Raw genomic sequence first — 144179 nt, 5'->3', positions numbered from 1 at the left:
CTCTTTCAGTTCTGAGTTCTCCTTCACATTGTGACTGTTGGTTTAGGGCTTCTTGTAACAATGCCCAAAATCATTCAAATTATAGAACCTTAATAAAAATTTAATCTCTGTGTGTAAGTATTTTAAATCAGAATACAGTATACTAAAACATAGGTAATCATAGATTAATGTCCCAACTATATTTAATAACACTCCATGTAGATATACCCGGCTTAGTGCACCAAATTAGAACCATTAATTAATCACAAAATACGTATATACATTCCGATGTTTTTTGCTTTCCCATTTTTTTTTTAATCCAATCTCTTAGTTTCTACAATGCTAAGAAGACTACCTGATGTGTGCTTCTCAGAATTCTTCCAATGTTTTAGAACCTTGGTCCTCTTGTATGGTATTGTGGTCTTTCTTCCCTATTGATTTATCTCTAGACCAAGTCATTAAACAATTCCTAGATTCTCAGATTCTTTGTTTGATGGCTCCTGAGATTTCAGTTTGTTTTCTTGAATTGACAGTTTTTGGACATTCCTTTTTCTACCTTCAAAGGTACTTATCCTTCCTTGCAAAGAATTGTTTTCTAGATGACTTTATTTTCTTCCCAAGGATAAGTTATTATTTTCATGGTTTCCTATCTTCAAAAGGTGTCAAGATAAGAATTTTGTCAAGATGGTTGACTACTGCTCTTTTTGAATTCTTGTTAGTGTATGTTGTAGATGCTTCAACAGGTCCTCTAACTATGATCCTTCTCTTTCTTTAGGGACACTTCTTTGCTAGCTTAAAACTTCTGAGCTGAATGAGTTCTAAGGTCTTTCAATTCGTTCAAACAGTCCATCATAGTATCCAAAAACCTTCTTCAAGATGTGACTTAAGCTTTGAACTATTAGTACAATTTTCTTGGACTTGTGAACTTCTCTTATTGCAATTTTTGACTCTTTGAAATATCTCTGTAGCTTCGACCTGTGGTTTGTTGATTAATTTTAGGGATAGAATTTACTACTCTTTTAGTTCTGAGTTCTCCTTCACATTGTGACTGTTGGTTTAGGGCTTCTTGTAACAATGCCCAAAATCATTCAAATGATAGAACCTTAATAAAACTTTAAACTGTGTGTGTAAGTATTTTAAATCAAAGAATATAGTATACTAAAACCTAGGTAATCATAGATTAACATCCCAACTATATGTACTAACACTCTATGCAGATATACATGGCTTAGTGCACCAAATTAGAATCATTAATTAATCACAAAATATGTATATACATTTTCTGATGTTTGTTGCTTTCCCATTTTTTTTAATCTAATCTCAAAGTTTCTACAATGCTAAGAAGACTACCTGATGTGTGCTTCTCAGAATTCTTCCAATGTTTTAGAACATTGGTCCTCTCATATGGTATTGTGGTCTTGTTTCCCTATTGATTTAGCTCTAGAACAAGCCCTTAAACAATTCCTAGATTCTCAAATTCTTTGTTTGATGGCTCCTAATATTTCAATTTGTTTTCTTGAATTGGCAATTTTTGGACATTCCTTTTTCTACCTTCAAAGGTACTTATCCTTCCTTGCAAAGAATTGTTTTCTAGGTGACTTTATTTTCTTCCCAATGATAAGTTATTATTTTCATGGTTTCCTATCTTCAAAAGGTGTCAAGATAAGAATTTTGTTAAGATGGTTGACTACTGCTCTTTTTGAATTCTTGTTAGTGTATGTTGTAGATGCTTCAACAGGTCCTCTATCTATGATCCTTCTCTTTATTTAGGGACACTTATTTGCTATCTTAAAACTCCGAGCTGAATGAGTTCAAAGGTCTTTAAATTCCTTCAAACAATCCATCACAAGATCCACAAACCTTCTTCAAGATGTGACTTAAACTTTGAACTATTAGGACAATTTTCTTGGACTTGTGAACTTCTCTTATTGCAACTTTCAACTCTTTGAAATATCTCTATACCTTCGACTTGTGGTTTGTTAAGTATGCTTAGGAATAGAATTTACTACTCTTTTAGTTTTGAGTTCTCCTTCACATTGTGACTATTGGTTTAGGGCTTCTTGTAACAATGACCAAAATCATTCAAATGATAGAACCTTAATAAAACTTTAAACTGTGTGTGTAAATATTTTAAATCAGAATACAGTATACTAAAACCTTACAAAAGGTAATCATAGATTAATGTCTCAACTATATGTACTAACATTCCATGCAGATATACCTGGCTTAGTGCACCAGATTATAATCATTAATTAATCACAAAATATGTATATACATTTTCCGATGTTTGTTGCTTTCCCATTTTTTTTTTTAATCCAATCTCTCAGTTTCTACAATGCTAAGAAGACTACCTGATGTGTGCTTCTAATAATTCTTTCAATGTTTTAGAACCCTGGTCCTCCGGTATGGTATTTTGGTCTTGTTTCCCTATTGATTTAGCTCTAGACCAAGCCCTTAAACAATTCCCACATTCTCAGATTCTTTGTTTGGTGGCTCCTGAGTTTTCAGTTTGTTTTCTTGAATTGAAAGTTTTTGGACATTCCTTTTTCTACCTTCAAAGGTACTTATACTTCCTTGCAAAGAATTTTTTTCTAGATGACTTTATTTTCTTCCCAAGGATAAGTTATTATTTTCATGGTTTCCTATCTTCAAAAGGTGTCAAGATAAGAATTTTGTCAAGATGGTTGACTACTGCTCTTTTTGAATTCTTGTTAGTGTATGTTGTAGATGCTTCAACACGTCCTCTAACTATTATCCTTCTCTTTGTTTAAGGACACTTCTTTGCTAGCTTAAAACTCCTGAGCTGAATGAGTTCAAAGTTCTTTCAATTCCTTCAAACAATCCATCACATGATCCACGAACCTTCTTCAAGATGTGACTTAAAATTTGAACTATTAGTACAATTTTCTTGGACTTGTGAACTTCTCTTATTACAATTTTTGACTCTTTGAAATATCTTTGTACCTTCGACCTATGGTTTGTTAAGTATGCTTAGAAATAGAATTTACTACTCTTTTAGTTCTGAGTTCTCCTTCACATTGTGACTGTTGGTTTAGGGCTTCTTGTAACAATGTCCAAAATCATTCAAATGATAGAACCTTAATAAAAATTTAAAATGTGTGTGAAAGTATTTTAAATTAGAATACAGTATACTAAAACCTTACAAAAGGTAATCATAGATTAACGTCCCAACTATATGTACTAACACTCCATGCAGATATACCCGGCTTAGTGCACCATATTAGAATCATTAATTAATCACAAAATACGTATATACATTTTCCGATGTTTGTTGCTTTCCCATTTTTTTTTAATCCAATCTCTCAGTTTCTACAATGCTAAGAAGACTACCTGATGTGTGCTTCTCATAATTCTTTCAATGTTTTAGAACCTTGGTCCTCTCGTATGGTATTGTGGTCTTGTTTCCCTATTGATTTAGCTCTAGACCAAGCCCTTAAACAATTCCCAGATTCTCAGATTCTTTGTTTGATGGCTCCTGAGATTTATGTACTTCGAACCTCTCAAAAACTCTTAAATTTATGCATAAGTCTTTGATCTCATATTCTCATGTATAGGACTTCGATCTCATGTTTAGCTAACTGTGTTCAATGTAATTTGCACAAAAATGATTTAGAGTAGGTATTTTTCTAGCTCGGCTTCCTTGGAAACTTCCTCTCGTCCTTCAATGATATGGTAATCTTCAGCTGCCTTATGACTGACCTTAGCTCTAATACCATGTTGAGAAATCAATGTATGTAGATATTAGGGTTTTTATTCCTCTTTTTTGATAATTACCTGTGATATGTGATGGTTTCATCTACTTCTTTATTATGTTGTCGTTCATCAAGCAATTACCAAATCAAAAATACATGAAGATCACAAAAAAAAAAAGACACAAAATGTAGGCACTTAGCTAGGGAAAAACCCCACTCCTAAGGCAAAACCCAGTCAGACCTTTCTTCTCTAATAGAACCAAGTAAAAGTGATACAATCCAATACCTTTTGACCAAGACAAATACCTCCTCCAATCACCAAGTCAACCCTCTTTTCAAATAGATAAATTATGCCAAATTCAACAAGAGTCAACACCCTTCATATTTGCTCTAATTGGAATTTCCGCATCCTACAAATCAAAATTTCAGACCTATATTCATTGTAGAAATTTCGGCCCCTACAACTTGCCTAGAATCCATAGAAAATTCACCTGTGTGAAAGAGAGATGCCCAAAACTTCGATTTTTGTTCTTCCTTTGATTTTTCCTTGTTGTCCTTGACTTCACACTTCTTTTTCTTGTTACTTCACTATAGATCAAACTTGTGGATGTATAGATTCCAAATAGGTTGAATTATCCTTCTATTTATATTGCTTCCATAGGGTCAAATTGCCCAAAAGAAGGCAAACTTCATCAAGGCAGGGTGACCTGGTGAGGAGGTGAGATATGACTGTTTTGAATAAAAATTATTGGAGTCCTTGAGCTCCAAGACATTTGGTCTGATAAGACAATGGTAAACACATTTCAAATAACAAAGTGATCAAATTTTATCAGATCCCTTACATTCCGGAAGATCCAGCGATGGTTGTTTTATGAGAATGGATGGTGGTCAACATGTTTCATAAGGAAATATGGTTAGTGGATAATGGAGTGACTACTCAAAAAGTAAAAGTTCATATGTTGACACATGTATATGGAAAACTATTTTGGATTTTTTTGAGTGTTGAAACTACTTTATAATACCACTGGTTTTGTCTAAAAAGGGCGATGTCTAACTTGACCTTATCCACATTTATTTCCTACTACTAATTGCATTTATATTGCACGTATTACTAAGTGTACTTTCCCATGAATGAATATTTCATTGTTTGATGTAGGTATGATCAACTATGTTAGCTAAAGTTTAAGTCATCAAAAAATTCTCCATCATTATCCTTCGAGGCAAAGGGCATTGAGAGAAGCTTGGTGAAAGGAAAGTTTGGTATATTGAATCCTTTCCAAACATGTAAGTAATTAGAAAGTTAGACTAATTTTTGAGAGTGTTTTAATGACAAAAATATTAATCTAAGGTTCATTTGTTTTTAAAGGAAAAACTCTCAACCTTAGATTCATTTTTTAAAATCTCACTCAGATAATGTTATTTTTTTTCATAGAGAAATTCTTGATACATGTGTTTTAGTAGGATTATTGAAAAACACGAGGATCCACCTGGAACCTTTTTGACACTAGTTCAAACTGATTTTTAGACTCAACTCACAGCGATCACATTTTTTACCAGCATGGTTCCTAATGTCAATTCAAAACATCTATTGCTTCTAACTGATGCATTTTTTCCTTTTTGTCTCAGGGAGATTGTCATGCTACCTTCAACTTTACAACAGTTATGGACATTCTAGTTATATTTATTTGTCAAAATAATGGATGGGAAATTAGTATCCCATCTTCAGAACAATTCAAAAGTACTCTGCATATTTAATAAGTTTGTATGCCTATTTGTTTCTAATATTATTCTCTCTTCTGCAAGAGCCCTCTGATTTGATTTTCTATCTATTACCTATTTTTTGGCAATTTCCAGGTGATGGTGTAGTTGTTAGAGGACAAGGTTATGGGATAATAAGTGTTTTTGTAGACCGGAATGATGCACTTTCTATGTATTCTACAACCCATTATCCTTTCCCTTAGATAGAGGTATCATGAAATACTTAAATAAACTACTATACTTGAATAAAATGTCAAAAATCTGACCATGATGAGTAGATTCTGTACTGTAAACTCATCTAATAACTATAGATCACTAAAGTTGAAAAACACCAATCATAATTTCTATTAGGGGTGCCCTAACCAGAAACCACATACTGCTACTAAAATAAAATAGAAAACATGGACTTCTGAACATGCAAAATAACATCTTTACTTCTCTATTAAATCTAAAAATAGAAATCGAAAGCAAAAGCTCCAAACACATTATTTAACCTCAAAATTGTGCACTTGCTTTTCTTTTTTAAACTAGGAATAAAATAGGTACAATCAATTTGGATGCATGCACAACATCACCTCTACTAGGTGTAAGAACTCCTAATCCTAGTGAACCTGGCTGCAGAGATAACCGAGTCAAAAGGGGAGTGTGCTCTCCTAGAGATTTGTGACTTTCATTAAGTTGGGAAAACTCATGCATGCGTGCCCCTTCTATCTCAGGGAACTATGCAATATATTTGTGCATGCAAAACTAATTAAGCCAAAACAATGATTTAGAACTGATTAGTGACCACGAGACAAATTTTTGGTTGTTAGAGTTAGAATCTCAGCTTACTAGATTCCCACAGCTCTGACTTATGTTTGAGATTCTAAACTCTCAGCAAAATAATGTCATATTGTATGACACTCAGCTCATTGAATGATTTAAGTCAGGGAGTGCATTTATATCTTAAAATTACCCACTCAGCTTGGTGGTATAATTTCATATTGTCCTAGTAAAATGGTCTTGTCCACAAGTCATAAGATTTCATAGTTAGATACAAGGACTCTTATCCGATGGGTTTTCTAGCCTTTAGAGCTCTATGATTGAGCTTATTGATATGTTTCCAAGTTGAATGCCAACTCTTGGATGTTTAGCCAAAGTAGATTGATGTGTCATCAAGGTTCATGGTCATACTAGTTGTCTGCTTCTACTTGTATGTGTCCTCCATTTCATCAAAGATTTTGTCCCATATTGGACTTGTGGCTACTAAATGGCCTTACTAACATATTATTCTGGGAAAATCTAGCTAAGCAGAGTTTGGTTGATGGTGCTCATACATGTTTGTACATATTTGGCTCTACGTTAGATGCTTGGATTAGTGACAATGAGACAAATTTTTGGTTCTTAGAGTTAGAATCTCAGCTTATTAGATTCCCACAGCTTTGACTTATGTTTGAGATTATGAACTCTTAGAAAAATAATGTTATATTGTATGACACTCATCTTATTCGACGATTTAAGTCAGGGAGTGCATTTATATCTTAATATTATCCACTCAGCTTGGTGGTATAGTTTCACGTTGTCCTAGTAAAATGGTCTTGTCCATAAGTCATAAGATTGCGTAGTTAGATACAAAGACTCTTATCCGATGGGTCTTTTTGCCTTTAGAGCTCTATGCTTGAGCTTATTGATATGTTGCCAAGTTGAATGCCAACTCTTGGATGTTTAGCCAAATCAGATTAATGTGTCATCAAGGTTCATGGTCATACTAATTGTTTGCTTCTACTTGTATGTGTCCTCCATTTCATCAAAGATTCATTTCATCAAAAAGTCTGTCCCATATCAGACTTGTGGCTATTAAATGGCCTTACTAACATACTGTTCTAGGAAAATCCTAAAACTATGAGTAGAGCATGTAATCGTGTGCTCTCTTCTTCTCCTTACCCAAGGTTCACATTGGATTTTCATGTTCAAGTGAGTCCTATGACCTTTCTCTTCCTCCATTTTTCATGCCAAACTGTGGATGAGAATAGAGAAATTTTTCTCCTGGAAGTCAGATAGGATTTCCTCCTCATGCGACAAAATCTACATCTTAGACCCCTCCTGTCGCCACTGGTTATTCTATTTTGGTAGTTGAAACTTTATTGAATCATTCTATGCACACACAATATTTTCCTTTGGACTTGGAGACTGTTTTTCTTTGTAGTGCTACTCATTTCTCTTGGTACAGATATTTCAGATGTAATTCACTCTAAGGAAGTGGATTGAGTTAGTTTTGGGCATTAACCATGCCCTAATACAGATTTGCTAAATGGCCTTACTAACATACTATTCTAGGAAAATCCAACTAAGCAGAGTTTGATTGATGGTGCTCATACATGTTTATACATCTTTGGCTCTACATTAGATGCTTGTATTAGTGACAACGAGACAAATTTTTGGTTGTTAGAGTTAGAATCTCAACTTACTAGATTCCCACAGCTTTGACTTATGTTTGAGATTCTGAACTCTTAGAAAAATAATGTCATATCATATGACACTCATCTTATTCGATGATTTAAGTCAGGGAGTTCATTTATATCTTAAAATTATCCACTTAACTTGGTGGTATAGTTTCATGTTGTCCTAGTAAAATGGTCTTGTCCATAAGTCATAAGATTGCATAGTTAGATACAAAGACTCTTATCCAATGGGTCGTTTTGCCTTTAGAGCTCTATGCTTGAGCTTATTGATATGTTGCCAAGTTGAATGCCAACTCTTGGATGTTTAGCCAAATCAGATTAATGTGTCATCAAGGTTCATGGTCATACTAATTGTTTGCTTCTACTTGTATGTGTCCTCCATTTCATCAAAAAGTCTGTCCCATATCTGACATGTGGCTATTAAATGGCCTTACTAACATACTGTTCTAGGAAAATCCTGAAACTGTGAGAAGAGCATGTAATCATGTGCTCTCTTATTCTCCTCTTTCATTTTACCAAAGGTTCACATTGGATTTTCATGTTCAAGTGAGTCTTATGACCTTTCTCTTCCTCTATTTTTCATGCCAAACTGTGGATGAGAATAGAGAAAATTTTCTCCTAGAGGTCAGATAGGATTTCCTCCTCATGTGACAAATTCTGCATCTTAGACCCCTCCTGTCGCCATTGGTTATTCTATTTTGGTAGTTGAAACTTTATTGAATCATTCTATGCACACACAATATTTGCCTCTGGACTTGGACATTGTTTTGCTCTGTAGTGCTACTCCTTTCTCTTGTTATGGATATTTCAGTTGTAAGTCACTCTAAGGAAGTGGATTGAGTTAGTTTTGGGCATTAACCTTGTCCTAATACAGATCTGCTGCATTGAGTTTAGCAATTTGAACTTATAGCATGGGCTATCTAGAATACTTGGCCCTTTGCTTAGTTTTGGTTGTGATCTCAGAAGTCTTGTATTCTTGCAAATGTTTCCTTAGATCAATTTTTAGCTGGGTGCCCTCCTCCACATTCTTGCGAGTTACTTGTGATTCAACTACCGCAGTGTCTATTAAAGGCTACCTTTCATCTCCCTTGATGATATTTGGCTCTTCTTTGAATGAGTTTGATCTTTGAGATCCTCTGTCAGCAAGTGTGTTTGAGACTTTACTGGCACTGATGCCATGATCTAATGTTTTGTGCTAGTAGAAATGCCATTGTATAACCTTCTGAGTGTGTTGGTCTCTTTTAACCCTTTGGATGAAGGTTTCTTGGCATTATTCCTGGGTTTTTGCTTCTTTAAAGGCTTGATATTTGTGGGGATGCATTTGGCTCGAATTCCACCACTTTCCTCTTTATTTGTTCTCTCATAGAAATCTAACTTTGAGCTTCTATCTGCATTGTAGGAAGCCATCTCTTTAAAGTGGGTTCTCCTCCTTCAACTTATTTTTTAGTTTTAGTCTCAACAATGCTACCACTAAAATTCTCTTTATCTTCAAGTATAACTTGTGCAAAGTGTGGATCATCAAGCATACATTCTAGCTCATTTCCAACTGTAACCCCCTTGACACTAGCTGGCCTAGACAGAACTACACCAGATTGTGATCGAGATTCATCACAAGAAACCTATAACATGGAGTGAGAAACCATAACAAAACTGTGATCTTTGATAGCAATTGAACCACAAGATATCAATTGTATGAGGATAGTGGAGGCTTTGGTTTGTGTAGGCATAAAATAGGTCTCTCCTTCAAAAAATTGACATTTTAAAGTGCTTTCCTTTCCGTTGGATTTCATTTTGGAATCTGGACTTTCTAGATAATTTATTGAAGAAGATGGAGGAGATACCCCACCTCCACTCAACTATGTGAGAATCTATTTTTCATGTTGGTTCTTCTTGGATTGAGTCAAACATGAGTTACATTACTTTTCTTCATGTTCTCCAGTAGATACTCCTTTAGTACACCTGACTCTTCTTTATTTTGTTTGTGCTATCTATTTTTTTGGTAATGGTGTCTTTGAGTTAACGTGTTCTGTCCTTATTTAGTGTTATAATTATCCGTTTTATTAGTAGTTGGATTGAATACAAGTGGCATAAAATATTATTCCTATCGCATCTACAACTTGGTAAGTGAAGCAAGGCATACAGGAAGCTTATCGTTAAGGAAACACATAAAGAAATTGAAATAAAAACCAACCATTAAAAAAAACATTGATATTTTAAACAGAGATCCTATCTTAAGGCATCCAATAAAGCTAATTTAAAGATACAAGTTTATTTTAATAGTCCAGTATTTGTACAAGAAAAACTTCTGCGAAATGTTTATGGGAGAGGAAAGTCTAGAATATGGGCTAGAAATGCCTCAGAAATATTTTCTGGCCATTTCATGATTTTGGCAGGCATTTTCTGCAAAATCAAAATGCTTTTTATCATTAATGATGGATCCCATGATCAACCATTATTTTAAATTTTAAAGTGGAAAAAAGGATGAAGAGAAACTCCCAAATCCTAAAATCGATGCCAAATGTTTTCCAGAAAAGATAGGGCTTATACATTGTAAATACACTGCAAACCCTCCATTTTTCTTCACTGATATCTTACAACGACCTTGTGCATTTTGTGAATAGACTTCATGTTTGCACGCTTTGGGAGATGCTTTTGATATGCAAGGTGAGACAGATACATAGTAAGAGATGTTTTCTAAGATTTTAGAGGGTTTCATGAATCTGGACCATTAGGCTTTTTCGTTCTTGAAATTTTCCTTCTTCATAAGGATAATGGCATTTTCTTGTTTGAATGCCTCCATGTAGGAGACTTCAAGACCTTGTAAAACATATCGAGAGAGAACTAACCTCTTGGGAGGTATGTCACAACGCTGCATAACTTGTAAGGAGGAAGGTTTTGAGGGCATAGGTCGGTTTATGTGGGAAGTTTTATCAGGGCTCCATGTTTATCTTTTACAAGACAGTACATGGATTAAGTGTTTTCAAAGAACCATAAAGTCAAAAGATGAATGCCAATTATAAAGAACCAACATCAATTATGCTGGGCCAGGGAAAGAGTAAAAGAAGAGTTGGAGCTTGATTAACCTCTTCATCAAACATCATAAAGCCAATGATTGTAGAGGGAGACAAGAAAAAGAAAAAATGCCAGATGGTTGGAGGAAGTTGTCTTCATTGTTTGCTAATACTCAATCAATTTTATTAGACTTGCAAGTACTAGGCGAGTCTTAAACTGCTTTTCAAGTTTGATGTGATAGCTAGCCTAGAGATAAGAACCAAGTATAAAAAGTCATTAGTATCATTCAAAAATCTGATTTCATGTGGAGGAGGCTTTTCATCAGAGTTACAGTTGTATAATAATATAATTCCTTTTTACATCAATATTCAGAGCACTTTCAAGAATCTGATGAAGATCTGAAAGGTTAATATGTTGGTCAGTTGGTTTACATTTCTTTCTTAATTCATACTGTAGTTCACGGTCCATGGTGTTTGGACTCTACATATAAATTTTGAAACTTTGTACGATAATGTATCTAAACCTTAAAGTAAATCTAAAATTCCACATTTGTCTATTTAATACTAATTATTTACATTATTGTTTATTTTGATGTTTATGAAGTGGATTTATCATGGAATGAATTGTTTTACATTTTTTAAATTTGAGTATATTATGAGTATATTTTCATTTGTTGAGTTTTATGTTGAATCTTCATGATTTATTCCCAAGTCTAAGTCACACTCATGAGGGCATGACAATGAGAGAGTGCCAAGGAGTTATAATGAATGTAAGGTTCCCAAGTCATGGAAAAATGTAATGCTAGTTGTGAGGTTATGTCTGCTAAGGTGTGTTATGGAATTCTAGGGCATGCTAATTGTGCCAGATAGTAGGAAGACATGCCAAACAAGCCAAGATGGGCCAAGTGCTAAGGCATGCCAAGATGTACAAGGGTTCTAAGTCCCCGCCTCATCTTCTTCCATATCTATCCACTTAAGACATTCCCTTTGCAATACTTGGTGAATTTGTTAGTTACAGGTCATGTATAGGTTATAAATATCTTCATAGTTTCACTTCTAATTGAGTATTCAACTCAACATATTGATTCTCTTATACATAACTATTTTTCCCTCCACCCACTTTTGATAACTTCAATAACCATTAGGTAGGGAACTGCAGCTTTGATGCTGCTTTGCTTGTTTAGTAAAATATTTCCGAGACTTTAATTTATTGAAATTTGTAGAATTTAAAATTTATGAAGTTTCAAGGTTTAAGTTTTAAAAGTATAATTCTTTAAAGGGTGCTAGCTCAATGGAAGAGCACCTTCTTTACAAGCAGGAGGTTGGTGGTTTGATTCCATCGTGCCCTAACATCCATATGGAATGGTGACGATCAATTTTTGGTGACAAAGGTTCTTTTGACCATCACCAATGAGCTTTAGTGACATTTTTCGACCCTCACCAAAAATATGAAATGGTGACTGTCAATGAATGCCACCATATATACACATAAATAGTGATGACCCTCAAAGGTCTATAACCATAAATCGTTGTTGTTGATATGAAATGGTGACAGTCATTGTCTGTAATTATAGTCATTATTCGTGATGGACCTTGAATGTCACCACAACACCTATACTTCTAGCAATGAGACTTTTGGTGACGGTCAACGAAGATCACCATATATATATATATATATATATATATATATATATATATATATATATATATGCATCAATAGCGACGGCCATTAAAGATCCATCATAATAAATCATTGTTGTCCATATGAAATGGTGACGACCACTATCTGTCATTATAATCAATATTCGTGATAGACCTTGAATGTCACCATAACACCTATACTTTTGGTGATGCCACCTTTGGTGACGTTCAATTTTTGGTGACAGAGGATATGGTTCATCACCATTGCTCATATGTAATGGTGATGGTTGTTATCCTTCATTATAAATTATTATTGGTGACGAAATTTGAATGTCACTACAACACCTATAGGCAATGCCACCTTTGGTGACATTTAGTTTTTGGTGATGGAGGCTATGGTCCGTCACCATTGCTCATATGAAATGGTGATAGTCACTATTTGTCATTATAAATCATTATTGGTGATGGACTTTGTATGTCACTACAACACCTATACTTTTGGCGATGCCACCTTTGGTGACGTTCAGTTTTTGGTGACGAATGCTCTTTTGACTGTCACCAATGAGCTTATGGTGACATTTTTCACCCCTCACCAGTGTCCTTTTTTCTTGTAGTGATATACTTTGTCTCTTATTCCTAGAACTCAGAATGTTATAACTCACTCTCTTGCTACTGTAGCTAGCATGGTGAAGATTCATATTCACTCTAATTAGAAGTATTCTATCCATGTCAAACATTACCCAACTGTTCTTGACAATATGATATTTTGGCAAGTGTTTTAGGATGACAAATAGATCAACATTTTTCTGCAATTGGAAGGAGAATTTCAGAATTCCCGCATTGATGATACATGCAATATGAATGATCCGGGGATTCAATCAGTTGAGATTGAAATATTGCAGCTGAAGGACAACAAAATTCCAAGAGGCCTTGTACCTTTGGAAGAGGTTTTTGATCGTGACGATGTTCCCAAAAAGCCCACCTTGGTCCCCACAGAAAAAGGTGTTGAAGATGTAAACATTGGTACAACTGACAAACCTAATATGGTTAAACTTTCAAAATCCTTATCTTTTGAAATGAAAAGTAAGTACATAGCTTTAATGACAGAATTTTATGATGTATTATCTTGCGAATATTCAGATATGAAGGTTTATGACAAGAATATCATTCAACACACCATTCTGGTCAAGCCTGATCAAAAGACATTTTTCCAAAAACCGAGAAGGATTAATCCTAAGCTACTGCCATCAATTGAAAAAGAGGTAAATAGGCTTTATAAGTATTGTATCATAGTTCCTATTCGATTTTCTGAATTGATGTCTAATCTAGTGTGTTATCAGGAAAAATAGTGTCCATTCAAAGCTGCTAGTCCCACTAAGATGGGTAGCTATCTTAGAAACAAACAGATTAAAGTTACTTGTGTTTTCCTTTATGAGAGATAGATGAGAGAGAAGCAGAGAGTACCAACCTCAGTCTTTCACTAGTCTCCTTGCTTGTTTCCTCTCTCCTTTGATGAAGCTTTCGTCGCTCCTTTCTCAATTTTCTCGCTTCAAAGAATACCTGTAGAGTTAAGGCAGCAAAATACCATCAAATCATAGAGATCTATAACCATAAATAATGTAGGATCAGATGTACATTAACCATATAGATGCATATACAAACAAGATTCAAAGATATACAAGCATATGGAGGAAAACTCAAATAGCTTTATTGATAGAAGTAGTAGAAGAAAGGATTACAACCAGGCTGTCTGATCCAACATCATCCTCCCAGCATGAAAGCCCTCTTCACCTCATACAAAGCAAGATCACCCAACAATGTCTTCAAAGAGAGACCAACAACACTTCCTTGCAAATTACAAAATTCCAGCCCTTGGATCTCTTGGATGAGGGAACCATATATAGATGTTTTCAGGAGAGTGAGTCAGCTTCTAGGATTTTGATTAGTGTCATTTCACTGATAGTTCTTGATTCCACTTGGAGATTTTAGATCCCTTACTCATCCCTAGGTGAACTCAGAGAGGCAAGTGTCATATGAACAATTGCTAGAAGATTCTCCAGGTTTCCACCTAGCACATTGCTTCTGCCATTTGTCTGCTCTCACTCATTGCACCCTACAGAAGGAATTTCTAGTATGCAACGCACCCCGTGTGTGTAATAGGTGAGATGCATCGCACCCTATGCATGGAGCAGTCTGTATTGTCTAGTTTTGACCAGTTCTGAGTAGTTTTTCATGGAGAACTTCTGGGAGATGATGTAATCAGCTGACCTTGTTCCTTTAGGGCATGAAACAACACTTTTAGGGGTTTATAAGCCCTTGGTTTATGGACATATGTGATTGGGGTTACAGTGCCCAAATATGTCTATAACAGTTGCCCCCTAAAGCATGAGGTCGTAAATCCTTTTGATGTCGGGTGAAATGCTTTATAATGAGGATCCGAGTTTTTTCGAACTGGAAGGTGACCTGTAATAAGATACAACACAATACATTATCTTTATAATATTTTCATGATCTAGCTGAGGTGGGAATTCCCATGCTCAGCTTTATAAATTCATACTCATGTACATAAGACAAACAATCGTCTGTGTGGCAGGCTGATGACTCTGGTAGAGCCATCATCCTTAAGTTTGGATGATTATCTGTGTAGTTGTGATGTACATTTCACGTCTTTATTTTCCTGAATATATCACAGCTCGGATGGATGAAACTAGATCTGGGGTCTTCAAACTCATTCAATCTTCGCCCGAAGTACAAGTCGATCCATGTGAAAAGATGGTCTGATGTCAAACATGGAAATACATCGCCTGATTACCAGCCAATGATGTAAACTGTTAACAGGCGCGAGAGGAATCATCGATAATGATGATGACCCTCAAGGTACTACAATACAATCCACATAGTGTGAATACATGAGCTGACGTCGAACACCACGTAAAATCTTTCGGTCGAAGGCCATTGATGTAAACTTGTCGCGGAAGTGAGAAAATTGACATTGAGGCATGCAAGCTTCAAAGTACTGAAAGGGTTGTCCCTAATTCAACTTCTTGGATAATGAGCTGATGTCGACAAGAAGCGACCCGTCGTAGGAGGGACTTAATGAATCCCGCATCTACGACACGAAATGGATCTAATGATTTTGTGGAGGTGAAAACGATCTGATGATACAAGATTCAGGGTGGCGGTCATGAAAAATGGAGAATGAAGGTATTGCAGCAGATGAGACGTTAGCTAGGTTGGTGAGTTCTCTGAGCGACTTCTCTTGAACATATCGACGACACTGAAATGGGTTGGTAGCATTAACCCCAAGGTGGCTGGTACGGTGGACTAATGGTGATGTGACGGTGAATGGAATAACCCAACCCAACTCAATCATGGTGACGGAGTGAAAGTGTCATGTTCAAGAGTGACCTGCTATCAATGAAGCTATTCAAGTTTTCTTCCCTTTTTCCCCAATCATTGCTGACCAGTACCTCTTTATTTTTGTCAAGCTTAAGGAGGATAACATATGATTGTTCTATAATTTTCCCTTCAGGCAAACCCATCGCTATAGTTTAACGAGTTTAGCGACAGTGAAACTCACTCTTGTCTGCATGGACATGTTTGTCGCTATTGTTTTAACAAGTTTAATGACAAAGATAACTCGATCCTTTTCAATTTTAGAGAGTCTAAAAGGGATGGAAAGGCAACTCCAGTGGTCCTTTCTCGTAATGTAATCCCTTAAGTCTGAAAAAGTGTAAAATAATATGAAAGGGATGACTTTTCAATAGTTTTAACGAGCCGAACAAGACAAGCACTCAATCATTTTGTGTAATAATCCCTCAGGTCCAAAAAAAATAAAATCTATAGGGATAGCACTTTCGGTTGCTTTAACGAGTTGGAGAGGCCAATTTCTCGACAATCTTTTCATATTTTACAAGTCAGATGAAAAGAGCTTAAAGGAGACTTGTTTTTTGAGGAACGAGTGATGTTTTTGGATAGCAACTGGTTCCAGGTAAGGTTTGGAACTTTTTAATCACGGCAGTGGAAAAAGGGTGGCTAATAAAATCACTCATCGTAGCTGTTCCTCAAACGGGTAAATAATAAAATGGAGGCGTATGATCGGCTAAAAAAGAGTGGAGGTGATGGTAAGAACACGACCAAGGTTCAAAAGCTGATAGTCATGCAATCAAAATGGTTATTTACCGGAGGTGGGGTTCATTTTTTAATGAGCTTAAACTCTATGGGAACACTTGCTCATTGCTAGGTTTATTTTTTGACGAGCTTGAACTTTGCGTAAAACTGCTCATGGCGAGGTTTATTTTTTAATGAGCTTGAACTTTGCGTAAAACTGCTCGTGCCAGTCGTATAATGAGGATGTCTCATCGATAGGTTCATTTTTTAGGGAGCTTGCCCCATTCGAAACTTTGTTCCTGGAGCCTTTTGTTATGCAAGCTAAGAACGACCAACCTATGAGTTTAAAGGGTTAAGAACCTACAAACTAAGAAAATAAATGGTTGCTTTTCACTTGCATGCAAAAAGGTTTGCATGCCCCCAGGTATAAAGAAATAGAGTTTCCAGGTTACCATTTGGAAGTCTTTTGCATTAGCAAGATTCTTTCATCCACATATGCAGACAAAACACTTCATTGGATCTGTCCATCGAAATGGACGAAGGTGATTCTAGCTACAATCACCTAACCTTTGAAGGAGGAATCCTTTTCCAGACTGATCCATTATCCTAAATGGATAGGATTGTTAGACTAGTCATATTCCTACACTGAAACCTATCTTATATCTGGGGTTTTTCTGCCGAAGCAGACCAGGGCGCATGTCTCCTGGGTTTTAGTCACAATCACTGAATCACTCGCGATCATCAGGTGGATGGGCTGGAGATTGATTAGAAATTCCTTGTGCGAAAAGACCAGTTAGGGATGGAATTTGACTAATAGCTGTGTTTGAACCTGGGAATGAAAGTTGGTCAATGAGCTGGACCACTCTGCCTTCATGTGGAAAACACATCACTCGAAAGAGTGAGGAAACGATCTCTCCCATGCTATAAATGTAGTCACGTCCAAGGATTAGATTGTAATCTAGAGGTCCTTGGACTACCATCATGTTTAGATGAACGATTTTCCTTCTCAAAGTTATAAGAAAATTTGGAAGGATCCCTAATGGTTGACTGGTTCCTTTGTTGAAGCCTGTCATATTTTGAATCTCAGGCAGAAGTGATGGCGAACCAAGCACTTTCTAGGCAGTTGAGGAAAGGATACTAACATAAGCCCCTTCATTTATGATAGTACCAACGATGATCATTTTGTAAGCTTGTACTATGATTTAGAATGGTACATTAGATGGTAGGCAGGGTCTCCCTAGTAGATTCCAATCGAAGGAAATGACTAGATTGCTTGGAGGTGGGACCGAATAAATGGGTGGATACATCTCTGACGAACTTCCTTCCTGCGGTAAAGGAATGGGTAGATTTCCCCCATGTTCATTGGAGTCTGTGTTTACAAAAAGAATTTGAACAGTGTCATTCTCATTCTCTTTGGCGAAAATATCATCTGAAGGTGGGTCCTTTGAAGACAAAATTGGGTCGACTTCCGTCTCGACCTATTGACTTTGGTCCGATGTGGACTCAGAGGGTCTATCTTTAATGATAGGTTCTTCAACCGACAACGATGGTATGTCAGTCAAATTTTCAACTAGCGATGGACTCGACAAGAGTTTCTTGTATCCAGGAGGAAGTCACTGCGGTGATGCAGGACGATTATCCAAGACTCTTTTAGCTTCATCTAAGAAGGGACAACAGTGGAGGGCATGATCGCCTTCACACATTCTACAAGGAAATTTGGATCTTTCTTTTTGTCCATTGACTTCGTTTTCACTAGTTGACGGTGTGCTTTCAACATGATCGTCAGCGGTTGAAGACACCGGATTGTGCAAGTGGGGAGACCAGTCCCTCGAGATCCATGGGATGCAGGGACAATCTCAATGATATTGGTCTCCCTTGCAAATGGCACATGGAGATTTAGGTTTGGATCATGCAATGTGTGGATTTTTGCCAAACGATGCATGGTTGCCCCCTTTCGTCGTTAGCTTCTTCTTCTTCTTCTCCTTCCCTTTCTTCTTCTTCTCAGTTACTTGGTTTTTAGTGTTACTAGCTTCACCAAGAGAAGAGGAAGAAGGAGAGGGAGAAACAAATGAAGTTGAAGGTTGGGGAGCAGCTTCATCTGGTCGCTGATTGGATTGTTGAGGAATCGCGGTGTTTTGAATGACAAAGGTCAAGAAAAGCCATACGGGCAGGCCAATTGTGAGTCTTGGAAGGGACAATGTGGCCATGTGTGGAGCACCAACATCCCCCCAAGAGGGGAAGGTACTAGGATTTCCCCCAAGGAGAAATCCTTGATTGGAAGAGTCCATTTCTCAACCTAAAGACCAACGAGGGAACAATGGCATTATTTTGATTAAAATAAATTTTATGACGCTTTGACACAACTTGCTTTTTCAATTTTCAAGAGTCGAGAAAAAGCTAAATATAACTCTAGTCGCCTTCGATTTTTAATGAGCCTGAAGTGACAAGTGCTCAGATGGACCTTTTCTTTTAAGGAGTCTGAAAAGGAACAAAAGTGACTGCTCTAGAAATCTAGAGAGAGGGATTACCAAACCAATCGCAAAACTACAGAATATGTTTTACGATATGGCAGTCAATCTCCCCGAATGCTATGTTCAGTGCATTGCTATCGATAGGGCGGCAGACACAAATTCCTAAGGATAAAGGATGTAGCCTATTGTGGTCTCCCAATATATAATCGACGGTGCGTGGGTGCACAAGTCCGTACTGGCACTTGTCATCTCAAAGAGAAGGAATCACCTAACCTACAATGAAAGCGATAGTTACCAGGATTTGCGACGCGGGAATACGTCTCTAGCCTAGACTTCTAAATGTTGTGCATTTAGGTTCCAAAGTGTTTTTATGTTCATTGAAGTTTATTTTACAGTTGATCTTTCTTAAGAAATTTTCCTTAAGGTTCACCATGTGATGTAGATATACAATTCCTAAATATGGAATCTAAGATGATAAACAGTAGTTTACTTTCTTTTTGCAATGAAAATCCTAGCTACTAAGTAAAGACAGATGAAATTCTTTCAACATAGAGCAGAGAGCACACACTAGATGCACTTTTCCTAAGTCAACTTCAACATGCAGTCTTAATGCAAATGCACATGCATGTATTTTTTTTCAGTTTCTTTAATGTGAGAATGACAAAAAGAAAACAAAGTATAGATCTAAACTATTCTCTTTCAAAGAGACAGTACTAACAATTTTCTTTTCAAAAAACGAAAGTAGGGTCAAGACGACACTTTGTGATTTTGAATTTAAACTGCTTTCGACACTTGAAATGCTAATGATTCAAATCAAATAAAATGGCAAAAGTGTAATCGACTATATAAAAGAGGAATGCTTTTTAATACTCTTTTTATTGACTGAAAACAACACTTGCGACACTTTCAAATCAAAAGACGATAGTTCGATTAAGCTACTGTTTGCACAAGAGAACTATAAATAACGAAAAATACATGAAAAAAATTCACAATTCTTTATCGATGGAGGTTGAATAATGCAAAGGAAGATGGTTTCAACAGAGATATACTGATCATAGACAACAAAACTACTGAATAAAGCTGAAGACAATGAGGAAAAAACCAAAATCTGGAGGTAGAAACAATCTTATCTGATCATCGCACCTATAACACAGGGAAACAGGGATTCATCTCACCTACAACACATGGGAGGTGAGATGCATCGAGATTGACAAGAAGAGACAGTGTGATGGCCCGGGGACGAGACTGAGCTTGGTTTTTGCTCACATTTTGCAGCTAAGTTCAAGGGTTTAGGCTGAGCTAGTGATAGGCAGTAAACACAAAGTATAGGGGTGATCTAATGAGGTTATTTGAGCTACCACCAGGGCACTTAGGATGTTTGCAAGCTAGATGTTTGGTTCATAAACCAACCCGGAGATTGACTGAAGCAACATTGATCTACTTTGCAGTTGCATAGCAAAAGTAGTTTGAAGGCTAGCTGGCTTGACTTCAGGCTCCGTCTCTCGTTTATAAAGCAAACAACAATAACAAAACAAACAAACTATTTGCTCCCCAGTGGAGTCGCCATTTTGTTATCAGGAAAACTAGTGTCCATTCAAAGTTGCTAGTCCCACTAAGATGGGTAGATATCTTAGAAACAAATAGATTAAAGTTACTTGTGTTTTCCTTTATGAGAGATAGATTAGAGAGAAGCAGAGAGTACCAACCTTAGTCTTTCACTAGTCTCCTTGCTTGTTTCCTCTCTCCTTTGATGAAGCTTTCGCCGCTCCTTTCTCACTTGTCCCACTTCAAAGAACACCTATAGAGTCAAGGCAGAAAAATACCATCAAAGAATAGAGATCTATAGCCATAAATAATGTAGGATCAGATGTATATTAACCATATAGATGCATATACAAACAAGATTCAGAGATATACAAGCATATGGAGGAAAAATCAAATAGCTTTACTGATAGAAGTAGTAGAAAAGAGGATTACAACTAGGCTATATGATCCAGCATCATCCTCCCAACATGAAAGCCCTCTTCACCTCATACAAAGCAAGATCACCCAACAATGTCTTCAAAGAGAAACCAACAACACTTCCTTGCAAATTACAAAATTCCAGCCCTTGGATCTCTTGGATGAGGGATCCATATATAGATGTTTTCAGGAGAGTGAGTCAGCTTCTAGGATTTTGATTAGTGTCATTTCACTGATAGTTCTTGGTTCCACTTGGAGATTTTAGATCCCTTACTCATCCGTGAACGAACTCAGAGAGGCAAGTGTCATATGAGCAGTTTCTAGAAGATTCTCCGGGTTTCCACCTAGAACACTACTTGTGCCATTTGTCTACTCTCGCTCATCACACCCTATAGAAGGGCTTTCCAGTATGCATTGCACCCCCCCGTGTGTAATAGGTGAGATGCATCGCACCCTATGCATGGAGCAGTCTATATGGTCCAGTTTTGACCAGGTTTGAGTAGTTTTTCCTAGAGAACTTCTGGGAGATGATGTAATCAGCTGACCTTGTTCCTTTAGGGTATGAAACAAAATTTTTAGGGGTTTAGAAGCCCTTGGTTTATGGACATATGTGATTGGGGTTGCAGTTCCCAAATATGTCTATAACATAGTGCCAGTAAGAAAGAAGACCGAGGAGATTTGTCTTTGCATTAATTTCAAAAATTTAAACAAAGTGTCCCTGAAAGATAATTATCCCCTACCAAAGATGGATCATATACTTTAGAGGGTAGTTGGGTCTTCCAGGATGCCATTGCTAGATGGATATTCCAGGTACAATCAAATTTTGGTGCATAAAGATGATCAGTTGTAAACAATTTTCACAACACCATGGGGTACATTCATGTACGCTAAGATGCCATTTGGATTAAAGAATGAAGGAACAACTTTTCAGTGGGCTATGGACATGGCTTTTGGCAATGAAAAAGATGTATTTCTGGTTATATATTTATATGATCTCACAATATTTTCCAAGACCGATGAAGATCATTTACATAATTTGAGAATTTTTTTCAGAAATGCAAAAAATTTGGCATCTCACTCAATCCAAAGAAGAGCCTATTTTCCATGGAAGAAGGTAAGATGATAGGCCACATCATCTCTAAGAATAGCATTCACGTTGATCTTGCAAGAGTTCAAGCCATTTAGCAATTATATTTCCCAAGGAACAAGAAAGAAATCCAGTCTTTTTATGGGAAAATCAATTTTTTGAGAAGATTCATCCCCAATCTCGCTGAGCATTTAAAAGAAATGAAATACATGCTAAAGAATGATAGCAAGGTGAAATAGTCTTTAGAGGCTAAGAAATTTATCCATGTAGTCAAATTTTCATTATCTACTACTCCTATTTTGATTAGTCCAGATTATAGTTCAGATTTCATTATTTTTTCATTTTCCTCTAAGCATATATTAGCAGCAGTCCTAATGCAAAAGAGAGATCAAAAAAATGAGCATCCTATAACATTCTTCAGTTACACCATAAGAGATTCAACACTAAGATACAACATCATTGAGAAGTAGGCCTTGGCATTGGTGAAAGCTCTCAAAGATAATCTAGTTTTTATTCTGCATTCTCACACCATTACTTATGTTCCCACAACAACAGTAAAAGAGATTCTTGTGCAAACAGATCTTGAAGGCAGAAGGGGAAAATGGATTGCAGCCATGATGGAGTATGATTTGGAGCTAAAGCCCACAAATGTCATCAAGGGACAAGGTTTCGCTAAGCTTATGGCTAAATCTAATCTACATGCACTAGACATCAATTTGATTGCAACACTTTTTGAAGAAGAAGAAGAAGAAGAAGGCCCATACTTACAGGTGTCCAATATGTTCATCTCATCTCCATGGTATTCTTACATTGTTTATGTCTTGTAGAATTTAAGTCCTCCACCGAAATTTCCCAAAGGTAAAACTATATCTTTAAAGTTGAAATATTCAAAGTATTGTATTCTTGATGGTGTTTTATACTGGAAAGACCCTGGTGTTGTGTTGCTGAACTGTTTGGTGGAAAATGAAGCAGAGGATGTGATGAAAGATTTTCACAAAGGAGATTGAGGTGGCCATCACTTCTGGAAGAATACAACAAATAAGATCTTAAGAGCTGGTTTCTATTGGCCCACTCTTTTTTCTTATGTATATAAAACAATGATGCACTATCATGAATGTCAGATTTTCCAAGGAAAAAGAAAAAAAAATTAATTACCCTTGTAGCCCATTATAATTTCAGCTCCTTTTCAGTAGTGGGGTCTTGTCTTCATTGGCGAGATCCATCCTTCATCATCAACACAACACAAATGGATATTGGCAACCACATACTACTTTACAAAATGTATTGAGGCAATCCCAACCAGGCAAGCTACTGATTCTGTTATCATTCAATTTATGGAATCTAATATCTTGTCCAGATTTGGCTTCTTGCACACTAATAATTCTACTACCTTCAAGTAAAAAAGAATGGTGGAGTTTGTGCTAAGTACCATATTGTATTAGGACATTCCACTACTTATCATCCACAAGGGAATGGTCTGGCCGAATCTTCCAACAAATCTTTAATCAACGTCATCAAGAAACTTTTAGAAGTGAATAAGAAGAACTGGCACAAAACGCTCATTAATTCTTTATGGGTGGACATAGTCAATACTAATAAATCAATAGGTATGTCTCCTTTTCAGTTGGTGTATGGGATTGACACAATTTTTCCTTCATCTCTTGTTGTCTCGGTCATGAAAATTTTGCAGGAATTGGATAACAAAACCAATGATATGCAAAGAAGAATAAACTAGATGATCCATCTATAGAAAACTAGAGAGGAAGTTTTTTAAAACACCTCTAAACTTCAGGAAAGAATAAAAAATATCTATGATCACAAGACCAAGAAAGACAATTTTAGTTTGGGAGATGTAGTTCTCCATTGGGATGCTAGAAATGAAGAAAAAGGCAAACATGGTAAATTTGAAAATTTGTGGAAGGGACCCTACAAAATCTTAACCTTCAGAGGGAAGAACGCTTTCCTATTGGAGGAAATGAATGGAGAAGATTATTTAGGAGGAGCGATCAATGGTAGGCTTCTCAAGCACTATCATGTTTGAAACAAGTTCCGAAAATGCTCATCACCATTATACATACTGATGTGTTTTTGAGAGGCTGCCATGGGATTTCCAAAACTGAAAACCATTTTTAATTTGGATGCCCGAGGAAAAAGCGCAATGCCTCTTTGACTAGCCAAATTCTTGAATTAGGCACCAAAATAGCCAAAAAACCAAAAATGCTTAGAACTCCTCCAAAATTGGTCATGAGCTACAAAACGAGGTATGTTAAGCCCTCATGGATGCATCTCTAAGCTACCCTTCTCATTTTTCTCCTTTAGGGTTTCTTTGAGCTTGTTTTCCAGCTGTTTGACCATGATGTTAAAAATAATATTTCTAGTTTGCTAGTGATGTGCCATGTGCCTTAGTAGCTAGTTATCTCTATTCGCTTTGTCAAGAAGCTTCTCCAAGTGGTCATTAACCTTATCTAACCAATACTGCCTGTCCTCACTAACCTCTAAGGCGATTATGTCATCCAATTCTAGTTCCTCATCTAGCAAGATGTGTTTTTTCTCCTCTTTCAATGCCTTCTTGAGTCCTTTGGTCCTTGGCCCCTTTTTCTTGCCTTTTCTTTCATTTTCTTCAGGTTCTTTGATCTTAAATACTACTTTTCCTTTACCTACTTTCTGCAATAGTTTAGCTTGCTCTTTCTCCGTGATAAGTTGTTTAGCCTTTAGCTGACTATTTTCTTGTTCTAAGAATGAGATGAAAAACCTTGCCATTGCCATGTTGTCCATGAGTTCTCTGATCTGAGAGTCTTTTTATATGATATTATGCTACATGCTTGATGGCTCATTTTCTATTTCCAAGTCCACCAACTCAAACTCATGCTCAATCAAATATTTATCCTGCACTAGTGATCCCTGTTTTGCTAATGTAGAAGGCTTGGCCCCTTCCTCAACATGAGAAGCAAACACAAGCCTTTTTCCTCTTTGGTACATCCTAGTCACTACAAGTCTAGGTGCTATAGGAACCTCCATTGATTTGCTTGATCATCCAACCTCCATCTGTTGTGTTGGCATGTTTGGATGCTGAATTGAAACATTAGACTCAAGCCATTTCAAAGTTGTCTCCATGAAAGAATTCCATGTCATGTTTTTCACTACAAGCAGATGGAGAACTACAATCTTGATCAAACTATGATGAAAGAGACTAGGACAATGTTCTTTGTTTTTCACCTGTACCTTCTTGGACATCTTGACAAGGCTTCTACACAGATAGTTGCACATGTTGAGAGGTTTCTGAGCTGTAAAGTGCATTAGAAGCCAAATGTGATTGGCATACAATCTAGAAAACCTTCCCTCACATGTGAAAAATTTCATGAAAACCTGCATTAATGGAGCATACTTCTCCAATAGGTACCTAAAAGGTATGATATGTGTATGGGTTTCCCTGTATGGTGCTTTCAAGAAGGACCTGTAATTTTCAAGATCTAAATTCATGTCCTTAAACCAATATTCTCCATGATCCAGTATCCATGTAGCAAGTGAAATAGTAGCCATTGAAAATGTGAACTCAACCCTAGCAATGATAGCACCTTCCCCTTTCAAATGAGCGGAAATCCAATCTGTCAATTGTTCATGAAAACCTACTTCACACACCCTTTTGCAAAACTCTAGACAATCTACATCTTCAAAACATTGCTTGATGAAGGGTAATTTGTTGATTTCATTATAGTTGGTAGGTTCATATATGATAATTTTGCCTCCTTTATGGTGTTTTTCCCTATCTGGTGAATAATCTCCTTCCATGATGAACAAAACCCTAGAAGCAGGAAAATGGAAAAAAAAAACAGTGAGGGATGAGTAAAAGATGAAATGATGGATTTGTGGAGTGGAAATAATGGTAAGGGAAATTCTAGGAGATGGATAGGGACTGTAAGAAACTCATGAAACTTAAATGAGGTGAAATGAAGGAAAGGAGTGCTTGAGAGAAATGAAAAACAAAGATTTTAGGAAAATTGCCCAAATTGCTAGTAATGAGCTAGGGTTTAGTTATAGGTGAGGTAATTTGATGATTTGTTGTTGGTTCAGTGGGTCAAAATGTATTTTAAACATGTATATAGGTGTAAGATGAAATATTCACATGTTTATCATATCAAAACTAGACTAGCCATCTTAACCCTAGCTTATAGCATGACAATTTCACCTAAAACCCTAGATGAACAAATCTTGCATTTGAATTCATATTGCTAAAGGAAAAGGTAAGCAAGGTGTTGTACTTACTTTTCTATAAACTTAGATTAGCAAAAAAAAAAAAAAAGGTTGTAAGCTTCAATTTTGAGTTTGGGTGATTTCTGATCAGTTTCGCGCTGCTCTAGTACAAGCACAACAAAGTGTCTGGAAGCACAGTGCAATGGCGGCCTCAGAAGCACAATGTAGTCTTTGGAAGCGCAACACCTTCAATTTTTTGCCAATTTTGCATAGAAACCCGTGTTTTTCTTGCCAATGGAGGAGAGATCTTGATGAAAAAAGGGAAATATAAGGCAAATGAAGTGAGTTTGGGGATTTTTGGGTTTATATAGGCAAGTATATTTCCCTTTTGAAAAGAAATGGGCCCCATATACCTTTTAAAAAACTGATTTTTCACCTTTAAGACCGAGTCACTTTGGAGAGCTGAAACCTGAGCTGCATTTTTACCTTTTGAACACTGAAACTTCTTCTCCTAGAACCTTTGAGACTGAAATTATGAAGAACTTGTGAAAATTCATCAAGCTAATGTCAAAAGTTGCTTGTCATGATTCATTTAATGCTGGATTTACACATGATGAAGATGGACCTTGAAACCCTAATGACTTAATGAAGACATGAGACTGAGTGGAATGGTGATGATGATGACTGATATAATGAAAAAATTATTTTTATTATGATACCTTCCTCTACGTGAGGTAGGCAACTAGCATGTGTGATTTTCTAAAGGAATGAAAACATTCCTAGACAAACTAGCCAGTGACCAAATTTTACTCTGTAAACCTAGTGGCATGATAAAATTTGACCTTGAGACTCCTGATAGACTTGGTAAAAGAATATTTGATCACTGGTGGAAGGTAGATAAGCCTGACACTAACAGGAAGCAGAGTCAAGTTTATGATATATGTTTTAGTCCTTTTATGGTTCAAACAGACTCTGATATCAAGTAAATTTTTCTGGTAAATTCTAGATTGCATAATGAAACAAAATGGGGTAAAAAAGAGAAGAATTTTGGATTTTTTTTATTAACAAGGGAAGAAGACTAGTGCCTTGAACTGTTATGGGCACACTATAGCATCTAGTGAAAATCCACGCTATCTTGAAAAAAGAAAGAGTATATGAAAATGTTGTTCTTACATAAAATGTCTTTGAGAAAATCCATCCTTGTTGTGAAAGACACTACCTTTAAAATGGTCTATGATGAACTCAATGGAAAATTATATGAAAAGTACATAGTGTTAGCACCTAAATTTTCCTTAGGCTGAAGGAAGGCAAAAATTAGGGTAACCACAAACCATGCTCAGTCTGGTAGCTAGCCCTACCAGAACAAGAGAGGGCTCTCTCCGAGTCAAGCTCAGTGAATATATAAGCAAGAACGGTCTGAGATGACTTACAGTGAAATATTGATCTTAGGCTAGTAAGTGAAAATGGGTACAAGAAACAAATTTTATGAATGACTGAGCTTCTGGGATGGTATGGGACCAACACTCAGCACAGAACAGAGAATTTAATACAAAGGCACAGGTTATTTCATGAGGCAAGGTAGGCAGAAAATGTAACAATTTAGTTTGAGGTACCACGGCATGAATAGATTGCTGAAGAAAGTGAAAAGGGCATATTGACATAATCCTTTTCAACAGAAGAAAAACACTGAACATTAAATTTTCCCACAGGCAGAGCAATAAAATTGAATTCTACCTAATCTCACTAAGAAAATTTCACTAGAAATGAACATGAATTGAATTATGAAACATAAGGAAATACATATGAAAACATAAGAGACATATTTTCTACACTCACAACCACAAGAATCTCATGAAACAGAGGCGCTTCCTTTCATTAATTCTCTGTCAAAAATATACAGTGAAGAAACAGAGTTTCTTTCCCACAGTCTCCCAAAAGTTACAAGCCAACCAACCCTTTTCAAATAACTTTCATACAATATATAGAATGTGTAAGGAAGAGATAGAACGCCTAAGGGTTGGGGAGTTACTCGAATCATTGCAAAATGGAGATGGAGAGCCAACCATCAGCTACAAGTGCAGCACTACAAACATGAAATTTGGCTTGGGTGACCGTTTGCCTTCCTTCGCAACTTGGATAGAAGCCAATCTGGAGAAAAAACACTTTAAATGCTGCCTTTGGTGCCAAAAAACCGAAGTGTAGATGAGTGGGCCCACTTGGAGAAGTCGCGAGCCGAAATTTCGCGAAACGGAAGCAAATTGGGCAATTTTTTCCTCTGTGTGCCGCGCCATTTTCTCTGTGCGCCACGCTACTTTGGGGCATGTTTTGGGGCACTTGCAGGTGTCCAAAATGTGCCCAAGTGGGCTTGTTGGAAATCCCGTCCTGTCTACTTTCTAACCCCATTGGAATTTTTGAATTTGGTGCTCATTTGCCTCTCCAAATCTTCATTCTCCCAAGATTGTTTCCTGTGTGTCAAAAAAGTGGCAGAGAGGCCATTTTTGTGTGTTTTTTGACCTTTTGGAGACTCATACCTTGCCAAAATTTCTTGTCTGGACACCAGTAGTCGTGATTTTCCATGCTGAATCCAAAAATGCAAACCATTCCTCATTTGGAGCTCTAGAATTTTAGCGTCGCGCCACTGGGAGAAAAACCCTACTTTTTTGCCCAAAAAATTGTGAAGTGACCAAAAATTCCCCAAATTGTTTGAAATTTGGGCTGGAGGTTCCCTATGGGGTGTTATGATGGGCCAAGGAAGCCTCAGCCAAGATTTGAAGCCGATATTTCTCTTTTGCCTCTTTTTCTTTTCTTGTTGCTTTCCTCAATTTCACTTTCAAACTCCTTATTCAGGCCTGTGCACTCATGTTTCGCACCCTGTAACGGAAAGCCATGTGTCTCATTAGAGCAAGGTCCTGGTCAGCCTTGTCCAGTAGCCTCTCCAAATGCATGTTGACCCTCTCAAGGTTGGCCTCCCAATCCTCATTGATTTCTTTCTCCAAATATGTGAGCTCAACCCTTCTTCTTTGAGCAGCTTGGCAATGCTCACGAATGTTTTGCAGCTCCATAATCATCTGCTGATCCTCAAGCTACTTTTTTCTCTGCTCCAGGCACTTCATGTTCCACTTGGCCCTCTCCAAGTCAAGGGATAAGGACTCAATCACTAATTGTTGCTCCTGCATGATCTATGTAAGCTCTACATTTGTTGGTTTTGCATCTGTCTCATCATCATGGAGGAGAACGAATTCAGTCTCTCGTTCACCTGATGGCCCTTCCTCCTGCATTGGCTCCTTACCCCTGCCTTGCTCATGTGATGCCGATGTCGGAAGCAAGGCCCCTTCCACCCCAGGTGGAGATAACACTCACTTTGCCGCTGCAAATAAGGGTCTACTGCCTCTCTAGTAGGTAATGTATACTGGCATAGGAGCAGTCTCATGTCGCTCATGCTGATGAGATGGGCCACCTATCTCATGCTCTGCCTCTGATACTACCTGTGGAGCGCTGAAGAAGTCATGGGAGATGAAGTCCTCCCAAGAAATACCCTGCAATCCCAACTGATGGTCCACCAAAATCCGGATAAGAGCAAAGTGATAAACATTGTTGAGCTACTGTCGAGGGGTCTTGTGCTGCATGAAATTTTTCCTCCTCTCTATGTTCCCACAAATGAAAAATGGGAAGTTCATCATCCACACCCTGGTAAAGTGCATGAGCAACTTGATGTGATAGGCATAAAGGCGAGAAAGCCTCCCCTCACAACTGAAGTATTTCATGATCAATTTCATGAGCGGAGCATACTCATCTCTCAAAAATCTGAATGGAAAAACTCTTGTGAGTTGGCTCAAACAGCTGGCCTTAATGTAAGGCTCATAATGATGCCTCTCCACCTTCTTCTTCTTATGCCACTGCTCTCCAATGTTTGATATGCTTGTTGCCATTGATATGGTTTCGGGTATCAATGTGAAAGTGACCCCAGCCAAGATAGACTGTCCTCCATGTAGGTGAAGTGCAAAAAGACGGGCCAACTCATGATGAACTCTGACATTTGCCACCCTCTGACAAAATTCAAAACATGCTAAGTGTTGGAAACATGACATAGCAAGAGGGCATGCCTGCAACTCGGTGAGGGTGTTTGGCTCATCTCTAACATGCTTGTCACTCCGGTGATGTCTCCTGGGGGCCTATTATCCTGAAGTTGTATCACTGTGGGTCTCCTCCTCATATTCTGATGAAACCTCAGATGCCATTACTGTTGTTTGTAAATTGAATTAAGGCTGCCCTTTGATTATAGTGAAGCTGGAGTTTGCTTTGAAAATCTGCCACCAAGGGGACAATTAAAAAGGGAGTATTAGGACGGGGGATAATATAATGGGAATAGGGGTTTATAGGAAAATTTTATTTAGGGATATAAAGGGGTTTTGGGGTATTTTGATAGGGTAGGTTTTGTGTTTTGGGCAAGGTAAGGTTTTAGGGTTTGTAAGGTAGGGTTTGGGATTTTTTGAGCAATAGGAGGAGGGGGAAAGGGAGTATGATTTTACTAGTGTTATGGTAGTGATTATGGGGAAAATGGCATAGGGGAATGAGTAATAGGGGTAGGGTAGGAAAAACACCTTGGCAGCAATATCATTGTAGCACAAACCCTAGCATCATGGTTTTCTTGATGTCTTCTTGTGTTTGTTTTATAAAAAATCTTTTCATTTGATTATAATCATAAAACCATCGTATCTCTTTCAAATTTGATGCACAAGTGGAGGTAGGTTGCCTACCTTGCAATTGGATGAGCTCCACAAAAATTTTGAGTGAAATTGGTAAGTTCTGGGCGCTTTGCCCCTGTGTGCCGCGGGCAAAGCCCAATGCACCGCACGCTCTGAGTGCGCCGTGATAGTGGTAATTTTAAAAGGTGGGCAAGCTCTCTATGTGCCGCGCCCAGTGAGTGCGCCGCGATCCTGTCTGTGTGCGTCGTGCACCCAGAAATCACCCCAAGCTGCTCCAAATCGCTCCAACCTTCAACTCACAACCTTGCAACCTTCCTCCAATGCCTTGTTTGCACAATGAGTTTGTTTTATGATGATATTTGTGTATATAGGCTTGGAGGTCATATTTTAAAATTAACTTAAAAAAAAACCCACTTTTCTAAGGTCTTGTTCAACACATTTCACTGACTTTAATATAACCCTGATTTTCACCTTTTCTCTGAATTTTGGGCTCAAATGATGAAATTTTTGACACTTTTTGCAGGGATTTCATGACAGAGCACTCTGGCCATGGGAATCATGACTGCACCTGAAGAAATAAATTGTTGACCCTTTTTTGAAAATTTTGTCACCAATAGCACTGTTGGACTTTTCTTCAAAACAGAGTTTTGAAGAACCGTCGATTTTTGTCAATAAGATGATGGAGAGCTGCGGATCATTACTTTTCAAGAGCATCACTCTGGTCTGCATGGCTTTACTGGGCATATTTCAAGACCAAACTGATCAATTCCCAGACCTAATGACCAAAAATGACTTTTTTCCGTTGAAGGACCAGACCTTGACTGTTATGGACTTTTTGATTATTTGACACAAAGACATAAGCCAGCAGGAGCCAGACATGAGGGGAAATGACTAGCATGATCTTCTCCATCAGATTATGGCATGTCCCTAGCGGAATGCAACTGAGTGAATGGAGCGAGACACCTAAAAATGAAATGCATAAAGAGTTTTGATCTCTGACAGAGACTGACCAGACTGACTCTAACATTGGCTCCAATGGGGGATGGTAGCTCCTTGGAGGTGCCAAGAACAGTAGATCTCTGGAGGAGCTAGATAGTGCCTTTTGTCCATTGAGCTATGGAGTCATCATTTTGACTACAACATAGGGCTCTGACTTATTTATGAAACTTAAATGACCAATAAATTCACTCAAACTTGACATTGAAATGACTCAAAAACTAACTTGACAGACTGAAACCAAACTGAAATAAAATGGTATTTACAATGACAGTGCAAGCAGCGTTAATAAATAAACAGTGGTACCACTTGAGCAGCCGACCATTGATCGGCCCTCCAGGACAATCTTCCCCGTTCATTTCCTTCAGAAGAAAGGCATTTTGACCCTTATATGCTGTAATTTTGAAAGGACCTTTCCAAAGATTCTCGAATTTTCTGTGCTTACCTTTCTCTTCATTCCTTGCATCCCACTTCAGCACCACATCATCCAACTGAAATTTATCTACCTTTGCTTTTCTGTCATAAATTTTCTTTATCTTCTCATGCAATTTGGATGTGTTCTTGAAAACTTCTTCTCTTGTCTGCTTCAAGTGGACCATTTGATTCAACCTTCTCTGCATGGGATCTTCTTCACTTCCTGCCTCTTGAAGAAGTTTGACTACCGAAGCAACAAGAGAGGTGGGAAATACTGTGTCAACTCCATAAACAAGCTCAAACGGTGACATAACAATGGATTTTTTATGACTGATCCGATCCGCCAAAAGCGCATGGACCAACCTCTTATTCCAACTCTTTTTATTTATTTCTAGCAGCTTCTTGATGATGTTGACCAATGATTTATTCGAATATTCCACCAATCCATTGCCTTGCGGATGATAGGCAGTTGAGTGACCCAAAATGATGTGATATTTATGACAAAATTCTACCATCCTCTTTGATTTGAAAGTTGCTGCATTGAGATCAGGGAAGCTATTGAGATCGAAAGAAGGTCTAACAATCTCAATAGAGATAACGGATGGAAGATCAGTAGATGTTGGATCCCTGCCCTTTCATCTTAGTCTCCTCCCCCTCTTTCATCTTTTTCGCTTTCGTCGTTCCCCTGGAGCCTTCCTATCTCCTATGGTTTATCCTTCTTGCTCTGGACTCTTTCTAATCCTTCTCCTGTGTATTTTGTGTCGCTCCATTTTTCCCTGATTGATATTGGTCTTTATTATCATAAATAATATTTTATTATTATTATTATTATTATTATTATTATTATTTTTATCTATTAACGAATATATATTATTATTATTATTTATTTGCTGATTATTATTATTATTATTTATTTGATTGAACTAGCATCTTTCATTTACCTTGTTTGTAAAAAAGTTAGGTCCTCAATTTAACTAATTCCCACCTAACTTTTATCTTAATAACCTAATATTATATCTTTAATATATATATATATATATATATATATATATATATATATATATATATATATATATATATATATATATATATATATATATATTATTAATAAATAACTTAAATAAATAAACTAAATTAAAGTTTTTAAAACTAACCATTAAAATTATTTTATTTATTTATTTATTCTTTATCTTAATAACCTAATATTATAACTTTAATATATATATATATATATATATATATATATATTAATTAATTTTTTAAAACTAACCATTAAAAATATTTTATGTATTAACATTAAAAATAATAATAATATTAAATTAATGAATAATAATTTGACCTGGGTCCTAAGGTCAAAAGTAGCCGTTGTTCGATTTAGCCATTGGAGTCTCTGCTCAGACTATTTAACATGCTAAGCCGGATCTGTTTCTTCAACTTGTCCTAACAATGAACCACACTTGTTGGTTCGAAACGCGTCGATAAAGGTCTTTCTATATGTGATTTACGCCAAAGCTCTTCTTATATAGTTGTTGCATTGTCGGTGATTAACTTATTCGGACAACCAAAGCGAGACAAGATGTTATTTTCAAGAAATGAAATGATTACTGTATCTGTAGCTTGTCTGGTGGGAGCTGCCTCAATCCATTTTGTAAAATAGTCTGTCACTGTAAGGATCCATCTATGTTGTCCGGAAGAAGCGGGATGAATTTCCCCAATGAAATCCAACCCCCACTGCTGGAAAGGAGCGCTCACCTCAATAGGCTTAAGTGGCAAGGGATGTAATTTCTATTTTCCTTCGAAAATATGACATTTATGACAGCGCTTGACCATCTTGTACACATTGGCAAACAATGCAGGCCAATAATACCGTACTCTCAAAATTTTGTTCGTTGTTGACTTCCAAAAAAGGTGACCACCACCCTCTCCTCCATGGAAATCTTCCATGAATTTCTTTGCCTCCTCTTCCACCAAACAATTTAACAAAATGCCACTAGGATCTTTCCTATACAGCACATAATTTAGAATGCAAAACTCGGCAGCCTTCAACTTGAGTGTTCTCGCTTTATTTCTAGTCATTTCGGGTGGTGGTGATATATTTTTTAGCACATATATTATATCTGAATACCATGGGGACAGAGCAAACATTTCAGATACCTTAATGGATGATATTTCCTCATTCTCATCGAACATGGCAGTGATCAGATTTATGTCCAAGGCATGCAAGTTTGATTCGGCCATTAACTTTGCCAACCCCTGTCCTTTGACCAGCTTTGTGGGCTTTATTTCCACATCATATTCCAGCAAGGCTGCAATCCATTTTCCTATTCTTCCTTCCGTATCGGTCTGCACTAAAACATATTTTATAGCAGCGTTAGGAACATAGGCCAAAATGTGAGAATGTAGAATATATACCCAGAAATCCTTTAATGCCTTCACCAATGCCAGGGCTTGCTTCTCAATGATGTTGTACTTTAAAGCTGCATCTCTTATAGCCCTGCTGAAGAATGCTATGGGTCTTTCATGATCATCTCTTTTCTACAATAATACTGATGCAATAGTGTGCTCCGAAGCAAATGAAAACAATATGAAATCCTGAGTGTAGTCCGAGCTGACTAGAATTGGATCTGAAGAAAGGGCCAATTTGACCAAGTTGAAAGATTTTACAGCCTCTTCTGTCCATTTCACTTGGCTGTCCTTCTTGGGCATGTTGGTCATCTCTCTTAAATGTTCAGCAAGATTAGGCACAAAGCGACGCAGAAAATTCATCTTACCATTGAACGATTGTATCTCTTTTTTTATTCCGAGGAAGATCGATTTGTTGAATTTCTTGCACACGTGCTAGGTCAATACGAATGCCATCCTTTGAAATGATGTGTCCAAGTAATTTTCCTTCCTCCATGGCGAATAAGCTCTTCTTAGGATTCAGCGATAAACCATATTTTCTGCACTTTTGAAAGACAGTTTTTAGGTGATGCATGTGCTCTTCATCAGATTTGTAAAACACCGTCAAATCATCTAGGTACACCACCAAAAACACATCCTTCTAATTCGCAAAATCCAATTACATTGCACGCTGAAAGGTGGCACTTGCATTCTTTAAACCGAAAGGCATTTTGGCATCACGAAATGTTCCCCATAGAGTGGTGAATGTTGTCTTGTCTCAGTCATCCTCATGGACAGAAATTTGGTTATATCCGAAATAACCATCAAGTAGTGACATACGAGATGAGCCCACTACTCGCTGAAGGATATGGTCCATTTTGGGCAGTGGATAGTTGTCCTTCAATGAGACTTTATTTAGATTTCTGAAATCAATCCACAAGCAGATCTCACCGGTCTTCTTTCGTACGGGCACTAAGTTAGAGATCCAATCTGAAAACCTGATGGGCACAATGATACCTGACTTGTACAACCTATTTACCTCCTTTTCAATAGATGGCAGAAATTTTGGATTTATCCTTCTCAGCTTCTGTCTAAATGGTTTTTGATTGGGTTTGATGGGTATTGTGTGCTGAATAATATTGGTATCATAGGTCTTTAAATGAGAATAGTCCCAAGCAAACACATCTGCAAATGAGGCCATCAAACTGATATATTTGTCCTTGATCTTTGGCAGCAATGCTTTAGACAATTTTACCAACTTAGGATTGGCAGTTGTTCTGATCTTGACCTCTTCTACACCCTTCTCTGATGGCTGTAATGTTGGCTTGTGGGCTACATCATCCTGATCAAAAAGTTCTTCTAGAGGTATCAAGCCTTTAGGAATAATATTATTCTTCAGCTGCAACACGTCCATTTCATTGATTTGCACTTCATCTGTACCATTCCCTTTGCCATCATCGTTTTCTACATCAATTGAGGTTTCTTTGAACTTGCCTTTGTTTAGCAGAAAATCCTTAATCTCCTCATCACCTTGAAACACTTGCCAATATCGCTAATTGTCTGGAATGGTTGGACGATGCTTGACATGGATTTCAAATTTATTATTGGATTTCATGGGGATCTTCAAACTGCTTGCTGCCTTGGCAAGAGCATCAACAATACTATTTTGTATACGAGGCACACATGTCAAGGTGTATTATGAAAATAACTTTAAGATGTATAAAACTGCATTATGATAGGCCTGCATCCTAGGATGTTTTGCTTGATACTCACCTCTGACCTGCTTTATTACCAATTTGGAGTCGCCATATACCGAAATCCTTTTTGCATTCAAATTTCTAAGAATCTTCAGGCCAACAATCAGAGCTTCATACTCAACTTCATTGTTTGAGCACTCAAAGGCCAGCTTGTAAGAGCAAACCCTCACGCTGCTAGGCACTTTGTTTGGGGCGGAGAAAGGAATGCGTACTAAAATTCCAATTCCAGCACCATCATTTCCTACTTCTCCATCAAAATCCATGGTCCATAAGCCTTCTTCCTCCTCTTGTATGTGCTAGAAATCTGTTTGTTGTGCCTTGTCTGCTTGCTGTCCATTACTTTCAGCTTATTGCCCAACATTTTTCTGCTTTTCTTGTCCTTCTTTCTTCAAAATTTCTCTAAAATTTTCTGTTATTTCCAGAATATCATCTGCTTCTACTATCTGACTATCTATATCGTTTAAACTATCTGAAAATAAAACAAAAGACTCGAAATCTGTATGTACATAGTTAATTGGATGATTTATAGGTTTCTCCTTGCTTGTGATCATATATTTCATTTTTTGTTCCCGCTATAATTTCCTCATTTGTCCAAACACCGGGATTGTTGCATAGGAGAAATCTAGCTGTAGTGTCCCTTTCAATTTCGCTACCCAAGACTTGGAAAGAAGCATGCCAAACCTTAGAGGAATATCTACTACCACCACATCCATCAAAACATTTTTCATGGGAAGTTGATCCAAACTCACAACCAAGTCTTTGATGAGTCCTATACACCTCACTCTGCTGGAATCAAATGAATAGAGATCGTGGTATTGTCGGGTGATGTCCAGAACGAGTTTATCCATGATAGCCTTGGGCATGAGATTGTGAGAAGCTTCGGAATCGAACATGGCATTATGTAACACAAAATCATGCAATCTTAAACTGATATAGAAGGGTGGCACATTGCTGTCAGGAGACTCACCATTCGATGCTGGTCCAAAAATCATTTCAGGTTGATCATCTTCTACATTTACCATGTCGGACATTGGGTCCAAATTCAACATTTTAGATATCTGTCCTCTATAACTGTTGTTCTTCATTATTTCAGTCAAGGGGATGGATACCTTTAACTTAGAAATCTTATTCTGTAAGATAAAAGCGGGAGTCTTTTCTACCTCTTTGACTGGGATCTCTTTCTTTTCTTTTTCTTTTGATGTAGCTTGCTGCTATGATTGTTCTTCTGATGTTGATTTGCTGCTCTTCGGACCAACCGCCTCTTTTCCTTTTCTTTGTGTAGCTGATGAATCATTCTTTGCTGTTTCAACCTCCTTCTTTTTCTGAATTGGTTTGGCCGACACATCTCTGTTTCTAAGTGAATATCACTGCTGCTGTGCGGACAGAGCATTCATATACCCCCTTTGATACTCCTCTGATTCTTCTTCTAGAACAGTGTCACTAGCTAGAATGAAATCTGTGTCTTGGTGTGCAGCTGAACTCACCGCACACTCTTCTTCTTCGATAATGTAAGTAGGCAGCTCATCTAGAGTAAAGAGGTGGTTTTCTTCACCTATTACATTCCCATCCTCATCTGACTCCAGTCCATGCACAAAATTTTGCTGCAAAGGTGTTTGTATCGGCTGTTGTGTTATCTGCTCTTGGGGTCGTTGATCTCTCTATCTTATTCTATATTGTGGCTGCTGCTGGCCACGGAAGTTAGGATTCGTAACTTATGGCTCAGGCTTGTCGAGTTTTACCCTTTCAAGCATCTGCTCTACCTTTTTGAATAGTTGATCCATTGAAGAAGACTCTTCTTTCACAGTGATTTTCTTTTCTGCTTTCGCTCTAGCTCTTTTGGACAACAGATTTGCTTCAACGCTGACCGCAATTTTCTGCATGTCTTCCATTGTGGTTGGTTCTCTCTCTCTTAATTGGTAGGCCATGTCAGCATCAAAACCATCTGGGAACTTCATCATAGCTAGTCCCACAGGTGGCTTTAGATGATCTGGAATTTCATTATAAACTGCATTAAATCTAACACAATAATCTTGGACCGACTCACCAGTGTTTCGTTTGATTTGTTCATATTCAGCCAGGATTTGAAGGGGATTCTTTTTCACTTCCCATTGATTTAAAAATTGTCTTTGTAGTTTTGCCAAGGTAGTGATACTTGCTGCTAGCAAACCTCTGAACAATTTCCTCACATCACCTGCAAATGTCTGTATAAAGAGTCTCATCGCCACGTTCTCCGCATCGATCTCATGAAGTTCATAGAAGTCTGCCATTTTTTCTACATGTTGTTGAGCAGTAATGCTGTTAGGAGTGCCATCAAAAAATGGGATTTTACTTTGATAATCTATTGGCATATCATCTAGAACTTGGGGCAAACAAGGGGTGCGAAACGGGCAGCCATCATTCTCGGTGGATTTGGACTTAGAGGTGTTGGAGGAGTGTGAACAGTTTGCAAGGGGCTAGCAATTGGAGTTTGGGGTTGCGTTGCAATATAATTATCAATTAACCTATTAGCTCTTTCTGTTTCGAGGTCTACAAGAAATTGTGGATTGGGGACAGTATAATCAACAACCCTTTCAGATTTAGACTCAAACAATGATATCTCAAACCGTTCGTCAAACTCGAGCTCTTCAAATACTCAAAAATGTCGGGACATGAATGGGATTTGAACACAGGAGTTATGGTGCTTTCTTGACGAAGGAGTCTTGGAATCAAATTGGGGTTTTCGTAGATATGAGGAGGATCCGGGTCTGGATTGGCTCTGGTATATCGTCTCGAAGCTAGCATGCTATTGAGAAAAATCACAGGACACAACCAACTTACTTAGCCTTTCCAATCCTAAGCTCATCATCCAGAAGCTTAGAATTATTATGAAACAAGGGGATTTTATTTCAGTTTGTCCCTAGTGGAGTCGCCACTATGTTAGCACCTAAATCTGCCTTAGGCTGAAGGAAGGCAAAAATTAGGGTAACCATAAACCATGCTCAGTCTGGTAGCTAGCCCTACCAGAACAGGAGAGGGCTCTCTCCGAGTCACGCTCTGTGAATATATAAGCAAGAACGGTCTGAGATGACTTACAGTGAAATATTGATCTTAGGCTAGTAAGTGAAAATGGGTACAAGAAACAAATTTTATGAATGACCGAGCTTCTGGAATGGTATGGGACCAACGCTCAGCAAAGAACAGAGAATTTAATACAAAGGCACAGATTATTCCATGAGTCAAGGTAGGCGGAAAATGTAAGAATTTAGTTTGAGGTACCGCGGCATGAATAGATTGTTGAAGAAACTGAAAAGGGCATACTGACATGAATCCTTTTCAACAGAAGAAAAACACTGAACATGAAATTTTCCCACAGGCAGAGCAATAAAATTGAATTCTACCTAATCTCACTTAGAAAATTTCACTGGAAATGAACATGAATTGAATTATGAAACATAATGAAATACATATGAAAACATAAGAGACACATTTGCTACACTCACAACCACAAGAATCTCATGAAATAGAGCCACTGTCTTTCATTAATTCTCTGTCAAAAATATACAGTGAAGAAACAGAGTTTCTTTCCCACAGTCTCCCAGAAGTTACAATCCAACCAACCCTTTGCAAATAACTTGCATACAATATATAGAATGTGTAAGGAAGAGATAGAATGCCTAAGGGTTGGGGAGTTACTCGAATCATTGCAAAATGGAGATGGAGAGCCAACCGTAAGCTACAGGTGCAGCGCTACAAACATGACATTTGGCTTGGGTGACCGTTTGCCTTCCTTCGCCACTTGAATAGAAGCCAATCTAGAGAAAAAAACACTTTACATGCCGCCTTTGGTGCCAAAAAACCGAAGTGTAGATGAGCGGGCCCACTTGGAGAAGTCGCGAGCCGAAATTTCGCGAAACGGAAGCAAATTTGGGCAATTTTTTCCTCTGTGCGCCGCGCTACTTTGGGGCTGTTTGGGGCACTTGTAGGTGTCCAAAATGCACCCAAGTGGGCTTGTTGAAAATCCTATCTTGTCTACTTTCTAACCCCACTAGAATTTTTGAATTTGGTGCTCATTTGCCCCTCCAAATCTTCATTCTCCCAAGACTGCTTCCTGTGTGTCAAAAAAGTGGCAGAGAGGCCATTTTTGGGTGTTTTTTGACCTTTTGGAGACTCATACCTTGCCAAAATTTCTTGTTCAGACACCAGTAGTCATGATTTTCCATGATGAATCCAAAAATATAAACCATTCCTCATTTGGAGCTCTAGAATTTTAGCGCCGTGCCACTGGGAGAAAAACCCTGTTTTTTGCCCAAAAATTTGTGAAGTGACCAAAAATTCCCCAAATTTCTTGAAATTTGGGCTGGAGGTTCTCTATGGGGTGTTATGATAGGCAAAGGAAGCCTTAGCCAAGATTTGAAGCCGATCTTTCTCTTTTTCCTCTCCTTTCTTGTTGCTTTCCTCAATTTCACTTTCAAACTCCTTATTCGGGCCTGTGCACTCATGTTTCGAACCCTATAACGGAAATCCATGTGTCTCAGTAGAGCAAGGTCCTGGTCGGCCTTGTCCAGAAGCCTCTCCAAATGCATGTTTACCCTCTCAAGGTTGGCCTCCCGATCCTCATTGATTTATTGCTCCAAAGATGTGAGCTCAACCCTTCTTCTTTGAGCAGCTTGGCGATGCTCATGAATGTTTTGCAGCTCCATAATCATCTGCTGATCCTCAAGATGCTTGTTTCTCTGCTCCAGGTACTTCATGTTCCACTTGGCCCTCTCCAAGTCAAGGGATAAGGACTCAATCACTGATTGCTGTTCCTGGATGATCTCTATAAGCTCTGCATTTGTTGGTTCTGCATCTATCTCATCATCATGGAGGAGAACGAATTCGGTCTCTCGTTCACCTGATGGCCCTTCCTCTTGCACTGGCTCCTTACCCCTACCCTGCTCATGTGATGCCGATGTCAAAATCGAGGCCCCTTCCACCCCGGGTGGAGATAACACTCTCTTTGCCACTGCAAATAAGGGTCTACTGCCTCTCTGATAGGTGATGTATACTGGCATAGGAGCAGTCTCATGTCACTCATACTGATGAGATGGGCCACCTATCTTATGCTTTGCCTTTGATACTACCTGTGGAGCGCTGAAGAAGTCATGGGAGAAGAAGTCCTCCCAAGCAATACCTTGCAATCCCAACTGATGTCCACCAAAATCCGGATAAGAGCAAAGTGATAAACATTGTTGAGCTATTGTCGAGGGGTCTTGTGCTGCATGAAATGTTTCCTCCTCTCTATGTTCCCGCAAATGAAAAATGGGAGGTTCATCATCCGCACCCTAGTAAAGTGCATGAGAAACTTGATGTGATAGGCATAAAGGCGAGAAAACCTCCCCTCACAACTGAAGTATTTCATGATCAATTTCATGAGCGGAGCATACTCATCTCTCAAAAATCTGAATGGAAAAGCTCTTGTGAGCTAGCTCAAATAGCTGGCCTTAATGTAAGGCTCATAATGATGCCTCTCCACCTTCTTCTTCTTATGCCATTGTTCTCCAATGTTTGGTATGCCTGTTGCCACTAATATGGCTTTGGGTGTCAATGTGAAAGTGACCCCAGCCAAGATAGACTGTCCTCCATGTAGGTGAAGTGAAAAAAGACGGGCCAACTCATGATGAACTCTGACATTTGCCACCCTCTGACAAAATTCAAAACATGCTAAGTGTTGGAAACATGACATAGAAAGAGGGCATGCCTGCAACTCGGTGAGGGTGTTTGGCTGATCTCTAACATGCTTGCCACTCCGGTGATGTCTCCTGGGGGCCTGTTCTCCTGAAGCTGAATCACTATGGGTCTCCTCCTCATATTTTGATGAAACCTCGGATGCCATGATTGTTGTTTGTAAACTGAATTTAGGCTGCCCTTTGATTATAGTGAAGCTGGAGTTTGCTTTGACAATCTACCACCAAGGGGACAATTAAAAAGGGAGTATTAGGATGGGGGATAATATAATGGGAATAGGGGTTTATAGGAAAATTTTATTTAGGGATATACAAGGGGTTTTGGGGTATTTTGATAGGGTAGGTTTTGTGTTTTGGGCAAGGAAAGGTTTTAGGGTTTGTAAGGTAGGGTTTGGGATGTTTTGAGCAATAGGAGGAGGGGGAAAGGGAGTATTATTTTAGTAGTGTTAGGGTAGTGATTATGGGGAAAATGGCATAGGGGAATGAGTAATAGGGGTAGGGTAGGAAAGACACCTTAGAGCAATATCACTGTAGCACAAACCCTAGCATCATGGTTTTCTTGATGTCTTCTTGTGTTTGTTTTATAAAAAATCTTTGCATTTGATTATAATCATAAAACCATCATATCTCTTTCAAATTTGATGCACAAGTGGAGGTAGGTTGCCTACCTTGCAATTGGATGAGATCCACAAAATTTTTGAGTGAGATTGGTAAGTTTTGGGCGCTTTGCCCCTATGCGCTGCGCGCAAAGCCCAATGCGCCGCGCTCTCTGAGTGCGCCGCGCCAGTGGTAATTTTAAACTGTGGGCAAGTTCTGTGTGCGCCGCCCTCCTGTTTGTGTGCGCCGCGCGCCTAGAAATCGCCCCAAGCTGCTCCAAATCGCTCCAACCTTCAACTCACGACCTTGCAACCTTCCTCCAATGCCTTGTTTGCACAATGAGTTTGTTTTATGATGATATTTGTGTATATAGGCTTGGAGGTCATATTTTTAAATTAACTTTAAAAAAAACCCACTTTTCTAAGGTCTTGTTCAACACCTTTCACTGACTTTAATATAACCCTGATTTTCACCTTTTTTCTAAATTTTGGGTTCAAATGATGAAATTTTTGACACTTTTCGCAGGGATTGCATGACAGAGCACTTTGGCCATAGGAATCATGATTGCACCTAAAGAAATCAATTGTCGACCCTTTTTTTAAAATTTTGTCACCAATAGTACTGTTGGACTTTTCTTCAAAATAGAGTTTTGAAGAACGATCGATTTTTGTCAATAATATGATGGAGAGCTGTGGATTATTACATTGCAAGAGCATCACTCTGGCCTGCATGGCTTTACTGGGCATATTTCAAGACCAAACTGATCAATTCCCAAACCTAATGACCAAAAATGACTTTTGTTCGTTGAAGGACCAGACCTTGACCGTCATGGACTTTTTGATTATTTGACACAAAGACATAAGCCAGCAGGAGCCAGACATGAGGGGAAATGACTAGCATGACCTTCTCCGTCAGATTATGGCATGTCCCTAGTGGAATGCAGCTGAGTGAATGGAGCGAGACACCTAAAAATGAAATGCATAAAGAGTTTTAATCTCTGACGGAGGACTGACCAGACCGACTCTAACACATAGTACAAAACACATCTGACCTTATTGGTTTGCTTTTGTTTTTTATCAAAATATAAAGCACACACATCATATTCAAGTAGAAGTAGATGGTATTAATAGCCCGTGATTCAATAAGAATGGCATTTTGCAATGAAGGTAACTTGTTCTGAGGCATGACCATAGTGGCTTTCCTTGACTCAAATGATTCCTGAGTTGACAAACCCATATAGGAGCTTTGTTCTAGGCGATTATGAGTTGGCTAAAGCTCCTCTTGGTAAGTAGTGAATTGAAGCTAGTGTTGCCAAGCATTATCAACAAGCTGTTGTACTGATACTTTTTTTATTCAAATGCTTCAACTTGAGTTTGTGTAAGAGTATCAAGGCATTTCAAAGCAATACTTTGGTCATCCAGTAATAGTTTCCGTTGACCCAATGACAAAGTCATTGCGTTGCCAATGCCATCTGTTTTATTTTGAATATTGTCTAATTGATATGATATAGTGCTAGCCACTTCAATGATTTGGTTTTATATCTGTGAAGTTAATTTTTGAAGGTACCCTATGTCTTGTCCTAATCTTACATAGAATATGCTCCAACTAAGAATATGGCTATTGTTCTCTTTTATCCAATTTGTTCACTACCAGATGAGTAGATGAATTCAATTCATTCACAACCCTTTATGTATCTTGCTTGAATGCATTTCTCTACAAATGATGGAACATAGCTCATGTACCCTGTAAGAAATAATCTAATCTCTAGAACACTGATTTGCAGAATCTAATACTAGCAGAATAACAAAAGTAGGGAGTACTCAACCTGATATGATAATCACAGGTAGAATAGAGCTAAACTCTACTTCTTACTAACAAGGTTCTAGAATTCTAACATACTTTAACAACAAGGTAAACAATGTAGGAAATTATATCATTGCTTCATCAACATTAGTATATATAAACCCTCAGTTCAAGTAGAGACAAATTTAGTTAATAAAGAAAACCAAGATTTTTTATTAATTTTTATTTTGTTTCACTGTTGAGAAGATACTAATTTCATTTAATAGTTGATCCACTCCATGAGAACTCCCAAAATGGATCCCTTTTATAGCAACAAGGTGAAATTCAATAATCCTCCTAGAATATATAGTCCCACAAGCACTATGTACACACTTTTTTTTGTAGTAGGAAAGATTTTAGTGGACTTCTCCAACATATTATAAGAGAATAGATCAAGTTTGAATTATTCAGAGTGCATAGGTAGAAGGGTTGCAAGTTGGCTTCCTCCCTGGAATGTCTAATTCAAAAACTAGATTATTTATGTTGTCTATGCAAAGCAAGTGCAAGACTTGCTGCCACAAGTGTTTCCAAAGCCACAAGCCCACCTGCAAGGACTATTCTCTTTGTTGCATTGTGATCTCTTCAATATTTCTTATTGTATGCCTTATCACCATGATTTTTTCATACTCTTACGTATCCAGTGCCTTGACAAAGCTCATCTCCTTGATAGCCATCTTTAGAAGCACACCTCACATTGTCCATTACATCTATCGCATGTTGATAGGCCACATTGGGGTCATAGTAAACATCATAAGAAGGTGCCCATAACACCCAATTCCAACATAGCCCACACTTTGCATCCAAACGGGTCAATATGGGTGTGCGTATAGAATTAATGAAACTCTGGCACTGTAACTAGGAGAAGTGAGCAAAGTCATCATCTCCATGGTGCCATATTGTCTCATTCAGAAGGGGATAACAAAATTTCCTATCAAACACGCATTACTCATTGTAGCTCTACATATAAGGAATATTGCACTTCAACAAACAATCTCGAGTTTTCTTGCAGTAAGACAACTAGAGAAAGTTGCTGACATAAATTGCATAATTCTTCATGCCTTTGAAACTGAAGCCCTTGAGTTTTTTAGGATAGGAAGATTGGAGAGGATTGATGATGATCCCATCTGATGAGAAATTTATAGTAAAGTTTGGTAAAGTTTCACAGTATTTTTATATCATTTCAATTTGAATCCATCCAGCTGATAATGCCTTGAATTGATATAGAAAGGATATGGAATTGAGGCATTCCCATAGCTTTCACTGCATTTCCTTGTGCCCCGGGTATGTTAGAAAACACTCCAATATAGAAGACCTGAGGCATCCATGAACCCAAAAAGGCCAGGATAACAAGATAGGAAAGGCTAATACTCATTTGTCTTGAAATTTATCACATCATTTTAAGGCATGCTAAGATAATATATACTTCCCAAAATAACAAAGCAAATACGCATGTATGTTTTGTATATCCACCTGGTTTTGAAGCCTTCTATGGGAAGATTTTGCACCTGATATGATGGTATCATTCATCCTACGCTCATTATCTACTCTAAGGTTCCCCCTTCGGCTTCACTACTTGATTTGATTGCAAACTCTACAATGGTCCATATCAAATCAACCCAAAAGTAGGACAATCATGGCTCAAAATATATATGCATTCAATTTCTTTGTTCATACTTTTTTTTCTACATTTTCTGTTGGTTCTCCACAAGACAAGAGGTTGAATAATTGCTTAGACACCGTAGTAGGCTATCTTTCCTAATGTGCTTTATTAGTACTTAATTATATGTCCACAACCACCGAGTATATGTCGTATATATTTACTCAGCCTACTCCATATACATACTACATATCTATCCAAATACCAAAAATGACATTTTGGACATGTGGGTTCAAACCTCTTGCATTTGGGTCATGAAGACATGACTAGTGCTTCATTGTCGAATCCTGATAGCTACTGCGTATACATCCTAGTCTACAATATACACATTGGGTATATCACCAAATCCTTGAAATGAAATAGTTTTTCATTAGGGCCAAGAGTCATACATTTCAATCACCCATTCGAAATATAAAATATCAGGAAACCACCACTCTGATACGAGTGCCAGAATTCAAGTGCCACTCTGATAATATGTTTATTTGCACTAGAACCATGAAGTAGTTACACTGAGGCAGATGGAATTCAAGTCCATATCTCTATAATTAGTGCAATAAAACATTTATTTCACATATTTTTACCAATCTGTCAAAGCTTGCAATTCTTTGACAATAGCCATTCCTCTGAAAGAAGGTCTGCTATCAGAGTTTTGAAAAGAAAAATGCTGATTAGTAAATGAATGTAACCATAATTGAAAGAAATCTAGAATTGGATAAAAGATTTGAAGGGTGTGAAAATATTCTACAGCTAAATCCCAAGGCCATATATGATGTACTTCAAGGGCAGTCCTATTGAAGATTATAAAATATTCATACACATATGTTCTAGTAATGATAGTATCCATGAAAATTAGTCCAAGGAACATTTGTGTATAGAATTTGAGCAGGATGGTGTTGCCACCAAAAGTGAATATTCTACTGAGAATGTTAGCTTGGAAAATGAGCAGTGTGTTCCAGAATCAGATCTTATTTATAGATTACATGTGAATAGATTATATGTAAAGCACAACTACATTTTGTGCCCTAAGAATGGTGTCACCAATATACAATATGGTGATAAATTTAAAATTTCCTTTATACCTGAAAATAAAAGTGAACATAATGAAGTTGATGGCATTTCTTACAGCCCAAATTTATGCGCAGAATTTAAACAAGGTGTTAATATTGGTCACTGGGATGAAACTTTCACTAAAGAAAGAAAATTACAAGAATTGGACACGTGGAGGATGATTTTTCATAATGATTTGGTCAATCTCAGATGAACAAGCCTAGTTAAGCAGGGAAATTTGCAACTTGTTGAAGGGACAACCTTAGAAACAAAATGTACGACTCATAGCCAATCTCAGATGAACAAGCCTAGTTAAGCAGGGAAATTTGCAACTTGTTGAAAGGACAACCTTAGAAACAAAATGTACGACTCATAGCCCCACAAAATGGATGTATGGTAATACGTAGTCTCATCAAATGACATCAAAATTGAATTGATGCCTAGGTCAGAAAATGTTGGTTTTGAAAATTGTATATTGAATGTTAAGGCTGTAAAATTTGAAGACATATCCCTTTTTTTTTAAGCATGTGATGAACAGATAGGAAAATTAAGACAGGGATGAGGGAATTGGTGATATTGACGGCTGTACAGTGCATATTTTAGTGGCAATAGGAAAACATTTTTCAAATCCTATATGGTATATATTAATTGGAATCTAATATTCATTCCCATGATTTTCCTTTATTATAGGAAATTAATAACTGATATCTTTTGTGCACTAAATATATATACATTTTCTTTTGTAAGAAAATATGTGAAAATGGGTACTAGTCTGAAGATCCCTTGTAGTAATCCAAATTCTACTTCAGATCATAACACATACTCTTTGATGAGTTTCCAGTGGAGTTCTACTACTTCCGAGAAAACTTTTTCTGTTGTCTATTGGTGATCACTTTGTGCCCAGAAATTGTGCTCTGGATGAGGACCGAGTCCTAGATGTGAAGAGGAGTGAAAACCAAAGTTCTTATGCTCGGACCTGTAATTTCCACAGAGCTTTCACCTTCTAGGCCTGCACTTGTAGTGACCTTTTGAGACTACACTTTACCATTTACGAGATACTACTAGTTCTTAGGATAACCATTTTGATATAATTTATATATGGAAAAAAAATATAAATCCGATGGCTTGAATTCGAATTCCACTTCCAACATAGGAAGGACGCGGGTTCAATACGCTTGGTCAACCATAGGCAATTCTTCATAGTCTTACTGTAAAGTTGTTGGCACTAATTCGAAATTTAACTACTAATTATGCATTTTCCTTGTTTTCCAACGGTGGCCTGAACTCGGGAGATATACTGCAGCGTTTTCATAACTACCACAGCACGAAGATCAACCGTAAATTTTGGAACTCTATTTTAATTACCTTTAATAATTTTTATTTATTTTTTAATAGTAATCTATTTTTGTAACAGGATATTTAGTAAATTTATTTTTATCACACAATTGAGCTAATTGTAATTTCATAAGGCAAGTAAATTTTTTATTTATTTATGTATTTTTATGCAAGTCATGGTGTGCACATTACATGTTTTGAATCTAAAGGTGATTTTTAGAAGAGAGAGCTCAGAGGCAATACAAACTCAGAAATTTGTAGAGATAATTAAAAGTGGACCTTTGGTTCCCATAGTTTGTAACCCTGCTCTAATACCATGTGTGAGGATCCCTCCTAGGTCTTCTAACTAAAAACTAAATCTATTTAATTTAAACACAACAAGAAAGGAAATAACTTATTTATAAATCAACAATTATTGATGAAAATATACAATTAAAATTTATTTACAACATATTAAACAAGTAAAAATTTCACTGCAACCATTTACATATGTAATCAATAAACAAAAGAATACATGTTCCAATAGTTTGGTTAAGATGGTCCTAACTCTGTTGGGATGCTCCTCTCGATTACCTGACTGGATTTACCTCCCAGCCAACTAGGAATGATTTCCTAGCCTAGGGAACCTCCACAGGTTCCCTAGCCCTCAGAGCCCAAGTCCAACTAGATGTAGTGTGTCCAAGTTAAACAAGCACTCTCCAAATCCAAGTTTGCATTCTATCATTTATCTCCCCATTCTCTCCTTCTCTTTCTCCACATCCCTCCCCAAAATAAAACCCACCAAAATAAAACCAAGACCAATGATCTCCCCCCTCCTCTCATCATCCTTCCCCTTTTATGTATCTTCCTCCTATCCACCTCAACCACCTATCATTAATGTCATAACTATCCCCTCATCCTTTCATTTACTATCCTTGACTTTTCTTACCATATTTTATTCAAAGTAGATTTGAGAAGACATTTTGGGAATAAAATATCGATATTTAATTTAGAATTAATTTTGAGAAGACCATATCTTCTCCCAAGTAGGTTTGAGAAGACACCTTGGGATATGGATATATAATTTGGAATAAATTGGATGAAACCATATCCTATATAAAATTAAATTTGAGAGGACAAGATGGGAATTGAATAATAACAATAATAAAATTTGTATGAGTAAAATAAAACTACGGTTTCACAATGTAGGTATATACCAATATTTCTTGATAATTATAAGTCAACATTTTTCAAGTCAATTAAATACTAATAAAAATTAGCATGATAAGATTACATAGGGCATTACAGTGTTGGTCCTCAAACTGGTTTAGATGAATCAATTTAGAGTTGAATCTCTGATGGATGAAGGGAACATACTTAGGGATTTGTGCAAGATGGTAACAAGGGGGAATAAGATGTTGATTGGTCCCATTAGGAAGCTCACTCATCATATGTGACAAAATGGCCTTTAACATCGTGGATTTCCAAGCAAAAAAAACTCCATCTAACATTGGGATTCAAAATAATATTCTCTCCTTCAGTTGACAATTAAATTTAAATGTTTAAAACATATTGTATCAACCATCCATGGCTTCTATGCCCATGATATAATTACAATCACATTTTTTCGAATTACCAAAATTAAGGAAAATTAAGGGTTGTTACAACATAATCAAGAAGGTCAATCCTTAACTATATTGTAAGTTTGAAATGAAATATATTGGTGCTGAGATCTTTACTTTGGGCATGGAAATTAACAAAGATCATGATTTTGGGAAACTTTGGTAAATCCAAAAGAAGTATGTTGAGAGAATTTTGTAAAGGTTTAATATGCATTAATGTAAATCAATTAAGGTTCATATTCTATGTGCAAATTTATATGTAGAATATTGTCTTAACACTTAGTATAGGTATAGGACATGTCTCATGTCTCCTATGCTAATACCATTGGTAGTTTGATGTATGCCACACTCCGTGCTAGGCTAGACATTTCCTTTGTAGTGTGAGCTTTGAATGAATATATGTCAATTTTGGGGAAGAAGCATTGGAAAAATACAAAGAGGGACTTTATGTATTTTGTGTCACTATAGATTATGAAAATTACTAGTAAAGAATACTTGGACTAGAAATAATAGTAGATATTCAAGGATTTGTCAATCTAAACTAGGTTGGAAATCATGATCACAAAATATTTTCAACTATTATGTTCAACTTATTTGGAGACACAATCAATGGATTGTACAAGAGTGAAGGTGTAGTTGAACTTCCAACTATAGGAGTTAAATAAATTGAAGCGACCCATGTAACTGAGGAATTTATATGGTTATACAAATATTTTTTTAGATATTGGTTTTGAACAACAACTTTTAAAGTTGTATTGCAATAGCCAAAGTGAAATTTAGGAAAATAAATTTTCTTAGGATGTAAATAAAACAACAACTGGGAGAATATTTGAAACATGTTATATTTTTTGCATGTAGATTGTGTAATCAAGCGAAAGGTATTAATTGTAGCATGTGGATGTCACACTCATCTACAAGCTTTAGTTGAGCTTCAAAGATTTTGTTTTCTTTCTTATTTTTGTGCTTTTTCATCCCATTGTAATCTAATCATGGTTAAGGTGTTAGGCTTGTTATTTCATTCACATTAGTGGATTAGGATTTTGGATGTTGTGGAATATCTAAGATTTTTATTATGAATGGTTAAGTTATCTAGGATTTGTATTATGATTTTTATGGATCTATGTTAGGTTTATTGTATTGATTAAGTGTTTCAAAGATAAATCTATGTGTATTGTGTTTGTCCCATTGTTGTTATTTCTATTTTACCTAATAATGTGTATGTTAAAACATAGAGAAAGCCCCATGTTTAGCCGCAGATAAAGCCTTCGATGTTGAGCTATTACATTTCTATTGTTATATTAGTGTTGTTGGCTAGACCCTTTAATTATAATTTCATATATATGTGTGTGTGTGTGTGTGCCATTGAGACTTTATCTTAGAATAATTTCATTTTATACATTTGTTCTATTGTAAAAGGAGTTTCTCCCTCAAAGAGGCTAGTCATCCATTCTTATATTTAGTTTTAAAGGTGTGGAGTTACTTCCCTATCTATTTTCAGTATATTTTGGAGTTTTATTGTCTAACGTTTGGTATCATAGCATATAATCCTAAAGTTTTACTGCTTTAGAATCAAGACAAATTATAATTTTTTATATATGTTTTATATTGGAATTTTTCAGATAGAATTTTTTCATAAAATTGATGAGAAATAACTAGATAGACGTGGTCAAGATTTCAAGTTCCACTCATTACACTTTTTGAAATATAGTTTGTGCAAATTAGGGGTTGTGACTAGTCTTGAAATCATTTTCAAATGAGTCATCTCCGAATTTTAGCCTAAACTTATTTTCAATGGAATTTGGAAACGTGGAATTTTTATATTCATAAGAATACATAGTAAAGTTATATTGGTAAAATAATTAAGTTTTTTTATCATTAAAATTTATGATATACTCTATGGATTTTAGGGTTTTTGAATGGTCCTTAAATTAGTATCATATGAGTGTTGTTAAAATTTCATTATAACTTTTCTAAGGTAAAATTTTAGACTGTGAAATCTCGAGGATTCTAATAATACATATCTAAATATCTATGATATTCATTTTGGGTTTTGAAATGTTATATTCTCTAAAATACAAGTTGTGGAATTCATTGTTTTTTATTTGTCCAAAAACTAGTCTCCAAACATGTGTTTTTGGTAGAACTGACATATTTGGAGCTCAAAAAGTCAAAATTGAATGCCACTAGATCATTTGGAAAGAAGATATACCATAGTATTTTAGGTAAAATTTTTGTATTAGATATGAAATATTGAACACGTGAAATTCCATACAATTTCACTATTTGAAAAGGGCCAACAATCAACAATTTTTTGGGTTACTATAACTTTCACTTGGCACATCAAATTTTGGTTAGGGCTATGGAATTATGAAGAGAACATATCAAAGTGCTACATGATGAACTTTTAGACTAAAAATGGATAAAATTCTATAGATATTAGGAGAAGTTTTGGCTTTAGAAAATCTCCAAATAAACATTTTAAAGGTACATAACTTACCATCAACATAACTTTTAATTAGAAGATTTTTTTTTTTGCTCATTCAAAATTATGATAAAGAAACAAATAAGAAAATTGTTAATTTTCCTATGGAAAATGATTCTATAAAAATTTATACTCCTAGTGAACCTCTAGAGAGATAAATTGTGACTCAAGAAGAAAGAGAAGAAAGTTTTCACTAGTAATCCAAATTGGAGAATCAATTTTAGGAATTGAATTATAGGTTAATAATTAGTAATGATTTGAATGAAAAAAGGGAAAAAATGGAAAAAAGGATGGACAATATAGGAAATAAATGAGAAGAAGATGAAATAATTGAAAAACTTTATGTTTACCCTCTTGTCACGTACCCTAGGTGAGATTTTCTCTTAAGGATATATTAGGATGCAAGGAAACCATGAAAATGCGTAGGAAATAAAGATTGATTCCTAGAATCATGATTATTGATCACGTAAATTTCCACATCATAAAGGGTTCTAGTCAACATAAGGAATTACTTAGTTCTCAAAATTAATATGAGGAAATTTGATGGTAGAGATCTTGTAACATGGACATTTCAGATGAAGTAATTCCTTGATCTACACCAAGTGCCAAATTTACAAAAGGTAACTCTTGCAACATTATCTTTAGAACCTAATCTATTTTTATGGTACCAATTATTTGTTTATGAAGATAAGGGATTCATTATATATTGGTCTATTCTTAGAGATGAATTGATGGCACATTATAGGGATATTAATCGAGAGACACTTTCTTTAGTCAATTGATAAATCTTTGACATTGATATTCATTCACTAATCACATTCAACAATTCCAAAAGCTTGGTCTTAGGGTAAAAACATTCTAGATCATAATTTGTTAAATCTCTTTATGGGAACATTCAAGGAGAAAATGAACATGAACTACATATATTTGAACATAAATTACTAAAGTATGCTTTCAGTATGGAAGATAAAAGTGGAAGTAAAAATATGGATACTAAAAAGGTGGTTGATAACAACTATAGATAGTACCATGTTGCATATCATAAACTCACACATATGATAAGGTTGACATTGTCAACAAAAGGATGAAAGAAGAGTAAATGGAACATGTTTTATTTAGGATAGCAAGTACAATAAGGGGCATAAATGTAGTGAGAAGAAATTATTATACATAGATTATGGAAGGAGGAAGACCAAGAAACTGAACCATCACAAGTTATAGAGCCAGAAGGGACTAGTCCAAGTCATGAATTTGCTAGCAACATATTCCATAAAACCTTGATATATAAGGATATATCACAAAGAAAAAGGTATTAGTGTTGATTGATTATTGTAGTACTTATAACTCCATTAATTCAAGACTAGCAAAACTTATTCACTGCTTTATATTTCTAACAAAAAAGTACCAAGTAATGATTGTAGATGAATGTAAGGCCATAGTATTAAACTCCCTATGGGGAAATATTTATTGGATAATCCCATGATTGTAATCCAAATGGGTGGTACTAATGTTGTATTAGGCATCTGATAATTACAATCATTGGGAATAATGACTCTTAACTTTCATGAAATTTTCATGGTCTTTTACTTGGAAGGTAAGGAAGTTGAAATTAGAGTTATCCAATGGAAACTATATAAAGTGATCATATCTAATAACATGACAAAATTACTCATAAAGGAAAATTGTAACACCATCCTCCCACATTTACCCAAGCTAACCGGTTCATTGGGGTAAATATGCGAGGAGAGGCTACTATGATGTGATTCAACTCCCCATGTATAGTTAATGAAGTGGAGCCAAAAAAAGAAACCAATATGACCTTCCTCAAGAGTTATAGACCCTTCAGGAGGAAACCAACCTTTCCATGTGCTTAACCCGTAAGACAAGTTGTCATTTTGTTGATCTGGACCCTCAACTGCTCCCATGACAAGCCATGCATGCGACCAAGGCCTTTCAATCACTCCCAAAGCAAGGCATGCCAGTGACTGTGGCCTTTTTTAGGCAATTTTGAGCTAGTGACCCCAGATTCTAAGCCACTTTTTCAGGACTAGGTCTCATGCCTTTTCCAAGAACCCCATGAAACTTTTAGAAATGATACATAACCATGAAATCAAGCTACTAATACAAACATTTGATCAAGGATTTGACCAGATCCCTACTAGCCATGACAGACATTTCGTCAAACATATCACAAATATCTAATCTATAGGTCATAACAAGAAGTCTAAGCATAGAGATCTCATACTTATCTTAGATTCGTAAAGAAGCATTGATTCCTTATCACAATAGCTGCATTATCATCTATTAGGTCATGTATTAATTGTTTATTCATTTTACAATCAAAACATGATGAAATCCATACATCAATTTTGTCATTAAACATACTCATAACCAACATATAACCAATAGAAGTAACAAGGATATAATAGCCATAAAAACCACATATGAACAAGTACATTTACACATGAAATACCAAAGGAGAAAGAGCTCTTATTAATCAATGCATATGCCAACCAAGTCATGGACTTCCACGAACCACCCAACCATAGATTGGGCTGAACCAAATCTTTCTTTCAGCCAATCACCCCTATGCCATATTCCCAACATGAAGGTGTGACTCACAAAAAAACCAATCAAGGCTTCCTTAGGCTTTACCACAATCCAACCAAGGGATTCCTAGCCCCAAACAATAAATATACCATACAATATTTACCACAATACCGCCATATACCATTTAATGGATCACTAGGCCCTAACAAGTATGGATGCCTCTAGATCTCTCCACCTAATCAGTGAGGAATTCTTCTTTCTCCACTCTCTGGGATTTACCGTGTATCCTGTCATAACCAGTCAATGGATTCCTTGAACTCACGAGAGCATACACCTCTAGGTTTTAACGTGTATCTTTCCATTATTGGTCAAGGGATTCCTAGGCATAACGTTCTTCCATCCCCTAGACTTTACCATGTATCCCATCATCAACAGTCAATGGATTGCTAGACCTCACAAGGAGGTTCACTATCAGGTTTTATCATGTATCCCGCCATTACTGGTCAAGGTATTCCTAGGAATTATGATTTTTTCAAAGACCAACCCACTCAAATTCGATACCATTCAAAAATCTAGCTCAACCATATACAAGAGAGCCCCATCACACCATGGCTATCTAGAAATGGAAAGGCAAGGCTAAAATCCACTATCACACTTGGCAAGACTCAGGCCAATGATAGAAATAGAACCAAATACACACATGCATGTACCATGCATGCCAAATCTAGCAAGGAAATCACACATGCAAATCGATACCTACAAGTAATCCTACTATAGCCACTTGATCCTACTCTTCCTTGCTTGATCTTTTCTTCCCTTTGCCTTCTTTGTCCTTCCTTTTCTTTCCTTGATCCAATGCTAGAGTGCTCCAAGAAAAGTCTAAATTTGCAAGAGTATGAGAGAGAGAATATAGAGAGAGCTCCAAGATAAAACTAAAAAAAGGTTGCCAACTCATCCCTAGAAACATTTTTATCAATGAGGCCTCTAATTTATTTTATTTTCCATTATTTTCCTCCTCACATGAAATTTGTGCCCTTTTACCTTACTTTTCTCCTAATTTCCACTATTTTCATAAATAAATAGCCAATTAATGACTCTTGCCTTTCCAAATCCTTTGCCATTTCCTTTTCCAATTTCCTTAGCCAAGATAAAAAAAAATGAAAACCCACACTGGGATGTTTTTCCCAACATTCATCTTGGAATACATGTCACATGACCATGGTCTTATGTTTTCCTTTATTAACTTTTATTACATGGATTTTTGACAAGGATGGTTACAAAATCCATGTTGTATTTACACAATTATCCTCTAAAGATATTCAAACATTTAGATCCTTTTCTCCAATGGATCTATAAAACGTATTTGAATATATGTCTAAGGGTCTTCCACCCACTATAGATCATGACCATGCTATTCATTTGCAAACAAGAAGTGTACCACCTAACATTAGGGTTTACAAATACCCATATGCACAAAATTAATGAAATTAAATTTATGATTGAACAAATGTTAAGAGTATGTGTGTTCTTTATACCAGTTATGATGGTGCAAAAGAAGGAAGGTTCATGGAATATGTGTATAAGGTATATACAACTCACAAAAACGACCATCGACAATAAACTTTATATTCTTGTCACTAATGAATTATTAGATTATTTACAAGGCTCAATTTTCTTTACCTATAATGCATCATTTATCTCTCTCTCTCTCTCTCAAGGAGATATATTCTTAAATCATCTCATCTTGTACATTTATTTTATCATAAAAGTAAGTTTTCTCCTTCAATAAACTTATATTTCTTTCTTAAATATATTTCTCAATGAATAAAGTTTCTTCTCTCTCTATTTTTCAAGCTATTTTGGTGTTTGTTATCTAATAATATAGACAATTCCTTAAGATTTAAGAGTTATAAGTGTCTAGAAACCTATTTGAGATGTTTTTCCTTGGGATGAAAAGAACTATGGTTTTAATGGTCACTCCTTGCAAAATGGTAGTACAATACCTCCTATCATGGTGCTACCAAATGAATTTTCTCAAAACGACAAGCATAGTGGGTATAGTGGCCACCCCTTACTGAATTCCATGATATAATACCACCTATTATGGTGCTTTAAAAATGTCGCCTTACGAGGTGGTCTATGGAGAAGAATAAAAAAATTCATGGTCTCATATTTACCATGCACATCCAAGGTTTAGAAGGTAGGGAAAACCTTGAATTTTTAAATCAATATTTGTTGCAAACTCAATGACACTTTATTGTTGGCTCATTAAAAAATGAAGCAATAAATTGATTAATTTCAATCCAATCGCCACATTGAATAAGGGCATGATGTGTTCTTTTGTCTCCAACCATATAAGAAAACATCTCTCAAGGAGAATAACCACCAAATATTTGCACCCAACATCAATTGACCACCTTTAATATTCAAACATATTGGATAACTTGCCTATAAATTAGCATTGTCTATGCACTTTAAGATATACCTTGTATATCATCTATAATGCTTGAAAACAATGGTAGGAACAAACTATGGAGTTTAAACCATCATTACATAACTATATGAGGAGGGTTATATTTGATGACACGATGAGGTTGTTTTAGACAAAAAAAAACGTTGTTGGTACTATTTCATTATCCAAAAAGCCTTGATCAAGTGGAATGATACATAGTACATAAATGCCACTTGGGAACACAAATAGTGCAAAGATGCTACTTGAAAACCATATTTGATTCTATAACAAGTTCCATATCTCTAACCTTGAAGAAAATACTACCTTTCATTAAATTCGACAAGTTAGGGTCCCACCCTCATGCTCATAGTTAAGGGAATAAGTTGTTACATAATGTATAATTGAAATATTTATAAATCAAGGACCACTAAGTAGTTAAAGTATGTGATCAATAATGCCAGGGCCTCATCAATGAATTTCCACTAAATATTTGATGTAGCCTCTTTAAAAAGGGTCTACTAAATTGTTAGAGTTTGGAATAAATATAAAATTAGATATATAATTATAAGCTATATAATTGAATGTTATGTTATTAATATGGTTTTGAAGCTGAAGGGCACAATAATAACAATAGTGGGTGACGACTAAAAGGACGATGGCGGAAGGATCTAGTACGACCAGGTGTCGTAGCATGGCCTGAACGGAGTTCTTTTTTGGCGTAACGGGGCTGCAGGCCGACATCGGTCCTGCAGCCATCCTTGACTCCGTACCCCTTTCGAGACTTGAGCTGGGGGTATTATTTTTATCTTTGCCTTTTGGTTTTTCCTCCCCATACCTCCGCAGGCTCTCTTTTTACCCCTCCCGATTTTACCCTGATCAGACTTACCCTTCATCGCCGATCGTTGCGAGGTCCTTGTCGCTGTGCCCAACAGCTTTCAGCAGCCGCCTGTCGCTTTCCTCCTGCCTGTATCAACCTGGACGGTTATCTGCTACCCCTCTTTTCTCGCCCCTGAACGGCTCAATGGCTCACCTGGCTATCGGCGACGGTCCCCGATGGTTACCTGGTTCCGAGGTTACATTCTGTTCTTAGCAGCTGGCGAGATGGATCTTGACGAGGTGGACTACTCGGACTCTCCGCTGGTAGACGGTTCCATCTGGCGCTCCACGTTCATGGCTTCTGGAGGGAGCGCAACTCAAGGGCAAACCTCTTATCAAAACAGGCAACGCAAAGGCAAGACGAAGACTGGCTGATACAGGAAGAGTTGGACGGACTCTTCCATCAACATTATCACAGACCTTTTGTTGATCTGCGCTCTCTCCGAAGGATACAACCATGAGGATGTTTTTTATATTACAAAACTATCTACAACTTGTATTTTTTGATACTTTTTTGGCACACTGGAACCATACAAAGCTAGAAGACAGCAACTGCTGTTAACTATTGGAAATATTTTGAACTCATTACAGAACCGTCAAATATTTGGATGAACTGTAGATGTTTTTTTTGTGTTTTTCTATCCAACAACATGTCTCCCTGCGTGGAGCACACTTTGTTATTTTTGTATAATTTTTGGTAAATGACATATCTGAGAACTGAACTTCCTGTGTGGAGGAAAACTATTAAGATTATCTGTACAGGGTTGTAGACAAAACTTTTTGCTACTATCCGGTGGAGGCGACCAGCCTCATCATGCATATGCCTTGGCATCTGTTATAGACATTTTTGTGCCTTAAAACATTGAGCATGAAATTTCCATAATCTAAGGGATCCAAAGTCCCTAAACATGTTGTTCCTACCCCTAGAGGAACAAGGCTAACAAACCACAGCAATTCACAGAAGTTCTCCACCAGAAACTGCTCAAAAACAAGTCAATTCAGGATCAATTCAGAGGCTCCACTAGCTGTCTGCGCTGAAATGCAAAGTCTGCACTGGCTACTTGCACTGCAACGCAGGTAGAAGCACTACCAGGGTGCGCTGAGCAAGAGTTGACAAATGGCAAGTTCATTCAACAAGATGTAAAGACCCAGGAAGCTTCTAGAATCTTCCTCAATGACACTTGCCTCAGTGAATTCGACTAGTGATGAGTAAGAGGTTCTCAATCTCCAAGTGGAAGCAAGAACCTCCAAGTGGAAACAAGAACTGACAGAGGGAGAGGACACTAGTCAGATCTCAAGCTGACTCATCCTCTCTCCAAACATCTATATATGGATCTCTCCTCCATGAAATCTGGAGGCTGGAATTTTGTTATTGCAAAGAATTGCTGTTGGTTTGAGACTGGAATCATTGGGTGCTTAATGCTTTGAAGGGAGGTGAAGATAGGAATTCCATTTGCTGGGAAGGAGATGCTGGATTAGAGCCTTCTTGGTTGTATCTCTTCCTGAACCTTGTTATTCATCAATAAAGCTATCTTGGTTTCTCCTATATACTGATGTATCTTTGATGTATGATTGCATTAGCATGTTTAGTTTATTTCTAATCCTGAACTAGTTATGAATATGAATCTATGTCTTTGTGTAGTGTTCTCTTCTTGTGATCTTGCAGAGACCTGTTGAAGCTGGGCGAGCGAGAAGGCAAGTAGCTGAGAATTCTCAAAGAGAAGAGAAACCGGATCGAGGGACAAACGGAAGACATCGGTTAGTCCATCCATCTCTCTTCATTCTTAATTCATAAAGGAAGAATACTAGAATAGCTGTCTCTATTTTTTGCTAAGGCACTGTCACACCTTAGGTGGATAGGATCGTCCTGCATAGGCATTTTTCCCCACAACAAATTGGCGACTCCGCTGGGGAGATCTGTTTAGTCATTTTATTTGTGTCTCTATCATTGTTTGTTTCATAGACTCAACAGCAACAATCGAACTGCATCTGCTATTCTCAGATGCAAAGTAGATAGTTGCTGCTTTGATCCAATCACTGGATTTGTCTATGATCTGAACAATGGACTCACAAATGATTTGATGATCCTTTGTGATAGATCTTAGCCCTCCCTCAAAGAATCCCTTTGATTGTACCTTGCTTTTGTTGCTTTTATTTTGCCTGAAACCGTAGATTAATCAGCAAATTGTGATCCAGAACCCAGTGAGAAACTCTCGTTTCTCCTTCAGTGCAGACCCTGTGAAGAGGTTCTGCATTTCAACGCAGGTCCCGTGAAGGCTACCTGCGTTGCATGTCAAAACCCCTGTGTTGAGGGTGCGTTGATCCAGTTAGGCCTTGTGCAGCTGGGGTTCTCTGCTCTGTTTTGCCTTGTTTTGATCTCTGATTTTTGCAGCCTGTAACCATCATAGGTACCAGTCTGATAACTCCTTTTCTCTGCTTAAATTCCGCCTCCTTTTGTACAAAAAGACTGTGAGTGTTTTTATGTGTTTGTGGCGTCATTTACAGTTTTCATTTGCAAGAGTGAAATAATCATCGTGTAGCCCTTGATTCAGATCTGTTGATTGTGATCTTAGGAGAGAGTTCATTGGCTGTTTACAGTTGATTATACATTTACTTTTGCTTTTGGTTTGAGTTTGTCTCTTTTAAGTGTCGAAACAAGTGTTCATTTCGAAAGTCGTAAAGTGTTGTATTCTCTTCTACCCTTTCTGATTTCGAAAAAGTAAACTTGTTTGTGTTTGTCATTTAAAAGCAAATTCAAAGTTGTACAAAAAGCTTTCTTTGTAGGCATCAATACTAAGAAAGCGGAAAACAAACACCTACATTGTGCATTTGCATCTTGATAGTTTGCATGCTTGAGTTAGGAAAAGTGCATCAGAGTGTGTTGATTGCTCTTTGAGAAAATATGGTGTCTTTCTTTTCCCTTTGTAGCTAGGATTTTCATAGTTGAAAAGATATAAAGCTTGATTATCATCTTCTGACTGCATTTAGGAATTGTACCATACATCTCGTGGTGATCCAAAAAGGCAAACTTCTAAAAAGATCAACCTAAAATAAATCGAATGAACTTAACAACGCTTTGCAACATAACGCACAACATAGAGGTCTAGGCTAGAGACATGTTCCGACGTCGTAAAGCCTGGTGACTGTCGATCTCGTTGATGGTGGGTGATTCCTCCTGAGGGACGATAGCGCCAGTTCGGATTGTGCTCCCACGTACCGTCGCGTATATATTGGGAGACCCCTATAGGAATATAACCTTTATCCATAGGAAGCCGTGTCGGCCGCCCTACTGATCGCAATGCATTGAACACAGCATTCAGGAAGATCGACCGCCTGTACCTTAAAAAGTATTCTGCGGTTTTGCGAAAAGTTTGGCACACCCTCTGCCTAGAACTCTAGAGCAGTTTCTTTTGGCCTTTTTCAGACTCTATAACAGAAAAATTCCATCCGAGCATTTGTCACTTCGGGCTCGTTAAAACATCGAAGGAGACTAGAGTCATCTTTGGCTTTTTCTCGACTCTTTAAAATTGAAAAAGCAAGTTGTGTCTAAGCGTCGTTAAAAATTTATTTTAAACAGAACAATCACCCTTTATTCCTGCATTGATCTTTAGGTTGAGAAAATGGAGCACACCAACCAAGGAAATCCCCTTGGTGGAAATCCTAGTCCCTTCTCCTCATGGGGAGATGTTGGTGCGCCCCATATGGCCACATTGTTGCTTCCAGGACTGACAATTGGCTTGCTGGTCTGGCTCTTTTCAACCAATGTCGTTCAGAACACCACTATTCCTGAACAGTCGAGTCAACAGTTAGACCAGACCAGAGTTGCCCACCAGCCTTCTACTTCATCTAATTCTTCCTCTCCTCCTTCCTCTTCGCTTGACGGAACTGGTAAAACAAAAAACCAAGTTCCTAAGGAGAAGAAGGAAAAGAAGAAGAAAGAGAAGAAGAAGAAGGAGCCAAAAGCGACTGGGGGCAAACAAGTGCCGTCTGACAAAAATCCACACACAACACTGACTAGGCCTAAATCGCCATGTGTCATATGCAAGGGAGACCATTTCCACAGAGATTGTCCCTGCATCCCTCGGATACTAAGGGACTGGTCTCCCCGTTTGCAAAATTCGGTGACGTCAACCTATGATAGCCATGTTGACAGCACACCGTCAACTAGTGAAAGTGAAGCCACAGGACAGAGAGGGAAAGCTAGATTTCCCTGCAAACTGTGTGAAGGCGACCATGCCATCCATGTTGTCCCTTCTTAGACGAGGCTAAAAGAGTTTTGGAAGATAGCCCGGTTTTACCAGCGCGACTTCCTTCTGGATATCAAAAACTCCTATGAAGTCCTTCACCAGTTGAGAACCCGGCTGGCCCGCTCAGGTGGTCAGTCAAAGCACCTATCATTGAGGATGAACCGTCCGAATCCATACCTGACGAAAGTCAAAAGGTCGAGGCGGCAGTTGACCCGGTCTTGCCTTCGGAGGTCCTATCTTCGAATGATATCATCACAGAAGAGAATAAAGACGACACCGTCCAAATTCTCTTCATCAACACAGACTTCGACGAACATGGGGGCAATGCACCTGTTGGGTGAAACTATGTTTGTTTAATTCCGTTGTAGTACTTACCCAACTATTTAATTTATCAATCTGAGGTCCGTAGACTTACGAGACACATGCACTATATATGCAGGACTGAAGTGGAACTAATATAATCTAATCTAATCTAAATTACTGAAATCAAATTAAAGCATTGAAACACTAACTAGGAAAGCATGAAATTGCATAAAGGAAAATAAATACAACATGTGAAGAAGTGAATGGAAAACAACAGATATGAGCTCATGACAATAAAACTATGTCAAACTATATTACAATAACTAAATTACAAAGAAAGAATCAAAGTTAATCTCCATTCTCTATTATTCATTATTCATCCTAATGAAGAGAGAGCACTCTCTTATATACATGAAGAAGATAACCTTTCCATAATTACATATCAATATTCTCTCAAGCACTCTCAACTAGTTTCCCGTTATTACAAGATATCATCGCACAAATCTCTCAAACATGATCCCACAAATCTCTCTCATATCTTGGATAAGATACGTCTTCATGATTTTCTCCTTAGGATAAGATATGCTTCCATGATTTTCTCGATATGCCTCCATGATTTTCTCTGTAGAAAAAGATATGCCTCCATGATTTTCTCGATATGCCTCCATGATTTTCTCTGTAGAAAAAGGCTTGCATAACTATCTTCTCGATATGGTGGAGGAGACATGTTTCCTACACATAACAAAACTCACATATTCTTGAGATATATAAAAATATGTACATTTTCTAATAATTAATCATAAATTCACTTATAATACAAAAATGAATAAAATGGAAAATAGGAAGGTGAAACCCAAATGTATGTATGAAAGTGATATGATAACAGGTTAATGGGATGATGTAATGTAAGGAATAGTGAAGAAAAAGGTGGATGAAAATATGACATTTCTGAGTCCCAACATCCTCCCCAACTGAACTTGTTGCATGTCCTCATGCAACCATGCATGGGTATCTTTTAAGAACATTTGGCATATTGAACTTTGGCTTTACATGATGATGTCTTAAATGTTTCCAGGATATGTGAGAGACATTGATAACAATTTACATTTTCTTATGGTTGGTTCTTGTGTGACAACCATGAATATGGTTGGTTCTTGTGTGACAACCATGAATACAAAGAATGTTGGTTCTTGTGTTAACAACATTCATTTCATTTTCTGTTGTCTTTTCTTCAATAATGTAAACGTTCACTGGAAATCATAATGTGCATAAGAAAGCCTTTTTGTAATATTAATGAAGCATGCCAATATTGCGTATGAAACAAAGTGCAACAAAGTATCATTGGAAAATAAATGTTGGTGAATGGTAAATGGAGTGATAGTGGTGAAGGAATGGAATCATGGAAGTGAATATGTAGTGAATGTAGTTCCCCCCCCCCTCAACTGAATTTGTTGCATGTCCGCATGCAACTTAACATGGCGCATGAAAGGAAATGTAGCATGGTGAGGGAATTTTCCAAAATATTCAAGTTAGCATATAAGGAATTGCATAATTAAAGATTAGAAAACAACATACCTCTACTTACCCAAGAATGATGAAGTATGCAATAGGAATGTAGCTGTTGCTGCTGCTGGATCAGGAAAATGTGACTGATGTAACTGGATCCTGGAGAATGAAGGAATCTGAACTGCTGATGCTGAATCATGGAAAAGATAAATGCTGAGAGTGGTATTGTGGTACTCTCATAGATCAGAATGCATGCTGCTGTGACTGCTGAGGGAGTCATGAAAAAGTGTATAGTCTTCACCCGCTACAAACCCGATGGTACAATTCTAAACATGCGAATGAATGTGTTGATGTCGAGCATGAATAGAAATCATTGGATTACCGGCCATTGATGTATGTCGTTAACCAATGCGAGGCAACTCACCATTGATGTCAATGAGTGCCAAGGTACCGGAGTACATCTTGCGAAGTGCGAATGGATGTGTCGAGGTCAAGCCACTTGCAAGATCTGATGATCAAGGGACATTGATGTATTCCCATGATCGCCAGCGAGAGAACTTGCCATTAAGGCATGCAAGCCTCTAGGTACTCAAAATGAACTCTAGTCTATTTCCCAGATAAGGTGCTGGTGTCGATGGGGCAAGACTTGTTGAAAGGTGGGCCTTAAGGAATCCCACATCAGTCAACGCGAGTTTGTACAAAAAGATTTGGTAGGACTATAAATAGAAAGAACTCACGGACAAGCAGTGTGGATCAGCATGGCTAGGAAATCAAGGTAATGTGATCATGGAAAGGGAATGAGTTTTATTCAAAAGGAAAACTGAAAAGGATAAATGGATGTATGCGATTCAGAAAAATAGGCGTGCATGAAGTCGTGAAAGATAAGGAAATGGAAGATGGGCTGCAACACAAGGATGGTGAGTAGTCATGACACAAAAGGTGTGTAGTGGAAAATGTCATGATATGTGCAGTGAAGAATTTGTTCCTTCAAGCGTCCAATGATGCATGTTTCATTGTGATTTGGAAAAATCACTTTGCATACTCTGAAAAACTTAGCACCATTCCTGCATAAAAATTGTCATCTTCATGTGCCATCTCCATCGATCATACCTGTATGAAGTGACTCAAAAACAAATTAGCGCATTTTCAAGAATTTAGAAAATGTCCATTTTTTTTTTAATTATTTTCCGAAATAACTCTAATTGTGGATGAAAAAGGTGTCGCATCGTAATGTTGAGATTTCTGCATAAGCTTCTCGTTGTCCTACACATAACACCAATCTCATTTCACTTGTTAGTATATACATCCTAACTTTTACCCATAAATTCACAAAAATAAACCCAACATACTTTGACTCCCTCCCCAACTAGAACTATTGCATGTCCCCATGCAATGTATTCATTGATTTTGCAATATGTTTTTTTTTACAATGTTTTTATTGGTTTGCAGGACATTTGAAAAGGCATTGTACTTGTTAGGGATCGAGTAATGAGTTTATGAATAAAGGCATTTTTTTTTTTAATTATTATTTAATTATTATTATTATTATTTTTTTTATATTATTATTATTATTTTATTTTTTTTTAAACTACAAGTCAGCAACTGTACATTATGCATTACATTAAGTGAGTCAAGTTTGAATAATTGAAACACTTCGTGTGGCCCGCAAACATTATACGAATCCCTGGTCTTCTTAGAATAGAATCGATGTACGCGGAGCAGGGATTGAATCTGGTTATTCGAAGGGCATCACGAGGCTTTATATGCTGCTTCAACTCATATTCACTGCCGTGTGGGGCAGGGACCCAAGAAACGTCCACTGAATTGCGGATTTCCAATACACCCAACCAGTTGGATGTGGAGCTGTCACGCGGTTTAGCCTTGTTAGGGAGTCTTGAATCATATTCCCAATCGATGGCTGTCGCTGTAACATGAACACGGAACGGTGGTGAAAGGCAGTGACCATCCAACTGGAAGCCACCAAAGTGTGAGCACTGTGCAATTTCGACATTGTCAACACAAATATCTTCTACTGGAAAAAGAACCGATAGAAATTTGGTGTATTTCATATAGAATCAAAGCGGTGCCATCCATTTTTGTGGCACGCCCGGTGGGACTAAAATCCATGTGACACGATTCACAAAGTTTCATGGAGTGGCAGAGAATCAGAGACAATTGTGAACCGGTTGAAGGAATATGTCAATAAACCACGAAAATCAGATCTGGCCACAAAGAAAATCGGATTTTGGCGCAATTTATCAAATTCGGTTCGAAAGAGACCCAATTTTCTCTTAAACCACTGCAAATTTCAGGAAATTTCTCGCAAGTCACCTAATTACCCCCATTCCGGAGAAAACCCATGTCTCAGTTTTTGTTAATTCATCCTGGTTTGTGCAAAAAATCCATTTTAAAATCACGTGTTGAGACTGGTGCGATTTCGTGAAGCTTGTGGCAATAAAAATCAATTGGCGTGGGTGGTGATGGAGTGAGCCATATGAAGGTAAAGAATTCGAGCCGTAGACCCCACTACTTCCAACAGAAGCAAAAATTGTTATGAGCATATGCTCTTGCATGTGAAATGCCAGTTTGTTCCCGCAGTTGCACAATAATGGAACACCTATAGTGCGCTCAAGTGTAGAACAACACAAATGTGTGGACAGATTATTCGGGGGTGAGTAGATCGAACTGGAAATTGTTGTGTGGATTTGAGTGGGGTGGGTTAAATCACCACTAGGGTTAAGTGTGCTGTCCTCTTCGGGGATGCATTACAAATTTTTTTTATTTTTTTATTTTTTTTATTATTATATATTTTTTTTTAATTTAATGAATAACTGAAGTTTAGAAAGAAACTAAACTTTTTCTTAATGTTTTTACAAATGGACATAATGATTTGCATATTGAAAGATGTTTTGATCAAGCATAGTGCAAACATTTATTGATTCCTGAAATTGGTCGCCTAAATCATCCCTATTTTCTGATCCTCAAGATCGTACAAAGACGCAGGAGGAGAGCATACTTATTCTAAGCAAAACTGAAACCTATTTTCTGATCCTCGAGATCGTACAAAGACGCAGGAGGAGAGCATACTTATTCTAGGTAAAAGCAGAACTAAAAATGAAAGAAAAAACTAAAACTGAAAGCCTACCTACTCTATACTAATTAGAATTTACAAATTAGTTATGTGTAGTTAAACTTCCAATGAAGCCATTCACGTAGCAGTAGCAACAATAAATTCAATAGCAATTTGTCAAATGAAAAATGACAATATTCGAGAGTGGATGAGTCTAGTTGTTGTAATTGCAAATTAACTAAAAAATTAAAAGATGAATCTAATCTAATACTTACCTGGAACCATTGGTCGATAAAGCTTTGATAAGCACAGTTACTCTCACTCAGATCATGTTGTAACTTCTGTTCTTCTTCTCCAATTTGCTTCTCTTCTTCCTTGATCTCCTGTACGAATGGTTGTTCGCCATCAGATATGCAGGATTCTTCAGACGTTGAGTCTTCATTTATTTCTTGGGGAGTAGTTGAACCTTTAATTCTTGTTAAGATCTCCTCTTCCAAGGAAGAAGAGATCCCAACTTCTGCTAGGATCTGAGTGAGTAGTTCCAAGCTGAAACTCATTGTTAAATCATGTTGAAAAAAACAAAGAAAATCAACACACACTAAAAATTGAATTAAAAACAAAAGGGATCACAGAAATAATCTTGAATTCAATACTCAATTAAAACCTCTTACAAGGACTGCTCATTAATTGAGTAATTGAATGCTTCAATTATAACCATGAACCATGAATTCATCACACATTCTTCACAGTTGCGAAAATCAAACACACCTGCAGAAATTGAAATTCACACTTGCATAAATGTAAACACGCCCTACATGCCCTGATCCATAAGAGATCGAGCCCATTACGGTATCTCGAATGCGATGCGTAGGCTGTTCCCCACGTCTTACCGCATTTAACACCTCGGAGTTAGGAACATGTCCAAACACACTTGCAGAAAAATCAAACTAAACTTCAATCCATCGTGCCTCCCCGGCAACGGTGCCAAAATGTTGGGTGAAACTATGTTTGTTTAATTCTGTTGTAGTACTTACCCAACTATTTAATTTATCAATCCGAGGTCCGTAGACTTACGAGACACATGCACTATATATGCAGGATTGAAGTGGAACTAATCTAATCTAATCTAATCTAAATTACTGAAATCAAATTAAAGCATTGAAACACTAACTAGGAAAACATGAAATTGCATAAAGGAAAATAAATACAACATGTGAAGAAGTGAATGGCAAACAACAAATATGAGCTCATGACAATAAAACTATGTCAAACTATATTACAATAACTAAATTACAAAGAAAGAATCAAAGTTAATCTCCATTCTCTATTATTCATTATTCATCCTAATGAAGAGAGAGCACTCTCCTATATACATGAAGAAGATAACCTTTCCATAATTACATATCAATATTCTCTCAAGCACTCTCAACTAGTTTCCCGTTATTACAAGATATCATCGCACAAATCTCTCAAACATGATCCCACAAATCTCTCTCATATCTTGGATAAGATATGTCTTCATGATTTTCTCCTTAGGATAATATATGCTTCCATGATTTTCTCGATATGCCTCCATGATTTTCTCTGTAGAAAAAGGCTTGCATAACTATCTTCTCGATATGGTGGAGGAGACATGTTTCCTACACATAACAAAACTCACATATTCTTGAGATATATAAAAATATGTACATTTTCTAATAATTAATCATAAATTCACTTATAATACAAAAATGAATAAAATGGAAAATAGGAAGGTGAAACCCAAATGTATGTATGAAAGTGATATGTTAACAGGTTAATGGGATGATGAAATGTAAGGAATAGTGAAGAAAAAGGTGGATGAAAATATGACATTTCTGAGTCCCAACATCCTCCCCAACTAAACTGGTTGCATGTCCTCATGCAACCATGCATGGGTATCTTTTAAGAACATTTGGCATATTGAACTTTGGCTTTACATGATGATGTCTTAAATGTTTCCAGGATATGTGAGAGACATTGATAACAATTTACATTTTCTTATGGTTGGTTCTTGTGTGACAACCATGAATATGGTTGGTTCTTGTGTGACAACCATGAATACAAAGAATGTTGGTTCTTGTGTTAACAACATTCATTTCATTTTCTGTTCTCTTTTCTTCAATAATGTAAACATTCACTGGAAATCATAATGTGCATAAGAAAGCCTTTTTGTAATATTAATGAAGCATGCCAATATTGCGTATGAAACAAAGTGCAACAAAGTATCATTGGAAAATAAATGTTGGTGAATGGTAAATGGAGTGATAGTGGTGAAGGAATGGAATCATGGAAGTGAATATGTAGTGAATGTAGTTCTCCGGAGTCAAAGTATGTTGGGTTTATTTTTGTGAATTTATGGGTAAAAGTTAGGATGTATATACTAACAAGTGAAATGAGATTGGTGTTATGTGTAGGACAACGAGAAGCTTATGCAGAAAGCTCAAAATTATGATGCGACACCTTTTTCATCCACAATTAGAGTTATTTTGGAAAATAATTAAAAAAAAAATGGACATTTTGTAAATTCTTGAAAATGCGCTAATTTGTTTTTGAGTCACTTCATACAGGTATGATCGATGGAGATGGCACACGAATATGACAATTTTTATGCAGGAATGGTGCTAAGTTTTTCAGAGTATGCAAAGTGATTTTTCCAAATCACAATGAAACATGCATCATTGGACGCTTGAAGGAACAAATTCTTCACTGCACATATCATGACATTTTCCACTACACACCTTTTGCGTCATGGCTACTCACCATCCTTGTGTTGCAGCCCATCTTCCATTTCCTTATCTTTCACGACTTCATGCATGCCTATTTTTCTGAATCGTATACATCCATTTATCCTTTTCAGTTTGCCTTTTGAATAAAACTCATTCCCTTTCCATGATCACATTACCTTGATTTCCTAGCCATGCTGATCCACACTGCTTGTCCGTGAGTTCTTTCTATTTATAGTCCTAACAAATCTTTTTGTACAAACTCGCGTTGACTGATGTGGGATTCCTTAAGGCCCACCTTTCAACAAGTCTTGCCCCATCGACACCAGCACCTTATCTGGGAAATAGACTAGAGTTTATTTTGAGTACCTAGAGGCTTGCATGCCTTAATGGCAATTTCTCTCGCTGGCGATCATGGGAATACATCAATGTCCCTTGATCATCAGATCTTGCAAGTGGCTCGACCTCGACACATCCATTCGCACTTCGCAAGATGTACTCCGGTACCTTGGCACTCATTGACATCAATGGTGAGTTGCCTCGCATTGGTTAACGACATACATCAATGGCCGGTAATCTAATGATTTCTATTCATGCTCGACATCGACACATTCATTCGCATGTTTAGAATTGTACCATCGAGTTTGTAGCGGGTGAAGACTATACACTTTTTCATGACTCCCTCAGCAGTCACAGCAGCATGCATTCTGATCTATGAGAGTACCACAGTACCACTCTCAGCATTTATCTTTTCCATGATTCAACATCAGCAGTTCAGATTCCTTCATTCTCCAGGATCCAGTTACATCAGTCACATTTTCCTGATCCAACAACAGCAGCAGCTACATTCCTATTGCATACTTCATCATTCTTGGGTAAGTAGAGGTATGTTGTTTTCTAATCTTTAATCATGCAATTCCTTATATGCTAACTTGAATATTTTGGAAAATTCCCTCACCATGCTACATTTCCTTTCATGTTCCTTGTTAAGTTGCATGCGGACATGCAACAAATTCAGTTGAGGGGGGGGGGAGAACTACATTCACTACATATTCACTTCCATGATTCCATTCCTTCACCACTATCACTCCATTTACCATTCACCAACATTTATTTTCCAATGATACTTTGTTGCACTTTGTTTCATACGCAATATTGGCATGCTTCATTAATATTACAAAAAGGCTTTCTTATGCACATTATGATTTCCAGTGAATGTTTACATTATTGAAGAAAAGAGAACAGAAAATGAAATGAATGTTGTTAACACAAGAACCAACATTCTTTGTATTCATGGTTGTCACACAAGAACCAACCATATTCATGGTTGTCACACAAGAACCAACCATAAGAAAATGTAAATTGTTATCAATGTCTCTCACATATCCTGGAAACATTTAAGACATCATCATGTAAAGCCAAAGTTCAATATGCCAAATGTTCCTAAAAGATACCCATGCATGGTTGCATGAGGACATGCAACAAGTTCAGTTGGGGAGGATGTTGGGACTCAGAAATGTCATATTTTCATCCACCTTTTTCTTCACTATTCCTTACATTTCATCATCCCATTAACCTGTTATCATATCACTTTCATACATACATTTGGGTTTCACCTTCCTATTTTCCATTTTATTCATTTTTGTATTATAAGTGAATTTATGATTAATTATTAGAAAATGTACATATTTTTATATATCTCAAGAATATGTGAGTTTTGTTATGTGTAGGAAACATGTCTCCTCCACCATATCGAGAAGATAGTTATGCAAGCCTTTTTCTACAGAGAAAATCATGGAGGCATATCGAGAAAATCATGGAGGCATATCTTTTTCTACAGAGAAAATCATGGAGGCATATCGAGAAAATCATGGAAGCATATCTTATCCTAAGGAGAAAATCATGAAGACATATCTTATCCAAGATATGAGAGAGATTTGTGGGATCATGTTTGAGAGATTTGTGCGATGATATCTTGTAATAACGGGAAACTAGTTGAGAGTGCTTGAGAGAATATTGATATGTAATTATGGAAAGGTTATCTTCTTCATGTATATAAGAGAGTGCTCTCTGTTCATTAGGATGAATAATGAATAATAGAGAATGGAGATTAACTTTGATTCTTTCTTTGTAATTTAGTTATTGTAATATAGTTTGACATAGTTTTATTGTCATGAGCTCATATCTATTGTTTGCCATTCACTTCTTCACATGTTGTATTTATTTTCCTTTATGAAATTTCATGCTTTCCTAGTTAGTGTTTCAATGCTTTAATTTGATTTCAGTAATTTAGATTAGATTAGATTAGATTAGTTCCACTTCAGTCCTGCATATATAGTGCATGTGTCTCGTAAGTCTACGGACCTCGGATTGATAAATTAAATAGTTGGGTAAGTACTACAACGGAATTAAACGAACATAGTTTCACCCAACAGCACCCATTCCTTTATCATAGGAAGGAATTTCGTCAGAGTGATATCCGGTCGTCTATTCGGTCCCACCACCAAGCAACCTAGTTGTGTCCTTCGACTGGAACCAACTAGGCAGACCCCGGTTGCCAGCAAGCATACCATTCAAAATTATCATTCAAATATACAGAATGGTAATGGCTGGCACTATCATTGATGAGGGGGCATATGTGAGTATCCTTTCCTCTATTGCTTGGAAAGCGCTTGGTTCGCCAACGCTTTTGCCTGAAATGAGATTGATAAAGGAACCAGACGACCTTTAGGGATCCTCCCCAATGTGCCCATAACATTGAAAGGGAAGACCGTTCAAATGAACGTGATGGTCGTTTAAGGACCCTTGGATTATAACCTACTCCTTGGACGAGACTATATATATTGCATGGGAGCCATCGTCTCCTCACTCTTTAGAGTAATGTGTTTTCCGCACGAAGGAAGAGTGGTCAAGCTCGTGGACCAGCTTTCATTTCTCGGATCACGCATCGCAAATAGTCATGTACCATCCCTAAATGGTCTATTCACGCAAGAAATGTCTCAACCCACGGTCCGTCCTCCTGATGAGCGCGAGTAATCCAGGAGGATATGATTGGAACCCAGGGGTCATGCATCTTGGTATGCTTCGGTAGGAAAACTTTGGGTATAAGGTAGGTTTCTGCGGGAGAATATGACTAGTCTGTACCCCATCCGTCTAGGAAGAGGGGTTATTCTAGAATAAGATTCTTTTGTCAAATTTATGTGAGTTGGCGGGCTTCGTCGCTCACCTTTGTTTATCTCGGTAGACATTGCCGAAGAAGTGTTTTGTTTGAAAGATTAACGAGACAATCTTTGGGTAACCTGAAAGAGGTAGGCCTCTCCCAGTAAAACAAGATGTTTTGGCGGAAAGGAAGTAGGGGTAACCTTGAAATCGTACTTTATGCCTGGGGGCATGCAAACCTTTTTGAGTGCAAGCAAGGGGCGGCTATTTATTTTTTAAATTTTTAGGTCCTCCCTTTAAACCTGTAGGTCTAACCCTTTAAACTCGTAGGATTAGTCGTTTCCGAACTTGCATAACGAAAGGATCCGGAGCAAAGCTTTGTGAGATGAAGCTCCATAAAAAATAGAATCTTAATGAGACTTTCTTATCATATGACTGGGTTAATCGAGCAGTTTTAGCACACAGTTCATGCTTGTTAAAAAATAAACGCAAGATCCAAGCAGTTTTAGCACATAGTTCATGCTCGTTAAAAAATAAACATAAGATCGAGCAAGTGTTTCAATCTGCGTTTAAGCTCGTTAAAAAATGAACTACCCGGTAAATAACCACTGTGAATGTAACATTATCAGCCATTAAAGCCTTGGTCATGTTTGCATCGTCACCTCCACTTTTCCATTGGCCGATCGTTCACCTCCATATGATTGTTTACCCATTTTGAGGAACAGCTGCGAAGAGTGATTTCACTAGCCATCCTTGTGACACTGCCGTGATTGGAAAATTCCAACCTGTACCTAGAATCAACTGCTAACCTGTTTTATCACTCGTTCCTCAAAAGACGAGTCTTCTTTAAGCTCTTTTCATCTAACTCGTAAAATATGAAAAGATTGCCGAGTTTTGGCCTTCTAGCTCGTTAAAGCGACCGGAAGTGCTATCCCTCCTCTAGATTTTAATCTTTTTGGACCTGAGGGATTATTGCACAAAAACATCGAGCGCTTGTTTTGTTCGGCTCGTTAAAACTATCAAAAACTCATCCCTTCTGTATTGTTTTATACTTTTTCGGACTTAAGGGATTAGATGACGAAAAAGGACTTCCGGAGTTGACTTTATGTACCTTTTCAGACTCTCTAAAAATGAAAAGGACTGAGATATCTTTGTCGTTAGACTCGTTAAAAGCATTAAATAGCGACAAACTTGTCTTTAGACAAGAACGAGTTTCACTATCACTAGGCTCGTTAAAACATAGCGATGGGCTTGCCCGAAGGGCAAGTTATAGAACAAGCATATGTTATCCTCCTCAAGCTTGACAAAAATAAAGAGGTACTGGTCAGCAATGACTGGGGAAAATTGGGAGAAACTCAAGAAAACTTTGATGGTAGCAAGTCGCTCTTGAACATGACACTTTTCCTCCGTACCACAATCGGGTTGGGTTGTTTCATTCACCGGTCACATCACCATGGTCTCGCCATACCATCCATATTTGGGGTAATGCTACCGATCCATCGCATCAGTGTCGCCATGTGTTCAAGAGAAGTCGTTCAGAGAAGTCAACCATGTCCCATCCACTGCCGTACATTATCCTTCATCCTTTCATGACCGCCACCCTGAATCATATGTCATAAGATCGTTTTCACCTCCATCAAAATCATTAGCTCCGTTCCGTGTCATTGATGTGGGATTCATTAAGGCCCTCCTTTGACGGATCACTTCTTGTCGACATCAGCGCATTATCCAAGAAGTTGATCTAGGAACAACCCCTTCAGTACTTTGAAGCTCGCATGCCTCAATGGCAAGTTTCTCACTTCCGACGACAGGTATACATCAATGACCTTCGACCGAAAGATTTTGCGTGGTGTTCGACGCCAAGTCCTTTATTCACACCACGTGAATTGTACTACAGTACCTTGAGGGTCATTATCATTATCGGTGATTCCTCTCGCGCTTGTTAAAGGTTTACCTCATTGACCGGTAATCAAGCGATGTATTTCCATGTTCTACATCAGAACATTTCTCACATGGATCGACTTGTACTTAGAGTGAAGATCGAACGAGTTTGAAGACCCCGGATCTAGTTTCATCCATCCGGGCTGCGATATATATTCAGGAAAGATAAAGACATTGACATGTACATCATTGCAGCAGATAATCATCCTACCCAAAGGATGATAATTTCATCAAAAATTATCAGTCTACCATCAGACGATTGTCTGTTCTATGTACAGAAAAATGAATTTATAAAGCTGAGCATGGGAATGCCCTCCTCAGCTAGATCATGAAAGCAGTATGAAAAATAATGTATTGTATTGTATCTTATTACAGGTCTCCTCTCAGCATTGGATGAACTTCGGATCCGCCTGATAAAGCATTTCACCCGATAAACGGCCTCATACTTTAGGGGGCAACTGTTATAGACATTTTTGTGCCTTACAGCATTGAGCATGAAATGTCCATAATCTAATGGATCCAAAGTCCCTAAACATGTTGTTCCTATCCCTAGAGGAACAAAGCTAACAAACCACAGCAATTCACAGAAGTTCTCCACCAGAAACTGCTCAAAAACAAGTCAATTCAGGATCAATTCAGAGGCTCCGCTAGCTGTCTACGCTGAAATGCAAAGTCTGCACTGGCTACCTGCACTGCAACGCAGATAGAAGCACTACCAGGGTGCACTGAGCGAGAGTTGACAAATGGCAAGTTCATTCAACAAGGTGTCAAGACCTAGGAAGCTTCCAGAATCTTCCTCAATGACACTTGCCTCAGTGAATTTGACTAGTGATGAGTAAGAGGTTCTCAATCTCCAAGTGGAAGCAAGAACCTCCAAGTGGAAACAAGAACTGACAGAGGGAGAGGACACTAGTCAGATCTCAAGCTGACTCATCCTCTCTCCAAACATCTATATATGGATCTCTCCTCCATGAGATCTGGAGGCCGGAATTTTGTTATTGCAAAGAATTGTTGTTGGTTTGAGACTGGAATCATTGGGTGCTTAATGCTTTGAAGGGAGGTGAAGATAGGAATTCCATTTGCTGGGAAGGAGATGCTGGATTGGAGCCTTCTTGGTTGTATCTCTTCCTGAAACTTGTTATTCATCGATAAAGCCATCTTTGTTTCTCCTATATACTGATGTATCTTTGATGTATGATTGCATTAGTATGTTTAGTTTATTTCTAATCCTAAACTAGTTATGAATATGAATATATGTCTTTGTGTAGTGTTCTCTTCTTGTGATCTTGCAGAGACCTGTTGAAGTTGGGCAAGCGAGAAGGCAAGTAGCTGAGAATTCTCAAAGAGAAGAGAAACCGGATCGAGGGACAAACGGAAGACACCGGTTAGTCCATCCATCTCTCTTCATTCTTAATTCATAAAGGAAGAATACTAGAATAGTTGTCTATGTTTGTTGCTAAGGCACTGTCACACCTTAGGTGGATAGGATCGTCCTGCATAGGCATTTTTCCCCACAACAGCATCTACAGAATGTAATTTCTTTTATCTAATAGAAATTACGACTTTTTCTACGGGAAAAAAAAAATATGGTTTTGAAGCTCTAATAAATTCAAAGTAGTGATGGGCCCAAGAATTAACATTTTTTTGTCAATCTGCTACTTTAACTTGACCACTTTTTCTTGATAGAAATAAGTGTAATTATCCTTTCTACATCATTTTATCATATTGCACATGTATAGTTACTATCTCAACTACAAAGGGTTACAAAGAGATAATAATTCCATTATTCTATGGTTTTATATATTTTTCTTTGTAAAATCAGACTAATATGTAAGTATTATAGAAATTGACAATTTATGTAGCTCCTCTATGAAGTTGTAGCATAATCCATGGTTACTACAACTTCTGAAGCAGTGAAGTCAAACAAATCACATGGACATGTGGAAAAATACTATAATATGGTGATCCACCAATATGGTGCATCAAAGAATCACTTGAGTCATCACCATGGTGTAGGAATTTACAGGGTAAGTTCCTCAGATAGAACACCAAAGGACACCGCTCACAGACATATCACAAATCAATACACCAGTATTCTTGACGTGGTTAAAACCCCTCAAAGAGGGAAACAGTCCACGGCCTGAGCCAATGCAGCCACTTCCAGCAATTTATTAATAAAAGAATGAAAATTTACATAAGCTTCTCTCATGAATGGTTGCCCTACAAATTACCATCCATGCTCTTTAAATAGAGATCATGGACCAATCGGGTGTTAAGCCATAGATCAAGCATCGGTAATACCGATGAGACAATTAACCGTCGAATCACTTCATGTCTAGAACATATCATGATCGTCAGATTGTAAGTTACAACTGTACATAGTAAAGAAACACACTTTGTCTAACTCTACACTAGACCAAGCTATACTTAACTATTTCCTGTGTCAGAATATCCTAACATACCAATGTTAGGATATTCCGACACAGGAAATAGTTAAGTATAGCTTGGTCTAGTGTAGAGTTAGGTAAAGTGTGTTTCTTTACTATGTAAATTTGTAACTTACAATTCGACAGTCACGATATATTCTAGGCATGAAGTGATTTGACGATTCAATCTCTCCTCAGTATTACCGACGCTTGATCTGTGGCTTAACACCTGATTGGTCCATGATCTCTATTTAAAGAGCATGGAGGTTCATTTGTAGGGTAACCATTCATGAGAGAAGCTTATGTAAATTTTCATTCTTTTATTAATAAATTTCCTGAAGTGTTCGCGTTGGCTGAGGCCGTGAACTATTTCCATCTTTTAGGGTTTTAACCACGTCAAGAATACTGGTGTATTGATCTGTGATCTATTTGTGAGCGGTTTCCTTTGGTGTTCTATCAGAGGAACTTACCGTGTAACTTCCTACATGGTATCAAATCTATTTGAGGGCCGCATCTCTTGGTGATCCAAGTCGGAAGCCGATACAACTGCGTCCAACTGTCATTTCCTATATTTACTGTTTCTGACTACTTTCAAGCCGATAAGGCTATTCTATTGTGTTAGGAGCATATGTTCCAGTGAGGAACCCATTTTGTTTAACGCAAAAAGGTTTCTGGTAGCCATAGCTACATCATTTTTAAGATTTGGAGGTATACAGTCTTTTTTGCAGTTTTAGTTAGTCATCTCTCTGTTTGTTTCGATTCATTTAGCTCTCTATTTTTTATTACCAGATCTAAACCTTTCATTTCTGCATATACTCTTTTCCCTGCGACTTTGTGCAATCTGGGAAAATTAGAAACAGAAAGGAATGATTTTTCTCATGCGCTCTTTTTCGTCACGCCTTAGTGTGATCTCAAAAAATCAAGAACATTGAGGAAAATATATAGTTTCGGGCGAAAGCTAACTTCAAGCCATAAGTTTTGGTTTTTTTTTGCATGTCCATCTTGGCTTGTGTGGTTTTTTGTTTTGCAGGAAAAAATAGATTTTTCAAGTAAGCACACACCCCAAAGCTTCAGTGACTAAAAAAAAAAACCCTTTCTCTTTTCCAAAAATTACTAACATTTTAAACTAGCTCACTTGGTCCAAAGTTGCTTTATGAGAATAGAGGTCTTGGGTTCAAGTCTTTCTTTTTGTTGAGATACCTTTTCAAAAAGCTTCGAAAATCAACTTTCAATCCACATGCGAGAGCTGCTCAGAATTATAACATTATTGAAGACTTAGCTATTTCCCCTTGAGCAATTTCGGCTTTGGAAGTGTTGCAATCATGACCAGCATAACATAAATTACTATTGTCTGTATAGGAGCTATTGATAGTTAAGATTCGAACCTAATAATCTTCAATTTAGACAATAGTACACCCTGCCTACCTCATCAAATGGCTTTCCAGATTCTAGTGTTAGTCAAAAACAGACCTTGCTTTCGGACTATGATTGATGAGGGATCTTCTACATGTATTATGTCGATCCATTGTTGGAGATTACTTGGTTCTCCTACACTCAATCAGTCTCCGACGATTCTAAAGGTTTTTGATGGTTGAGGGTTCCATCCTTTTGGCATTTTCTAGGATTTACCTATAGGGGTCGAAGGAAAAACTGTAAATCTAGATGTGGAAGTGGTTGATGCCCCTCTAGATTACAACCTTCTCTTGGGTCGCAGTTGGTCTTACGCTATGACTCCTATTGTTTCATTGGTCTTTTGGATTATCAAGTTTCCTCATAATGGAAAGATTGTTATGATAGACCAACTGACTTATTTTTCATTTGACCCAACCTCTTCAGATAGTATTCAGCATGTCGGTAAAACAGTTATCCCTTACAAGGATGTTGGGGTAGGTTTGATTAAATATTCTAGTTTACTAGGAACTTTTTATTTCCCTCCTCCTAACATATCACCTTCTATTGCAACTATTGATATGATTTCATCGAACACTATTAGTTTCGATGATCCTTGGATCGTACCTTCCGATTCTGAGGTGGATTCATTTGGTAACGCGATGCCTTTGAGTCCCTTTTAAATTGCATATTAGGTTGTACAGTCATTTTCTGACTCTTGTTTTTTAGGACCTCACATTGTCTCTTTTTGACCATATATTTTGCTATTATGTCATCCTTTTTCAACCTATATTTAAAGTCCTTGTTATTTCTTTAACCCACTTTTCCAAAGGTATACAATAATTCTTCTCATTACTATATGTTTAATTTATTTTACATATAATTACATTATCTTCATAATTTATTGATTGAAAACGGATAGTTGCTGAAACAGTTATCATTGCAGTCTACATTGTTGAAACAGCCTGGAAAACTGCAAGGCTATTATTACAGGTTATGTTGCTATAACAGTTAGAACAAGGAGAAAATCCCATTGTTGAAGTAGCTGTGATTTGCATTCTAGACTCGATAGCAATAGAAGAATATCATCAAAGAAGCTGCTACATTGGTTGTAACGACCACATTCCAAAGTCAACATTACCATAACCATTGTAACAACATTTTGTTAATAGGGGAAACTGATTTTCCTATTTTGGTATATTGGGTTAAAGATAGGACTTATAATGAAATCAATTGTAATAGATGTCTCCTCTTTAAAAAGAGGATACATCTACATTAGAGGGGACGAACAGACTGCGGGGAAGGTCTAGCTGAAGGAAAAGAACTGGAATCCTTTTGTAACATGAAATATTGATGGATGAATAAAATATTGTTCTGAACATTTCTTTCTAGTTCTCGTTCCTAGGGAATCTTGTGAGAAGGACAGGGCCCACCTTCATCACAAGATTCACCCATTATATTTCTGCAGTGTGTTAAGTGTGTTTCTTATCCATACCTTGTTAAAAGTTCTATTTACTGGATGTTGTTTATGTATTATTGCTGAACTCTGTTTTTCTAATTGATTGCTGCATTATCTAGTTCATCTACAGTTAATTCATGAGAGTTTTATGGGAAATTGAGTTTACAGAGTGAGTGAGCAAGCATGGTAATCAGAAACAGGTGCTGAAGATTCCTGCCTTGGGAATAGGGTCCTATTCTCTGTTACAACATAGTTAGTGCTTTCCTTTGCAGATTGATTCCTTTTTCATTAGATTACTCTTTTAATGAAATTAAGCATTCTTTGGTAATTGTCTGCAATAGATCGTTTTTGTTGTAACTTAGAGTGGAACTTCAGTTTGCTTCGAGCAAGGTGTGATTAGTTTATTTATTACTACAACTTTTATTGCTTTTGAGATTGAGCACATACAATGCATAGTTGCCTTTGAAATTAACAGACTTCCTTGGGTTGACAATTTATGTAGCACTTAGTTGTTTGGAATTAATAAGCAATTAAAGTGACCAACATTTTGGCGCCATTTCCAGGGAAGGCAATCATAGATTTTAAAAGCATTAATGATTTTTTTTTAGATGTGCAGAATGCATGAGAGGATGCAAGAAAACTAATCCTACAGGTGGCAAGGGCAAAGGAAGAGGAGGAAGAAAAACTTTTATTGATGAGATTATCTCAAAAGTTGAAACTTCTTAGAGGCTAAGCTCTCGGAAGCCAAAGACTCAACACTCTCTCCAAACAAACTACGAAATGGAGGAAGTTGTGGGCCCTGAAAGGGTTGAAGAGATAGTAGAAAATACTGAGGAACCAGCAGAAGACATTGAAGAACCAATAGAAGATATTGAGGGACTAGTAGAAGATGTTGAGGAACCAGTTCAAGACATTGAGGGACCAACAGAAAGCATTGAAGACTGGGCAAGTGCAACTAGAGAACAACCAATGGAAGGAAACAATGAAGGACTCTTCGGAGGGGGATAGGTAGGACGAGAGGGAAGAGGTGAGAACTCTCTCTCCACTTTGGGATTTCCTATTAGGGATCTTCCCAAAGGGGCAACTCCCATGAAGAATATCCCACTCTCAGCCTTACCTAACTTCCATGGTTTATCTTCTGAAGATCCTGATGAGTTTCTTTTTGAATTTGATATATTGTGTATAAGTCATGATTATGTTACTAATGCTCAGAAATTGAAGCTATTTCCAGCAACACTAAAATGAAATGCACTAAGATGGTTTATGAGTCTGGGAGGTCATGTAATCACGCCATGGGAAAAAATGAAGGAGAAGTTCTTGACCAAATATCAAGACTACTGCCGGACAAGAGAAAAAAAAGAGGAATTATTTAAGATGGCTTAGAAGGATGACGAAAATTTGGAGGACTTTGTGGAAAGACTACAATACAATCTACAGAGATCCAATCACCCCAATGTAAGTAAAGATATTCTTAAGACAATATTATCGAAAAGGGTAAGGGATGATTGTTTAGACATGTTAAATATGCTTGGTAAAGGGGACATATCTAAAGAATCATATGATGAAATTGTCAACCTCTACAAGAGATGTTCAAGAGGAGATACAAATAGATCAAAAAGTAGGGATAATACATCTTCAAGAGTCCAAAAATTAGCCGGTGGAGGAGAAGCAAGAGCTGAAATAGGTAATCTACTTGAGGAATTCAAAACTGAAATGTTAAGTTCTTTTGCTTCACAGATTGATACCTTGTAGGCTAAAAAGAAACAAGCAGAGGTAGAAGTTGCTTTGTCCATTTTCTGTCCTAAATGCAGAGAAAAACATCCACTAAAAGAATGCCCATTGGACAAGGTACCAATTTGCACCATTTGTGAGAAGGACCATGAAACTCAACAATGCCTTTCTTTACCAGGAATAAAAGAATCATTGCAACCAACTGAGGAGGAAGCTGAAGCAGTTTATTTTCTGATACAAAGGAGGCAATGGCAACCACGAGGACAAGGTATGAACTCTAATATGCCATTTAATCGTTGGAATAATTATCCTTCTTTTAATCAAGAAAACTACCCGCCCTTAAATCAGATGCAATACCCACCCTTTAATCAAATGAATTTCCCACCCATGTAACAACCAAACTCCCCCTTTGTAGACCCTACAATGTGGACTCCTTGGCCTCCACGGCAATCTTATTTTAATCAATGGAACCCAAACTGGAGAGCTCAACAAATCCTGTTCCCAAACCAATTTCCCTAGTGTCAGCAACCACTCTCTCTACCATCAGGTGCGCCACCAAATAATCAGACAATAAGACCCCAGCTGCCTGTACAACTGAACCCTAACCCTAATAATAAAGCTATGCAACTCATTGATATTCATATCCAGCCTATATCTCTTGTTCTCCCTATGTAGTGTAATGATATTCATTTACGATCTAGGAGAATAGTTGAGCCTATTATTGATGATATTACTTCTTTTGACTCTGACAAAGAAGAAACATAAAAGAATAATTTACCTAATAAGGGTGTTGAAACAGTCGAGCCACCTTCTAATAAAGGTGTTGAAACAGCAAAACCACCATTCCCTGAGCATCTAGCTCTCACTAAGACACTTGAGCCACCTGCTTTTAATCTTCTAGGGGAATTGCAGAATCTTTATGTTAAAATTCCACTTTTACAAGCACTCAGAGATGTACCAATTTATGCCAGAACTGTCAGAGATATTTGCATCAAGAAACCTGGTAGGAAAGCTAAAGATCCCCTTACAGTTCATGTGATGGGTGATCTAGCTGCTTTAATGTCGGGAAAAACTCCTCCTGTTAAATATGGTGATCTCGACCATCCTACGATCATAGTACAGATTGGAAAAGCCATTGTTTCATGAGTTCTAGTAGAGTTAGGTGCTGCTATAAATATTATGACCCTTGAAACCGCAAAACTGTTACAACTGAGGAATCTAATCAGAGAGACACTAACCATCCTGGAGTTAGCTGACCGTTCCACAATCAAACCAGAAGGAGTTATTGAAGACCTGATCATTTCAGTTGAATCTTGGAACTACCCAACCAACTTTGTTGTATTACAGACTAAAACAAAGTTGTGGGGACATCCTCTGATTTTGGGAGACCCTGGCTGGCTACAGTAGATGCCTTTATCAGCTGTAGATCAGGTTCAATGACAATTTCTAATGCATGTGAAACTAAGCAGCTTACTCTTTACCCTCATGCCACACCTATGATTAACAATGATGATTTTATATGGTTGGATTATGATGATAATGCTACTCAACCCATTTTGACTATCAGACATGCCTTAACTCTTAAAGATACCACGGAGGATGTGTTGAGATTGCAACAAGATGATGGAGCTTAGTGAAAAGAGTCGCCTTCACTAAGTGGGCCCGCAGGCTATTTTTTGGCACAAGTCTATTTTTTAGACTATGTCTATTTTTAGACATATGGATCATGTCTATGGATTGCAGGTTGCTGTTTATGGATGATTGATCAAGTTGGGAAAAAATAGATGGACTTCTATTTTTTATGAAAGTGTGAGTGATCACAGTGTGAGTAATCAAAGTCTATTTTTAGACTGGATGTCAAAAATAGAAAAGTCAAATATTATTATCTCACAATAATATTTGGACTATAAACTTAATCTTATTCTCTTGGAGCACTTCAGTTTGAGCTACAGAGGTGGCACATGCAGTTGTCAGAAGGAAATACGCTTTTCTTATGAGTCATTTGAGTTGTTGCATGCATGACTTCAGTTAGAACTCAATCAGTTGAGTTTGGTGGAGTTGATTGTGGAGTTGATGGAGTTGTGTTCATTTTAGCTTTGTTAAACTGGTTGTATTTAGTCTAACTGGAAAATAGACTAGAGACGAGTTGGGTGAATTAATTATTAATTAATTCACAAGTTATTAACTCATAATACAACTAATGAATACATCAGTTAACTCAGTTGCATGTCAGTGCATGTTCAGTTCAACAGGGACAGGTGGTAGAGAATCAGATTGCTATCAGTTGTGACTATAGTTGTGCACCAGATCTTGCACAATAAAGGGATTGAGTATGCCAATGAGTTTTCTCACGTATTTTCCCACATTATAGCTTGTGCTCACGTCCAAAAAAGTGTGAGTGACTATTTTGCAGGTGAAAAACGAGTTTGGTGAGCCATTCTCATCAGTTCTTGAGCAAGTATTGAGCAGTGGAGGTAGGCAAGTAGTGGAAGAGATTTGGAGATCAGATCTGAGCTGTATTGTGTGTAACAGAGGTGGAGATACTTGTGATAAGTATTATGATTTGTAATGTTACATGACTCAATCATTAATATACAGATAGTTGGGGTTTTTAGTGAGATGCTTTCCCCTGGATACATATTGTGTTAATGTGTGAATGCTCTTGATGTTTTATTGTTATTGATGCTGCTATATTGATGATCAACGTAGAGGAGCTTATGTATTGTGTATGTATTCCGCAATAGTACATGATCAGGATAATCTCTGTTAAATATGTGTTAAATTATTCAAAATTTCTACAGGATGAAGTAATTAGTAATTTTATTTCTAAACTCTCCTCGGTCACTTCTGAAACATATAATCAGTTGATTGCAATTTTGGAACCTGAAACCGAGGAAAAGCTTAAATCTGAAAATATACCTCAAACATCAAATGCTATCTCCTCTAAAAGCATAATAGTAGAAATTGAACCTGGAAAAACATTGAACATAAACCCTAACTTGTCAGATGCTAAAAAACAACAGCTAATGAAGTTACTTCATGAAAATAAGGAAGCATTCGCATGGGACTACATAGGTATGAAGGGGATCTCCCCTAAATTATGTACTCATCGTATCTATATTAAGGAAGGATGCCGACCAGTCTATCAACCCCAGCAGCGAATGAATCCCAATTTGAAGGAAATTGTTAAAGAAGAACTTCAAAAATTGCTTAATGCAGGGTTTATATACCCCATATCTGATAGTGAATGGGTTTCTCCATTGTTGATAGTACCTAAGAAAAATGGGAAATGGAGAGTGTGTGTAGATTATAGAGCCTTAAACAAAGCCACTCAAAAAGATCATTTCCCCTTGCCATTTATTGATCATGTGCTAGATAGTTTGTCAAGAAAGAGATTATTTTCCTTTTTAGATGGTTTTAGCAGATATAACCAAATCAAAATTGCACCCAAGACCAAGACAATACCACTTTTACTAGTCCTTAGGGAACTTTTTCTTATAGAGTTCTCCCATTTGGACTATGTAATTCTCCAGCAACGTTTCAAAGAGCAGTGATAGGAATCTTTTCTGATATGCTTAATGACTCTATGGAGATATTTATGGATGACTTTACTCCTTATGGTGTGACTTTTGAAGATGCAGTACAAAACCTTGAGAAAGTACTTAAACGTTGTATACAAGCTCACCTTTCCTTGAGTACTGAAAAATGTCATATGATGATGAATGAAGGAATTGTACTTGGACACTTCATTTCATTCCTAGGTATTCAGGTAGATCCATCCAAAGTACAGGTATTTCAGACCCTTCATATCCCTAAAACACAAACTGATGTAAGAAGTTTTTTAGGACATGATGGATATTACAAAAGATTTATCAAAAAAATTTCTAAAATAGCTTCTCCTTTGTTTGTGTTACTTATGAAAAATGTTGAATTTAAGTGGATTGATCTTTGCCAGGAAGCATTTGATGGACTTAAGCATCAGTTGTCTACAACTCCTATTCTAAGGGGACCTGATTGGGCACTTCCCTTTCATATATCCTATGATGCTTCAGACACTGCAATTGGAGCTATCTTGGGGCAAGAAGAAAATCATATTCCTTATGCTATCTATTTCATTAGTAAGAATATGACCCCTGCCGAGCTTAATTACACAGTTACCGAAAAGGAATTTTTAGTAGTCATTTATGCTATTAATAAATTTCGACATTACATTACTCGTTACCCTACTTTTGTTCATACTGATCACTCGGCCATTAAGTATTTAATGAAAAAATCTATCACAAATGCTCGAGTTACCAGGTGGTTATTATTATTACAAGAATTTGATATTACAATTGTAGATCGACCAGGTAAAGAAAATGTAGTTGTTGATTTCCTTTCTCAGATAAAAACTGATGATAATGCTCCAGTAGATGATTCCTTTCTTGATGAGTATTTATTTGCAGTATCTGCTCACTCACCTTGGTATGCAGATATTGCCAATTATCTGGTTGCAGGGAAGCTACCATCACACCTATCACATCGGGAGAAAAGAAAGATCATTCAACAAAGTGCTCGGTATAGCTGGATAAGTGGGTGTCTTTTTCATACAGGACTTGATCATGAAATCTAAAGATGCATTAGAGAAGATGAGGTTTATGATATATTGAAGGTTTGTCATGATGGCCCTTGTGGAGGGCATTTTGCTTATAAGGGAACAACACATAAAATTCTCAGAATGGGTTATTATTGGCCCTCACTTTTCAAGGATGCAAAGAAATATGTTAGGGCCTATGATAGCTATCAGAGATTGGGTCAACCTAATCATAGAAATGAAATGTCATTGAATCCCCAGGTAGTACTTGAACCCTTTGAAAGATGGGCTCTAGACTTTATAGGACCCATCAATCCTCCATCCAGTCAAAGAGTTTACATATTGGTTTGTACAGATTATATGACTAAATGGGTGGAAGCTAAGGCACTTATTAGAGCTAATGAAGAATCTGTTTTAACCTTTCTATTTGAATAAATCTTTGTTAGATTTGGAGTGCCTAAAGAGATAGTTACAGATGGAGGACCTCCTTTTAATTCTCATGGTTTTAAAGCTACGCTTCAAAAATATCATATTCATCATAAAATGACTACACCTTACTACCCCCAAGCCAATGGTCACGTGGAAAGTACAAACAAAGTCATAGAAGCCATTTTAACAAAAACAGTGAAGGAGAATAGGAAGGATTGGTCTCAAAGGTTGTGTGAAGCATTATGGGCTTACAGAACTACTTGGAGGAACACTACAAGTTTTTCCTATGGAATTTGAGATTAAAACCTTAAGAATTGCTTTAGCTATTAACCTTGATTTGACTGATGCACAGACAGCCAGGTTGCAGCAGCTTCAGGAGTTGGATGAAAAGAGGATAGATGCCATCCACCAAATAACTATGATTCAACAGCAAAGAACTAGGTGGCATGATAAAACTATTAAGCATAAGCAGTTCCAAAAATGTAATTGGGCTTTATTGTATGACTCTCGGTTTGAAAATTTTCAAGGGAAATTACGAACAAGATGGTTGGGACCTTACGAAATAGATATTGTTTTTCCCAATGGAACAATAAGGCTCCTAACAATTGATGATTCTAAAACACCATTATTAGTAAATGGGTACCGGCTTCGTCTCTACTAGCAACCCATTTCCAAAGAAGATTTTAAGGCCACTTGCATGGAAAACTCACATTATATCTTTTTGGGGGAGCCTGCTGCCCCTCATTGCATTTAATTTCTGCACTATATTCTTTTTAGTATTAGATTAGATTTCTTAACTAATAATCCCTGTCAAGGGTTGGCATGTTACAATTGATCATTTTGCAGATCTCAGATAAAGGAAGGCTGGTCGAAAAGAACAATCTTACTGCAAGCAGAATTAAGCTTCATTTTGTGAAGCAATGTTATCTCACTCCAGTTCACAATTTATTCCCCCATTTCGATCATTTTCCCTTTCTATGTCCTCCATTATCTTTCAGCAACATCTTCCCTATTTTCCCATTTACAACAACATTTTTCTTTACTATCACCGTTGCTGAAACACCAATTTCCATCTATTTTCCTGTTGCTGAAACACCAACCTTTCCCATTTTTCTGTTGCTAAAACACCAACCTTTCCCATCTTTCCCGTGGCTGAAATACCAACTTTCACCCATTTTCCCCCGTGGCTGAAACACCAATTCTTCTCAAAGAATGAATATATATTACTTTTCATTGTGAGAAACGTCTATTGCATCATTCTTATAACTTTGTTCTTTCACTGCCTTCTCCTACCATTATACAGGCCTTTCATACAATTACCCTCATATTTTAAAACCCCTTTTCCATAACCATTGATGATCTATTAGCAACGTATACTATATTTTCAGAATATCAATCAAAGGTAAACATGAGGTATGTATTTGTATGTGTAAATATTATTAAACTATAGTAAAATGAGAAGATTATGATATTATTATCACGATATCCGTACATTTAAAACTCATTATTCCAGCCGTAGTTGGGGGAATATCAAAATCATCACACCATCATTTCACAACACACCAACCACCGTTGTTTTTTTACCCACGATTACGTCTCATCACCCCATCTCTGTCCTATTATTCCATGATCTCATTTGCAAAATTTACTCTGTCTCGGGTGCAGTAACTTGGTTTGTCACTGTGCATTTTACTGAAGCTGGTAACTATGGGAGGACCTGCTATTCGACGTGAGACTGGCTCGATAAACTTATTAGAATTACACCTAGAGGTATATCAGATTTTTCAGCAGGCTGGTTGGGTAGATTATTTTCGGAGGCTTCAGGGATTCGATCCTCAACAAGTCCTTGAATTTGCATGTAATCTATAGGAAGGCTACTCTATTGTTCAAAGAATTCGAATTCCAGTCTCAGAGGATGATATAGCACAGGTTTCAGGTTTACCGGTTGATGGAATTTGATGGTTTAGTCGTAAACACATCATTTTGAACGCACAACAAGACTTTCTTCTGCCAGGAGAGTAGGTTGAGCCTAAAGGAAGGGGTGTCGCACTTCATTCATTACCACTTCCATGGCTGATGGTTATTGAATTTGCCAAGCACTATCTCACCTGCGAAGGTCGCTACTAGGTAGTCTGTCAGCATGATTTTGTCTTGTTAAATCATTTGAGACATGGTCAACTATTAAATATGTGTATTATCTACTTGGGTGTCTAAAGAATATGTCACATTACTGTATGAATGCCAAATATCCACTCCTTTCCCTCACCCATCATCGTCTTGTTCAATTATTGATTCAAAGAGGTTTTGCTCAGTAGAATCCGCCTCCACTTAACAACCCACCCCTAGAACCCTAAGAAGTCACTGAAATTCCTCAAAAAGCAGCTGAAATTCCCCAAGAAGCTGCTGAAACTCCCAAAGTTTCTCAGCCCACTCCTGAAATTCCTTAACAAACTCCTGGAATCCCTCAGCAAGTTGAAAATCCTTCCGAACAACAACCAGGGAGCATTTCTAACCCCCTAGAGATTCCACCACTTGCATCAGCTAACCCAATTGACCCTCCCACCACGTCAATTCCATCCCATAATTTAGCAGAATCATCCAGTCACACTATCCATATCCATAGTGATGATTTTGATGATAACCTTCCCATTGCTAAGTTAAAAATAAAAAGGCAAGAAAAGGTTGCTCCCCTACCAAAAAGATGAACAAGGGCCTCAACCAAAGAAGCTACCATTCCTGATGACCCTCCTCCTCTAAAGAAAACTACTCATAAAAGAAAAACCACTGCTCTTCCTACCTTTTTACCTTGAAGATGAATGAGGACGTCTTCTCAAGTAGCAACTATTACCACCATCCTAAATTCCCCACCTATTAGCCTAAAACCCCATACCCCACCACAGTCCCAAGGCCCTGAATCTTTACCTGTCTCACCCTCGGGTACTGAAATACAAGATGCTCAGGATTTTGTGACATCATTCCTTTCAGAAAATGTAGCTGCCACACAAGAACCAGCTACTGATTCAGCAGCTGTCACACAAGAACTAGCTACTGATCCATCAAATTTAGATACCCAAGATGATGTACAACATGTAGCTTCCCCACAAGAACCAACTACTGACTCAGCAGTTGTTACATAAGAACCACCTGCTGATGAACATAAAATAGATGACCAAGATGTAGCTGCCCCACAAGAACCAGCTACTGACTCAGCAGTTGCTACACAAGAACCACCTGCTGATGAACATAAAACAGATGACCAAGACATAGCTGCCCCACAAGAACCAACTACTGACTTAGCAGTTGCTACACAAGAACCACCTGCTAATGAACATAAAACAGATGATCAAGACGTAGCTGCCCCACAAGAACCAACTACTGACTCAGCAGTTGCTACACAAGAACCACCTACTAATGAACATAAAACAGATGACCAAGACGTAGCTGCCCCACAAGAACCAGCTACTGATTTAGCAGTTGTTACACAAGAACCACCTGTTGATGAACAAAACATAGATAACCAGGAGATTACACAAACTGTAGCTGTTACACAAGAACCAACTACTCAGTCAGTAGCTGCCACATAAGAACCATCTGCTGATATTCAAAATTTGGATGCTCAAGATGATATAGTTGTTATAGAACCAGCTGATGATTCAACAGTTGTCACACAAGAACCACCTGCTGAGGTTGCAAGTGATGAAGCTGCTATGGAACAACGGGCCTTTCATCCACTGGAATCAGCTACTGAGACTGTGACTGCTACACAAAGCCCAGTCACCTTGGCTTCCCTTCTACAGGAAAACAAGTTTCTAAAATCAGAGCTTGAGGCTTATAAGCAAGAATTAATAATGGCAAGGGAAGCCTATGACAAAGAGCTTAATCTGTATACTTTAGCTCATGCAGCATTCACAGCTATGAAGAGTGCAGAGAAAGATTGGTATAATGAATATATGTGCAGCCAATGTGGTAATATTTATCATAAAGCCGGTTATAAGATAGTTGAAGTTCCATTGCCTAGAGACACTCTTGCATCTACTTTTGTTGCAATTAAAGAGGAATGCCCTGCTGTCACACAAGAACCAGCAGGACCTTCAAATATTTTTGAAAAGGAGGTTAAACTACAAATACCTCGGCCTACTATGATTGTTAAAACTGAAAGTCCTGTACTCCAGCCTACAAAAACTGTGTTCACTCAGACTGAGCCACGACCTACAAAAATTCTGTTCACTTAGACTGAACCTCGGTCTACAAAGACTGTGTTTACTCAGACTGAACCTCGGCCTACAAATACTGTCTTCACTCAGACCAACAACACTCAAGCACAAATGGATATATGGAAGAAGGAATATGTTATGTCGCAAGAGAGGATCTTGCAGGAACACAAATTATCGTGGAAAAATAATATATATGAAAATTGGGAAGTTTTGGAATAGTCTCGTGCACAGAACAAGGAAAATAAACAGTTAAAAACTAGACTGCTCCTCATGTTTAATTTGGTTCAAAGATTACTGGCCACCAGGAAACCATCTTCTAATTACTCTCTGTTTCTCGCAGAATGCTTAGCGTTCTTCCAAGTAAAGGCGATTAGAGATGGGCGACCTCATGAGGTATCTACACCTCAACAGTTTGTCAAAACTTTCACAGAGGCATCAACCAGTGAACAAAATTTACTCTGTGAACTGTACCTCCATAATGAAGCCATGCCTGAGGATAGGAAGCTCAATTTGAACCCTTTGGTTGGTGACATTCAGATTAGAGCCTTTGTCTCTTTCCTTGCCAATCAGCTCACGTGGTAGAATGCCTTCCTTTCAGCAAGACACAATGAAGATAATCGCCTTCTGTGGATTCGATCCGAGCCACAAAATGTTGCCATTTTCGTTGCTGAATATCATCAGTTTTTGAAGGAACCAGGAATGATCGAGCATATCATACAATTATAGATAGTAGTCTTAAAAGACTGCCAACATTATGTCAAAGCCAAGGAGCTCTTTCCTTACAGGCAAACAAACTATTTTGGCAACAGTCCCCTAAGGAGAGGAAGGAATATCATCCCTTTAACCCTCTTAATATTGAAACGGAAATTTCATGGCTACCTACCTATGTCAAATGCATTCAACTGTGTGCCGAAAAATGGTTAGGATATCATTTTCACTTCCCTAATCTATGGCTGCCAGCACAGGAATATAAGGCTTACTTCAGGTTGTCCAAAAAGGAGGAGCTAGCAGCATGGCAACGATTACAAAATGTTCATGGTTTCAAAGACTTGGCTGACAGCACCTTCTATACTTACTGTATAAGTAATTTGCACTGCAAGTCCCAGTACTCGGACTTTTATTCAAAGTAAAATTTGCATGAGGACATGCAACCCTTTCAGTTGGGGGGGATGTTAGGACCTCACATTGTCCCTTTTTGACCATATATTTTGCTATTATGTCATCCTTTTTCAATGTATATTTAAAGTTCTTGTTATTTCTTTAACCCACTTTTCCAAAGGTACAATAATTCTTCTCATTAATATACGTTTAGTTTATTTTAAATATAATTAAATTATCTTCATAATTTATTGATTGAAAATGGATAGTTTCTTAAACAATTATCATTGCAGTCTACGTTGTTGAAACAGCCTGGAAAACTGCAGGGCTATTATTACAGGTTATGTTGTTGTAACAATTAGAACAAGGTGCAAATTTCGTTGTTGAAGCAACCATGATTTGCATTCTAGACTCAATAGCAACAAAAGAAGATCATCGAAGGAAGCTTCTACATTCGCTATAATGACCACATTCCAAAGTCAGCGTTACCATAACCATTGTAACATTTTGTTAATAGGGGAAATTGATTTTCCTATTTTGGTATATTGGGCTAAAGATAGGACTTATAATGAAATCAATTGTAATAGAAGTCTCCTCTTTAAAAAGAGGAGGCATCTACATTAGAGAGTATGAATAGACTGCGGGGAAGGTCTAGCTGAAGGAAAAGAACTAGAATCCTTTTGTAACATGAAATATTGATGGATGAAGAAAATATCGTTCTAAACATTTCTTTCTAGTTCTCATTCCTGAGGAATCTTGTGAGAAGGACAGGGCCCACCTTCATCCCAAGATTCACCCATTATATTTCTACAGTGCGTTAAGTGTGTTTCTTATCCATACCTTGTTAAAAGTTCTATTTACTAGATGTTGTTTATGTATTATTGCTGAACTTTGTTTTTCTAATTGCTTGTTGCATTATCTAGTTCATCTACAGATAATTCATGAGAGTTTTACGGGAAATTGAGTTTACAGAGTGAGTCAACAAGCATGGTAATCAGAAACAGGTGTTGAAGATTCCTGCGTTGGGAATAGGGTCTTGTTCTCTGTTACAACATAGTTAGTGCTTTCCTTTGCAGATTGATTCCTTTTTCATTAGATTACTCTTTTAATGAAATTAAGCATTCTTTTGTAATTGTCTGCAATAGATCGTTTTTGCTATAACTCAGAGTGGAGCTTTAGTTTGCTTCGAGCAAGGTGTGATTAGTTTATCTATTACTACAACTTTTATTGCTTTTGAGATTGAGCACATACAGTGCGTAGTTCCCTTTGAAATAAATAGACTTCCCTGGGTTGAAATCTATGTAGCACTTAGTTGTTTGGAATTAATAAGCAATTAAAGTGACCAACATTGCTCAACCAAAACTAATCCAATGAATGTGGTCCATGGGGAATCACTTTCAATATCAACCTTAGCTTCAGCAACATTTTCTGATCCTATTCATACTGATGAGCAGATTCGTGAAATTTTGTCTATTGATGATTTACCATGGGAAGATATTCATCATCGATATTTGTTTTTACCTGAGCTTGATCATTTTGAAAATGATTTTCATCTATTTTTACTACTGACTATGTCAAAGAACCATAGAATCCATTGCAACATCCTGATTCTGAGTTAAATTTGGGAAATATCTCTCAAATGGTTCCTATTGACATTTCAGTTAAACCCAGAATTATTGAAAACATTCATATAGGTGCTTCCTGTACGAACGATGAAATCCAAACTTATAAAGCCCTATTTCAAGAATTCCACGACGTGTTTGCCCGGTCATATGAAGAAATGCTAGGAATCGATCCATCAATTTTTGTCCATGAAATTAAAACTTACTTGGATGCTAAACCTGTCCGACAACGTTTGCGTCAGATACATCTAAGAAAAGTTGTTGCTATTAAAGCTGAAGTTGAGAAATTACTTCAAGCAGGTTTCATTTATCCAATTCCTTTAATAGATTGGGTATCGAATATTGTTCCTGTTAACAAAAAGCAAGGAACGATAAGAATATGTATCAATTATAGGGATATTAATCGAGCTTGTCCTAAAGACAATTATCCAACCCCCTATATCGATCAAATTATTGATGATTGTGCCGGCAGTGAAATGTTCTCCTTTATGGATGGTTTTTCCGGTTACAATCAAATCAACATACTCCCTGCTGATCAACCTAAAATGGCTTTCATTTGTCCATGGGGGACATTTGCTTATTGCAAATTACCTTTTGGATTGAAGAACGCTGGAGCAACTTTTCAAAGGGCTATGTCTTATGCATTTCATGACATCAAGCACATTGTGCAGCCTTATCTCGATGATTTACCTGCCCATTGATTACGTAGAGCCAATCATCTCACTCATTTACGAGCTATATTTATGAGATGTAGGCATTATTGAATTCAGCTGAATCCACACAAATGTGTATTCTGTGTAGAAACGGTTCGTTTACTGGGATTTTTTGTTTCAAAAGCTAGCATTCGTGTTGATCCCTCGAAGGTTGAAGCTATTGTTAAATTACCTCCTCCTTCGACTCTTCGCCAACTCCAAAGTTTGCAAGGGAAATCAAACATTTTACGTCGTTTCATTCCTAACTACGCCGAGATAATGAAAGGTTTTACCAGGTTGTTGAAACAGAATACTCCATTCTTTTGGAATGAGATAGCTGACAAATATTTTGATGCACTTAAACACGCGTTAAACCATGCACCATTACTACATCCTCCCAATTACAACCAAGATTACTTTTTGTACCTCACCACTTCTCATTCCACCATTGGGATGATTTTAGTTCAGGAAGATGAATTCAACAATGAACATGTGATTTACTATCTTAGTCAAACTCTGCATCCTTCTGAGATTAAATATTCGCACATGGAGAAATTGGCCTTGGCAGCTGTTCAAGTTGTCCAAAGATTTCATCACTACATCTTATTACGCAAAACCATGGTAATTTCTGACTGTAACTCCATGATGTATATCTTGACCAAACAATTGCTAGGGGGCAAGTATTCCAAATGGATAGTTATCCTACAAGAATTTGACTTGGAATTTGAAAAATCCAAGGCAAAGGAATCTTTGGTTTTTGCGGAATTGATGTGTGATTTTCCGCGTACTGATATTGAAACTATGGCAGAGGAGCCCATTGCAGATGAATCCTTGTTTCTTATTAGTACTCTTGATCCATGGTATGAATATATTATTGTTTATCTCCAAACCCAATATTTTCGTCCTGAAATCTCACGATCTCAGCAACGGAAAATATGTTTCCAATCCCAACAATACAATATTATTGGTGATACACTCTATTGTCGTGGGGCGGATTCTGTTTTCTGACATTGTCTAACTCATGAAGAAGCTGAAAATGTTCTGAATGACTATCACTCTAGAGCATGTGGCGGTCATATGTCTAGGTATGCCACAACCCAAAAGATATTGCATGTTGGTTATTTCTAGCCATCCTTATTCAAAGATTGTATCTATGCAGTCCGTAAATGCCATAACTGTCAAATTTTTTATCGTAAGATGCGTGCTCCACCTGCTCCTCTCCACCCTATAATTGTCATTGGTCCTTTCGCAAAGTGGGGTATTGACTTTATTACATGTAACCCTCACTCGGCCGAGGGGCATGTGTATATCATCCTAGCGGTAGATTATTTTACTAAGTGGGCTGAGGCGATGCCTACATTTTCAGCAAATGGCAAAACTACTGCAACTTTCGTTTTCAATCATATAATTGCTAGATTCGGTATTCCTCAAGCTATTATTACTAATCATGGAAGTCATTTTCGAAACATCATGATGACTGAACTGACAGATCAACTTGGCCTGCGTCACGATAGTTCTACTCCATATTACCCAGGCCAATGGTCTAGTTGAAGCTATCAATAAAGTTCTAGTCACTATGATCCAACGAATCATTGGTATTCATAGGTCGAATTGGCATAACATGTTATTTTCAGCACTTTGGGCATATCGAACCTCAGTGAAAACATCAACTGGTTTCACTCCTTTTCAACTGGTTTATGGTTTGGAAGCAATGTTACCTATTGAATGTGAAATTTTGTCATTGCAATTAGCCATAGAATTACTCCTGGTCACTTCTAAAGAGGAGAAACGTTTTTTGTACTTAGCTCAGCTAGATGAGAATCGACGCAATGCTGCATTAGCAATCGAGACTCATGCAAAATGATAAAAGCTCAGTATGACCGAAATGTTACACCCCGTAATTTTTGGAAGGAGACCTAGTTTTACTATATGATCAGGCAAACGATAAGCTAGGGGCTAGAAATTTTTACCTATGTGGCATGGTTCTTATATTGTTAAGTGAAAGCTGGCAAAAGGGGCCTATGAATTGGTAGATTTTAACGGTGTCTCTTTGGGTGAACCCAGAAATGGGCTTTATCTGAAGAGATATTATGCTTAAATTTTGGTGTGGAGAGTTTTGTTAGATTAGTTTCTTTATAGCTGGTGTGTTTTAGATTATAAAAGTGTGCCTAGTTTAGAGAGTGCTTTTATCATTATTCCCGCTTATCTTAATTTTACTCTTGATATTGTAGATGTTGACGTCTCTTCAAACATACATTGGTTTTGCTGATGGTGTTGGTCGTAGTACATGGAACATCTCTTCTGCAGCTTGGGTTATCTATTCACCCTCTTAAGAGTTAGTATCTATACATGGGGTAAGCCTCAATCAAACAACGAATAACATTGCAGAGTATAGTGCAATGATTGAGTTATTATATGAATCCATCTCATTTAAGATTCAGAGTTTGATTTTTAGGTTAGATTCTGAACTCGTTGTATTATAGCTTAACAGGGTTTATGCCATTAGAAATCCAATATTATTAAGATTATTTCTGAGAGTTTGTCTCTTGGAACGTGAATTTGATTACATTGAATATCAACATATTCCAAGACATTTAAATACATTAGCATATGCAATTTCTTCTCGTATGATAAATAGACATTTGCAATAATCAAAACAATAAATTTAAAACAAATTCAATAACATGTTACATAAGATAGCCAGTAATAGTGATATATCATAGCATAGAAGTGTGTCAAATATACATCGTATTCGATCATAGGTTGAAAAACAACTTATGATCGGAAAAAATGATAGTACAAAAAAACAAAAATGTTGTGTGAGTCTACAAAAGCGATCATCCTATCCCTAGTGATGATCGCGATAAGAAACCACTACTTGGGCCACCCTACAAAGGAACCTCCTAAAAGGTCCTGGGACACTAATCACATATCGCTGTAACCTAAGTAGAATATCATCTATGTTAATCTCTGGAATATCTGCTGTCAAACGCTCTAGATGATTTTCCAAATTGGTCAGGATCTCTATAGATTGGTCATGTGGGGCTGGTACTACTACAACTGGGTGTCTCCTCTCATAAGGCTGGAGAGTGGCTAGTCGTCGTGGACCCACATCTGCATTTAAAACTTTTTATTGTCAGTTTTGGACGATTAAAAAAAAAAATTAGTTAAAACTTAGAAAGTGTTGAAAATGATTTTACCTAAATCATCCCACTGCTCTCCTGGTGGAAGAATCATGTTTAGGTCACCGCGATAATCCATCCCAGCATATCGAAAATCTTGAATCACAAAAAGTTGGTTGCTCAACCAACGAAAATACTCAAGCAGAAATCAAACAACCTCTGAACCCTCCTCAGGATGATGGGCCATCACTGCAACCCAACGCATTATCTTAAGCTCTCGAGGAAGACCAGCCTCAACAAAAAGTTGTTGTGGGACCAGCATAGGGACCCTCTCTAAACCAAAGCTCACAATGAGGAAACTGTATCCAAATTTTTTTAGTTGTCCGTTCTTTGCTCTAGTTAGTTGGCCTTTTACATTCGCCAACACAGCCTCGCACCAGTTGAAGATGGTACCTTGATAACAGTCTACTACCATTTGCATCTGGGATCCGGTAGCTACATGCAATACTACACTCCCGCATAGTCTGGTGATAGTGAATGCAATAACCTTAAGTTCAGGATGGTCGATAGTTTTAATATCGATTCGTTTGTACTTTGTTTTATCATTTCAAAACTCCAATCAGAGACTAGCGACAGACTGGCCACCTGGCCTAGTCCCAAAAAGAGATAATCGTTCACCTCTCTTGGGCAAACTAGTCAAGAAATATATGTCCTCCAACTCAATTTCGAGCCGGTGGCCACCAATCATGAAACAATGGTCCTGTATGTTCCACCTATCTACCAGCCATTACAAGAAGTCTACTTGGGCCCTCATGCCTGGTATGGCCCAGAATTTAAACAGTCTGCATGCTTTCAATGCTTGTATTGTGGGTGGATGATTTATTATAGCAAGGTCCACATCCTCATGCTCCCATTCCCTCCAAACAAGAATTTTGTATGACCTACAATGCAAAAAAAAAACATATTAGAACAATTTAGTTCGAAAGTTTTTGGGTGGAAATGGAGAAATTTAAATTTTTAAAATCCATTTCACGGGGTCCGCACCTGCTGGTTACAAACAGTGCGTAGGTCCGCACTCGTCGTAAGAAATAGGTGCGGACCCACGATCTTTTTCTTTGTAGAAAAAAATTCGGGGTCTGCAGGGGCTACATGTTGCAACTGCGGACCCCCGCGAGCGATTTTCTAAACCAAATTCTCCTTAAAAAATCAATTTTAAAGCCTAAAAATGAAATGTAAATGGTTGAAATGCAAGATAAAGATGATGTGGATTACCTAGAGCTGACGGTTTTCGATTCCAACGGACAGATTTTCCGCAATCTTCACAGGAAATTTCTTACGCAAAAGCTCTCACTTCTCACTATGTAATCAAATGGCAAAAATGAATTTACAAAAGCCCTTTTTATAAGATTTTTTGAATAAGTGAATTTTTAATTAATTTATTTTTCACTTTAAAAAGGTAACTTTTTGATACATTTTTATTTATCTTAAACAAGTATGAGTAATGCTTTGAGTTTTTGTGTAGAATATTGGATTTTTTTGGGAAAATTGATCATTTTTCAACAAAGAGTACTTTTATCACTTTTTTGGACTCTTTCAAAAACTTATGAAAATGTGAAACATTGGAGTCCTCTTTAAGCTCTTTTTTGACTTGTAAAATATGAAAATATTGCTGAGCTTTTTCCTTTTTAAACTCATTAAATAGAATTAAAAAGGCAGTCCACTTACAACTCTTTTCTGACCATATAAACATGAAAAGATCATCGGGCTTTTGTTGTTTCAAGTTCGATATTGGTTATAAAACAACGTGTCTTCAATCACTTTTTTACATTTTTAGATCGGAGCCACTAATTATGAAAAGTACTCCTTGATTGTAATGGTCAAGCGGTTCTCTCAAGTATTATTTTATACTTTTTCGAGCTTGAGGGACACAAATTTACGAAAAAGGACACCCATGGAGTTTTCTTAAGTTTTTCTTCTGACTCTATAAAATTGAAAAACAACGAGTTTTTCCTATATTGGACTCGTTATAATTTAACAGTAAAGGACTTGTTCAATTTAAACAAGAACGAACCACTCCTTCTTAGGGTTCGAATTGTAAACTAAGTTGGACTCATCCAAAGGGTGAGCTTATAAATAAGCAAATGTTATCCTCCTCAAGCTTGTCAAAAGTAAAGAGGTACTTGGTAGAAAAGGTGGGGGAAGAGAGAGAAAAATGAACCTATTTGTTACACTTTGTGTTTTAGAAAAGCAGTTAACCACTCTTGAACACGACACTTTTTGTTCACCTGGGTTGGGAAATCCTTTGCCTAACAGTTAATCAAACCATATTGAAAGTCTTCAGCTAGTTTCTGGGTATTAGCTTTGGGTCAATTGTCACCAAGCCATCTGCAGTGTCATTATGTGTTCAAGAGGTTAGTTCAAATAAACCATTCACCTGCAAAATATCTATCATCCATTTTGACCATCCCTGAGTTAGTCCTTGCCAAGTATATTTCTTCAAAACTTGATTTATGATTTCTTGTTGTGGGCTTGCCTACGATAGATCGCTTTATATTGAATTCATCTCATTATCTAGAAATATTATCTAGAAACCGTCAGTACCTTGGAATCTGCAATGCCCTAATGGCAGGTTTCTCGCCTTCGATGATAGGTTGCATCATTGACCTTCGATCATAGGATTCTATGACATGTTTGACATTAGCTCATTTTTTTCACATTTAATGGATTGTACTGAGTACTTTCAGAGCCATTGACATTACTGGTGGTTTCTCTCACACTTATTAATAGTTCACATCATTGACTAGTAATCAAGTGGTTTCTACCATGTTCGACTTCGACACATTCATTCACATGGATAGAATCGTACTAGTTTGGGAATCATAAATCAAGACCCTGGATCTAGTTTCTACCATCTAGGCTGCGAGGAATTTTTTTATTCATTATATAGTAGACTATTCATAAGCAGATGGTTGCACCCATACTGTGTCTAAATATGTCTATACTCATGATGTATTGCAAAATCGTTCCTGTATCAGAACAGTTTAGTCAGTTTTCTAGTTAGTTTTGATCTGAGTATGGGAATGCCTACCTCAGCGATGATATGTTCACATATATATATTTTGCATTGAATTTTTTTACAAGTTCTGACTGGGGTGTCCACAAGATGACCCTTGAAATGATAAAGTACTTCACTCTTCATAGATGACAAACTCTATCTTCATCTATTATAGACTTCACACTTTAGGGGGCAATCTATTGCACAAAAAATTGTCACCTTGAAATTCTGCAATCTGTGTGAGGCCATTACCACTCATACTTTCCTCCTTTGCAAATCTTAAGCCTCAGTTCCTCATATCAAGCCTTGAAAATAAGAGAAAGCCCTCAAAAGTCTCTAAAACTCTCGTTCCGCACTTTCTCTTAGCATTACTTGCGGTCTCGCACCTAATGGTCATGTCCCCTGTGCACCTGACCACTCTGTCTTTGTGTTATGGGTGTGGACCCCTGTAAAAGTTAAAAAGGTGCAAGTATATTCTTAAAAACTCACTTTGAGTCATTTCTAGAAGCTTCTGGAAGGAATCCTGAGGTGGCAAGTTTGCTCCCTTAAGGTTCATGCATCCCATACCTTAAGGAGCTAACCCCTTGATGTGAGGAGCTTATCCCTTTGAAGGAGGATTCCATCCCTTCATAGGTGGAACTGTAACCTCCTTCCTCTGCACTATAAAATGAAGCATTGGGCTGGTTACTTGAGAGGTTAAAAACTGAATATTTTTTAGGTGAAATGTTGCTGGAACTTAGTCTTCTTAATTGAGCTTTTATGAGGAGAGATTACATACCTCTTTTATCTCATTTGGAAGAGTGTAAGGCTTGTCAAAGTAGAGGAGATTCATGTTTCGGACCTTGGGAAGAGCTTGTTCAACATCAAGGCTAAAAAGGCTGTAAGGTTCTTCTACTTCAAAGTTAATACAAATAAATTTATTTTTCTCAATAAGCTGTTGTTGTATGGTTTATTTTATGGATTCCTTGATCACCATAATGGACATGATTTATGATATTAGCTATGCAAGTGTTATTTGATGTTTGCTTGTTTGTGATTGCAGATTCTCAAAAGGAAACTCTTTCGAACGGTTGAAGGATGGCTGCTATAAACTAGCATTGGAATTAACGTAGGGTCTAAACACCTCTATAGTTTTTATTTATGAATCGTATATGTTTAGAGAAAGATAGATTTGTTTGTCCTACTTGTTGCTAGACTATCTTCTGATACTAGGGAGATCGGCCTTGTCCCCAAGATTTATTTATCCGGCCAACACTCACCATATCCATCATGATGAACAAATCTTGCTTCATGTCTTCATCAAAGAATCTTATGATGAAGGAAGGATTTGAGGACTTACTTGTAGAAGTAGTCATTATCAAAATGAAAAAAGAACTTCAAACAAGATTAATAAAGAGCTTATTCAAGCAACCTTTTGCAACAAACCTCTTGTGCTTCAAGGATTTCTTTGAGGTCCTTTGGGATAAGAAGAATGCCTTCAGCCCTTCTTCCTTCTTGTCCTCTCCTGGACTTAGCTAACAATAGCTTTCCCTTCACCTCTGCAAAATCAAACAATAGTCAGTTTATAAACAATCAAAGAGCTAAATTCTTTCTATTGTTTGAACACCTTTAAATTCAAACAAACATATAGATTGCTCTGTCAATCAAGCATCCTGATCTGGTGCCACTTGCATCATGACACAACATGCTCTCGTATAACAAGTTCCAATATCACCTTCTTTGAAGGTAGGGTTAATCAACTTGGTGCTCCAATATAACCACCTCTAATATAACTAGCTTTGTTACCACTTGATCTGAAATGGGGCACTAAAGGCTTCTTGTCGTGCTTACAAGAACCTCTCCCACTCCAAAGCTTATATATTCCCACAATCTATTCTTATGATTGATAATTGTAGAATTAACAGTGCTTGAAAGAGGTGTATGTTGTGTTTGTTTTTAAATTGTTCAAGTGTTTATGTATATTTGCTTATGTATATTTAAACATATATAACAGTAAATAAAGTAGCAAATCAGCAAACACATAAGACAATAATATAATTAAGAGTTCACCAAAACCTCTTGGGCTACATCTCCATGAGCTCTAGTCAACTCGACTAGGCTCTCTAGGATTATGGTAATCTTTATTTTACAAGTTCCACACTCAAATCCATTAGTTTACAACTGAACCTATGGGCTTAGAATACCATCTTATCCCTGAATATTTGGCTCTCTAGCTCGACTCTTGGCTCTAGCTCTTGGATCTGGCTCTGGCTCTGGCTCTTGGCTCTGGCTCTGGATTTGGCTCTCGGCTCTAGCTCTTGGCTTTGGCTCTCACAAGCTTCTGGGTTCGCTCGACCTCCAAGTGACTCTCTGTCAATTGAGTTCTCTGGTTCGCTCAACCTCCAAGCAACTCAAAAAAAACTCCCTCTTTCAATTGTGCTCTCTCGATTTTTTGAGGCATCCCTCCAACTCTGTGTCTTCTTGTCCATTTCTCTGTGTGTAATCATTCCTCTGACTCTGAGTTTCTTCGACTGCCCCCTTGGCTCTCTAGCTGTATGGCTCTACGACTGGCCATCTGGCTCGTTGGCTCTGTATATTACATAATGCATCATTGTTATAGAAATGCCCCATTGCAATGTGGAACTAAACATTGTAGGAATAGGGACCCTTTCACAATGAAAAGAAACAGGCAGCCTTTCTTTGGACAAATTCCGGAAAATAGAACAAAATTCCAATACACGAGGATAACGCGAAAATAAATTGAAAATCCAAAAATTTAGATTTCAAATATTATGAATTCTCATTATAAACCTCATTGGGTCTAGCCTTTATCGCATGTCTCAATCACACGTTGCATTAGCATGGCTCCTTTGTGCTGATCGTCGATCGCATATCGCAATCGCATGTCGCTAGTCACAACGGCCCTTGTATCGGGGATTCACCGATCGCTGATCACCAATTGCCAATCGCATATCAAAATCACATGTCACAAGTTGCAATGGCCCTTGTATCGTGGATTTGCTGATTTTCGATCATCGATTGCTCTATCGGCGCTTTCGCTATCAGCCCATCACATCGGCGTATCGCATATCGCATATCACAATGTCCTCCCGCCAAGCCTTTATCCCTTCAAAGCTTCGATTTGATATGTCTTACGGATCCCATAAGGGTTTTAGGCTATGGAAAATAGTATTTTGGGTCTGCTTCCACATAGCTCCATTGTCGATCACTTTATCGCAATTGCAATATCAGTATATCGCCAATCGGCCTACCCAAGGGTTCCGATATCATATGTAAGCCTTTCTCCGATTGCGATATGTCGAAGATCACTAATCGAGGATCCATAAGGATTGCTGCTCCATGCTTTAGCATTGCAATGCAATATCTAGATATAGAGACGTAAGCCCCTTTTAATAAGGATTTGCCTCCTTTTTCTAAGGATAATGGGCAAACTTCTTTTTGCGATAACTCCTTCATCCGGAGTCCATTTTCACCCATTCAAATTGCAATAGATTTATATCGAAATGATCTACGTAATGAGACTATTCCCAAGAGCATCCTTTGACTTTCATTTTCCTCTATGTGGAATATTTTTATACTTAGAAGTCTATACTAGATCCATTTTGGATCAATGATTGAGGATTGTTTTTCTTCTTTGTGGAAAGAACATGTAGATCTTGTTATATCATGTTATAATTATTTGATGATGTTGTCATGGATAAAGCCTACGATGTTGTTCTTTGTCCTTACACCTATTATATGTACATGTTATGATGTAAATGGTATGTTTCTAGAAGAGTATGGTTTTAAGCATGATGATCTTGATGATATGGAAGCACGGGGATGAGTAGTTGATGATGATGAATTATAGAAAGAGATCTTATGGATGATTACTTACACTACATAATAATGAAGTATTCTTTCCTCTTGCATGAATAATTTGGGCCAAGAGAATGATGTTGCTACAGGTTTCATGAAGATATGGTTACTAATATACTACTCCTACATCTATTGGATGATACTTGGATACATGGCATATTTAGTTCCATATTTCTACATTTCCCTACCTTAATTTATGATGATATTCTTGATTTTAAAATATTTTGTTGATGCATGAAAAGATATGTTGTTGTGCTACAAAAGATCTATATGAATTTGATGAGGTCAAGGGGATGAGTTCTACGGAACAATCTTGTGTTATTGATGATACATAGTTTTTCAGAGGTTGATGATATTTCATTACTTCTTGATGATGTTCATGGTATTGTTGTCAGATGCTTATGGTGCAAATCGTATATGGTATATGATGATTTCTATAGGCTATCTTGGTATTACTAACTCACTGTTGAGGTCTTTGATCTTGGTTGTAAAGCCATATATGTCATTTGATGTAAAGGTCATGCAAATACCTATGATGTAATAATTGTAATGTTAGATTTTAGGCTTCTGTGGAAGTTTTTTGATTCATGATCCGGATTATCCACAGTTTTCAGTTCATTTTGCCAACGTTTCAAACCCCAAAGGGGGTCCATCATCAGGACAAATAAGAAAGAATAAGAATGAGAGATTATTGAGAGAGAAGAGAGTTGCGACCTGAAAATAAATACAAGAACCCTAAATTCATAAATGAGGGCCGACATATGATTTCTAATTATTATTTTATTTATTATTATTTAAAATTATGAACAAATATTAAAATTAAAATTTTTCTATAATTAAAATATTAAAATTATGAACAAATATTAAAATTAAATTTTTTTCTATAATTAAAATATTAAAATTATGAACAAATATTAAAATATTTACTATAATTAAATCATATTAATTAATATAACTAAATTATATTACTTATATTATTATAATTAATAAATATAATTAATACATATAATATATTATATATAAATTATAATTAATTTATATAATTATTCTAATTTATATAATTTAATATAAATTAATTAATAAGATTTTATAAGTTAATTGATATGATTTATATAATTAATATATTCAATTTATATTAGTATAATTAATATAATTATATAAATTTGCTTTAATTGTTTTATCTTATTATTAATTTTTTTTTTTATACTATAAATAAAATATATTAATTATTAAAATTATATTATATTATTATAAGGATTTGAATACCGCAGAAAATAAATCTTCATACTATTTTCAAAAGAACGAACACAATAGATCACGAAGCTAAGACACCAATGTAAGAACCAGACGAGATGAAGGAGATGCAAGACAAAGGAAGTTGGAAGACCGTAGAGAAAAAAAGAAAGCTACAACACCAATAAGAAAGACGAGGAGCCAGACAAGTAAAAATTAAGAAAATTGTAGGTCCGATAGACCAATTTGGCCTGATGGACGTTAACCATCATCATCATCATCATCAATATATATAAATTATAATTAATTTATATAATTATTCTAATTTATATAATTCATATAATTTAATATAAATTAATTAATATAATTTATAAGATTTTTAGTATATTAATATAATTAATATAAATTAATTAATGTGATTTATATAATTAATATAAATTAATTTATATTAATTATATTAATATAATTATATAAATTTGTTTTAATTGATTTAATTAAACTCCCGAATGCAAGACCCCTTATTTCTTCAGGGTTGAGAGTTGTGGATGAGAGATTCACGACTTTATTATCAAGTTTATTGGGAACCATGGGGTTACTCATAACAAACATTCACGACTTTATTATCCAGTTGCAATCACGCTGTTCATGAAAGCGATATGGAACACGCAAGCGTAATGATCTCCTACTCTGCCCCTTATGATGATTACTCTGCCCCAATAAGGGGCAGAGTAGGAGATCATTACGCTTGCGTGTTCCATATCGCTTTCATGAAACAACGTGATTGCAACTGGATAATAAAGTCGTGAATGTTTGTTATGAGTAACCCCATGGTTCCCAATAAACTTGATAATAAAGTCGTGAATCTCTCATCCACAACTCTCAACCCTGAAGAAATAAGGGGTCTTGCATTCCGGGAGTTTAATTAAATCAATTAAAACAAATTTATATATTTATACAATTATATTAATTATATTAATATAAATTAATATAAATTAATTTATATTAATTATATAAATCACATTAATTAATTTATATTAATTATATTAATTATACTAAAAATTTTATAAATTATATTAATTAATTTATATTAAATTATATGAATTATATAAATTAGAATAATTATATAAATTAATTATAATTTATATATATTATATATATTAATTATAATAATATAATATAATTTTAATAATTAATATATTTTATTTATAGTATAAAAAAAAATTAATAATAAGTTAAAACAATTAAAGCAAATTTATAAAATTATATTAATTATACTAATATAAATTGAATACATTAATTATATAAATCATATCAATTAACTTATAAAATCTTATTAATTAATTTATATTAAATTATATAAATTAGAATAATTATATAAATTAATTATAATTTATATATAATATATTATATGTATTAATTATATTTATTAATTATAATAATATAAGTAATATAATTTAGTTATATTAATTAATATAATTTAATTATAGTAAATATTTTAATATTTGTTCATAATTTTAAATAATAATAAATAAAATAATAATTAGAAATGATATGTCGGCCTTCATTTATGAATTTAGGGTATTTGTATTTATTTCCAGGTCGCAACTCTCTTCTCTCTCAATAATCTCTCATTCTTATTCTTTCTTATTTGTCCTGATGATGGACCCCCTTTGGGGTTTGAAACGTTGGCAAAATGAACTGAAAACTGTGGATAATCCGGATCATGAATCAATAATTGTAATATTTAGTCATGAATGGACTAGTGGGGTCAAGTCAATTATGTATGTCATCCCAAGTTGGGGATTTGATGTAAAATTATGTCAAATATGTAAGACCATTGCGTTGGGATATTGGTCAATATGAGTTATGGGTGATAGGAAAAGTCATATTTGACTACTTCTTTGTATATCTTCAAAAAATTTAGCATGTACTCAGTGGGAGCATGGTCTGCATTCAATGATCAGTATTCAGCGGATCATATCTTCAGCACTTCATTCAGCATTGGTTAAGCCCCTTTCCCTTGATGTCAAAGGGGGCGAGTAGCTTGATTTTTGGACAAATCCTGCTTGGAGAGTAGCTTGGTATATCTACAGATGTTTGGTAACCAAACACCAAAGTGGTTGCCATCAAGTCCAAAGGGGGATATTGTTGGCACTATGACAAATGTGTTGTCCTTGATGGAAACATACTTGATAAATATTGTCAACATGATGATAACAAGATGATTTTACAAGCTAGTACACATGTGACAGAGAGTTTGGACAAAGGCATAATAATCTAGATATAGAATAATGAAGAAGGTGATGTTTTGAGAAATACATGAATGTTTTGTGAAGAAAAATTGTGTACACACATGAGTATGGATAAGAGAAAGTGCATATAGCTTCTGCACCATGGTATCCTAAATACCAGGGATCTTTACCATGGCGTTGGGCCATAGTAATGAGTGTGGCAACAGATATTTGATCCCATATAGGAATGCCATCGTTATTACTAAGGATTTGACCCATGGTATTGGATAAGGCCTAAATTATATAAGGACATGAAGAGCAAAGTGTTTGGTATGAAAGTTATGGATTATTAGTGAATAGCTTGATCTGAAATAAGTATGCACTGGGGAGTATGATGATGGATCATATCAAATATATCTGAAATGACTATAAATTGAATAATCTTCTTATGGGTTGGTTTGAACTGTGATGATAATGTTTTGACATGTGTTTGTTACTGTGTATGGATTTAACTAAAGTTATGTTGTGTAGCAAAAGTATGAGTCAATAATTATAGATCTGTATGCATGCTTGTTTCAAAAAAATAAAGTACATACACGGATCAGATTCTGAGTAGGAGCGTATCAATTTTGCAGTATGGACAGGTCTATACGTGGGTATCAAATATGAAAGAAGCATACACAAAAATGTTTTGTAAGGATTTCGTACATATGCTAGGGTTTTCCTAAATATGATGTTTGATCATCTTGATCATTCTTGTTGTGTTTGTTGTTGTCTCTCAATGAAGTCTTTCATGATGATCTTGGTTTAACGGTGATGGTTTAGGTTGAATGATTTGTTTAATAGTAACAATGTTCCTATTTGTTTGTGGTTCATAGATCTGTGATTGGTTATGTGTGTGACTCAGTGAGTCTTTCAGTATGGCAGTGATTTAGTCTCAAGGTTTAGTGTTTTGAGATCTATACGCAAGTATTCTTCATGGAAAGTGTGTATATATGCAGATATGCTTAAGAACAATAGTGTATATATTTTGATATATGGTTGATCAAGGTTTGCAATGCTAGAATCTGGTTTATGTGATGAATAGTATGTTGATTGTTATTTTGGTGAATGGATTTACAATGATCTAACTGATTTGGTTGTTTGAGATTGATTCGAGTCTCAATTGTTATAGTGATTAAGTGATTTGATATGATGATTGGTTTTAGTTTTATTATTTGATATTGGGCTTAAATGATGGTAGTGGTTCCAGTCTCAAAATTTGATGAAACGTGGCCTACAAATTTGATGTTTTGGTTCAGGTGGTTCCAGTATGAAAATTATGAAACGTGGTCCATAGAGGTGTTGCAGGTTGGAGCCTTCAATGAGGAAGTCAAAGCTTCCTTCCAATGGTAGCTAATAAATCTAATCAGGGGGTTGGAGCTCCCTTCTGTTGGGTGTCTATAAATGAGATCAGGGGGTTGGAGCTCCCTTCTAGTGGGTCCTGTAGAAGCTTGTAGCCTTGTGAAAATGGGTTCATGCTTGCTAGTATGAGTCTAGTAAGCTACACATGGCTACTGTTTAATTAATACTTATTGATGTATTGATACACTAATTCAAGTTAAACAAATGATGAATTAACTAAAAGGTAAGTTAACTAGATATACGCTAGTTGTCTACATAATAGTCATGTACATACGTAGGTTTACTTGAGTATTGTCACGTACAAAAATACAAATAAGAAAATAAAAGTTTATGTGAGTTTTAGAATACCGATTCACGCTCCCCCCCACCCCCCACTCTCAGTATTTTTCTGAAACAAACATGTGTATAGATCAGTAAGTATTAAGTCATACCTTCATTGCACAAGAGAACTTCAGTGAAACCCATACACAAGAACAAACACACGTCAAAACATTATCAGTATAGATCAAACTAGTCCATAAATAGATTATTTAATGCATAGTCATTTCAGATATATTGGATCTAATCCATCATCATACTACCTCGTGCATGCTTATTTCAGATCAAATTATTCGCTAATAACCCATAATTTGCACACCAAACACTTTGATTTTAATCTCCTTATATAGCTCAGGCCTTATCCAATACCATCGGACAAATCATTAGTAATGCCGATGGTATTCTGGTACAGGATCAAATATCTGGTGTCACGCTAGTTACTATGGGCCAATATCATGGTAAAGTTCCTCGGTATTTATGACACCATGGTGTAGAAACTATACACACTTTCTCGTATCCATACCCTCGTGTGTACATGACTTTGCTTCACAGAACCCACATGTATTTCTCAAAAAATCACCTTCATCATTCTTTTGTCTCTGGACTAATATGCCTTTTTCCAAATGCTCTATCACATGTGTACTAGCTTGTAAAATCATCATGTTGACAATCTTCATCAAGTACGTTTCCAATCAAGGACAACACATCTGTCATAATATTGAGAGCGGGGGGTGAAGTCAGTATAGTCACGTACATAAATATGAATAAGAAAACAAACATTTAAGTGAGTTTTAAAATATTGATACACCCCCCCCCCCCCCTCTCTCTCTTAGTATTTTCCCAAAAAACATGCGTACAGATATGTAATTATTGACTCATACCTTCATTTCACAATAGAACTTCAGTCAAACTCATACACAATAACAAACAAACGTCAAAACATTATCATCATATATCAAACCAACAAATAAGAGGATTTTTCAATGTATAGTCATTACAGAAAAATACTGGGGGGGTGGAGTGGGGGTGAATTAGTATTTTAAAACCACTTAATTTTTTCTTTTCTTATTCATATTTATGTACGCGACTATATTGAAGTAATCCTATGTATGTGTGTTAATCTTACGCAAACAACTAGTGTATATCCAATTAAATTAATTTTCATTTAATTCATCGTATTTTTAACTTCAACTACTGTATTAGTACTTCAATAGGCATTAATTAAAAAGTAACCATGTGATTAAAAATAGAATAAACCATCACACATAAGAAACACATCAACGCACACGAACACCAAGAATTTTTTGGTGGAAAGCCAATATGAGAAAAAAAACCACCATTGTTTTCGTCTTTGCCTTCTTCTTATTATAAAGAAATACTTCTTACAATATTGTATTGGTGCAGACTCATACTAGTACACAAGAACCCACATGAAGAAGGCTACAACATTCTCTCATTCTCCAACACCCACTAGAAGGGATCTCCAACCCCTTGATCTCGTTTACCGACACCCAATAGAAGGGAGCTCCAACCGCCTGATCAGATTTACCAGCCATGACTGGAAGGAAGTTTTGAATCCTCACTGAAGGCTCCAACCCTAAAAACTTCTATGGATCACATTTCATAATTTTCATACTGGATCCACCTGAACCAAAACATCTAATATGTAGGCCACATTTCATCAAATTTTTAGACTGGACCCATTACCATTATTCAATCTCAATATCAAATAATAAAATTGAAACTAATCATCATATCAAATCACTTAATCACTGTACCAACTGAGACCCAAATAAATCTCAAACAACCAAAGTAGCTAGCTTACTGTAAATCCATGCACCATAATATCAATCCACATATTGTTCATCACATAAACTAGATTTTGTCACTGTAAACCCTGATCAACCATATATCAAAATATATATGTTATTTTTCTGAATCATATACATGTATATACTTGCTTTCCATGAAGCATAGATGCATATAGATATCAAAATATTGAACCCATAAACTGAATGATTGTCATACTAAAATATTCACTTAATCACTTATAGAACCAATCACAAATTTCTAAACCACATATAGATAGTGGCATCATTAATTTTAAATAAATCATTCCAAAAACCATTCAACCTCAACCAACACTGTTAAACCCACATGAAAGACTTCATTGGCAGACAACAACAAACACAACACGATTGGTCAAGATGATCAAATATCATATTCAGCAAAACCCTAGCATATGTAAACAACCCTTACAAAACACTTCCACTTATGTATGTGTCTTTCATATTTGATACCTGCGTACATATCTTCCCATACTACAGAATTGATACGATAATACTCAGAATCTGATTCATGTATGTACGTGCTTTTTCTATAACAAACCTACATACAAATACGTAATTATTGACTCATACCTTCATAGCACAACAAAACTTCAGTCAAACCCATACACAGTAACAAACACACATCAAAAAATTATCATCGTAGATCAAACCAACCCATAAGATAATTATTCAATGTATAGTCATTTCAAATATATTGGATCTATTCCATCATCATACTCCCTAGTGCATACTTATTTCACATAAAACTATCCACTAATAACCTATATCATGCACACTAAACACTTTGGTCTCCATCTCCTTATATAGCTTAGGCCTTAGCCAATACCATGAGTCAAACCATTAGTCATTATGATGGTCTTCTTAGACGGGATCAAATATTCATTGCCACACTCATTACTATAGGTGAATACATGGTAAATACCCCTAATATTTAGAATACCATTGTACAAAAATTGTTGATGAGTCTCATCATTAAGTAATTATATGGCCCTTGGATTATTCACTTGATGCGAAGAATACAAGTAGGAAAATTTTTACAGGAGCAAACAATGAACAACGGAAGAATAGCTAGGGTTGTAGGTTTCTGAGCACCATGGAGGTGTGCAAAGGGGGGATCTCCACTCCCTCCTACAGGCAGGCAGTGGCCAGTAGAGGAAAGAAAACTTTAGAATCTGTCAAAGGTTCCTCAGGAGAATGGAATAAGAATCTAGAAGAGGATCAGGATTTTACCAAACCAAGAGAGGTCAACAGCATAAAAGATAATGAGGAAGAAGACAAAAAACAAGGAGCAGAAAACAAAGCACAGAAGGGGCCTTACAAACCAAGGCTGAGGTCACTCCCAGAGTAGTTTTAAATGATCCTACCCTACAGGCGCACAGGGATCACATGCGCACCTATGCTATCATTTTCAAATTTATGGGATTATGGCCCACTGAAAAGGAATTACAAGAATGGATTAAATACCATTGGAAACCAAAAGGAAGCATAGGCCTACACCTTGGGTCAAAGGGTTTCTTCACTATGGTCTTCACAAATATTGAGGATAAAGACAGGGTGTTTAAAGGAGGACCCTACTTCTACGTAGTAGCGGGCCTCTACATGCGGCCATGGATGATGAATTTTGTCTCGGACAGAGAAACGTTTACTTCGGTTCCAGTCTAGGTAAGATTTACTCCCTACCTCTTGATTATTGGCAAACATAATCGCTATCTGCCATAGGAAATAAAATATGGCATTTTTTTAAAGCCTCTGAGGCCACCAGAAGGGGAAAATACACCTCCTTTGCAAGAATATGTGTCGAGATGGACCTATCAGGAGCCCTACCAGATGAGGTAGTCTTGGAAGTTTTTGATGAAGAATGGGTGCAAACAGTAGATTATGAACATATTCCCTTTAGATGTCGCAAGTGCCATGAGCATGGGCACCTTTTTAGAGACTGCCCTTTCAGCAAAACAGAGAACAGAAGTAAAGCAACCACAATGAAATACAATGAAAACTTTCACAAAGTGGGACATAAAGGAAAAGGGGGCAAAATGGGGCCAAAACAACAACAAACAGAAAAGCAACAGGCCAATCTGAATAGGTTCCAAGTTCTCGAAGAAGAAGAAGGAATATCAAACGAAGATCAGGTAATGGAAGGAAGCTCAGGGGCAAAGGAGAAAGAACAAGATAGGGAAAAAGCACAGGATGCTACTAAACAAAAAGAAATAATGTTGAATGATGAAGAACTAGAGATGGATCAAGAAATGACTCAGAGTGAGATGGAAACTGATGATCAGGAACTACAGGAAATTTTGGATAGATAAAAGCTAGATCTGGAAGGATTCTTGAAATACGGAACCGTGGGAGGGGTAGACTCATTACCTCAATAAGAGTTCAACAGAGTACAACAGTTGTTCATATGGAAAAATCAGGACAAAGGGATGGAAAAGAAAAACAACAACAAAAGGTCAGGCAACGAAGGAGTGAAAACTATGGAAACCACACTAGGACTAGCTCCCAGATACCTAGGAAAAAAAAAGAGGTAGGAAAAAGCAAAACGAGCTACTGATGGAATGTGAAAAGCTAATGATTGATTCAGATAAGATGAAAGACCTATCTAGTTACTCGAAAAATCTTTAATAATGAAGTTCACATCTTGGAATATCAGAGGTTTATGTAATAAAAGGAAACAAAGATTACTTAGCAATAGAAAGGAACAAGAAGCTCCGGATATGATCTTTATCCAGGAAACTAAATGTTCCATTCAAAAAATCAAAGAAATTAATAGTAAATGGCTCAATAGATTTGAGTTTCTAGAAGTTAAACTAGATAACACAGCTGGAGGCCTACTCGCTCTTTGGAACCCCCAAAATATTGGCATAATAGATGCTGAGGCATCTACAAATTATTTATTAGTGGTTATACAGGTTGTGGGACACAGTGAGACTTATTTGGTCACGAATGTCTATGGTCCACAAAGACTGGAGGATAAACTCAAATTTCTAGATTCTCTTGTAGAACTCAGAGATAGACATGTAGGAGTTCCTTGGATAATGGATGGGGACTTCAACATGATCAAATCACTTTCAGAAAAAAAAAAAAAAAAAAAAAAGGGGGGGGGAACAAGAACTTTAAATAAAGATTCTACAACATTTATAACTTTCATAGATAATATGAAGCTAGTTGACATTGATATGAATAATGGCCTCTTTACTTGGAACAACAAGAGAGGAGGGGAGTCACAAGTAGCCTCAAAATTAGACAGATTCATAATTTCAAAGGACCTTATACTCGTAGACAAGGAAATGACAGTGAGAATTCTCCCCTTTGGTGGCTTGGACCATTGGCCTATACAACTGGAGGTACAGGGCATAGGCACCCCCAAGAATAGGCCTTTCGGATTTGAGAATATTTGGCTTACACACCCCAATTTTATCAGTAACATAGCAAGATGGTGGAAAGAGGATCTGCACATTCAGGGATCAAGAATGTTTCTGTTCATAAAAGACTAAGATACATCAAGCTCAGACTCAAATACTGGAACAAGAAGGTATTTGGTAATATTTTTGCATCAAAAAAAGAGGTTGAAGATAAGATGCAAACATTCAATCAAACTCTTATTATAGAGGGTTTTGAAAGAGTTAGAGATTATCAAGTTACCAAACTTCATCAAGACTGGGAGAACTTATGCAAACAAGAGGAAATATATTGGAGACAAAAATCTAGAGTTTAGTGGATAAAAGAAGGGGAACGAAACACCAAATTTTTCCACAGATCCACCATGGCGAATAGATCCCATAATAGGATCTCTTCAATCAAGGACAAGAGAGGTCATCTTTGCAATTCCCATGAAGAAATAGAATCTGTGTTAGTCCAGCACTTTCATGGTATAGCAAAGGAGACCAATGCAGACAGAGAACATTTTATCAGGGACTTAACAAGGCATATACCCAGGCTAGTATCTAGAGAGGATAATTTCAATCTCAACAAGCCAGTGAACGAAGAAGAGGTCAGTGAAGTAGTTAAGGAAATGCATAATGGCAAAGCGCCATGCCCTAATGGTTTCAATGTGGATTTCTTCAAAGCCTGTTGGAGCATTGTTAAACAACATATTATGAAGGTGGTGGAGGATTCCAGGATGAATAGAACCATTCTGAAGGTGCTCAATACTTCCTTCATCTCATTGATCCCCAAACAGGATAATGCTCAGACTCCAAACAGGTTTAGGCCCATAGCTTTGTGCAATGTGGTGTATAAAATTATATCCAAAGTTGTCGCCAATAGACTCGAATCCTTTCTCCCTACTCTTGTGTCAGTGGAGCAATCAGGTTATGTGGAGGGTAGACAAATTCTCAATAATATCATTCAACCGGATGAAGTAGTGCATTCATTGTTAAGCAATAAGAAGGTAGGAATGATTATGCAACTGGAACTTGCCAAAGCTTATGATAACATGAATTGGACCTATATTAGGAAGGTCCTTCTAGCCTTTGGCTTTGATCATAATTGGGTAAGATGGGTTATGGCACTGGTCACTTCTTCTAGCTTTTCAATATTGGTCAATGGTTCTCCTTCCAAGACCTGTACTCGCTCAAGAGGTCTCAGGCAGGGAGACCCGCTCTCTTCCTTTCTATTTATCCTCATGATGGAAGGACTTGGGTGATCTATCAAGCATGCAAAAGAAAGGGGTTATATCAAGGGTATCCAACTTTCTGAAAATGGACAAGTTTTGTCCCATCAAAAATTTGTTGATGATATTATGCTACAGGGAGTCCCCATGGTTAAAGAAGCTCTTGCTTATAAGAAAATCCTACATGACTTTGTTATGGCCACAGGTATGGAGGTAAATCTGTCTAAATCTAAGATTTTTTTCTTTAATACTAATATCGCTATTCAAAGGGAGGTCCTTCCTTCCAAGTACCTGGGAGTTCCTCTAACTGATAAACCTTTTCACAAAAACATCTGGGAACTTATAATCAATAAGATGCAGGATAAAATCATAAAATGGACCATCAGATCTTTAAATTTGGTAGGATGGTTGGTGCTTACAAAATTTGTTTTGTAATCAATCCCCATTTTTATGCTTTCAGCACTTCCAGCTCCAAAGTGAGTTTTACAACAATTGAGAACTATTCAAAGAGACTTTCTTTGGGGTAAGGGGGAGGAGAGAAATAAATGGGCCTTGGTTTCTTGGGATAAGCTTTGCAAACCGAAATCCCATGGGGACCTTGGACTTGATGATCCAGATGTACTCAGCAAGGTTTTAGGGGAAAAATTATGGTGGCATTGGGTAAAGGATCCAAAGGCTCAGTGGGCTCGTGTATAGAAAGAAAAGTATGCCAGCACTTGGAAAGAGAAATATCACATAAGGATGATGGGAATCATAAAAGGATCCCGCATTTGGAAGAAGGCCTGGGAGAATAGAGAATTAGTGTAGAAAAATAGTTTCTGGGAAATCAGAGAAGGGGACCTTGCTCTATTTTGGGAGGATAAATGGCAACAAGAACCTACACTGTTAAGAGAGGACTTTTTGGACCTAAAGAAAGAAATAGACACTAAAGGGCTTTTTAGGGTTAAAGATTTTTGGAACACCCTAGTCTAGACAACAAATGGAGAACCTGGAAGAATATAGAATTTGGGGCTAACAACCCCTTGAAAACAAAAACAGAGGCATTACTGCGAATTTTGGAACAAAGGAAGATTCTGGATTCAGAGGTGCATGACCAACTCAAATGGGGAAACAATAAAGAATGCACCTTTAATATTAAGGAAGCTAAGAAGTTATTCCTTGAGCTGGATTCCCATGTTCTGGACAGGGTTTGGCAAAACCTTTTGAAGCATCAAGGTTGGATGAAAATAAAACTCTTCATGTGGTTGGTTCATCACAAGAAAATTCTAACTTGGGAAAATATTAGGAAGAGGGGTGTTCTAAGACCTTCTAGATGCCAGCTCTGTGAAGCCCAAGAGGAGACAATGGAGCACCTTCTCAATGACTGCACCTTTACCTCTAGGTTGTAGGACTCTTTTGCTACAATTTTCCAACAGATAGATAGGGATAAAGAAAGCATTATCAAAACCCTAAATAACTAGAAATGAAACTTTTTTGAGTATGAGTTTCTTCGCTTGGCTTGGGTTTTATATCCAGGCTTCATAATTTGGAATGTTTGGAAAGAAAGGAACAATAGAATCTTCAAAAATGTTCGCAGCACCACCCAACACATTTTTGAGCAGATCTTAAGACATCTGAAGGAGATGATCGGCACCCTTGTGTGCAACTCCCCCAAAAATCGACCTTCAGAAAAGGAGAGGCAGATACTCTGTCAGCTAAATATGTAGGGACTTATAACATAGGGAATGGATAGGAAGGTTATGAATCTACCCAATAAGCCATATTATTGGCATCCTCCCCTTCAGGGTTTTCTGAAATTCAACATAGATGGGGACTCTAAGGGCAACCCAGGTCTTACTAGTTTTGGACGAGTGTTACGAGATGATAGTGGCTGCATTATTTTCATTTTCCATTGCCATCTGGGAAGAGCTACAAACAATATGGCTGAATTAATGGCACTTGAACAATGTTTAGATTTCCTGAAGCAAGATAATCTCCAGAAAATTATTATTGAAGCCGATTCTGAGCTGATCATTAACTCAGTTAAAATAATTTTTTGTGGCACAGAGCCAGAAAAGGTCTCAAGTGATTGGAGACTGATACAGGTCTTTCAAAGAATTTAATTTCACCTCCTAGACTTATGCATTGTGAGTTTCACCCATGTGCTGAGGACGGCCAATAAACTAGTGGACATTCTGGCCAATCAAAGAGTGGCTTGCACTAAAAACAGAGTCAAGTTGATCTGGAGAGATATGCCATAGAACAGATTAAGGGAGCAATATTTTAGTCAGGCGGAAGTGGACTACAAGGTATATCGAAACAGGGCCACAGAAATGGGATCGAGTTGACCTTTATGTAGAGTAATGACACAAGCAAGGAAGTTTTGGGTATGCTGGTCTATGTTTGGCATCAGCGTACATGAAGTTTCAGTGAATTGGCTGCAAGTAGGGTTCCTCTTCTCCTTTTGGCCAAGGCAACGGAATATAGTCTTTCACGCCAACAAGTACACCCCGCTTTCTTGGCCGGCGGTAGCTTTACCACCCTCGAAATGGTTTCCGATGTATCGCACTACTTTCAGGCTCGTAGCAATTTTTCTTCTTCGGAAGTGATTCCACTCACCTTCCAACATGTGGATCAGAACGGGGAGGAAATACCGCCCTCATCGCGTGGTAATATTTAGTAAGGTTGCACCATGCGATATGCTTGGTGACCATTGGATCTACTGCGGTCATTCTACGACCAGGATTAATCGGGCTTGTTGGTGGGTCCAGAACTAAGGTTATCTTTCGCGCTGCTCACGCAATCTTTCTGGTATCGCATGCATCTGGTGGATTTGAGGAGGTGTACTAGCATGAAAGTTATGTAAAAAATGGACCCAATAGATTTTTCAATTATGGTTTTCTATGCTAATCGAGTCCGATCTTCTTGATAAACGGTGTGCTTATTGGTCACCCGATATGTCTCTCATGCATTGGATCTTTGGCTTAGGATCTAACGGTTAGTTGTGTGTTAAGCCTTTGTATAATATTTCTTTTTCCGATTGAATAGAAGTTTTTGCTCTTGCCTCAGCAAAAAAAAGTAATTATATGGACCTTAATTGGCCTTAATTCACCTCCTAGCTTAGTCAAACCAACTATTCTCACAACTTATTACATACTTTTGATTATATTTTGCTTATGAGTTGAGTTAGAGTTGGATATTTTGCTTTGTGGTCTAATGTGCATGTAATACAAGAATAAAGGATAAAAGCAAGGGAAATGCAGGGATAAAAGGTAAAATAAAGGAACTGTGGTAAAAGATCTTGGTAAAAACCCGGATGAGACAATGGAGAGGAATTATAGGAGGTAAATCCTCCTTGTTTATTGCCCATCCTGATCCAACTGGCTCTAGAGACACACACAGGACAAAGAGGGTTGATGGAAGCTCGAAAATCAAAGTGATCAAAATGATCTTGAACTAGGACTAGAGTGTAGATCTTGTCATCATGATCATGGTGATGTGAATGGTTCGTCAAACCGAGTTCATATGAGAAAGTTAGAAGCAGTAAAATTTCGGTTGACTTTGTTGATTGGGCAAGCTTAAGGAGGCCATAATTTGGACAGAACCCAGCCACCGAATTCCAACCAACCTAGGCCAAATTCCGGGAAAATTTGTGGCCCGGTTAATTTGTCTCCTTTGGCCTGAAATCTGAATAATTTGAAAAAGGGCCTATTTTTTTAAAAATAAAAACTAATATATATATATATGTGTGTGTGTGTGTGTGTGTGTGTGTGTGTGTGTGTGTGTGTGTGTGTGTGTGTGTGTGTGATGGCAGGCACCACCCCCACCATCCCTCATATCTCTTAACAAAAGAAATTTTATTGAAATTTGGCTCGGCAACCATCACCCCGCCGAGCCCTCCATCCAAACACCGTAACCATATATTAAATGAGGGGTGGGCAGCCATGACCCCGGCAACCCTAGAGCCCACACCCAACTGTTACGCACACATGCCATTGCATAAAGGAGGGGCCGGTGGGAGTTGAACACACGACTAGCGGGAGGGTCGGCCCAGCCCATGCAGTAGCCTCACACATCACCCCCATAATAGTACAACCATTAACACGCCCTCGTACCATTTAATGCCAACAAACGACATACCTTCAAACCGGAAATGGGTTGCAGGAGTTAAGGGGTGAGCTGCCAATGTAGACCCGACCCCCAAAAGGAATATAGTTCGTTTTTGTAATACAATAAATGTTTTAACATGGAGGAGGTGAGCTTTGACCACTTGACCTCCTCCACCAAATTCAGAAATTTTAACCATTACACCAAACAGTCCCATTGTTGGTAAATCCACCATGAAAGCTTTATAAACTTGTCCTTTTTCCATTCCGCCATGGGGGCATGAAGGAACCAGGAGTGGGCACCCATTTTGAGGTAGAGGAGGCAGTGCACGCAGTTCGAGGCAGCATTTTGCAAGAGGGCTAAATTTTCACTTTGTCAGATTTTGACAAATTTTATATGGTTTCAACACTTCTGAATGCCACGAACGCAATGGTGCTATCCATTTATCCATCAAAGTTCTACATTTTTCAGCCATTTTTTAGTATGGAGTTGGAACCATCACTGCTGCAGAAATAGGGAACGAAACCATGATCCTTGAAATTTTCCCGAGGAGGTAATTTTTCTCCATGTCGGAATATAGTCAAGTTTATAGTCATTTTTCATGGTTTTCTGTAGGGATTGCAATGGTGAGGGTAGATTCACCTTTTGAGTTGTAGATTTCCAGTCCACCCATGGAACAAAATCTTTGAGGAATTTATGGGGCATCTGAAAGATTCCTTGAACCCCAGATTCTCAATTTCTCAAAACTCAAAAATTTGACAGTCGATTTTGCACTATTCGACGCCACAAATCTCATGGTGCATTCATATTTTTCATTCGCTCATTTCATTTTCCAGCCACTTTTCTAAGTGGAATGAAGGTGTCAACATTCATGTGCGAGCATCCATTTCCATGCGATTGATGCCATGAGATCAATAGTCTAAACAACTTCATTAGTTTGATATCCACTTCTTCAGATGGCCCTTAGTTGTGAGGTATATGCCGTGTGTTCATGTACTTCTTTTGCCATGCATTGTGCTGCATAGATCCATATTTGATGTTGATGAGGAATCTAGTTTATTACTTGTTTACATGATTCCAGCTTGATGTGATGCAGAATCATCTATGTGATGTACTTGTCATGTCATGTTGTCGTCATGTATGTTTTACATTAGGAGTATTTTGCCTGAGAGTTCTTGTAATGGAACATCTCTTGGAGCCACTCCTGCGTGAGGGCATTTTCCTTGTATGATAGCAACATCACCTCTATGTACATCATCACTAGTGACAACACTTAATGCAACGGTCTACACCATCTTGACACTGGGGCCCGGAAACGTAGTCCCTCCTAGACGAACTCCATTATCAACATCTTGTTATTTCATGTGTTGACAATTGTCATGTTCCTATTCTTTATAGCATGTAGATGTATTCATTTATGTTTCTTTTAAAAATGCAATTTAACACATCACGAAAGTAAAAGGTCATGGAAGGGTCCTTTGTCAAACCTGAACCTAGATCAAGTGGCATCAGAGTGGTCTTTATATTCATGTGAATTGCAAGCGTGAACAATGGAACATGTAGCAATAAAGGATGAAAAAGTGATGTACGATACCATGGTCAACATTTCCAAAAGGGTGGAAATAATGTATGAAACTCTACATAAAGAGACATAAGAAAAGGAGCGATTGCAGCTTCAGTTGCAAAACATGGAAGAGGCCTTGGAAGAACTTAAGCACAACAACCAATGTCTTCAAATAGATAACATTGAATTGAAGATGCTTCTACATGAAGAGAAAGAGGAAAAACATAGTTTGCTTCAACAGCTACAAGCTAAGGACGAGGCCTTGGAAAAGCTGCAGCGTGACCCATGTGAGGTAAAATGTAATGCTTTGAATTCATGTATGTGTCCTAATGACGATTTCGCTATTTTTGAAAATCATACCACAAGAATTGGCTCCAAAATATTAAAGAAATTGGGGTATGAAGGAAGAGGCTTGGGCATTAATGGCCAAGGCATTGTCAACCCCATCAAAGTAGAAGAATTACCCTGTCAAAGAGGACTTGGATATGTTAGAAAGGAATTTGGGGAATACATTGAGACAACTAGCAAACCACCAACAATAGATGATGATCAGCCCTCATCAGTTCTTTCCAAATCGATAGAGGAGGTAAAAGATGTTGATTTCCTTTCAGTTTCGTCATCACATAGTATGATTTATGTTGGATATTTGGAGATCCCAATTACATGGAAAAACATGAGGCTCCTTACTAGGACGATGCACAAGGAGGAAAAAGAACTTGGTTTTAATAATGAATGCATAACTCAACCTTTGGAGGTTGTGCATAAACATTGATTTGCAGGCTTGGGATACACCAAAGGAGAATGCTCGAAGGTGTCAGATTCTTCTGAGACATTGTCGAAATTGTCGAGGAAAGAGAATGATGGGAACACATCCCCATCATCTCATGGCAGTACCCATTGCAAGGAAAGAGCTGAGGCAAGCTCTCATCACCATACTTACACCAGAGATGGCAAGGAAATGTATAGCCACTCTTGACATTCGAATGTTCATTTCAATTATGATCATGTTGTTAATGATGAACGTAAAACATGGCATCAAAAAACATGTACCTTTTGTGGATTACATAACCATACATTTTCTAAGTGTTGGAAAAGAATGGAAGCACACAAAAGGATGAGTCATGAACAACCCTCTCAACAGCATGTAAAGAAACTGGTTAAAAAAATATGGAGAAAGAAGATGTATTGCAGTCATTGTGACAGAAATGGTCATCAAAGAGCCACATGTTGGAGGGTCCATCCAAAGTAGCACCTTAAATACAAAGCGTCGGTGCATGGACCAAGTGAAATGATTGTTGGACAAGCAAAACCACCACAAGGAGGTGACCCATTCATAGTGATAAGTGAAAAATGGTCTCTAGATATGTTAGCATTTCATGGTTGTGCTTTTGGAAATCATTTGTTGAATTTTAAAATGTAAAAGTGATGATATGTTTCCATCACATGTTCAACAACAATGATGTTTGATATTATTTTGGGTTGCATGTTAAACTTTGAAAGTGATGTCGTGTTTCCATCACTTGTCAAGACAATAGTGTTTGGCCTTATGATTGTAAATCATGTGTTACAGTGATGAAGTGTTTTCCTTCACTTGTTGAAGCAACAATGATATGTTGGCCTTATTTTCATAGCTAGAGTGTTGCATCCATCTTGAAGTAAACTTGACCACCGAGTATGTGTTATAAATTCGTGGAAAGTGTGGGACACTTGGGTCATTAGTTGATCATGAAATTCAAGCATGTAATTTGCAAAAAAATGTACTATAGGTTGTAGAGGTGGCAAGTGTCAGCTCATCCCTTAAGGCTCCGAAGAACAAAGGTGAAGGATATGGAAGCGAGACCTTTCAGGATGCTTGTGATGCAAACAAGGTATAGAGAAGTTGCATATTATTTTTCATGTTTTTGGAGGACCAAAAGCTCCTCAGTGGGGAGGATTGATCCAGGTGGCTCCACAAACACACACAGGACAAAGAGGGGTGATGGAAGCTCAGAAATCAAAGTGAACACATTGATCTCGGACCAGGGCCAGAGCATAGATCTCATCGTCCTAATCATGGTGATGTGAACGGTTTGTCAAACCGAGTCCGTATGCGAAAGTTAGAAACAGTGAAAGTTTGGTTGAATTTTGCTAACTGGGTAGGCTTAAGAGGCCACAATTTGGATGGAACCCAACCACCAGATTCCAACCAACCTGGGCTAGATTCTGGCTAAATTTGTGGCCTGGTTAATTTGTCTCCTGCAGCCTAAAACCTGAATAATTTTAAAAAGGGCCTATTTAAAAAAAATAAAAATAAAAATAAAAATAATATATGTGGTGGCAGGTCACCACCCCCACCACTCCTCATATCTCTTAACAAAAGAAATTTTATTAAAATTTGGCTTGGTGGCCATCACCCCGCCAATCCCTCCATCCAAACACCGTAACCATATATTAAATGAGGGGTGGGCGGCCATGACCTTGCCACCCCAAGAGCCCACAAGCAACTGTTACGTACACATGCCATCGCATAAAGGAAGGGTCAGTGAGAGTTGAACCCATGGCTGGCAAGAGGGCTGAGCCCATCCACGCGGCGGCCTCATATGTCACCCCCATAATGGTACAACCATTAATACGCCCTCATACCATTTAATGCCAACAAACAACGTGCCTCCAAAATGGAAATGTATTGCAGGAGTTAACGGGTGGGCCACCCAATGCGGATCCGAACCCCAAAAGGAATATAGTTTGGTTTTGTAAAACAATAAAAGTTTTAACATGGAGGAGGTGGGCTTTGATGACCCGACCTCCTCCACCAAATTCAGAAATTTTAACCATTACACCAAACGGCCCCATTGTTGGTAAATCTGCCATGAAAGCTTTATAAACTTGTCCTTTTGTCATTGCATCGGGGGGGCATGGAGGAATCAGGAGTGGGCACACATTTCGAGGCAGAGGAGGAAGTGCATGCAGTTTGAGGTAGCGTTTTGCAAGAGGGTCGAATTTTCACTTTGTTAGATTTTGACAAATTTTAAATGGTTTCAACACTTATCAACGCCACGAACAGAATGGCGCTGTCCATTTCTCCATCAGAGTTCTGCATTTTTCGACCATTTTTCAGTATGGAGGTGCACCATGACTACTGCAGAAACAGGGAGCAGAACCATGATCCATGAAATCTTCTCGAGGAGGTAATTTTTCTCCATAAAGTTTATAGCTGTTTTTATGGTTTTCCACAGGGATCGTAATGGCGAGGGTGGATTCACCTTTTGAGATGCATATTTCCAGTCCACCCATGGAGCAGAATCTTTGAGGAATCTAAGGGGAATCTAAAATATTCCATGAGCCCTAGATTCTCAATTTCTTAGAACTCAGAAATTTTATAGTTGATTTTGCACTATTTGATGCCACAAATCTGATGGTGCATTCTAATTTTTCTTTCACTCATTTCATTTTCCATCCACTTTTCTAAGTGGAGTGTAGCTTTCAACATTCATGTGCGAGCAGCCATTTCCATATGATTGATGTCGTGAAATCGATGGTCTGAACAACTTTAGCAGTTTGACATCTAATTCTTCAGATTGCCCTTGGTTGTGAGGTATATGTACTGTGTTCATGTACTTCTTGTTCCATGCATTGTGCTGCACAGATCCTTGTTTGATATTGATGAGGAATCTTGTTTATTACTTTTTTTCATGATTCCTACTTGATGTGATGTGGAATCGTCTATGTGATGTACTTGTCTTGTCATGTTTTTTTCATGTATATTTTGCATTAGGAGTCTTTTTCCTGAGAGTTCCTGTAGGGGAACATCTCTTGGAGCCACTCCTGTGTGAGGGAAATTTCCTTGTATGATATTGACATCACCTCTGTGTACATCATCACTAGTGACAACACTTAATGTAGTGGCCTACACCATCTTGACACCGGGGCCCCGAGATGTAGTCCCTCCTGGATGAACTCCATTATCAAAGTCTTGTTATTTCATGTGCTGATGATTGTCATGTTCCTCTTCTTTATAGCATGCAAATGTATTCATTAGGTTTCTTTTAAAAATGCAATTGAACACATCATGAAAGCAAAAGGTCTTGGAAGGGTCCTTCATCAAACCTGGATCTGGATCAAATCCATTCGAATATCCCTCCATCAACTAAATGTACACATAGCCAAATCAGGCATACTAAAAGACATCCAAGCAAGTGGAAGTATAAGGAGCCTCCCTACTAGAAGGGAGCTAAGATAGTGAAAGTGAAATGACAAGTTACCATTAAGTTGGGAGGTGTACCTCCCTAATTTTGAGGGAAGTCATTGAGACTTCATATGTACAAATAAAGAGGCTTAGGACCTCAATTTTTTTAGTTAGTTAGCTAGGCAATTAACCAATAGTTAGTCAATTAGTTAGCAAGTATTCAGACCTTTTGACTTGTGACAGTTTGATGTAATACAATGTTATTTGATAATGAAGATTTTTGATTTGAGCCAACATTGAGTTAACTCAGAGGGATAAATCTCTTGGGTTAATGCTCGACCCTAGCAGCCAAATCTCCTCTTTATTGTACTGTTATGTTAGCATAGCTTCCTACTTTCTATTCATTTGCTTAATCAAATGCATTCTCATTACAACATTAGTATAGATTAATGACTTCTGTTCATTCACTTAAGAATTTCATTTCCATTACAACACTAGCATAGATGCATGGTTTGATTATTCATTTGGGTAAGTAGATGCATGCTCATTATAGTGGTTCAACACAGATTCATGGATTTCCTGTTCTTTTACTGAGTGGATGCGGTTTCATTATAGTAGTGTAGGGAAGATTGTTTGTGTTTCAGTTTGTTCCATTTATGCTTTCATTTAACCAGTAAGTTGACAAAGAAAATATCCACAAGGTTTCTCACAGGTGTCTTGGCCTCACCTCCTACCTCTGGTACCACGAGCTGAGGAAGGAACCCTGCAGCGACCCCAGAAACACATGGTTTTGGTTTCCATAGGGTTTGTCGTTTAAACATAGTCACTGAGTTCATTGTGTTGTCACTCTATTCCTCTCATGATTATCCACCCGTTCACTCTCTCTTTCTATCATTTAGACCTCCACCCTCTTCCCAGATCTCTCATGCTATCGATCTCCTTCAAGCCGAAATGCTCAGTGAGAGTCGTTGATTCACGTTCAAACAATTTTTAACTGTTGATCACCTTTCACACACAAAACCCACCAATCACTGCCCAATCCACTTTTCGTGTTTGATTTCATGCCTTTTAAATCCCCACTGTCAATCTGCCTTGTCAGATCCGACGGTTATTGTGCACCTGCTCACCAACTTGCTTGGTCACTTCTCCTCCGTAGATCTACTTTGCTAGGTCTGACGGCCTTCATGTTATATCGCATGGATTTCTATCCAAAAATTATCCACCCGAGGGAACGCGAGATGGGTGATTTCCCCATGCTACGTGTCGGCTGGGGATGCTAATCGTGTGAAGTTTCAAAATACAACTTATGCTTTTGAGGTCACACAAGATATTTCTTATCGCCTTCCAAACCCGCTCATCATTTCCACATGTTTCTTTTCATGCTCCAATGTCCACTGTCGATCTTCCCTACCAAATCTGATGGCTGTCACATCACCCAATCGCTTTAGCACCTTGAACTCTCCACCATCAGTCTGTCTCTTGATCCGATAGTTATCACTTCACCCGATTGCCAACTGGCTTGGCCGATCTCCGTCATTCATCTACTGATCACCTCCGTGATAAAATCCCATTCGTCCATCCTGTTAGTCCACCATGTCTAACCATTTACCTACATACCTTCCTATTGTCCAATATCAACCATTCATTTACCCTTCACTTGCCTAATCCAACAATCCTCATGCATTGTTGCTCATTACGTCCTCTTTTCACCATTTTGACCTTTGACCGCTTCTCCCTCTTATACACAGACTTAGCCTAGTTCCATTTTTGACCCCTTAGTCTAGTTTTGCTACTTTACTCATGCAACTTAGATAGTTAGCATTAGATTAGTGTTGCTTAGCAATTCTGATTAGTCTAGTTGTTTTCATGATTAATTAGGATATGGTGATTTAGGTTTGCATGTTGTTTTCTTCATTTTTGTAGTAGATTAGCTCTTCCGTAGACTAGGTTTTCTCTCCTTCCATCAAAATCAAGCTTCTTTTGACCCTATAGAAGTCTAGCTTGGAACCCATGGGGTATCTTGCCAGATGAGAAGTGACAATAGGTAGTAACTTCACTTCTACTTGTGTATACAGCATAGTCACCTCCAAGTTTGTATGAACCTTGGGTTGATAAGTAAAGTAGGTAGCCCTGGGAGTTGCAGCATTCTTGCTACAATACCTAGGCTCATCACTTTTTGGCGCTATTTCCAGGGAGGTGTCAGAGTAGTAGTGAGTACTGTCCTTTTCTTCTATTTTCTAGCTTTCTTCCATTAGTTTATTTCTGCAAAAGTAATCTAGTTTCTTTCTTTCATTTTGTCATTTATCTACTTTCCTTTCCATTTTGAAAGCTAATCTAGTTTCCTTTCCATTTTGCAAGTAGTTTCCTTTTGTTAGTGTTTTTCATTCAATTCAACAATTTCATTCTGCAAGTAGTTTTCTTTCTGCTAGTAGTTTCTTCTCATTCAGTCAACAATTTCAATTTAGAAAGTAGTTTCCATTCTGTTAGTAGTTTTCATTTAATCATAAATATCCTTTCTGTAGAGTACTTTCCATATTTAAAGAAAATATCACAAAAAAATACCAAAAACATTTCCTTTCATGCCTCATAGGATTAGGTATAATTCAGGAAAATTCTTGCCAAATACCCCCACCCCATCCAATAGTCAACCTTCTTTCTTCTTCACTGATAGTGAATTGGAAGACCCTTTAAGTGAGCAACCTGATATATTTGAGGAACCTATAGGGGAAGCAGAAGAGGAAGAACCCATTTGCACTAAACCAATGGCTAAACACTTAAATGATAAGGAGATAGAGAGAGAATTGGGAGTGCCTTCCCCATTAGGGAAACCAATGGGGACAATAAATGAAGAACACAAGTCCCTCTGCTCTACCTCATTTCCATGGCTTGACCACAGAGGACCTTGACACTTTCCTATTTGAGTTTGTTGTTATATGCTGAACCTAGGGCTACAAAAATGATGAGCAAAAATTGAAACTATTTCCATATACCCTCAAGGAGGTAGCATTGCACTGGTTCATGGGTTTACCTAGAGATAGCATAACAACTTGGGCTCATATGCAGCAGAAATTTAACAACAAATATAGGGATTACTGTAGGTCAAAGGACACTAAATATGAAATTTTCAGGATGACCATAGGCCATGATGAATCCCTAGAAGACTACAAATAGAGATTCCAACTCAGTTACAAAAGGGTCAGGTGCACACTTGACCCTGAGTCATTGAAGCTGGTCTTGATTAGAGGAGTAAGGGAGGATATCATAGACACCTTACATATGTTATTAGGAGGATATATCTACCAACTACCCTATAAGGACATCAAGACTGTCTTTAGAAACCATTCTAGGGCAGCCAGAAACAAGGGTAGAAGTAGTCAACCTATGGCCAGTACATCGTCCTCCAACTCATCCATTAAGGGTGAAATTGGAAATATGCTGGAGGAATTCAAAATTGAGATGCTGCAAACCCTTGCCTTGCAATTGGATACCATGAATATCATAAGGAAGCAAGAGGAAGCAGAGAGATCCTTGGCCATCTTTTGTCCTAGGTGCACCAGAAGGCATCCTAGGAATGAATGCCCATTGAGCTGTATTGAGATTTGCTTAGTGTGTGAAGAAAAACACTCCACAAACAAGTTCCCTTCCTTTCCTGGACTCAAAGTTGTATATCAAGGAGCTGATTTGCTACATTAACCAAAGGAGACCTCCTGGGCCTAGACCATACTAGCAGGGTATGCAAGGATCATCCCATGCATATTACAGACCCAACCAAAACATAGCTACGCCTTCTTGGGGACCCCCTGCCAATTCTTCCTGGTCTACACCCCCTCCTTTGTCCTATGCATCTCAATATCATTCCTAACCACCCAACTAGTCATTTCAACATTACAATCAACCATAACAGTGGAATACCCCAGCCCAGGGGTGGAGGCCCCAATTCAATAATGTTCGAGCTCTATTTCATCCATCACCTACCAAGCCACAACTCTTGCACTCTTCTCCACCTAGGAAACCCCATATGCCTACCCAGCCAAATCCAAACCCAAACAATAGGCAGGCCCAACAAACATACAGTGGAGAGACCTCATACCTAGCTTATGCTATTGAAATTCAAGAGATCAACCTCAAATTTGGGAGAATTCTCCTAGATATCCAACCTCCTTCTCCACATAAGGAGGTTGAGGAATAAGAAAAGGAAAGTAACCTTAAATCAAATCCACCCTTTCCTAAAAGATTAGCCCAACCACACCAGCTTACCCCAGAAGAAACTGAACTTCTGGGAGAATTGGAAAACTTATGTGTAAAGACCCCCCTTCTCCAAGCAATCATAGATGTGCCTATTTACAACAAATTTATTAAGTAGAAGTTTTTTAAGAATCCATGAGAATAAAAAGGGATGCCCCTACCATTAATGTCATTGGGCAGTTATCTGACTTAATGCTGAGGTAGGCAATATGTCCAAAATATTACACCCTAGAAGCCCAGTAGTTGATGTCCACATCAATGGCACCATTGTCCCACACACTCAGATTGATCTTGGGGCTGCCATTAATGTGATGACAAAGGACACCATGCTCAAGCTTAACCTCCAAGGGTCATTAAGGAAGACCACAACAATTCTGCAACTTGTAGACTGTTCCACAGTCACCCCTGATGGAATTGTGGAGGATGTGATGGTCTCCATTGATTTCTGGGAGTACCCAATAGATTTCCTAGTTCTCTAGCTTAAGGCTAAGCTTACTGGTTACTCTCTCATCCTTGGGAGGCCATGGCTGGTCACAACTGATGCCTACATTACCTGTAGAGCTTGGAATATGACCATTAAGAATGGGCAGATGTCCAAACAATTAGTCCTATACCTTCCTGCTCAACCCTCCCTAGAACAAGACTTACCTTTATGGTTGGAGGAGGAGGAAGAAGATGAGATTTATTCTATCAAACTGTATACTTTGGAATCCATCATAGGAGGAGAACAACAAGGTGAGGATGATTTAATTAAACAGCTACTCCAAAGTTCAACTCCTAATTCATTACCCCTAGAAGAAGAAGTAAAAGAAACACTGAACAGTCATCCAATTGACTTATGCTTGGCTGATTCCAACCCAATCTGAGTCAAAACCATAGAATTTGGCCCACAAAAAACCTTGAAGATTAATTCATATCTTTCTACTTTAGAAGAGGAACAACTATGCAACTTGTTGAAAGAAAACTTAGAGGCCTTTTCTTGGAGCTACAAGGAAATGAAGGGAGTACACCCCTCAGTGTGTACACACCACATATACATCAAGGAAGGTTGCAAGCCAATAAGGAAACCACAAAGGAGAATGAATCCAACCCTAAAAAACATAATCGAAGAAGAACTGCAGAAACTATTATATGCAAGGTTCATTTACCCTATCTCTAACAGTGAGTGGGTCTCTCCTTTAGTGATAGTGCCCAAGAAAAATGGGAAGTGGAGGATTTGTGTCAATTATAGGGAATTGAACAAGGCCACAAAGAAGGATCACTTTCCCTTACCCTTCATTGACCAAGTGCTAGATGGCCTGGCAGGGAAGAAGTTCTTTTCTTTCCTAAATGGATTTAGCGGATACAAACAAATCCAAATTTGCCCAAAAGACTAGGATAAGACCACTTTCACCTATCTATGGGGTACTTTTTCCTATAGAGTCCTTCCTTTCAGCTTGTGCAATGCTCCTGCCACTTTCCAGAGAGCAGTCCTAAGTATTTTTGTTGAATTAGTTCATGACACTATGGAGATCTACATGGATGATTTTACACCTTATGGTTGTGATTTCCAAGAGGCCCTGACTAACTTAGGCAAAGTATTATGCAAATGCATTGAGATGAACCTGTCCCTCAGTCTAGAAAAATGTGAATTCCTAATGACTGAAGGGACTATGCTAGGTCATTCCATATCTCAGCAAGGACTGCAGGTGGACCCAAACAAGGTAGCCATCATCCAAAGGGTCCCACTTCCACAAAATTCAAAAGATGATAGGAGTTTCTTAGGGATAGATGGGTATTACAAAATATTCATAAAAGACTTCAGCATGTTAGCCTCTCCTTTGTTTGGATTATTGGCTAAATATTCTGAATTTATATGGTCGAAGAGCTATCAAGAGGCCCTAGACATTCTAAAGGGTAAGGTAACCACTACACCAATCCTTAGAGGCCCAAACTGGGCCCTCCCTTTTCACATTCATGTTGATGCCTCACATAGAGCCATAAGAGCAGCCTTAGGATGGGTAGAAGAGAAATTGCCTTATGCCATCTACTTTACCAGTAAAAACCTGTCCAAGGCTGAACTAAACTATACTGTGACAGAAAAAGATCTCCTGGTTGTTGTGCATTCATTGAACAAGTTTAGGCATTACATTACAATCTATCAGACATTTGTGCATACTGATCATGCTGCAATTAAATATTTAATGAACAAACCAGATGTAAATGCTAGAATAATCATATGGTTACTCTTATTGCAACATTTTGATTTAACTATTGTTGATAAGCTTGGTAAAGAAAATGTTGTTACTAACTTTCTGTCTAGAATGAATCTGCCTGTAGTTGAATCTATCTAGAATGATCAGTTCATAGATGAGCATTTGTTTGTTGTTTTAGTGCTCTCCCCATGGTTTGTTGATATAGCAAACTATCTAGTGTCATCACAGTTCCCACCAAACCTACACTCCAGAGAAAAAAGAAACATAATCAGGAAAAGTGCCCCCTTCACCTGGATTGGGGGCAATCTGTTCAAACTTGGCCCAGATCAAATCTTGAGAAGATGTGTAAGGGAAGAGGAAGTCTTTGACATCCTCTTGACCTGTCAAGATGGGCCTTGTGGATGCCACTTTGTAGCAAAAAGGACAATATTCAAAGTGCTACAAGCAGGCTATTATTGGCCTACTCTTCATCAGGATGTGAAGAAGTATGTTAGTCAGTGTGATCGGTGAAAGAGGATGGGAAAGCCGACTCCAAGGGATGAAATGCCCCTACAGCCTCAAGTGACTTTCAAGCCATTTGAAAAGTGGGGAATTGACTTCATTTGGCCTATCAAATATCCTTCAAAGTAAAAATAACACATCATTGTGTGCACTGATTATCTAACTAAGTGGGTAGAAACCAAAACAATTAAGGCAGCAACAGAAGAAAAGGTGGCTGAGTTCCTAATGGAGAACATATTATACAAATTTGGGTGCCGTAGAGAACTAGTCACAGACCAAGGCAGTCAGTTCACCTCCAACTTGATCGAATAACTACTCAAGCATCACAAGATCAAACATAGGACCTCCACTTTATATCATCCACAATCTAATGGGCAAGTGCAGGTGACCAATAGAGCACTATAGAACATCTTGACCAAGGTAGTGAACAGCAGCAGAAAGGACTGGGTTGAGAGACTAGTTGAGGCCACCGAGGCCTATAATACAACATGGAAGATCACCATTGGATTCATACCCTATGAGTTGGTATATGGAAAAAAGGCTTTTTTGTCCATTGAATTTGAGTATAACACATTGAAGATGGCAACCCAACTAGATTTAGATCTTAGTCATGCACAAAAAGAAAGGTTGTTCCATTTGAATGGCCTAGATGAATTCAGAATGCAGGCCCTCCTTCATATAGAGATAGTTCAGCTTCAGAGGAATATTTGGAATGACAAGCACATTAATGAGAAGCTATTTCAAGAAGGAGATTGGGCCTTATTATATGATTCAAGGTACAAAGACTTCAAGGGAAAGCTAAGAACAAGATGGCTTTGACCATATGTGGTGGCAAGATGCCATGATAATGGTTCAGTGTGAATCAAGACTATAGATGAAGAAGCCATTGCATTGCTAGTTAATGGACACAAATTGAAATTATACAAGAATCCTTCATCTAAACAAGAGTTCATTAACAACATCAATAAGACAGTGATGATGGTGGAGTAAGTTTCAAGTCCTCCCTCATCAGGTCACTGAAAAAGAAAGAAAAAACAAAATAAAGATTCAAGTAAAAACCTCCATGAGGCAGCCCAAGGATGAGAAAAAAAAATGTAAAGGAAAAGAAGATCCCTAGGTGAAAACCTTCCTTGAGGTGCCCAGGGAAGATACCTAGGGTGAAAACCTCTCTAAGGCAGCCTAGGTGTTTTTCAAAAAAAATATAATAATAAAAGAAGAAAAAACATAATTGCTGTTTGCAAGAGGATGAGAAAGGAAATCAAGGAGAAAAGAGGAGATCCAAAGGGGGATCTGCCTCACATATGTTCATCTCCCCCACTCCTTACCATGCATCCATCCATAAATTCCATTTTTTTTTCACTTCACTACTTCATTCAAGAGAAGATTATGTTTTCCACAACATCACCTCATCCATTACCAACATCCCTGCCTTCACACACACTCCTACTCCCTCTGTACAGTAGACAACAGAAAAGGCAGAAAGATGACCATACAGCAGCAACATCATCATCAGATCTGCAATTAAGAAACCATCAGCAAAGAGTAGAGGAGGAAGAAGAATGACCATCAGTAGCACCTCTGATCTTTGACACTTGCAGCGTGGAATTAAGGCCATAGGTAAGTATCCTTCTCACTCACTCATCTGTATCATTTGATCAAAAGTTGCAAAGGTTAAGAGGTAGTTTATTTGTGAGTAAAAAGGTGGCCAGTTTCCTCTAAAAAGGCAATGCCCTCCAAAACCTCAGGATCCTTATAACATGGACAGTCTTCAATGAATTACCAAGCAGAGGATGACATCAAAACCTTCATCTATGATGTTAGTCTTTTTGTCAGTAAGGAGGAGAAAAAATGAGAAACAACAGAAACAGAGATAGATGGGGATGGGATGGATAAAGAAGACACTAATACAAAGGAACGTGATCCTGAAACAAAAGAGGAAGAAGGAATTGAAAAAAGAAGAACAAGCAGCAAGAAACAAAAGAGCTAAGTGGCTTCAAGGACAGAGAAGCAGTTGAACAATCAAAATCCCATCACTTTAATCAGCACCCATAATTTAAGTGAAAATAATCCTTAGCTGACACTCAAATATCTTGCTACCTAAGGGTAAGAAAGTACACAATTTGAGGATATGTATAGGATGATAAGAAATGATAATATATATCCTTTCTAAAAGAGATGAAACACTGCCACATATCTTGAAGATCAGAGAATATTAGGGGGGAGAAGAAGAAAGCAAAGCAAACTGCTATAAACAAGAAGAAAAGACCACAACAAAAGAATGAGATGTCGGAGAGGCTACTAGAGCCACTAAGTTGCTAAGAGGATGAGCAAACACTTTCAGTAGGGAGGTGATGACAAGTCTCTTCATTGAGTAATTATATGGGCCTTAATTGGCCTTAATTCACCTCCTAGCTTAGTCAAGCCAACTATTCTCACAACTTATTGCATACTTTTGATTATATTTTGCTTATGAGTTGAGTTAGATTTGGATATTTTTCTTTGTGGTATAATGTGCATGTAATAAAGGAATAAAGGATAAAAGCAAGGGAAATGTAGGGAAAAAAGTTAAAAGCAAGGAACTATGGTAAAAGACCTTGGTAAAAACCCAGATGAGACAATGACGAGGAATTACAGGAGGTAAATCCTCCTCATTTACTGCCCATCCATTCGAATATCCCTCCATCAACTAAAAGTACACACAGCCAAATCAAGAGTACTAAAAGACAACCAAGCAAGTTGAAGTACAAGCAACCTCTCTACTAGAAGGTAGCCAATATAGTCAAAGTGAAAGGACAAGTTACCATTAAGTTGGGAGTTGTACTTGCCTAATTTTGAGGGAAGTCGTTGAGACTTCAGATGTATAAATAAAGAGGCTTAGGACCTCAATTTTTTTAGTTAGTCAGCAAGGCAGTTAACCATTAGTTAGTCAGTCAGTTAGCAAGTATTTGGACCTTTTGACTTGTAACAGTTTGATGTAATACAATGTTCTTTGATAATGAAGATGAGTTTTGATTTGAGCCAGCACTAAGTTAACTTAGAGGGTTGAAGCTCTTGGGTTAGGGCCCATCCCTAGCAGCCAAAGCTCCTATTTATTGTACTTTATGTTAGCATAGCTTCCTGCCTTTTGTTCATTTTCTTAATCAAATGCATTCTCATTACAACATCAGTATAGATTCATGTCTTTTGTTCATTCACATAAGCAGTTCATTTCCATTATAGCACTAGCATAGATGCACGGTTTGATTATTCATTTGGTTAAGTAGATGCATGTTCATTATAGTGGTTTAGCATAGATTCATGGCTTTCCTGTTCACTTACAGAGTGGTTGTAGTTTCATTACAATAGTGCGGGGAAGATTGGTTGTGTTTCAGTTTGTTCCATTTATGCTTTCATTTAACCAGTAAGTTGACAAAGAAAAGATCCACAAGGTTTATCAAAGGTGTCTCGGCCTCACCTTCTCCCTCTCGGACTATGAGGTGAGGAAGGAACTATGTAGCAACCCTAGAAACACAGGGTTTTGGTTTGCATAGGATTTGTCGTTTAAACACAGCCACTGAGTTCATTACATTTTCACTTTGTTCCTCTAATGATTATCCACCCCTTCACTCTCTCTTTCTATCATTCAGACCTCCACCCTCTTCCCAAATCTCTCATGCTATCAATCTCCTTCACCCTGAAATGCTCAACGAGAGCTGTTAATTCAAGTTCAAATAGTTTTTAACCATTGAGTGCCTTTCACATGCAAAACCCACCAATCACTACCCAATCCACTTTTCAAATTTCTACCTTTTAAATCCCCATTGTTGATCTGCCTTGTCAGATCCGAAAGTTATCATGCACCACTCACCAACCTGCTCGGTCACCTCTTCGCCGTAGATATGTTTTGCTAGATTCGATGGCCTTCACGCCATATTGCGTGGATTTCTTTCCAAATTTATCCACCTGAGGGCACGCGAGATGGGTGGTTTCCCGTGCTACATGTCAGCCGAGTAGGGTAATCACATGAATTTTCAAAATACAACTTATGGTTTTGAGGGCACGTGAGATACTACTTAATGCCCTCCAAACCTGCTCATCTTTTCCACATGTTTATTTTCATGCTCTAATCTCCATCATCGATCTCCCCTGCCAGATCTGGCAACTATTGCATCACCCGATCGATTTAGTGCCTTGAACTCTCCACTGTCGATCTGTCTCTTGATCCGATGGCTGTCGTTTCACCCGATTGCCAACTGGCTTGGCTGATCTCTACTATTCATCTGCCGATCACCTCCACGATATAATCTCAGTCATCCATCCTATTAGTCCACCATGTTCGCCCATTTTCTTACATACCCTCCTACTATACGATCTCAACCATTCATTTATCCTTCACCCACCTGAGCCAATGGTCCTCATGCGCTATTGCTCATTACATCCTCTTTTCACCATTTGGATCTATGACTGCTTCTCCCTCTTATACACAGACTTAGCCTAGTTTCATTTCTGACCCCTTAGTCTAGTTTTGCTGCTTTACTCTTGCAACTTAGTTAGTTAGTTGTTTTCATGATTAATTAGGATATGGTGATTTAGGTTTGCATGTTGTTTTCTTCATTTCTACAGTAGATTAGCTCTCCTCTAGAATATGTTTGCTCTCCTTCCATCAAAATCAAGCTTCTTCTGACCCTATAGAAGTCTGGCTTGGAACCCTTGGGGTCTCTTACTAGATGAGCAGTAACAATAGGCAGTACCTTCACTTCTACTTGTGTATATAACACAATCACCTCCAAGTTTGTACAAACTCTGGGTTGATAAGTAAAGCTAGTATCCCTAGGAGTTGCAGCGTTCTTGTTGAAATACCTAGGCTCATCAATTATACACGACTTTACTTTACCATACATGTGTATATACACAAATTTTATTCTCGGAACCCGCATATACTTCTTCAAACTTCATCTTTATCATTATTATATCTCTAAACTGCTATGACTTTTTCCAAACTCTCTGATGTCACATGTGTACTATCTTGTAAAATCATCATGTTATCATCATGTTGACATTATTCATCAAGTAGGTTTCCATCAAGGACAGCTCATCATGTAGGTTTCCATCAAGGAAAACACATTTTTCGTAATTCCAATGATCTCCCCATTTTGACTTGATAGAAACCACTTTGGTTTTTGGTCACCACCACTTGTAGATAAACACATCTATGGATATACCAAGTTTCTCTCCTGAGTCACCAAGAGTTATCCAAACACCAAGCTTCTCTCCCCGTTTGAAATCAAGGGCAAGGAGCTGAGAAATGTTGAATGAATGCTTCTTTCCCTTTTTTGACATGAGCACTATAGATCTAATATGTTGAGTATGAACACCGAGTATGAACCAGGCTCTCCTTGACTACATGCTAAATTTTCTAAATATATACAAAGAAGTAGCCAGACATGATCTTTCTATCACTAGTAAACTCATATTACAATGCAATGGGGTTACATATTTGACTCAATATTACATCAAATCCCCAACATGAGATTAAATACATAATGGACTTGACCCCAATAGTCCATTCATGAATGAATATTACAATTATTACATCATAGGCCTTTACATTACCTTTACATAAAATGATGGATATGACATTTATAACCAAGACAAAAGACCTCAATAGTGAGGTAGTAAGACCAAGATAGCCTCCAAAAATCATCATATACCATATAGGATCTACACCATAAGTATCTGATAAATGCACCATGAACATCATCAAGAAGCAATGAAATATCATCAACCTGTGTCCAACTATGTATCATCAAATCACTTAATCATTGTACCAACTCAGACCCAAATCAATCTCAAATAATCAAAGTAGTTAGGTCACTGTAAATCCATTCACCAAAATAGCAATCCACATATTGTTCATCATAAAAAATAGATTTTGTCAATGTAAAGTTTGATCAACCATATCTCAAAATATATACACTATTGTTCTTGAGCATATCTGTGTATAAAAACGCTTTCCTTGAAGCATACCTACGTACAGATCTCAAAAAACTATACCCTGAAATTGAATCACTGTCATACTGAAATACTCACTGAATCACTTACAAGACCAATCACAGATTTATGAACCACATACATATAGCAACATCATTATTATTTAACAATTCATTCCATAAATCATTCAACCTTAACCAACACTGTTAAACTCAAATCTTCATGAAAGACTTAACTGAAAGACATCAACAAACACAACAAGATTGATCAAGCTCATTAGAAATCATATTCATTCCTAAAGTGACTCTTTTATGGAATTTTCCAGGCTTGCTGGTAGTGGAGAAACACTAGAGATGAAAATTGAGACCTTGAAAATTATTTTCACTTGTATATCTATATACTCCTCATACCCAATCGAAACCACTTAGTTTGAATTGGCTTGGTTAAGTGCGTCATCGATGAAGAGAATAGTAGGGAATATATCTTTAACTCAAGCTAAGTGAATAATCTACAGTAATCAATGACATGAATAATAATTTCTGAAAATTTAGACTTGTTTTGCATGATACAAGACCCACACAGAGATATGGAGTTCTACCAGTGTGTCGCCAAGTGTTGTAGCTTCTACAATCACCCTCCAAAATGTTTCCTATACTTTGATTTTGGAGCCTTCCCTTCTGTCTACATGAGCTTATATTTTATTGTCGTCAAGTATTCATGATTTTATCAAGACTTATTCTTTTCATTTGTGCTTATGTATTCTTGTTTTGATATTGACTTGATTTTTTTAAGTCATATGATAACTTTCTAACTTGACCTTGCAATAGTCCTATGCTTGCCTCTAGAAACTGTACAAAATTGTAAGGTAAGCCAACCATGATGATGTAAACTATGCAATCCAAAATGGAAGCTTAGCCTTGATCTTGAGATTGTGCAGTCATGGATGGCAACCGAACACTAAGCTCAGAAAATACGCAATCCATTCCTTGATCTTAGAAACTATGAAATTCCTTGAGCGAGGAAGTTACCCAGTTCTCCAAAATTGCACAATATTCCTTGGTAATGTGCATGGAAAGTTTCCCGAAAAAGAAAAAAATCAAAATGTGAAAATTGAAAAATCAATCCCTAGAATATAGGGATTCATCAATAGTTGAATGTGGCACGGTTCCTATTTTTAGAAATTTATGCAAGTGTCACTTTTTCCTTAATTTTAGGCATGAATTTCATAAGCCCTGATCCACCCAAATCTATCTAATAGACACCTATAGAGATCGTTTGTATATTAGATCTTGGATCTCTGGAATTCCAGACGAGATCAAGGAGCCTTTGGTGGAGTTTGTGTCACTTTTTTGGGTGAATTTTGCGTTTGTCATCTTTTGTCGCTTTATCTGTCACTTTTTGTCGATTTTCTTCTGTGAGTGTTTTTTTTCTTGTTTCTCTTCATGGTTCCTAGTTTTTTTTACTTATATTAGCTTGTAGACCCGTTGATTCAGTTTTTCATTCACCTTTCATAAGTCTCACAATAGTTTTCTTGTTTATGTACTCTAGTGATCATTGTTTGGGTGACTCTCCTTACATATTTGTTTTTAATTCGATTTGTTGAGTTTCTACACTTGATTCACATTGGTCTATCCATACTTAGTCAGATCCATGCTTTAACTTTCATTATCATTCAGATCTGCTTGTTTCCCACACCCTCACTAGGAACATCTACACTTCACTTGGCCATGCACTACCTTCCCAGTTGCGCATTGCGCAAGTCCAAGGCTCAACCTGAGAGATTGGCCTCTAAGATTACATAATGCATTGTATAGGTTGGCCCAAATGTTCATTTCATAGCCCCAAGACTCAGTCCTTCCATGTTGGCCACTGAGACTATGCAATGCACAGTCTCTCCTGGTCATTACCTAGGCTGAACTGCACATTGCATAGTGTCAAGCCTCTAGTTGCATCACTAGCTTCTTAGATTGCATAATGCACAATTCCCACAACCAATCCCCCTCCCTTTCTCATCAAAATTGCACAATCTCTCTCATTAGTTCACTAGTTTGCTGCCTCATATTGCTTTGAAAGTGGATTTGCGAAATATAATTTATCTTGCCATGAGTTCCTTTTCCCTCTCACAGGTACCATAGTTGTTGAGAAATTCTCTCCAGTAGTCACTGTTATCATGGAACCCAAGAGAGTTGCCTCAAAAGATACCACAAAAAGCAGTATCGGGGAATTAGTTGAGAGTATGCTAGTAAACTTTCCAGTATGTTCATATACTCAACTGTATGTTGAAAAGGAATAAGATCTTACATGGTAGAAAGTGAATGAATCTTTTTCAGCAAAGAGCTTCGAAGCAGATCTAGAGGATCAGTGGGTATACCTTAACATCCATAAATCAGGACTATATAAGGTTGCATGTATATATCCATCGTTCCCATGTGCAGATGTTATTAGCTGGATTGTTTCACATATTGATGTGAAGACCATGACTTTGTGTAGTTCCAGCGGATGAAAGCTTGCTACTTTTATGGCAGCAAATTACTGTCATATGTACCATCTTCCCGAGCCAGAAACACTCATGGATTCATACTTTTATGCCACCAATAGCTATGTTGGCATGAAAGATGTTGTTAAAAGTTCGGTGAAAGAGCCATCAAAGTTTTGACAGACTCCCACAAATACTTTTAAGACAAAGTTTGTCAGGAGGGCCTGTCAATTGTTGATCATCCTAACCTGTAGAATCTATGGTCAGTAAAGCATGGAGAATTTTCCTGAAGGGTGGGAAATCTTATTGAACCAAATTGTGAACAAGGGGAATTTGTTCAACTGGTCAAACTTGTTGGCTTGATGGTTAAGTATCCATGTAGCAAACACCTGGAATCCTCCCAAGGGCAGGAAAGCAAGATTTTATATGTCTTCATATTTACTAGATGCAACCTGTTCACATAATGTATTATCTGGCATGAACTAGACTTGGACACCTCGAGACCCTATCATGCATATTCATTTCAAACTTCTCTCAGATAACACCCATCGAGGAGTAATGGAGAAGCTAACTAGACACTTCCTCATTCCGCTTTACAAGATGATCTTTGAGGAAGAACCGCCTTGCATGTCATGTGGGGCAATGGAAGCAGTATTAGCAATCACGGACTGGTTAGCGTCACTGGATGACTCCTTCCTTACAATGTTCGGCGATCATAAGTTGGCACATCTTTTTCGAAGGTATTCCACTGACAAGCTTCTCATGCAAGAAGTGTCATATCATCTCTCCACAGGGTTGTCCCCAACTTTGCACAACAATAAGAAAGCACATTGGCCAAGTCTTCCTATACAAATGGATTGTACGAGATGAAAAAAAAAAAAAAAAAAAAAAAAAAAAAAAAAAAAACAAAACAAAACAAAACAAAAACAAAAACAAAAACAAAAACAAAAACAAAAACAAAAACAAAAAACAAAAACAAAAACAAAAACAAAAACAAAAAACAAACAAAAAACAAAAAACAAAAAACAAAAAACAAAAGCCAAAAAAAAAAAACAAAAAAAAAAAAAAAAAAAAAAAAAAAAAAAAAACAAAACAAAACAAAAACAAAAACAAAAGCAAAAAAACAAAAAAAACAAACAAACAAAAAAAAAAAACTAAATATCATGGATATCGAAGGAAAGGTGATAGAGAAGTTTTCATTCAGTACTTAGGACTTGAATTTGTACGATCCCTGTGGTATTTTCAAATACCACTATGCGAGAATTCACTTCCTTTGGTTCAACGAGACATTTCACTAGTAGGAGGAGGATCCATTGAAGAATTTATATAATGCCTCCGAGTCCTACGAGTTGTTCAATTTTGTAGGAACTTCATAGGTGACTCCATAGAAGGAAGCTACTCCAAAAGTAGTCTCGGTAGAAGGGATAAACCCCGTGCATGCTAAGGGAAAGAGAAAGGTTACTCATAGACTAGGGGGGAATGAAGCCACAAAATGAAAGCAGATCCATCTATTACAAAAGTGGCTTTAGAAGAAAAGGAAAAGAGGAAATAGATGATGCAGAGAGAAGAATGGAGGAAGAAGGAAGAGCAGAGGAGATTTGAGGAAGAAAAGCAGAAGCAAGAATAAGAAGAGAAGAAGAAGCAGGAAGAAGAAGAAAGGTGAAGTGTAATAGCAAAAGAAGCAACACGGAAACAAGTTGAAGAGAAAGATTAAAATCAACAACCAACAAAGGAGGAAAGGAGACAGGTGTAGGATCAGGAGCTTTCTCATCATATTGAAGAGTTCATAGAGATTGATGACACAAAGGCAAAACTAGAACCATAAAATCAAGATGTTGACTTGATGCTTAGCACATAGAAGGTCACTATTTAGTCTCCAACACCTCTAGTAGAAGAGTTATCTCTAGGTGAGGAAGGGGAAGTTGTTC

This window comes from Pinus tabuliformis, chromosome 7 (genome assembly GCF_031772625.1).
Source record: "Pinus tabuliformis cultivar Carrire ecotype Pingquan chromosome 7, CPIR1, whole genome shotgun sequence".
Classification (NCBI taxonomy): domain Eukaryota; kingdom Viridiplantae; phylum Streptophyta; class Pinopsida; order Pinales; family Pinaceae; genus Pinus; species Pinus tabuliformis.
This window is presented reverse-complemented; position numbering follows the sequence as displayed.